The sequence below is a fragment of the Corvus kubaryi genome, unplaced genomic scaffold, assembly GCF_017639235.1.
Source record: "Corvus kubaryi isolate FWS band 111438036 unplaced genomic scaffold, C.kubaryi_AGA036_p1.0 78, whole genome shotgun sequence".
Classification (NCBI taxonomy): domain Eukaryota; kingdom Metazoa; phylum Chordata; class Aves; order Passeriformes; family Corvidae; genus Corvus; species Corvus kubaryi.
In genome coordinates this window covers 5846923-5986379 of record NW_024582065.1, presented here as the reverse complement: position 1 = coordinate 5986379, position 139457 = coordinate 5846923, and the positions used below count along the sequence as shown (strand labels likewise).

At 54.4% G+C, this 139457-nt stretch overlaps 5 protein-coding genes across 14 annotated transcripts in view; all 5 read right to left on the bottom strand.

The window, feature by feature from the left end:
* The window catches only part of FUBP3 (far upstream element binding protein 3), a 40236-nt gene extending 22881 nt beyond the window's left edge, over positions 1–17355 (bottom strand). For 2 of the 5 annotated variants that reach the window (XM_042052329.1, XM_042052332.1), the window contains exons 1-5: positions 17215–17354; positions 9777–9882; positions 3550–3600; positions 3044–3077; positions 1411–1460 (exon numbers count right to left, since the gene is read on the bottom strand). In XM_042052329.1, the coding sequence (XP_041908263.1) occupies positions 1411–1460; positions 3044–3077; positions 3550–3600; positions 9777–9882; positions 17215–17307 (334 nt within the window). In that variant the 5' untranslated portion in view covers positions 17308–17354. Of the gene's footprint in view, positions 1–1410; positions 1461–3043; positions 3078–3549; positions 3601–9776; positions 9883–17214 lie in introns of all 5 variants that reach the window. The other 3 variants (XM_042052333.1, XM_042052330.1, XM_042052331.1) reach the window with 3 other exon arrangements.
* A 12652-nt stretch (positions 17356–30007) lies between these two features.
* Positions 30008–56535, bottom strand: ASS1 (argininosuccinate synthase 1). 6 transcript variants are annotated; one of them, XM_042052537.1, is made up of 15 exons: positions 56475–56535; positions 53896–54007; positions 53374–53442; positions 52935–53123; positions 50966–51022; positions 50448–50522; positions 47438–47508; positions 47017–47047; positions 43356–43446; positions 41465–41549; positions 40391–40455; positions 36295–36426; positions 32488–32644; positions 30840–30905; positions 30008–30315 (listed from the first exon to the last, which is right to left on the bottom strand). In XM_042052537.1, the coding sequence occupies exons 2-15, from the start codon at positions 54001–54003 to the stop codon at positions 30261–30263; spliced, it is 1251 nt and encodes a 416-aa protein (XP_041908471.1). In that variant the 5' UTR covers positions 54004–54007; positions 56475–56535; the 3' UTR covers positions 30008–30260. The 6 variants fall into 6 exon arrangements, with proteins under 6 accessions (XP_041908471.1, XP_041908473.1, XP_041908476.1 ...); XM_042052539.1 differs by having other exon boundaries at positions 56471–56524; XM_042052542.1 differs by lacking the exon at positions 56475–56535 and adding an exon at positions 54642–54756.
* A 1008-nt stretch (positions 56536–57543) lies between these two features.
* Positions 57544–90496, bottom strand: HMCN2 (hemicentin 2). The gene is made up of 79 exons (XM_042052786.1): positions 90087–90496; positions 89089–89159; positions 88044–88202; positions 87709–87831; positions 87452–87623; positions 87029–87135; positions 86700–86820; positions 86333–86605; positions 86046–86190; positions 85644–85765; positions 85282–85554; positions 85037–85178; positions 84360–84487; positions 84086–84199; positions 83805–83954; positions 82962–83156; positions 82662–82757; positions 82185–82309; positions 81762–81906; positions 81523–81636; positions 81456–81478; positions 81112–81268; positions 80776–80938; positions 79372–79499; positions 79138–79246; positions 78695–78864; positions 78042–78137; positions 77782–77958; positions 76619–76738; positions 76289–76450; positions 75799–76080; positions 75091–75258; positions 74815–74928; positions 74545–74631; positions 73838–74023; positions 73277–73444; positions 72782–72895; positions 72518–72660; positions 72223–72373; positions 71810–72028; positions 71455–71568; positions 71198–71385; positions 70928–71024; positions 70506–70667; positions 70013–70126; positions 69772–69903; positions 69141–69284; positions 68881–69040; positions 68429–68553; positions 68160–68343; positions 67899–67996; positions 67324–67596; positions 67035–67225; positions 66879–66960; positions 66492–66628; positions 66243–66375; positions 65891–66038; positions 65542–65669; positions 65272–65428; positions 65045–65166; positions 64646–64810; positions 64451–64558; positions 64239–64373; positions 63811–63945; positions 63509–63693; positions 62700–63210; positions 62439–62629; positions 62270–62351; positions 61853–62122; positions 60941–61090; positions 60599–60736; positions 60338–60459; positions 60004–60241; positions 59818–59880; positions 59596–59724; positions 59177–59497; positions 58811–58930; positions 58446–58572; positions 57544–58326 (listed from the first exon to the last, which is right to left on the bottom strand). The coding sequence occupies exons 1-79, from the start codon at positions 90313–90315 to the stop codon at positions 57984–57986; spliced, it is 12363 nt and encodes a 4120-aa protein (XP_041908720.1). The 5' UTR covers positions 90316–90496; the 3' UTR covers positions 57544–57983.
* Positions 90497–92544: 2048 nt separating this feature from the next.
* NCS1 (neuronal calcium sensor 1) lies at positions 92545–114398 on the bottom strand. Its single transcript, XM_042052351.1, has 8 exons — positions 114096–114398; positions 100783–100807; positions 99128–99266; positions 98574–98652; positions 98375–98463; positions 97984–98061; positions 97525–97641; positions 92545–96829 (listed from the first exon to the last, which is right to left on the bottom strand). The coding sequence occupies exons 1-7, from the start codon at positions 114157–114159 to the stop codon at positions 97543–97545; spliced, it is 573 nt and encodes a 190-aa protein (XP_041908285.1). The 5' UTR covers positions 114160–114398; the 3' UTR covers positions 92545–96829; positions 97525–97542.
* Positions 114399–123331: 8933 nt separating this feature from the next.
* The window catches only part of GPR107 (G protein-coupled receptor 107), a 38696-nt gene continuing 22570 nt past the window's right edge, over positions 123332–139457 (bottom strand). The window contains exons 15-18 of the mRNA XM_042052087.1: positions 136834–136883; positions 136017–136100; positions 135099–135223; positions 123332–128889 (exon numbers count right to left, since the gene is read on the bottom strand). Of these exons, the coding sequence (XP_041908021.1) occupies positions 128793–128889; positions 135099–135223; positions 136017–136100; positions 136834–136883 (356 nt within the window). The 3' untranslated portion in view covers positions 123332–128792. The remainder of the gene's footprint in view (positions 128890–135098; positions 135224–136016; positions 136101–136833; positions 136884–139457) is intronic.

Genomic DNA, 139457 nt, shown 5'->3' with positions numbered 1-139457 from the left:
TGTCTATAAAGGAACAGTTTGACTCCACGATTGCAGAAGAGGCATCCAAATTTATCATAGCAGAAAAACACTGAAATACTGCGGAAAGTTGTTCTATTTGCTTAGAAAAACAAAACAAAAAAGCCTGTCTTGCACTGGAATGGAAAGAAATAAGTATGAAAGAAATAAGGCACTAGTCTGGGTGATGCTGGGAGAGTAATTTAAGTATACCTTGTTCAGCCTGAACCAATAAACCAGTTATTTTGGGTACTAAAAAAGGCAAAGACTTGTTTCTTTATAATTCCTATTTTACTGCCATTTTTGAATGGACATGCTATTTGGCTGTCTGCACTCAGACAGAGCCACATCCTGAAATGCTCTATCAACCCCCAGTGAACACAAATATCTATCTCCCTTAACTCTCAGAGTTGATACATCACTGTTTCACAACAAGACATGCAGAGCACAGACCACACCAATTACCATTTCTACCCTTCCCAGACTGCAAAAACAGCAAAGCTGTAAAGCCAAACAGGTATTCCTGGCTCAGGGTGCTCCCAAAGAAGCATCTCAGCTGTGGGGTGGCATCCCCCTGTATCTGAACCGGGGTGAGATTTAACACAGAGGTGATGCCTGCAAGCTCCCCTCTCCCAGGGCCAACATCCTCCATGTGTAGCACCAGGACTGGTAAATGAAGAGGTCTGGCAGGAGAGGGGGGAGCCTTTCCTTTGCAGGAATTTGAGTTACAGTCTTGCAGTGTCTTTAGAGTCAGAACAAAACTTGGCGCACTATGGGGTAATTACCACGGCCTGTTATTTTCCTCTTTACTTTCCATATATCAAATTGGAAGGGATACACAGAGACCCAGCAGTAGAAGTGTCTATGCAATCACTGCAGTAACACATCAGCAGGAGGTGCCACTGAAAGCAAGAGTAATGATCATTAAGAGGAAGACAGAAATTAGGATCAAGCTTGAAAGAAAACAGTACCAGGAATGCAAATCTAGGAAAAACTCTCGTCTGGTTGCGTTTCCCCGCAGCAAATGTATAGGAAATTTAAAACTCTGTTTAACTTGCCTTTAGTCAACTCATATTTTAACATTTAAATGTTGTTTTCCTTCCTCAACTTCCACAGTTTTGCATACTCAAAGTAAAATGTTACAATGTAGGGAAATAAATTCACTTTTGACTTGAGAAAATCACTAAAATGCCCAGTAACTTGTAGCAGACATTCTTGTTCTTATTACTGGGACATTGAGCTTTTCCATGAAGTTTGCATCTGGATTTTAAACACAGATCCTCTGTTCCCCATGAAGACAGCATTAAACAAGGCTTATCCAAGGCTAATAAGCACAAAAACTTGTGTCAGAATCAACAGCATTCCTGCACAGGAAACACACTGAGAAGCATCAAAAGCATCCAAGGTACTTACTAAATCCAACCATTTTATCAGGCACTTTGAACTCTTCTGTTATTACAGCCCTAAAACAAAAAAAAAGGAAGAAAACCCCATCAAATTTTCATTACAAAGAACAATTTGGAAGAAACTACATCCCTGCCATGGAGCCTGGGCTCAGGACAGGGATTCTGCAAACACAAGTAAGAGCACATCGCTGCCAAAATCATTTGTTTTGGAAGGGACCTCTCATGGTCACACAATTCCTCCTATGCTGGATCCATGTCCAGTCTACCTCTGGTATCTTGAATGAAGCTGATGGAAAAAGTTCTTTTTGTCATTTTTGCTCCAGACAGATTTAACAAAAAAAAAAAACCAAACCAGTTTCCTTATCATTGAGCCTGGACCTCCCAAGCAGCAGTGTCTACGCTTCCAGATATTCTCCTCCCAGGAGACACCAACCAAAGCCAGTCCTGACATGAACACCCCTTTCTGGCAGTCACAGGTTTGGTGTTTGGGACTCTTTTTTTGCCTGCTTGCCCTTATCATTCTTCTCCTTGGAAGTCATAAAAATTGTCTTCGATTATTCTCTGAATTCTTATTATCTCAAGACTTCCATACCTATTGCTCTTTGGACATTTTCAATGTGCCTGCCTCAAAACAGAGCACTCAAAGCAGTTTCCTAAGACCTGACCATAGTCAAATAGAAAGGAATTAACTTGGATTGCTTTTTTGTTTAGCTGTTTCTGTTTTGTAGAAAACACAACACCATGAATATGGAATTTGAAAACATGCATTATATACAATTTGTTCAGCAATCTCAAAAGCAATAAAACACCTGCACAGTAAGTTCAATGCAGGTTTTGTGGTGAGGTATATTAAAATCTTCCCATCTTTTTGCTTAAGATCAGTAAGGGAAGCTATAAAATACACGAGACTTGATTAGCTAAGTTGCAGATAAAGTACACGCACTGCCCACACTTTTCTAGGCTGCTCTAGTCAGACACTAGCTTTAACTTAACCATTAAAAATTTCAGGTTCTACAGCCTTCATGCACATTGTTTGTCCCTTCTGCTGAGGCCCCAAACAGCTGGTTAGGATGGAAATGCACTACTATTCACCTTTGGGCTAACTCAGCTTTAGAAATGTTCTTCCATTCAAAACAACACAGACAACTCCTCAAGATCAGGATTTGAGAAAAACTGAGAATTTTACATTTTTATTGGATGCTGAGACATGCTGGATGACAACTCATACTTGCTTCAGTCTTCCCAAACCATCTTTGACAAAGGTGTCATCCCAGGTCATATTACACCAACAATACTAAATAGTAATAACACCAACAATAACACGTGTCTGTTTGATACTTCCACCTTTTGCCAAAACGCCAGACCTTTTTCACTTTTTCTTTCTTGCCCCCTGGCAGGGCAGGGGAAGGAAAAAGAGAGAGAATTTATTTTTTTCAGTCCTGAAGATTTGCAGGGACCAAATCCAACTTTCACATAAACTCCTCTTTTTTTCATCAGAACAAACAACCCAGGCTGGAGAAAACCCAAGCTGACAGTTTTTCCACATTCTCAACCTCTGACTTCCTAACACTACTACAGATGGTGGATCAATAAACAATTAGAATTGATCAATAAATAATAAAACATAACCCACTGCTTACCTTTGATGTACCAGGGCCCCTAACTGGTTACCTACTGTGGCAGAGAGAGAAAAAAGGGAAAAAAATCAAAGCATTAGCACGGATAAACTAACTTCATCCCTATAGAAAAAGAGTTCTTACCGTTTCATCAAAAAAGAAAGAAAAGCAAAACAGTAATTTAGGTTCAGTGGCTGAAATGAATGCGTTATGTGGTACAAAACAGGAGGGGATTTCTTGATCAACACACACCATAGCCCAGTGTCCAGCTGAACACAGGAGAGGGAATTGATCCGCGTCTCCCCATGCTGAGAGTCATGGGAGAAAATCCTGCCTGCCCAAATCCAAATCCCTGCAACTGACCTCCCCCCTTCCCAAATTAAGCCCAAAGCAGTAAAAAAAAAAAAAGGGAAAAGGCGGGGAGGGAGGAGGAGGGAGAGAAATTTGAAGACCAGTGTGTATTAAAGAATAAAAGCCAAGCAGCCTCAGAGATTCCCTCAGTCCAAGCATCAGACACGGCTGGCACATACTTCTCTCTGTGTCTCTGATCTGTGCTCCATGGAGCCCACTTACACGGAGACCTGTTAAAGGAATAGGGCTGTTAAGTAACCTCGTGGCACCCAAACAGTGTTTCAACCCAACAAAACACATGTTCCTGAACAAATTCCAGGCATTTCTGCCATGTTAGCTGCTGGTCCATCTATGATTACAAGTCATCTCCCTACTGACAACCCTCAGACAGACTTCTGCCCCAACCCCAACAGATTAGATCTTTCTTCCAAATGTTAATAGGGAAAATATCATTAGACCAACTCATGCAAAGTGGGAACACGAGCCCTGCTGGGCTTCCTACTGGACTTTGCCTGCAGCAAACCAGCTAAAAACCAGACCATTTGGTGCTAACAACCAGCTGAAAGATTATATTGCATGCCTGGAGGGCACAGGGAACAAAACAAATGAAACTGGCCAATATGTGAGCTGTGATAATAAAGATGCTGTTTCAAACTACCTTGCAGCAAACTGCACATTCTTTGACCTGAAATAAATTGGCAATCAGCTGGCAGGGATAGAAAGTGGATGCATCCCACGCTCTCTAAATCCGGTAGAAAAATGCATCAAGTTTGTGGCCAAACACTTTACTCAAAGAAAATAGACAAAGAGAGTCAACAGTGTATTTCTGCCGCGTGTCAATACCCCCATAATAGTTCAGGACCAAATATCGACAGTCTATCTGTTTTATGACTTTCCCCAGCTCAGCAATAAGACAACTCCTGCATTATTGACTCCCTTAGATTTGTCTTTGCATATTCTCACCCTGAACATAAAAAGCTCTAATTTGATAACTATGAATATTGCAGTTGAAAAAGGTGGGTGATGTAATGGGGAATATTTGCTCTGGCTGATAAGCTCCTACCACAGAGCTGAGCAAACACAACCAAACTCAGAATCTTGTTCCAAACTGCACTCAGAATATTTCAGCTCCACGCAGTAGGTCTGGTGGTAGTGGTGTAGTGTGGGGTTGCCACAGCCAAGGCCACTCATTATCAAGATGCCAGAAAGAGTGGTTTTAACTCTGCAAAGGCTGTATTTAAATCTCCACTTCGCATTTCAATTCACCAGAACAGCTCTCTTAGCAATCTGTTCCACTGCAGCCGCTGCCCACAAATTATGAGACAGATAGACATCCTATAATCAACTCCCCAAGTTCACGCAAGGAAGGGAAGAGCCTTCATTTTGTAACACAATCCTACACTTGAAAAAGACAACTTCCGAGGGGAAACCTGTACAAGCACAGGAAGTTAAATTGGTCAAGGAATTAATGCTTTAGATGTAGGTAACAATGTCTCTCCAACCCATTCTGAGTACTATCCAACCAGAGTAAGCTATTCACCCTCATAGGGAGATTCCAGCCTTAATGCATGTTTATTATATATTTATTCATGCTAATTAGCATGAAAAAATGATGCCACAATAACTTATGTGAGAGACCATTCCTTCCACAGTCTACAGGTAACTTCTCGAAAAACTGAGATCAAAAGCAAATGGAGAGAAATGGAAATGATTTACTTCAAGTCAGTTATGATCAGTTATGATTTCTCTCTGTTTTGGGGGGGGGGAATGATGTGGCTCCCAGTTCCAACAACCTAAAGGTCCATTCCTTCTCCAACATGCCCATTTTTCTCTGAAAAACAGGGCCTAATAGAGAGGCAGAGCTGGGGCAGCCACAATATCGAAAGCTGATGCACCATCCCACCGTCTCCCTTCACACCAAGGAGGGGGCTGAACTCTGACAAACCACATATGTATTTCCCCCTTTTACATCTATTCAGTACAATTTAACTGTAACTGCAGTCATTTTACTGCAAATAAGGAAAAATACTGAATAAAATCAGCACAATTTCCTATTAATGGCACCTGCTGGTTGATAACTCTTCATTCTGCTTTACGCTTCACCTTAACTGAATTCTACCTAACAGACACTCAAAACAAATGCGGATTTTTCTTCCGCCCCACAAAACAGAGCAGTGCCTCCCACTAAATTAATGTGCACGATGGGAATATACAATCTCTTCAGGAATATCTTCATGGCTAGAATAAAATCAGAGCAACACATCTCCTGGAGAGCAGTGGAACAGGGCTGCTTTTCATACTTTTGAGCCAAAATGGGATCATCATAAATTTTAGAAAGCTGCAAAGATAGTTACCTAATTCTCCGTCGTTAAATATTGCTAGGTTTTTCTTTAATTAAATAGGCAAACTCTAATAATTTTTGTGCCTGACTTCACTGTAAATCTTTGGAGGTTTTTTTCCCCTCCCTTAAACCACCTTTTTTAAAAAGTGGCCATCCATAAAGTTACAATTTTGAACAGTGGTATTTTGTGTATTAAACTAAATCTTTTGCCAAGAGATCTGGACTTTTGCCCTGGTCCTACTGCTGCTGCAGATGTGTCAAAGAGCATCAGTACTGACTTTCTTCAGCAGTAAGACAGGAATAAAATTCCCTTCTGCCCACCACTATTTTCACTGAAAACATGCCGGAAGAAAAGAATAAAGTACTTTGTTCAGCAGGATCACGTCGTGTTTGAGCCCCTTGGTTCTACTACAACCAAGTTTTATTACACCAGAGCGGGTCGTCTTCAGATCTGGATGTACCACAGGAGCTTGGGGAGAAGAGTGGAATGAAGGGCTGTGAGGCTTCTCCAAGGTCTCTCACCTTTGTTTTCCCAGACTCAAAGGATGCCCCAGCCTTCAGCTGCCATGCTGCTGCTTAATCCTATGGATCTAACAGGACGCTCCTTTAAAGCAGCCCAAAGCAGGGCAAACAAAGGGTAACGTTCTGTCCATCAGTCTCTTTGCAGCAGACTAGATCCCTGCTTCCTTTGAACAAAAGGAGGCTGCTTCTTTAAAGGTTATTTAGCATTAAACCAACTTATTAATCTGTGCTGGTAATTAGAGGGACCTATTAATTAGAATGGAGGCCAGAGGCAGCAGTTGGCCCTTTACAGGAGGGCTGGGGTGTGTCCTCAGCAGCAGCCACAGGCAAAGTGCCACCAGGTCTCTCTGCAGGTCAGACTCACCTGTCCCTACTGCTCACCTTTGCTGAGAAACATTAACCCCTGCAAGTGGCCACAGAAATGCCAGCTGTGACTTCCCAGGAGCAGTACAAATAAACCTGATCTCTTCTCTGCACTACAGCTGTTTGCAAGATTACTTCCAAGTTGTTTCCAGAAAGGGGAAATAAAGAAGCCAAGGAGAAGAGAAATAATCAGTCTCAAGCTCCATCTAACACCAGTGAGCCAGGTTACCAGGGTTGATCCCGCTGCTCCACAGTTCAGATGAGGGTTATGTTAAGGGAAGTGCAGAAGGCACCCACACATCCTGGTTTCCAACACTACGACAAATCTGTTTTTCCTGGAAATGCTTTAAAAGCTGCTGAATTTGTTTGGATCAATGCACTGACACCTGTCTTAAGACCACTTCCTAAGGCGGCATCAGGCAGCCACAGCAGCAGCTGCTTACAAAAACAGACAGGAAGAATTAGATTGTCCTGAAAGACAGACAGTTTTCCTGTCACCTTAAATATTTCCTCTGGAGACAATTTTTTCAGCAGTATTAAGAACAGCATTAATTTCCTAAGAGCTGTATGGGGATAAGGAAGCAGTGAGACCTGCACTCAGCTGTGAGCGTGCAGTATACAGGGGTAAATTTCCCACCAGATTTGTTTCCAGCTCATCCAGAGCAGCAGAATGTATCCAAATCCACACACTAACATTTCTAGAGCATGTGTAACAATCACTTCTTGACAACATCTCCAAACTGTGGTTCACAGACAAGCAGAAAACGAGAAAAGTGTGGGCATGCAATCCCAACACCCCTTGTTTGCAGCTAACAGAGAATTAAAAAAATCATCCAAATAGAAGTGCTTTCCTAATTAAAGCGTCCTATTAAAAGCAACTTCCATCTTCCAGATGTTTAAAGCTAAAGCTGCATTATAGACATTTAATTACATGGCAGCAAGAGCAGGTAGCCCAAGACTAAGATATGGATCACACCACAAAGAGATACACAGCAAGAAGCACCCACAGCTTCAGGAGTTGCTCTGCCAGGCTGCAGGTAAAGAACAGCACAGGAGGATTCCACTTGTAGGAGGGAACTCATCACACAGCTGCATCTCAGTACACGACTTATTCATACCATTAGAAACAAAACCCAACATGACCCAAGCTGAAAGAAGTACTACAACCCTTAGCCCTACCCGACAATTCCTGCTTCTTTGTCAAATTCCAGCCCTTCAAAATATTACTTCAGTCACTTCTCTTCTCCTCGAAGATCTCACCGATCAGATTTCTGGGAAGGGAGTTGGACAAAGTCATATACAGATGTATATGAGCAACCCAAGGGCAAACACAGCATTGGAGCTCCTTTAAAAACAGTTACAGGCAAGGTCCAGTGCTGAGTACAGGGTGAGCAGAACAACTGCTGATCCAGGAGTCAGGAATAGCCACTCTGAGAGGCTCTCCCAGGAACAATACCCGCTCCATGGAGTTATCTACCACAGCACAAGAAACCAGCAGTAAGGCACGTTTATAGCCCAGATTGCTACTGTATTGACACGGTCTGTGTCAACACAAACAAGGCTCACCAAGTTCTAGGGCTCGTCAGTACAAGTTTAAGTACAAAGTCTAACCTGTCACTACAGCACTACGACCATTTCACGTGTTACAAGTTCCTAAAACCCATTTTGTCAAGAGGTCAGCTCTCCCAGTTCAGTCTGATCAATGAAAGACACAAGCGGGACAAATGTTGTGAATGACTGGTTCCTAGAAGGCTATTTTTATTCTTTTTCACACACAGCCACGTCCCTAAGCTATTCAGGCACAGCTCAGAGCTGTTCAGCATTCCCCAACACTGCCAAGCCTGTGACAGCCCAGCACCTTCTCCTGCAGAACCAGCACACACCAGCAATGCCAGACCTCTGGCTTCTCAACAAAAGGATACTCCAGTCCAAGATACAAAGCATGGGGGCTCACCCAGATGAATCCGTTCTCTCCTGAAACCCCAAACCAAAGGAGCAGCAGCAACCTGTTGCTCAAATAGAGCCAAGAGCAGAGAACAGAAGTGGGTGGTGGCATGTGTTCAGAAAACAGTAAATGTTAGCAAGCCAGAGGCTCCACATGAAAGAAACTTCTCCCCATGCTCCAGCACGTTTTTTCAGACTGAGAAGCAGACATGCAGTTATTTTCAGCCTTTGTATCAGATAGAAAAAAATTCTTTTCAAAATGAAGTGCTAGGCAGCAGCTTTGCCTATCTCCTCAGTACTCCTGAACATATCCATGGGGGAGAGAATCACCCTGCAGGGCTATGAGTGTCAGGAAAAATACCAGAGGAAATAGCAAAAGGAAGACATAGACATGCTTTTTATTTCTTCACAAAGAAAGGTGAGCTCTTTGCATCTACAGAGCAGCAGACAATACAGTTTAAACACTTCTTGTAACAATGCATATCATTAGATTTATAAAACCTAAAAAACTCTTGTTCTAATATTTTCATTGATCCCACCAAAGATAAGAAACTAGTGGCTTATTTTAAAACTGTAACAATTCATACAATATTGACTTATGACAGTTACCAGCTATGTCCATGCAATAAACTATCCTTTGGCTGGGACCAATTTTAAATTCTTCAGAGATTTTAGAATTCTCAAATAATAATGGAGAAAGCTAATCTAATACAGGAGGTTTCCTTCCAGCTTGCATCATCTTACATAAGTACCTTTTTTGCTTAGAACTCATGTACAAAGCAACCAGAACTTGACAGCAACTCAGCTCCTGGGCTGTGACTGTTGTCACAGATGGAAAGGAACATGTGTAATACTGTCCCTACACATTACCTGCACTCAGAAAAGAAGGGTCATCAGGGAAGAGCATGTACTGTGTACACCTGGTACTCTGTAGGTGGGCTCCAGCACAGGCCCAATAAGCAAATCCTCCTCCCTCCCTCAACTCCCATAGACCAAGATTTAAATTACACTGTTTGCTATTTCCCAAAGGTCATGAACTAACAAAGAATTGCTTCACATTAACACTAATGCCTAAGAACACTGTGCTATCTAGGTAAGAGTAAACAACACAGGGCACCTTGTATAAAATTTCTATACACAGAAAGATGCATTTTCCATCCTTAAAATAGACAACTGACTCCACAGATGAATTTCAGGAGCTGCATCCACAAGACTGACTAATCACAGCCAGCTTACCTCCATCATCCAGGGGTCGTTTCTGCACTCCATAACCGTAGACTGAGGGGTCCACAAGTGTTGTAGAATTATTCAAGTGAGGAATATCTCCAATTTTAGCAGCAATCTATAAAAACAGGATAAAAGCATTATCAGCATAGCTGAAGTTTCAGCCACCACAAGTAAATACTCTTTCTCCCAATAAAGCGTTGGCCCCAGTCCAACCTTCTCTCAGGTATTTACTATATAGGTGGATTTGTAACAAGGCTCTTCATTTGTAAAGCAAACAATTTTCTGCTTGCTTTTAGTATTTGCTTAATTAAGACCACCCAGTTCCTCTTCCAGATCATAAGCAGTAACTGTCTGCTTATGAACATTATATTCAGGAGTATTTCCTCGATGGATAGCTGACAAGCTAAATCTTGCTAAGAGGAGGGTTCAAACTAACTCCCCAACTTTGTCCTGGAGAAGCTGCCACCACCAGAGCTGTGTGGGAGGACACATGCTTCCTCCTGCATGCAGATCCAGACACACAGAAATGCACACTCACATCCATGGGGGAGCACAGGGAGAGAGTGAAAACACACAGCAAAAGGACAGGTTTGGGAACTCTCTGCCAAAGAGACTGGATCACTCTTGTTTACTGTGTGAGGAATAAGCCAGTGGGCAAACTATCAGTCCAGAACTAGTTTCCATTTCCTGCAGTGGTCAGTACAGCACAAACACGACTAATGCTGCCTGTGCCTCTGCTTCCAACCCTTCCAGAGGGGAAACTGCCATTCCCTGCCGAGCCAGGATACAAGGAGTTTATTCACAGGAAAGAGGAGACAGTCAGCTATCACACTAAGGGAACTATGGTAAGCAAATAAACTTGGTGAGACACACACCTAAACATCACTTAATACAGGTGAAAAGCTCATCTCTAGTGACATTTGGGGGACAGCTGCACAGGTGGGCACTGACAACACGAGCTCTTCCAGCTGCTCTCTGAGCTAACTGGTGGAAACCTACCCTAGAAACACACAGGCACATTCCCTGGGTGCTGCACCCCAGTTAACACCCTCCCAGGGGCAGGCAAACTGTAGTCTCACAACTCCCCTTGCCTACATAAAGTATTTTGCTGTAATAAGCAAGCGCAGAACAAAATAGTTACAGAACAAATATAAAGTACACTGTATTCTACAGCATTTGCTGCCTTTTCCAGCAAAAAGAAAATCATTGAATAGAATCTTTACTAAAAGACTGATCTCACTCCATCATAACTGGATTTCACCAGAGAATAAACAACAGGAGCAGATGAAAGAAAGAGCATTTTACACAGATATGTTTTAAATGACCAATATATCTAAAGATCTCTAAAATTTGCATTTCACTGCAACAGAAAGACATCTACAGTAAGTCTGGTTGTTGACACTACCTTCTGTTCCAGTGGAACAAACAACTGCCCAAGATGCAGAACCACAGGGTACTGAAAAAAGCTATTTGAAATAATCTTGAAAGATTGAGGGCACTGCTTTTAGAAAAAGAATAGGAAACATTCTGTTCAATGCCTTGCATAAAAACAGCTCAGAGTTTGGACCATTTTCTGCTTATAGCCCATTCTGTCCTGTCTCCTTTTGGAAAGTTGGTAACTTTGTTGTGTCAGAAATGTCAGAGATAAGAGAATAAAATCTTCCTCTGGGACCAGCTGTGATTCTGAAGCTTTTATGACAAGCATTTTGTACGTTGACATCTCCAGTAAGTCCCCAGAAAGCTGGTTCTGAAAGCATTAACACACCTTGTCCTCTCCAGGAGGGAGGGCCAGATGATGCTTTACTCTTTTGTTAAATGTTGTACTGCATCCATGGACTCAGCCCTTTGCCCACATACTTTCCCCTTATGTTTGGGATTAAGAGAATTTTAACGAAATACAAAGAGCAGAGATGTTTTCTGACTACTTCAATGCTGAAATATAAATGCTAAAATATATTTTACAGCAATCTATTAACAGCTTTCATATAGTAACTTACAATGTAGACCAAAAGGAACAGTGTCAGGTACACCATACCCTGACATATTTTGGGACATTTGATTTTAACACATCCTTCACAAACTCTCTTCCTGTCAGTAGCTATTTACCATGACTTACAAATTATGGACAATCGTTTAGAGGTGAAATCACTCACCACACACTCCAGGAAAAGAAAAAACTAGTCTGTGGATAGCAGAAGCTGGCTCAGGGAAGGAAGGAAGCCTGAAGTACAAGGGTGTTCAGGAGCAGCTTGCTGGCACCAAGGCTGTCTACTCCCAACTCAGGGGGAGCTTTGTGAACCCCTGCTCATACTGAGCACACAATGATCACCCTGGCACAGAATCTTCCAAGAAAAGGGCAAAGCAAGAGTGTTAAAACAATTTTTACATTATCAGCTTTTAGGATATTTTCCTTCCCCCACCCCCCCCCCCTTTATTTAAACTGGTACCCTTATCTCTAAAGCCTCCCAGCTGCCACTGGATTACAGGCAGACAACGGTGCCACCTCACCACAGCAGGAAAAAACACCCTGCAAAACTGAGAGCTGAGTTTTTAAAGTACATGTAGCAGCTAAAATACATTTTAACATCTCATGTTCAACTTAAAATGGGAAGCTCCGTTTTTATGACAGGTTCAGCAGGGAGGTAAGCACAAAAATTAGGACATGGCAAATAAGCAGACCTAGCCCTTATCTGCCTAAATGACCTTGAGTAATGTACTGCTGTTAGCCACTGCTTTTGTCCTGCTCTATGTCAGCCTTTGGGTTTTTTCCTCTTTCCCCCCCCCCCCCCTCTAAACCCAATGCATCCATTTTATCAAGCTCTGAAATATACTGGGGAAAAAAGCATCATTGTTTCTGCACCTAAATTCCCCAAAATAAAGCTCTCCAACAAAGACTTTAAAGGACACAACACAAGCCCCAGCTACAAATTGCAATGGTAAAGCCAAGAAAAACAAACTAATCCATGAAGTTGTGTGAGGGAGGCAAGTTTTCCTATACCTTGCACTTCTGTTCTCCTTTACGTTTAACAGCCAGAAAAATGACAAAATACAAAGTAATACAAAACCACTTCTAGATATGAAGCTTCTTTGCTAGGCAAACTCAAACACCAGTATCTGCAGAATTCAGCTTTCAAGACAACAGGCCCAGCTTCTAAGAAAAACCTCTCCATGGTGCCCTCCAAAGAACAGCAACAGATAAAATCACCAATTCTAGGTATTAGCAGGATAAAAAAACCAATAAGGCACTGTCAGCTGACCCTTCAGACTATGCTGGTACTCGTGCTGCTCCTCCCTTTCACTCAGCAGAACACTTGAGTTGGGGTGACAGACATTTCTCCAGAGCTCTGCAGAAAGCAATAAAACCATCCACAACCATTTAAGCTTCGTGTCACACGTGGTTTTCCTAAATACCAGAGTAATTGGCAAAGCCTAAATCTATTTGAGGATGACCTGAAAAAGGACTCTGCAAGGGGGTGAAGAAAAGTTTGTCCCAGGCCCCTCCATCACCACAGAAATTAGAAGTTAGAGCCTGATATAGAAAGGGATTTCAAGCACATAGCCTGTTGACTCTCAGTCAGTCTCAGGATATTCCCCATTTTTGAGGTAGCCAGGATGGCACATCACAGGCTCACCAAGCCTCAGCCTTTCCTCTCCAGAGCATTCCTACAACACCCAGCAAGACACTGTGTGGTCAATAAGAACAAAACTTAAGGATGGTCTGAGAGAAATTAATTTTAGTCCAAAGTACAAGCAGCTCTGCTTATTTTCTGATCCCACTATTCAAAAGAGGAGCAAACATCCTCTCTCTCTCTCCCCCCCCCACCCCCACCCCAAAATGCCATAGAAAAGCCACCCTGCCTGGGAGCAGCTGGACAGATCAGTCCCCACCTAAGAGCCACCAATCCACTCAAGACGTGGTGCAGAAGATGCAGGACAGAGCAGCTCCAAGTCCCAGCACTGCCTTGAAAAAGTAATTATTCATAAATCCCAAATATTTCAGAGTCCACAAAAAATCCAGGCAAGTCCAGCACAAACGCTGAAAGCAATGTAAAGTAATTTCTTTCAAAGATATTCCAGGTTTCCTATCCTTATATCATCTCACATCCCAGCTGCTCTAAGGAATGCAGCTCCTTTCCTTTAATCAGGAAAGTCTTCCTTGTCCTGAAGTTATGTCCTTGTTTAGATATTCATAACCAAGCACTGTATTCCATAGCCTGATTGTCATGTTATGGCTCTCATGAGAGCCGAGTTTAGTAAATTTGATTACTGGTCTTACATGTGACACAAACCTTGAAAGATTCAAATGTCAAGCCAGGGATGACCAACCCATCAAGTCAGAACTATGGGTGAATTTCTTTATTCTGCTCCCTCATTCCCTTAGAGCAAAAGGAATACTCCAAAAAGGCCAAAACCAGAACAAAAGCTCAACCAGATCAGTACAGCTCAGGCAAATAAACACCAAACACTCTTGGCTCTCCCATCACCTCCCGAGAAATATCAGGTGCAGCTGCCTTTTCATTACCCCCTGATTCTCAGACAGGAAGTTCCACCACAGATTGCTCGGGTGGTGAGGCAAATATCCATCACCTGAGTAATGAAGAGCATTTTCAGTGACATTTGGCAACAAGTCACCAGTGACAATTTAGTTGTGTGTGAGAGAAGACCACCTGCTCTCTTACATAGCCTCCCCAGAACTAGATTAAATCAAGTATATTCACAGGGGAAGGAAACATTTTAGCCCTCCAACAGCTTTTTTCATCCCACAAACACTAATGGAAAAAAATCATACTCAACAGGCAGCAAACAACTCACCACACAAAAATGTAGGACACTGCGCTCCCACAAACACGTGCAGAGCCCACATTTCCCAACGCACTTGTTTCCAGTGTGGAAGACAGCTGGAAGGTGCTGCTGGAATCTACCAGGTCAGACTAACTCAAGTTTTAGGCTCATGGAAACCCAGCACGTGCAGAATAATCGCAGCAAGCGTCATGAACTTAAGAACAACAAAATCAAGTAAGTGACCACAGCCAGGGCACAGAATTATTTACTCTTTATTATTCCATCTCTCTCATGCATGGGTTGGGGCCTCACAGATCCACCCTACAAACACGATGACAGCAGACAGGCAGCTCCAACTCAGATCCATTTGCAGTTAGTGCTGTGTTTGAGCCCATGATCCTCTGAGGCATCACACTTTATTTAAGCTGTTACTGCTCTGAGTGGTACACACAGCTGCACATTCAACACAGAAGGGTTTGGGGTGGAAGAGACCTCAAAAATCATCTCGTTCCACCCCCTGCCATGGGCAGGGACACCTTCCACTGTTCCAGGTTGCTCCAAGCCTTGTCACACCTGAACTTGGACACTTCCAGGAATGAGGCAGCCACAGCTTCTCTGGGCAACCTGTGCCAGGGCCTCACCACCCCCACAAGGAAGAATTTCTTCCTAATGTCTAACCAAAACATCCCCTCTTTCAGTTTGAACCCATTCCCCCTTGTCCTGCCACTACAGTTCCTGATGAGGAGTCCAGTCCCTCTCCAGCTTCCCTGCAGCCCCTTTCAGATCCCAGAAGATGTTGCGATGTCTCCATTCAACCTTCTCTTCTCCAGGCTAAACAGCCCCAGCTCTCTCAGTCTGTCTCCACAGGGCAGGTGCTCCAATCCCCTTATCAACTTCATGGCCTCTTCTGGACTTGAAACACCCACAACATAATTTCAACAAGCTGCACTTCACCAGCAAATTATTTTCTTTTACATAAATGGGTTATTCAACTGCTAACAGGTGGTAGCATTACCAGATATTTAAATAGGATGTTTTTGCAATGAGAGGCCTTCTGTAAGATACAACCAGGACAAGACAAACACAGCTGCAACACCTCTCAATTTAGCTGCATCAAGCACATAACCCTGTCTGGGTGTTCAGACATCACATATCAAGGACACGGCGCTTTCACATGGACTGAAAGAAGCGAGGCCTGGCTCACCTGAGAGCAGCTCACACCCCACCAACATGTGCTGAGAAGGAAATCAATGGCCCCAGAGCAGGTCCTGGCGTCCTGGGAGGTGCAGGGTGTGGATCTACACCACCAAGTGCCTCTGTGCAGGTCACTGCAGACTGCACAGAACATGGACTGGCTGCCACACTGATTCCCAGGTGAGCTGAGAGCCAGGGGAAAGCACCTCAGTTCCATTACAGAGAGCACTAGAGAGGTCTTAGGGTCCAGCTTAGTTTCTTCAGAAGCTTGGCAGTGAAATGACAAAGTCTGGGCAACAGAAGGGGATTTCTCCCACCTGGCCTGTAAAACTGGAGAGAATAAAGTCAGGGTCTTTGAGCACCAGCTGGGCTCAGGTCCTGGCACTCAGCTGTGTTACAGCTCCTTAACGTGCAGTAACTAAGCACAACTGCAACCTGTTCAGAGATGGAACGAACACCTGTGACAGATGTGGAACAGGAGGTGTGAAAAACAGCCACAGCATCCATGCTGTGAGCAGCAGCTTCTTGTTCTGCAGCCACTTTGCACAAACCAAGGAGCACACAAACACCTGGAATATCCTGTACTGAAGACGAGGGTGTTGATTCCTGCAGGTCTGGGCACTTTCACTGAAGCTTCCCATTTTAGCACTGTGTAAGTTCACAGATTCCTCTGGGGAGCACCTCGCTCCCCCCTCCCCTCTCCCTGAAGGGAATGCCAAGCTCCCGCTCTGCCAAGGTTTATATTCACAGAATCAATTAGCTTGGAAAAGACCTCTGAGGTCATCCAGTCCAAGCTGTGACCGATCACCACCTTGTCGATCAGATGATGACACTGAGTGCCACGTCCAGTGTTCCCTTAAACACCTCCAGAGATGGTGACTCCACCACCTCCCTGGGCAGCCCATTCCAACACGTAATGACGCCTTCTGTGAAGAAACTCCTCGCAATGTCCAACCTAAAGCTGCCCTGGCATAGCTTAAGACTGAGTGCTCTTGTCCTGTCGCTGGTTGCCTGGGAGAAGAGCCCGACCCCCACCTGGCCACAACCTTTCAGGGAGTTGTACACTGTGATAAGGTCCCGCCTGAGCCTCCTCTTCTCCAGGCTGAGTGGCCTCAGCTCCCTCAGCCGCTCCTCACAGGACATACACCCCAGACCCTTCCCCAGCTTCGCTGCCGATCTCTGGCTGATCTATCGCTCAGCCCACGCACGAGGCCCCGTTTGAAACACGAATTAGCACCAGCTCACACCCACCCAGTGCCCAGGGCCAGACGGCTGCGGGCCTGTCACCAACCACGGCCGCGACTGTCAGAGCCCCACCGCCTGCTCAGGGCATAGCCCCGGGGCTCCGGTCACCCGGCAGACGGGCAGAGGGGCAGCGGGGCCGCGGCCCTGCCCCCACCTCAGCTCCGCGGCCTAGCGGCGCCCCACGGCCTCCTCCCGCCCACCCCCCACCCGCCGGCCGGCGCCTCACCTGCCGGGCCCGGTGCAGAGCGTCCACAAAACCCTCGGGCTTGATGCCGACGGGCGCCGCGCTCTGGCTCTGCCCCTGCGCCAGCTCCGCCATGGCCCGCGCCCGTCCCGCCGCTCCGCCCGGGGCCCGCGCCCGGAAAGGGAAGGAGCCCCCCACTTCCGCCGGAAGTGCCCCGGAGGGGCGGGGCCACGGGGGGCTCGCGCCGCGGGGTGGGGATGGGGCCGAGGGGCGGGGCCAGAACAGGCCACGCCCCCCCCGGGACCCCGCGTCCGCTCCGGGACCCGGCCGGGAACGGCAGCGCCGCTGCCCCGGGCCCTGCTCTGCCCCCGGCAGGCCCTGCTCTGCCCCCTGCTCTGCCCCCGCTGTGCCGGACCCCGCTCTGCCCCCGCCGCCGTGCCGGGCTCTGCTCTGCCCTCGCTGCGCCCTGCTCTGTCCCCGCCGTGCCGGGCTCTGCTCTGCCCTGCCCTCGCCGCTGTGCCGGGCTCTGCTCTGCCCCCGCCAGGCCCTGCTCTGTCCCCGCCGTGCCGGGCCCCGCTCTGCCCCCGCCGGGCCCTCCCCGCCTGTGACAGCTCCTGCCCGACCGTGCCATCCCAGCCACACCTGTTCCGTTCCGTCCCGTCCCTGCCTGCGCTGCCGTGTCCCCGCCGGTTCCATCCTACCCCTGCCTGTTCCATCCCATCGCTGACCGTGCTATTCCGTCCCTACCTGTGGCCATGCTCTACCAGCTCATGCAATCCTGTCCTGTCTGTGCCATTCCATCCCTGCCCCTGCCATGCCATCCCTGCCTGTGCCATCCCACGCCGGGCTGTGCCATCCCCTCCATCTCTGCTGTGGCGTCCCACCAGAACCATCACCTAACCCCTCCCTGGAACAGCTCCCGCAGTGCCCGTCTCCTGCCTGGTTTGGTCTCTGTGAAGACCGTATTCCTGACTCACATGGCCATGGTGTTGGTGACACTTTTTACAAATCTTCTGGGCATGGCGAGCTCTGGGGAGCTCTGCCAAGAAGTGGAGCTCCGGGAGTGCCCACGCACCCCTATGGAGCCCCCAGGTCTGGTCCAGCGCCCAGTCACAGCGTTCCTGCCATAGTGGAGCAGCAGGAGACTGTGGGATGATGCAAGGACCAGTTAGTCAAGGATTAATGCAAAGAATATGCAAAGCTTGTTCCTTGAGCAGGGCCCTGCACAGTCCTTCCTGCTGCTTTTTGTGAGTGTCATTTTTGGGTGATACCTCCCCAAATGCAGCCTGCACCCAGCCCCTGGCCTGGCTGGGTTTGCACACTGAGCCTGGAGTAGCCCAAGGTTCACCGATGCCACAGCCTGTTTCCCAAAGCTCCGAGTATGAAATTCAAAACCCGAGTGATGTCCCACGTGGCTCTACGTTCCTCCTCGGCTGGCTGTTGCTCTTTCCAGTTCTGTGCATCTCATTTGTGCCTACATGAGTAGGCAGGAATTGCTGAGCCGATGGAATTATCTGGTGGCCTTCCAAGAGCAGGGAACACGCTTCTTCACTGGGGTGCAGTGTGCTGCCAGTCACCTCTGTTACACCAGTGGGCTGGCTGGTCTCCAGCCTTTCCTCCTTTCAGAAGCTGGGATCATTTTCTTAAGCAAAAAGTCCATTTATTTTAGGAAAAGGGACACAGCCCATGGGGGAAGGATTTTAACCACAGAACCACAGACTGCTTTGGGGGGACCTTAAAGCTCATCTGGTTCCACCTGCCTGCCTTGGGCAAGGGCACCTTCCACTACGCCAGGTTGTTCAGAGCTCCATCCAGCCTGGCCTGGAGCACCTCACCACCTGAGATGATCTGTACCACCACAGCCATCCCATCATCTTCTGAACATGATGGAGGAAACATCTCCAGCCATGCCCAGGGCTTTGCTTCCTCCTCTCTTGCAAACAGCCCAGAGGTTTTGGATTCAGCGAATTTTCCTCTCCTAACTGTGGCTGGGAAGACCCAATATACTCAGCACCAGCCTCTCCCCAGCTGCCCCTTTCCCCAGGCATATCCTGGGTGGGGGGATCACCCCAACTGCCCCACTTGGCTCTCAGGGGTGCCCTGTTCTGAGCAGGATTCACCCCGTGACCCTCCAGCTAATGCCAATCTCAATGTGGCTGCAAAGGTGACCAAACCTGAAGCCTAAAGCCACCAGCTTTAGGGACGCCAGCAGGGAGAAGCTGGAACCTTCCCTACCCGACCCAGCTTGGTGCTCAGGGCTGCGAGAGCTGAATTTTGGAAGCCTCAAGCCCTGGCAAGAGATGGAAGAGCCTCTGGCACTGGGCAGGAGCAGCTGAGGGACCAGGCTGCTGGGAGGGTGACAGCGAGCCTCAGCACTGGAGCTGGCAAGAAGAAGGCATCGGGCAGTGATTGAAAAGAGCGAAATTACAGGCCTTAAACACTTCCAGAAACAAATTTCTGATGTAAATCTTCCTTTTGAGGAATAAAAAAAAAAGCAAGGCAGTGATTCTACGCCTCCATTCCCCAGCTCCCCCCGCCCGAGACACACACACACCTTCGCACACACACGCGCTGAAATTAGTTGTGACAGCTGAAATTCTCTGCTCGTCGGACGCTGTTTGACAGGGTACTTAAAAAAGGAGGAGGGAAGGAAAAAAAATAAGAAGAAGAAGAAAAGGGAAAGTGGTTTGGTGTCGCACAGGGGAGGCGGAGGGGAGTGATGTGGTGGGGGGTTTCAAGTGATACAAGACGCATAATTCAGGCTTCTTGGATTGCAAAAGCTCCTCTTACCTAAAGGGCCTGCTGCCTTTATTTTTATCCAAATGGCTCAATTACTGCAAAGCCCCACAGAGAAAATTATGGATGTTTGCCTCTATTTTTCTCCCCTTGTCTCGACAACTGTAGATATTTTGTTTTCCTTCTTTGCATCTCTTTTTTCCTCTTTTTTTTTTTTCCTCCCTTTTGGTGGTGGTGGTTGTGGGGGGTAGAAGGTGGCTGGGAATGAGGATGGGATATGGATGGGGAGATGTGGGGGACCCGGGATGAGGGGTGGGGTGCTGGCATGTGGTGGCCCTGCCACCGTCACACACCTTGCTCCTCTCTCCATCTCCTCTGTGTCACCTCACACCTTTGGCTCCTCACATCCCCTTCTTGCCCACAGCCCCCACTCTTCTCCCTTCCTCCAGCCCTCTCTCCCTCTCTTCTCCCCCACCTCCCTCCTCTCCTTCCCCCTACTCTCCTCCCCACCACCCCCTCCCTGTGCCTCTCAAAGCCACCATAATAGCAGCTTGTTTGGCACTTCACTTGGTCTCAATGAGAAAATTCCCCTCTCTCCCTCTCTTTGCCTTCGTTATTTCCAAACCCTGCAATAGCTCCTTTGCTCAGGGCTGCGGGAAGTGCCCATTTTTCAACATTTTTCTTTGGCTTATGTTTGTCATCCTCTGAATTACCGCACCGGGGAGTCCAGTCAGCCCGACACCGGGCCCTGCTATTCACGCCTCTCCTGCTCCTTGAGATCATGTAGGGAGAAATTAGTTATTTATTTCGAGCACCACTGCAATGCACTTCCCCACACAAGTGTTTGTTTTGATCCCCCACTGGAAAAGGAGGCTCCACAGGGAGTGACGGCGCAGCGGCAGCGCCGGGGTCTGGTGGGAGAGGTGGTGAGGGCAGACCGGGGTGTGGGAAGACCCAGGGATTCACACAGATGTGAACATGGAGACCCCAGCATGGTCCCCACCATGCTGAGCTGCCTCTCTCCACGTCCTGAGAGTTTCCAGGTGATACTGTGCCGTCAGGAAATGTGTCTGTCTGTGGTTTTATCTCTGGGTTGTGGTGAGAAGGATCTGAGGCTGCCTGGCACTGAAGCATCATCCCACCCCAAGGTGGCCATGACTGTACCAGGCAGTGTGACCCAGGAGTCTCTGCCAAATGCTGAAAGACTGGACGGATTTTGTGCTGGAAGAAGAAACTCTGTTCTGACACAGCCCATGCCACTGGACACAGTCCGCAGCCCCGATCACCACCTGCTGTCCTGCCCACCCTGCCCCACTTGGCAGAGCAGGGCCAGCCCTGCATCAGCAGCCAGCCTTTTGTACAAGGGCAACACAGACTGGGAAACATTCTCCAGCTCAGAGATAACCCCAGAGGATGGGAGATGGGAAGGACACTGCCCATCCTTGGAGACTGTGATCTACCTCCTCTCCTCCCTGTGCCAAGATCAGGAGCCAGCGAGTCCCATGGCAGTGGTGCTGTTGCAGACTAGGCTGGCATCGCTGTGGCTCCATGGCCAGGATGCTGCCAATGCTCCTGAGCCCTTCTCCTTGTGGAGAAGCCACAGTCAGTCACAGGCAGCACTGGCACTGGCACCAGCAGGCTGCAGGGAAGGGGCCCAGGGAGCTGCAGCTTTAAAGAAAGAAGAGAAGCAGCGGGAGGAAGAAAATGCAAAATTGGCCCAGTGGGTAGACCTGCTATTTAAGTGCAGTTGAGAAAGGAGCGGGAGGAATTACAGGAGAAATGATAGTGCCCTGACAGCTGCCATTTCCCACCGCCAGTCTCCCCTAATGGAGTCCTAATGTAGTGGTGGGCTCTTTGCTGAGAGCCCAGCCCGAGACAGGGCTCGTCTTTGTGCTGGTGACAGATGGGACAGTCCGGCAACAAACCTGTAATCCTCTGATTTCTGCCGCCGCTGGCTCAGCTTAACCCCTTCTTTCCCCAGCACCCGCTCTCTGCCAGGTGTGTGGTTGGTGTGGGGTCCGATCTGCCCACAGGGTCCCCCATGGCCCCGCGGCAGGGTCCAGGTCTGGCAGCAAAGCGAGGGCATGGGAATGGGTATGAGAACGGGAATGGGAGGCAGCTGCCTGCGGCTCCCTCCGCATTGCTTGGCTGCCGCTGGGGCAGCGTGGCAGAGGCTCAGCCTGGTCATCGAGCCAGAGCAGGGGGCAGCACGACTCCCTGTGTGTCCCTCGGACTCTGCTCTGTGCCATTCCTTGTGCCACTCTGCCCTGTGACAATTAACTGGCAGGTGAACGTGGGCAGGTAAGCACGGGCAGGTGTGCTCAGTGCCCATGGGGAGGGCTCTGGGCTGCCTGCCCAGCACAATGCCCACAGGGAGCCTCCCCACTATCTGGCGCTGTTTCTGAACCTCCTTGCCTGCCTCAAATAAGCCCCAAACCAGGGTGTGATTAGGTAGTTTTAAGCTAAAAGGTGTGACAGTTCCCCCCGCCCCCAGAGCAGGCTGCCGTGACTGCACGCTGCTCCTCTCCTGCTCCCCGGGATGCCGGGGCTGGCGGCAGGAGAAGCTGTCCGAGTTTTTCTGAAGAAAAATTAATGCAGCTACTGCATGCACTTGTCTCTCTGCTGGGAGGGGGGTAAGGCTGGGTCCCCTCGTTGCAGAGGGGGAGATTAACCACCCTCTGATCTCTTTTCCCATATCCTAAAGAGCCCAAAGGATTCCTGGGGAGGGATTTTTGGATGCTTCTCCATTAGGTAAAGGTCCAAGCCTCTCTGCCTCCTTTCCACCATGAAGCATCTCTCACTTGCACCCTCTCTGCCCTCCAACGGGCACCTGTATCGCCATCCCCTTCAGTGAATGGGATGGCGATACAGGTGATAGGATGGCGATACATCCCCCTAAGCTGTAACAAAGCTCTCTCCCATCGGCATGGGGCAGCCAGTTCTGCCAGCCTTCAGCCATAGAGCCATCAGCCCAGAATCACAGCCACCAAGTCAAAGTCACCAGCCTGGCAGGCTGGCACACATCTCATTGCCCCCAGAGCTCCTGTTCCACAGCAGCTGCCTGCTGCCTTCCTGCCTGCTTTCCTTCCCAGGGAGGAATTAGAAGGTAGGACAGAGTCCAGGCAGGTCTGCTGGGTCCATCTGCTCGTCCCTCCTGCTGCAAAGTGAGGGCTGAGCAGAGCCCCACTCCTGACTCAGTGGCCATCCTCTCCAGCCGATCCAGACCTGCTGAAGGCTGTGGGGAATAGAAACATTCCAATCCCATATCCCTGCCCCACCACACACTACGGAGCAGCTGAGACCCTCAGGGCCGATCCTGGTGGATGCTGAGGCTTCCCATCACCCTCGGGTTGTTGGGGAGCCGTGGTCCCTGGCAGCATTAGACCCTCCTTGTCAGGAAAGCGCAATGCGGCGCTCACGGGTCCTCGGCACAATTAGCCAACAAGTGGCTGTTTTGTGAGGGATTGTTGCTGATGTGTTTTAAGTGGCTTTCTGAGTGGAAAATGTGAGGCGCTGGAGAGGCCAGCAGACAAAGAGGGGGATGCATTAGGTTTTATTGGTCTGCTTTGCACACATCTGACATCACTCCACGGAGCAAGTTCTGCCTGGCTTTAGGGAAAATGAAAAATAAAGCAAGAAAAAGGGGCTGAGGGTACAGGGGCGGGGGGAGCGCCAGTGATTCAAGCAGGCAAGTGGGGGCTTAATAGCAGGAGACACTGGAGCAAACTGTGTCAACCAGATGGGACCCGGGTGCCGCGGGAGGAGAGGGGAATTAGCCAACCCGCGCTTTGTTCCCGCAGAAAGCGCGGCCCTCTCCCCCCAGGAGCTGCCTACATGTGATATAATACAGCCCCTTTCAGCCGCTAAGCTGGCCAAGGACAAAAGTCACCAATAAATAGCGAGAGGGCGAGGCTGAAAGCAAAAGGCAGAGCTGCCAAGAGCCCCCCGCTTTCTCCTCACGCTGCCCGAGCTGCTGGGCATCTGCCCCGGCTGCCAGCACAGGGATCCGTGGGCATGGCCGGGGAGGTGCTGGGGGTGATGCTGTGGGACAGGAGGGGTTTTGGAGACATGGTGCCTTCAGCAGGGGTGATGGAGCCTGTGGGGTGGCAGTGGAGTGTTGTCCATGTGTTCTTTGCCTTGATTCCCCAAGCCAAGCCGTGAAAGCAAGAGCCCTCATGCCTTGGGTGTCCCCCAGTGTGCACCAAGAAGGGCTGGAGGCTGTTGTCCCAGCCACCTCTCTCACTGGTTGGGCTTATTAAGTTGACATTCATCCTTTACCATCACTTCCAGGCTCCTATGAAAACACCCCCAGCACCAAATAGAACAGTTCAAAAATCTCTCATCCAGGCCCAAACACCACAAGCAAGAAGCAGATCCTCCAAAGCAGCCCCACACCTGCTGGGTGGGGGAGCTTGAAGGCTGAAGCCATCCCAGCTCCTTGGGTTTTGAACGCAAAGACATCCCAACCACTGTGCCCCAGTGCAGAGCTTGAGACCCACAAACTGGAAGGAGGAGACCCCAAACATCTCTGGTCTGAGCTGGCACCCCTGATTTGGGGTCTTCCTCCCTTCCCAATCCCCAGAAAAGACCCAGCCCAGCTAAGCATCAAACCAGCTGTGGGGCCGTGCAAACAAGTGGGATCCCCCCATCCCCTCCTTTCCCTGGAGGGATCTTCCTTGCTCTTGCAGAAATATTGATCCAGATAAACCAGGGAGACATATTAGGTGCCCCAGGGAGGGTCAGGAGATCAGCGGCTCAGCTGGGCCCCCGCTGCCCACAGGGTCCAGCTTTGCAGGACCAGGACGGGCAAGGGGGAACTGAGGGCCTTGGGAAGCCCCTTATGCCATGGAAGGGGCCAGGGCCAAAGTGCTTTAGCCAAGGGGAGGTAAAACAAATCGATGAGGGGCCACCGTGACACGCTGACCCTGGTGCTGAGCCGCGGTTTTAACGCGTGACAGTAAATCTGGGCGGGGGGCTCGGAGGCAGATGGCTGGAGGGGGGCGGTGAGAGAGGGCTCTTACTGGTGGGACAAGGGAAGGGCAAGAGCTCCCAAACCGAGCAGAGGCCGGCAAAACCCCCAGGGGAGGAAGAGGAGGTGGGAGAGGGGAGCTTGGACACTGACATGGGGATGGGCAACGCCTCTGCCATGACCAGGATGCCCCTCATAGCCGAGGATCACTCTCAGTGGTCCCTTCCTGCTGCTGCACCTGCCTGGTTCAGACTGGAGGGCTGTGGGGGTGCTGGCGCAGAGACACCTCGAGGTTTCCTCCAAACCCATTTCCATCCAGATGAGGGGAAGCATCCTTGCTGAATGGCGGTCTCAGTTTCCAGCCCTCTGCTCCTCACTCCCACCTCCCATCTCTCACCCCCCTGCCAAAGTCAAAGCAGAGGGCAGGAAGGCACCAACGGCTGCGGATCCTGTTACCTGCGGCCAACAAAACCTACCTGTCCCTTCCCAGCCACTCCCCCTGCCCCCTCTCTGGGGGCACAGAGCAGAAGGACCCCCCTGGCCCTCCCTGAGCATCGCTGGGTCGCTGCCTGCCATGATCGAGTGACCAGATGGACGGTGGGCTCACACCGCAGCCTCCTCTGTGGGTCCCTTGTCCCTCCCTGAGCCGGCTGAGCTTTGACGCTCTGTCCCCCCGGGGCAGCCTTTGTCAGGGGCGTGCAGAAGGGCCCCTGTGTCCCTCTGATCCCCGCCGGCCCCACGGCAGAGCGTCCCCGGCCGGAGCATAAAGCTGGCTTTCAGGGACCCGGCGTTGGGAAACTCCCAGGGAAGAAGCAAGGGAGCTTCTTGTTAAATGGGGAGACAAAGCCACCTTGTTAAGGGGTTTACAAAGGCGACCATCTCCCCCGTGCCTGGGAAGATCACGACCGGCAACTCCCAATCTCACCAGGGGGATGGCTTTCCCTTGGAAAGATGGGAACATTTAACAACTGTGCTGTGCTGCAGCCCTGTGACCTGTGCGCCGAGCCCAGGGAGCCTTCTGTGCTCCCATGAACCACTCAAAGCCACGTCTCCAAAGGAAAATGGGAACCAACCGCTCCTCATGGGGAATCCTGGGGTTTTCCCGAGAGTGCACCGTTGATACCAGTGTCCCTGCTGAGGGGATGTCATCCAGGGCTAGGGAACACCATCTGCACAAAATGACGTGATACTGGGTAGCACAAGAGGATTTTCTGTCCCTCCTTTGGGAGAAGTGGTCCAGGATCCCCTCCTGCACACCCCACAGATGGGAGATGGAGCCCCAGGAAGGGATGTGATATGGACACAATCCCACAGGGAATAACCACACAAGATCCCCCTGCTTCCCTCCTGCAAAACATCATGTTTTTTCCTTGCTTGGGCCCAGTGATCCATTTCTTTGCCCAACAAAATAAACTTTAAGCAAAAACCCAGCAGCCCCACAGCTGCTCTATCGCTGCGAGAATTTTCTCTTAAAACCCATCTATCCTTACCATCTTCTACAGGAAAAATCCCTGCCCCCAACAAGGTTAGCACAACCTTTGGCATGACTTTTGTGGAATCTGATGGTCACTCAGCCTCTGATGGGCCCCCACCAAGCCCTTGGGCTCCTCATTTTACAGCCCACATCGGGGGCTCCCCACACCATGGCCATGTCTGAGCCTCCAGGATATGCTGCCCACACCTGTGCATTGTTCTGAGCTGTTCTTGGCAATTCATGCTAAAATCCACATGCATATTAAACCTTAAACCTGGTAATTACCTCTGCCTCCAGAGAAAAACGGGAAAATGGATTATGCCATCAGGATGCAGCAGGATGTGGTAGCCAGGGCTGGCTGGTCAGCTTAAAAAAACAGGACCCCCTGGGCCCAGAGCCCATCTGGGTGTGACACAATGGGAAGGGGAGGGAAGACCCGGCTCTGCAGCAATCCTGAGGAATGGGCAAAACAGGACAAGCTCCAGGTGGGAAGTCCAAGCAAGCAGCAAGTGTGATGCCAGAGAAGCCAAATTAACAGCAAGAAGCTGCCACCCTTGCTTTTCCCTGCCTCTCTCCCATCTGTGCAGGTGGCATTTTGGGAATCCACAACCCTCCTGGCACCATCCCCACATCCTTCTCTTCCTCTCCTGGGGGAAATGCCACCTCTGCAGAACACATCAGCTTCTCTTCTTTTACCCAGCAAGTGTGAGCTACTGTGGCCGTGGTGACACACACGCAGCTGCTGTGCTGTGTGGTGACACCAGGATGCCAGTCCTTCACTGGGAAGCCCCAGACACAGCTCTGTGCCCCATGGGAGGCAGCTCTCCCTCCCCAGGACAGCAGTAAATTGGAGTGCTACAGCTTTAAAGAAGTGTGTCTGCTCCTTGGCAGAGCTGGTGGCAGCAGGGAGAGCCAGAGGACACCTGCGGAGATCCTGTACAGCTGGGGAAGATTAGCCTTTTCCACTAGACAAGGCCCATTACCATGTTCCAATATACCATCACTTCCGCTAGGAGAGCCTGCAGATGAGATATCGATTGCAGTGACCCTGGACAAGCCCTTCACGGGAGCCTGGGAGGGCGGCAGACCAGCCCCATGGCAGAACCTATGGTGTAAAGAGGGGGTGCAGTTTCCCAAAGGCATCCCCAGGGACCTGAGGGTGACAAGGGGCTGCCTCAGAGCTGGCTGAGCTGGAGTGATGTGTGATGCCGTGGGGGGATGCACAGAAGAGCTTCAAAGCCCAGCAGTGACCCAGGTCCCTTCCCAGGGTCCCTCTGGGCTCTTCCCAGTGCGGCTCTGCCCTGGGAATGGGGAGTCCCCAGCCCGTGTTCACTGCCCTCACATCCAGGTGGGTGTTTTGGAAACAAGCCTGCCACCTTGAAAGGCCAAAATAGTCCCCCCCAAAATGTCTCTGCTGGGGAATTCCAGGTGGTTCAGGAGGTGCTCAGAGTGCTGCTCGCCCACTGCTTTTCTCTCCTGGCAGTCCCAGCCCCTGAAATATCTCCCTGAGACACAACGAGGTGGAAGGACACTGGGGAAACTGAAAAACCGCCAGATCTTGGGAACTGGAAGGGCTGATGGCAATTAAGGTCGCAAAATGATTAAACATGTGGTGTCTGGCTCGCAGCACCCTATCACTGCAACGCCAAGGGGAAGCGCAGGCACTTCGGTGGGTCTCCTCTATCCTTTGATCCCATGATTTTTGAGAGGATTTTTCCTTCTCCAGGACTCCCACTGGGTTTGACTTGGCTTTTTGAATACACTGAGCTCTGCCTTACCAACACAATCCACTTGCAGCCCAGCTGGAAGCAGCAGCTGGAAGCTGACACACGATGCTCCTCCAAGGCTGATCTGTCATGTCCATCACTGCCTCTGAGAGCATTCCTGTGCTTCCTGGGGAGCTGGAGCTGCCATGGTAGAGCATCCTCTACCCTGAGCCAAAAACCTCACTGGACACTGCAGTGGGTGCAGAGAGACAGGGGCAGCCAGGACCCCCTGGGATCTGGGCTCCAAGGGCTGTGGTGTGAGTGCTGGAGGATATTCCAGGACAGGGAGTTAAATGGCCTTTTCCAGGTGATGATTTAAGCACCCAGCTGGCCCAATGAGCCCTCACGGAGCTTTTCCAGCATTTCTCAAGCTTTGAGGCACAAGAAGCTTCTGCTGAGACACTTTGTTTAGTTGTTGTTTTGTTTGGGTTTCCTCCCCAAATAAAAGACGTCAGCTCCTCATTGCACCAAGTTCTTTCAAATTCCACTTTTCCAATGGAGACATCTACCATAGTCAAGGATGGGCATGGGAGGGAACTCTCACAGCTTCCAGGGCTACTCGTTGTCCCGTGGGCCAGCACAGCATCCGTCCCTGGTGTGCGGGAGGGAAGCAGCTCTGTTCCCATCGTTTTGTGGATGATTCCCCAGGAGATGGCTCCTGATGAGGTTCCAAGCCCTTCCCCCCACCTGAGAATGGGCTGCTGTGGGATGAATAGGGCTGGCTCAACACTGGGCACCTACGCCAGCGTGGCTGGTCAGCACAACCTGCTGACCACTAGCCCCACTGCGGGGTTCCGTGTGCAGCTGCATTTGTACCATGGATTTGCTGCTGAAAGCAATGGGATGAAGGGAATGGGGTGGCCCTGCAGAGCATCCCCCCCTCCCCATAGCCCACAGGGGTTGGACAGGCTCCACCAGCCCAGAAGACCATTTCTCTCCCCTCTCCTGACAGCACTCCGCTGCTTTCTCCTCCCAAGATGGTCGCTGCCAGTAACAGCAGGGAAAGTCACATCCAAGCTGGGAAAATAACATGTTATTTTCCCAGCTGTGATGTCAGAGCTTGTCACACTTGCTGGCTTGGCAGCAGGGTGGGCAGGGTATGCCTGGACGTCCTCAAATGGCCACTTGGCCTGGCTGTCCCCTAAGGACTACTAAAATGCACCCCTTTTAGGTGGCAGCTCTGCTTTCGCTCCCCAAATGCGTGAGAAAGCAGAACATTCCTGCTGCTGGGATGGGGCTGCCCAGCTCCCTGCTGTCACTCTGGGTACCACAGGAAGCAGCGTGGTGGGTGCACCCCAACTCCAGGGAGCATCTCTGGGGACACCCAATGTGGGGACATCCCAAACCATGTCCTTTCCCAGTCTCAGCAGTGCTGAGCACCAGCACATCCCGAGTGTTTGCACGGTTAGGAAATCCAGTCCTTTCCTCTCCTCTTTCCTTTCCCTCTGCTTCCACCACAGCTCCGGGTTTCCCTCGCTGAGCCACCCCTGCCTCCCAGCCAGGTGTGCAGCCTGAGCATCGGGAACAGAGGGTCCTGCACCCCTCCAGGCACGGTGGGAGACGGACGCGCTGCCCAGCCCGGAGCGAGCACTCCTCTCCTCCTGCAACACCACCAGGGAATATTTCCTGCATTTTTGTCTTTCCCGAGTCTCTCTCTTTTTTGTCTTTTTCGCTCTCTAAAACTCACCAGAACACCGCAGAGAGGACCAAACCCCATTAACCCCTAACCACCCAGCTCACCCCTGCAGCCCGGCGCCGACGTCCCTCGCTCCCCACCTTCCCCACAAGGTACCACCAACCCCCCACGTCCTTCGCAGCCACTTAATCCATTACCAACTTCACAAAGCCGGGCTGGGGGAAGCGCTGGGCCAGAGGAGCAAACAAACGAGGTAGGAATAAAGCCCGGCTCTCAATGCCGGACCCCGCGCGTGGCTGGGGGTTTATTTCTTTCCCCACTTCTCCGATGGACAAACCTTTTTCTTTCCCCTGATTGCATTTCACTTGCAGCCCCGTAACAAAGCCGTCACCTCCGCCGCCACTCCGCTCCAGGGAGACGAGTTACAATTACAAATTGCCACCACAATTAGTGCTACTTCTTAGAGAAATTAGAAAAGGGAGCGGGAGGCTCGCGTGCGATTGATTGCTATTCATCCTGCTTTACGGTGACCTTGCTCTGGAGACGATGATATTCCTTCAGCCTGGAAACCGGGATTTAAAAAAAAAAAAATTAATTGTAAATTAACAGTAATAACACACATTTCCTTTCAATTAATTTAAGCAGAATGAGGGGGCGTGAAGAGCAGGCATTTGTTAAGGCCTGTACAGTTTAATTATTTTTTTTTTCTCCCACAAGATAATGTAATTAATTTATCTTAGAGGAGTCGGGGGGACATGGAGGATCGGGGAGAACAAAGCAGTTAACAGGCAATGGAAAAATTAAGAGCCCATTATGTAAATGCAGCGTGTTTTACAGCCCTGGAGTTGGGGGGGGGGGGGGGAGGGGGGCCGAAAAAAAAAGTAAAATAACGAGGCTGGCTGTGCTGGGGAAGGCTGCAATTAAGCTGGGCTGGTACTGGGGGGGCTGGTGGCACCCCACCGTTCAGGGGGAGCTTGTGCAGGGGGCTTGGTTCACCCCCAGAGCCCGAGTGAGGAAGGGGAAGAGCCCTGGGGTGCTGGGGGCTTTTGCCCCCCATCGGGGAGGGTCCTGCTCGACCGCACAGACCTCAGCGAGTTGATGTTGATGAAGCCAGTGGCATCGGCAGGCTCGTAGTCCCCTTGCACGTTCATGCTGCGGAGAGAAAGGCACTGTCACTGCGATGGGATTCCCGGGAGGAATTGGGGCTGCCCTTTGGGAAGGGAGAAGATGTGGGGGACCCCAGACCTGGCTGCTTTCAGCTGCTGCTGCCCCCTCATCCACTGGTGGCTGCAGGGGTCTCAGGTCAGGGTCCCTGCCAGCCCCCAGGGAAGGGCACATGGCTCAGGAGCAGCTGTCCCCAGGCTCCACAGGCCCTGCCAGAGACACAGCCCGAAATTTCCCTCCTTGGTCCCTCATGTGCATCAGCACCCTTCCTCCCCGTGCTCTGGCACCACATAGGGATGTTCACCCTGTTCCAGAGCAATCCTACAGGTATGGCTGTCCCAGAGCAGGCTCTAGAAAAGGGATGGGATCCTGGGCAGGAAACACTGCCCCAGGCATGAGCAGGACTCCAGGCAGGGACAGCCCCACACTGGTGTGGGGGTTTATGGACCTGGCAGCTGATTCCTCGGTGCAACACTGAGCACATTCCCTTCCCCAAGGCAGCAGCCACCCACTGAATCCCAACTCTGACAGTTTCCTACATCCCCAAAACACACGGCTCATTTCCCAGAAACCACAAACCTTAAAGGAGGAAGTGGAGGGAAATAAAGAAGAAAAGAAGAAAAAAAAAAAGAGTTTACAATGATTTTACCTCCCCTGACGAGCTACAGAAAAACCTCTGTGCTTTTATTTTTGCTCATTCGAGTGGTTCTGACCTGCTCTATAATTACGTTACTTTCTACCTACTGTGCAGAGGCATTTCCACACAGCTCTGCCTCTCACAGCTTTCTCTCGGGTTCCTGTGACGCCGTCACTCAAAGGCTTTCAAACCAGCGATGTAGAAATCAAAAAGAAAAGGAAAATGGTTGGAGATGCAGGGAGAATAAGTGCCCCTGTTTTTCTCTCCCTCTCTCTTTTTCCTCCGTCCCACCCCCCTCCCATCCTCCTTTTTTTTCTTCCCTCTTTTTTTTTTTTTTTTTTAATACTTTATTCATTTAATCTCTCCAAGTGAGAGTGCGAAGCATAATGAAGGGTTGGGACAGATTATTAGGAGCTGTTGATTTTGAGGGGGAGGGAAGGGAGGAAAAAAAGCCAGAGAAGAGAAAGAGAGAAGATAATTTGACATTTACTCCGACTGATCTAAACTCATTCGGGTGTATTTATGGCTTATAAAGTGTTTAGAGAGATTGAAAGGGGTTGAGGGAGGGCTGAGAGGGGAGCGAGCAAGCGAGAAAACAACACGAAAAAAAAGGGAAAAGCAAGAGGGGAAAAAACCAATATTGACTTGAAAACATGGCTCGTGCTTCGGCTGGGCCCGTGGTGTCACCTGTGCCACCGGGAACGGGATGGGATGGAGTGGGATGCAGTGCCACTGGGAATGGGATGGGATGGAGTGGGATGCAGTGCCACTGGGAACGGGATGGGATGGAGTGGGATGCAGTGCCACTGGGAATGGGATGGGATGGAGTGGGATGCAATGGGATGCAACAAGGTGGGATGGGATACTGCAGGGTGGGATGGGAGGCTCGTTGTCGCCCCTCCTGTCCACGCTGACCTCCCAAGCTGCACTCACCTCACTAGCTCCTCGTTGTAGAGTGACCGTGGGGACTCCCTGCCCAGGATGTAGACCTGGCCCTTGAAGACAGAGAGGTGGACGGTGCCCACCACCGACTCCTGCGAGCGTCCGATGCACTCCCGGAGGAACTCACACTCAGGGCTGTGCCAGAAGCCTGAGGACAGGAGATGGGGTCAGCAGGGGCTTGGGGAAGGCCAGAGGGGCCTGGGATCCCAGGTGGTACCCCGGGGCATCCTAGGGTGGTCCCCAGGCTAAGTCTTGCAAGGGTAATTTTCAAGGGAAGGGATACAGTTGCAGGACTGGGAGAGGAAATGAGACGCTCAGACACACAGGTTCAGCCATGAGGGATGGAGACCTCATGTGTTTCCCTTCTCCTTGGTGGCCCTCAGGATCTCACTGGGAGAAGAGGATGGAACAAACTAGAAATGGGCCGTGGGGCCATCGTTGTTCCAGCTCTGCTGGGCAGGGCTGATCATGGAAATGAAAAGATTCGTTAAGGAGGTATGAAATTACCCCTCAAAACTCACCACTTTGGGAAGGCCAGGTGGAGACAGACAGATGGACACAGAAATGGGGGGGGATCAGCTCCCAGCCCCCCAGGAAGGGGATGAGCCATTCTCCCCTGGGATGGACAGAGAAGGGATCTGCCCCAAAGGGCCAACCCCAGCCCATGGACTCTGCTCAGGGGGATGCAGCTCCACAGCAGTGCTTCACCCCCCAGCAGCTTTGGGGAGGGAAACCCACTCAGCAATGGGGGTCCCAGTGGGGCAGTCACCCCAGTGGTTCCCATTCCCTATCCCAGAGGGATGCAGAGCAGAGTGCTCCCCCCAGATCACACAGCCTGGGCTGACATGGGGGCCGCATCGGGCTGTGCTTTGGGCCACAGGTGTCTCGGCAGCCCCAAGTGGGCTCCCCACCTTCCCAGCCCCCCCAAAGTCAGTGAGGCTCAGCTTGTCCCTGCTGCTGCTTGTGGGGAAGTTTGACTTGTTCCCACTCTGGTCCCAGCATGAGGAGCTGGTGGGACACAGGGAACCAGTGCTGGCACCCCTGGAAAACACCATCTAACCCTGCTCCAGTGGGGATGGCAGCCCCTGGCAGCCCAAATCCCCTGAGCTGAAACCCAGGCTGGGTGTTGGGGTGATGTGCAGTCATACCACGGCTCCCCAAAACACATCCTGGGGGAGCAGCTGTTGGTATTGCAGGTGCATGGCGGGGCTGTGGTCCTGCCTGCCGCCCCCATGCCCCCTCCAGTCCCTAAGCAGGGTTATTAGCCAGGGAGTCCTCGGAGACCGGGAATAAAGCCTGGGAGATGAAGAAGGAGATAGAGGTGGAGAAAGAAAGAGCCCATTCACTGCCCTCCGGTCATCCCCAGGTTTTATCTCTCCCATCTCGCACCGGTGCCCTCTCACCTTTCCCTTCCCAGCTGGGCTCTGGGACCAAAGCCATTAAAGAAACAAACAATTTCTTTTGTTGTTTGGCCTCGCCAGCCCCTGAGCAGGGCCGTATCCTGCAGCCTTGTCCCCGGGGTCTATGTGGCCCTGCTCCAAGGCACAGCACCACAGCCCTGCAGCCCCTCACCACCAAATCCACCTCCCTGAACTGACCCCCCTCAGCTGCTCCACCATACTATAGCCGGGGGATTGGGGACCTCTTCCCAGAGGGTTCAGGGACCCCTGTCCTGAAATCAGCACTGCCATGCCAGTAGGAACCCCGGCTCCAGGCAAATACACTCCTTTTTTTGGTAACCACCCTCCAGGTACAACTCTTCAAATATCAGGATGGATGTAAAAATCCCTGTAAAAATAAACCCCAGACACATTAAAATAATAACCAGCTGCTTGAGTCCTGACTCTGACAGCTCCAGGTGGGAGAAAGCATCCCCCCCCCTCCCGACCCCCCACTGCAGACACTGGAAGCGATCCCCCCTTAATGACCTTCCCACCATCCTGCCCTAATCACGGCGCAGGCAGGGGGACAATGGCATTTCCGCACCTGGGAAGGACGGGAGCTGGCTTCAAAGCCACCCCTCCACAATGGGATCAATAGGAACAGGGGGAAGATAAACACTAATTCTCCTAAAAACTGGACGAGCTGCAATAATGAGGTGTTAAAGGAAGGTGAGCTTGAAAGCCTGGCCTCCGGCACGGGGGACCCAGGGGACCCCCGGGTGCTTAGCGTTGGGGTTGTTCCTTGGATTCAGGATGGGCTGGCAGGGAAGTCTAGGACCAAGCTGGAAATCCCTGGGGATTCAACATGTGGAGCCAGGGAAACAGCAGCCTTTGCCTGGCAGAGGTGGGGAGGGAGAATTTAAACCATGCTTCCCTGAGTGGCTCTTTAACCTGGTGGCTGCACAACAAGTGAGTGGTTAGGAATAAACAAACAAACAAACAGGTTTATGCCTGAACAACAACAAAAAAAAATAGTCAAAATAAAGGCAGCCCAGGTCAAAGTCTAATAAAAATGGCCAGAGGCAAGAATGGTACCAGAGAATGAATGAGGGCAGGGGCTGTGATCCAAGAAGAAGGTGACAAAGACCTCTGTGGCCCCTGTCAGGCCCTAAAACGTGATTTAAGCAGCAAAGGGGCTCAGGCATTAAATGCCAGGTGCTCAGTCATTAAATGCCAGGTGCTGAGAAAGATGCAAGAGGGAATGTCCTTGGAGGGGAAGGTGACAAGCACTGGCACCAGAAACTGCAGCGGAGAAAATAGCCTGACCTGGTCCTACTGGATCTGCTGCTGCCCAAAGCCTGAGCTCCCACAGTCAGGTTATTTCCAGGGTATCTTCCCATGGAAGATCCCATAGGAATCACGCCAGCCCTTGTGGTTAGAAACATCTGAAAGGTGATGGGAGGAGGAGCTGGGAGGCTGAGAAATCAGGGCCTGTAGACAACAAACGTTTGGCCATGGGGCAGGAATCTCCCTGGTGTGGGGCCTCCAGGATGACAGCTCTGAACCAAGGACCCAGCTGTGGGCAACAGGGTTTTGAGACCACTTAGGGCATTTTGGGCTAATCCTACTTCCTTCAATTTAGCACCAGGGACTGGGGTCGGGGTGGATCCATGGAGCAAACACTGAGCTGCGACCTCTCAAACTCAAGCCATGATCTGGAGCTGCAACTGCTCCACAGGAGGAAGGACACAGGGCTTCACTGCTGTCCTTCACTGCCGGGGTGAGCCGGTATCCTCTCATCCCTTACAGCTCCCAGCCCTCTCCAGGCAGCGCTGTCCTGTCCCAGACCGGGAGCCCCAACCCGCAGTGCCCCTGTGTGGGCTGTGCACCACATAGCAGAGCCGGGACCCTCCATCCCCCGGCACCTCGAGAGTCCCCTGTGCCACACTGCCAGGGCACAGGGACAGCTCTCCAGCTTCAAATCCTGTGGCAGGGCTTGAAGTTTGAAGTTTGGGTGCCCCATATCGCAGTGTGCACGAGGCAAAGGCAGAGGTGGAAGGGATTGGAGGGGAGAGCTGGGGAAAGGTGACACGAGAGGGGGCAAAAGGATGGTGAATTACATCTGAATGTGCTTGTTGGGATGAAGTGGTGGCATGGGGCTGGGAGAGATGCCATGAGCAAGCCCTCATGGAAGATGGCATTGCCTCCCAAAAGCAGGCATGGCACTCCCTTGGCAGGAAAGCATGCAGAGCGTGGGGTTTTGCTCAGCCCAAACACATCTTTCTCCCCAGGAGCAGCCTCAAAATCCACACCTGGACCTGAGTTTTACAACCAGTGGCACCTGCAACCTCCAGCAGCAACGAGGGAGGAGGAAGGCTGGGAGGCTGTTGTGGTGGCAGGACTGGACTGTACGTACCATTGTACACCAGCTCCGAGAATTTCAAGGAGAGCCCCTGCTTGATTTTCCGCACTTCCCGATCCATGGTGAAGGCCTCGATATCTAAATGCGCATGGTATAGGATCGTTCCTGCTGGGGTCTCATAGATACCTAGCCATTTTTCCAGGCAGGGGGAAAAGCAGAAAAAGAGAGAGAAACGAATGAGACCAAAACTGTCAGCAAATGACAAAAAATAATGACTTGGCTGACAGAAGGAGCCGTGGTCGAGCGCATTCAGTCTCAGCTCGCTGTAAAATGCATCTGTCATTATATTCATGCTGGGGCCGAGACAGTCCACTCCGCACCTTGCGGAGAAAATTTCTAGATTCCCCTCTTTGAAGAGGCACTCTGACGAGGCTAAATGACAGGGTTTGGGAACCGATCCCCCCACCCATCCGTGCCCAACGGTCTGCAGCTGAAAACCTGTAATTAACAGAACGAGCGGGGCACAGGCATGGGGAGCACAGGGCCTGAAATACCCTCCTCTCCCCTCGGCTGGCGAGAAAGGGCCCCGCGCATCCGCTGGGAAGCAATGAGGCTACCTGGGGGCTGGGAGGGCAACCTCCTTTGGGGTTGGCAGGGCCCCCCCAGTCCCTTTCTGCTGCCCCCCCCCCCCCCCCCCCCCATTGCACAAGGCCTGGGGATGGAAGATGCTTAATTATTTCAGCAAGCTGCTCCTTTGTTCCAGCCGTTCAGGGCTTGTTTTGTGCATGATGTGGTTGTTTGGTGTTTAAATACAAGTATGGACATCCAGTGCTCCCATCCGTGTTGGATGCAGGTGGAAATGCTGAGCTGGTTTGGCAGTGAATATGTGATGGGAAAAGCTGTAACCTGTCCACAGGCAGGGCTGCTCCACCAGCATATCCCCGTCCCCTGCCCGCCTACAGGGATGGTCCCTTCCCAGTGCTGGGCTTCTGCTATGACACACTCATGGGAATGGCAAAGGGCACAAAGGAACCCTGTAGGTTGTACCCTCTGAAAGAGATGTGCCCCCAAACAGCCCCAGCCCCAAGAGAGGCTGAGGGGAGCCCACAGGGCTTCACCAGGCTCTGCTCTCTCAGTGCCTTGGAGAGTGACACAGGCTCAGCACTTCACCAGGCTCTGCTCTCTCAGTGCCCTGGAGAGTGGCACAGGCTCAGCATGTCCTGTCCCAGTGTGGCCACAGTCCCACGGACACAACGGGAGCCACAAGCGCAGCCGCCCAAGCCTCTTCCATCAGACCTCATCCCAAGCAGTGTCCACGATTTCAGCATCCTGCAGGCACATAACAGGATCCGACCGTCCCAAAGGAGAGCCAACCCCTCCTCCCCAGCCACCCCAGTGATGCTGCAGCCCAGTCCCTGGGGCAGCTCAGGTGCTCACCAAACATCCATTCCCTCAGGGCTGTGGGAGCAGACAGCCGAGTTAACACCAAACGCCAGCTGTCCCCATGGGCACGGCAGGGGCACAGAGAGCTGCTCTTTGTCCCCTCCAGCCCCTGACTGTGGAGCTGAGCCCACCACTAACACAACTGATATTCCCTCTCCTTCCCCTTAGGAGATGTTAAAGCCATTTTAGACTGAAGATTTGGGTACATGCCTTGACCCCCACCTCCTGCCCATCTGCGGGTGCTGGCGGACAGGACCAGAGAGTGTCAGCTGGGGCAGAGGGGAGGGCAGCTGACAGCCACTCTGCAGCCTCGCCGCTGCCGAGGAGACAAGAGACACCTTCAAAGTGACACTCGCAGCATCTCCAAGTGTCTATTTTCATCTCCCCATGTTTACAGGAAAAAGACAGAGGTGTCAGCACTGCAGCCCAACGATGCTTCAATCACCCCATAATTACTGCTGGGGAAGGGGGGACCGGAGCAGGGGGGATGTGGAGGGGGGCAGCCAAGGAGACAGCTGCCGCTACTTAAAATTTTCTAATTTGTAACCTCGGCTGTCACTTCACCTCCATCCGAGCAATTTTGCTGCGCTGAGTGCAGGCTGTCACTCCCGACGTCATCGTGGGACAGGAAGGGATGTGGTGCCTTCCCGAGGGCAGTGCTGTGCCCATGGGAAAATGCTGCCCAAATGTCTACCCCTGGTCCAGGTCCAGGGCTGAGCCTGGAGGCCGAGTTTGGCCTGGTGTGTGTTCATTGCAGGGAAGGGGTTTTCCACTTTCCTCCTCCATCAGCTCAGCGCATCCAGAGGAGGAAAAGGAGAAAGGAGGAGAAAGCCAAGGGGAGGAAAAGCCCCAGCCGACAGCAGCGCTCAGCTTTTGGCAGCGGCCGCCACCCCTCCTTCCCTCTTCCTCCCCACTGATTTCATTTACTCCACTTAATTAGCCCCCCTTCGGAGTTAAAAAGATAATTTGATAATGAGGATGTGAAAGGGAGGGAGAGGCAGGGCCGTGCTCCTGCAGCCCAGAGCCCCCGGCCCAGCCGTGCCCCCCGACCGGCTGGAGCGCCGCTCCTGGCACCCTGTAATTAGCCACCCTCCTCCCACTAAAACAAATATGGCAAAACCGAGTTAATGGGGCTTAAAAGGCTGGTGCGGGTGCGTTCCATGCGCCCCTCGCCCATTAGGCCTTAACGAAGTTCAATTAGGAGCTTAGTAAAAATCAATGCAAATGAATTTATCTCTTCTCTGACTTCCTGGGACTGGAGGATGAGGGAGAGAAGGCACCTTCGCTGCCACCTCCATGACAGGGAAGGCTCTGGCCATGCTGCTGCCTGCCTGTGCCTCAGTTTCCCCTGCAGAACCCCAAATCTGTGGGGCCACTGCACACTGCTGGGATTTAAGGGATTGTCTCCTCCAAGCCCAGCTCCCATCTCCTGCACCATTGATCCTAAACCCATTTTGGGTCCAAAATGCTCCAGGCAGGGGTAGGGTCACCGGGGAGATGGTGCAAGTACCCACAGCACCCTCCTGTTCCGGCCTGCTCCCATCCCAGCTCTCCATCTCTCCCACAGAGCAGATTTCTGGGAGGTTTCTCTTAATCCCAAGAAGCCAACCAGGGGCGGGATCCTGCTCAAAGCAAGGGGGGAGACTACCCCAAGGTCTCATCCCCACGGGGAGCCCACCCCAAGGTCTCATCCCCGCAGTGCTGTCCCCAGAACCCCTGCTCCTCCCGCGTCCACACAAACATGGCAGCGATCGCTCGGCGATGTCACGCAGGAGACAGACGTGACAGTTAAATGGGGTTTAGAGAAATTATTAAATGCTGGAAGGGTCACTAGAGCCTGTCAGTGGCTCTTAAAAAAATAAAATAGATTTTGACAAATTACTCAGCATCCTGCATGCAAATGCACAGGCTGGCGCGTGCAGGTTGGGGTTGGGGTTTTTCCTGCCTTCTTTTGGTGTAAATTTGATTATTCAAACCAAATCAAATGATTTGGGGATTTGTTTCTTGCCTTTTGCAGTGGATGCCGGTGCCCTGTGGTGGGGAGGAAGACCGCAGGCTTAGTCTTACCAAGATATTTGCTGTTGACCTGAGCAGAGGGCAAGTTTAAAGAAAGGAAGCATCTAATTAGGTATTAATGAGATTTAAGACAAAAGATTTGGAGTAAGGAGTTGGGAAATGATGCTGAGCCACCTCCTTACTTAGTTTTGCACAGGGCAGCTCTCTGCCTCCAGAGGTTTCCAGTGAAACTGATCCCAATGGAAGATCAATATTAGGAGTCATGGCCTCAAAAATGCGTAGATAAATCAAATATTCGCTTTTTTACAAAAAACCAAACAGTAGCTTGCATCAGCTTCCTGTGGTTTGTACAGGTATTAGAGAGTCTGGCACCATTCAGGACCTTCCATGAGCATCTCTCCACACCAGCCCACAGCCTGGTGTGTTTCCCACTGGGGTCAGGTCTCACTGGAGGCACTGGGACCCAGGGCTGGTGCCAGCAGTGGCAGCGAGTGGGCAGCTACTGTCATTAGAGAGCAACAGGAAGTCCCTGTCACAGGGAAATCTCTGCCAAAAACTGATGGGGAGGGAAAGGTTGAGGGCTGCTGGTGTGACCTGAACCAAAGCACCCCAGGATTACTGAGCACCCACCATATCCCACCAAAAAGTGGTTTTCCCACTTTTTTATCTTTTTAGGGCAGGGTGGACTCACCTCTGGACTTCATCCCAACGAAGCGATTCTCCACGATGTCGATGCGCCCGACCCCATGCTTGCCCCTGTGAGGAGAAGGGAGGTTGCAGCAGTCCCAGAGTGGGACACAGGTGGCTGTGAAAAGTGGGTCAGAAGGGTGGGCAATGGGGAAAAACCCCCAAATGACAGCGGGCCAGCCCCTGAGCAGCACTGCAGACCATCAGTAGAGACCTCAGATAAGGCACGTGACAAGGAAATTGATTTTTCTCCCCACCAGTGCCACAGGCAGCTGTGGCACCCAGGCCACTGGAAAATAAACTGGGCAAGGAGACAGGACATGCCACAGCTATATTCCCAAAGTAATTTTAAAACCACTTAATAACCATTTAAAAAGTGAGCTACATGGAAAAGTTCATTCCCATTCACCACCAGGAGGATGAAGGCAGAGACACAGAGGAGGCTGGCCAGGCACTGGGTGGTACTTAGGAGGAGTGGGTGCCCTCATGGGTGGTGCTGTATTTTTGGGAAAACTCCTGAGGATGGCTCTGTGCCAGCAGCAGCAGGAGCCAGGCATGGGGTGGCACAGGAAAGAAAACCCCAAAGAAGCTGCTGCTGTGGAGACAGGAGTAGAAAAGGGCAATGAACCTGGCCAGCAGGTCTTCATGACCCAAAAAAGTCAACTCTCCACAAAAAAGGGACACTGAGCCCTCTCAGGGAGGCAGGGTGAGGCAAGATGTGAGAGCAGGGGGTCCAGGACTGAGCTGGGACAACAAGTAAAGGGTGCCCTGCAGTGGGCAGGGCAACTGGGGCACACAGGCAGCCCAGAAAATTTTCAGAGGGCTTCTTAATTCTCTTCATGCACACTGAGCAAAACCCTGGGGTAATTATACCCTCGTGCTCCTGGCCGTGGTGCCCAGCTCTGCTTCCTGGCATTTATGGTACAACTGGGACACAACTGGGACCATCCCATCGCTGACCACCATCCCTGGGCTCATCAGGACGTGTCTTCTGCTAGCATCCTGCTTCCACCCCACCCTGGGTACCCTGGGGATGCTGCCCTTGTCCCCTCTGCCAGCCAGACAGGCTGGCACTCACGCGATGTCGTTCAGGTACACAAAGAGCTCCAGGGCTGAGGAACGAGTGGCTCCATCCCCAGTGTTGGTGACCTTCACTGGGACACCTGCAGAGGCAGGGAGAGAGGACGGGCAGGATCAGCCGGTGTCAGGATCCCCCCGGAACATCATTCCATGGGCGTTAAATAGATGTGACAGATATGAACTCTAAATAACTTCTTAAAAAGGCATATCCAAGCTGGTGCGAGGGGGAGGCGAGGGGAGGGGGACCCACCTCGGGAGAGGAGCGAAATAAATAAATAAGAAAGGCCATAAAAACGTCACCCCCCCTTTTCCTCTCTCTTCTCCCTCTCTTTTTTTTTAGGGCCTGTGAAATTGCAACCAGGCCCTTAACTAATTGAATTTCACGCTCCGCAATTGTCTTACAGCGCAGCACCTTCTGTCCCACCAGCCCTTGCCGGGGAGGGGGGACAGAGTGACAAATGTGTGCTCCCCCTCCTTCCCTCGCCAGCATGGGGGGTGTCTGGGGGGGACCCCCACACCGGGGCACGGCTGCTCGCACACGCACGCACACGCACCCCGCGGCGGGGTGCTCCCCGCCATGAATTAATTATTGCACCTTTTCTTTCCCCCCCCCCTTAAATTTTTTTTTAAGGGCGCCGGGCAGGAGCAAAGCAGAGCAGGGTGGTGGGGGGGATGCTGAATAGAAAGAGGCATTTTTCTTTAGCGGTGTGAAATGAGCAATAAATGTATTAGGAAGCTGACAAGGGGGCTGCGGGGCCCACAAAGAAAAGCGGTGCGGAGTTGGAGGCTAATCCCCCCTCCATCTGCCCTCCTCATTACCATTTAACGAACTATCAGTTGCCAATCAGCCTCAATGCCTCCCTTTCTAGTCTTTATTATATAGGCGCCTGCAAGAGCCCTGTCTAGTGATGGGGGCTGTCAGCTCCCCCCCACTGCCTCCCCCTTAAACCCCGTATTTTCCAGGGGTTTATAAACTCAGTTGTAAATTGCTATTAAATGTAAACTCGCGGCAATAATGAACCTTAAGCTGCTTCTCGGCGCAGGCCCCCCCACCCCCCGCCCACCCCACGCCCCCCCACTTTCTAACCGCAAACACCCCCGGGATATTGGCCGGGGTCCGCTCGGCGAAGAGCCGACGTTGTTGGGGCTGTTGTTGCTGAAAGCTGCTTAGCCTTTGAAATAGTTAATAATTAGATTAAAACTTCAAATAAATTAACTAGGGGCTGAATGGGCTGCCGGGAGGGGGGCTGCTCCTTGCAGGGGGATCATTATAATGGAGCAGGAAGGCTGGCAATGGGGAGGGGGTATCCCCTCCCAGCGGGGTCTCCCCCCAGCCTGTGCTAGGCTCGCCACTGCTGCCAGGATGGATGGTGGCACGGGAATGGCCGTGGCTGGCAGAGGTGGAGATGCTGCTCAGTGTCCCCTCTTCAGTGATGGCTCCGGGGCTGTGCCCTGCCGTGTGTCCCCAGTGATGTAATGGAGCATCCCTGTCTCCTTTATGATAGCATCACTCCTGCTGGAGTGTCTCCCCAGCTGTTACACTGGCCAGCATCACCTGCATGTCCCCAGAGCCACCTGTGTGCCACCTGCAGGAGAGGGGACCCTGTGCCCACTGCACCTTGATGGTGGGTTGAGGGGGCTCAGACCCCTTTCCACTCTCAGGGGGGTCCCAGAAAGCCCCTGAGATCTAACCAGACCCTCTGCACACCTCAAAGAGCCCTGGTGTGCTGCAAGCACCATCCTCAGCCCCGATGTCACGAGTCAGGGCTCACCCATCTGCCCCCACCCTGGGGATGCTCCCAGCTGCCAGGGAACCCCAGTTCTGGCTGGGAAGTGGGGCTTGTCTTGGGGGCCCAGGGACGAGGGTCTGGCAGCAAGGAGGCTCTTACCCCGCTCAAACTTGATCTCCAGCACGTCTGGGGTGTCGGGAGAGTTGGCCGGATCACAGGTCTTCGTGTAGAGCCCGGGAGGAGCCTGGTTCTGCAGGGAGAGGGAGAGAAGAGGGACAGTCAGTGGCATTGCCATGGCCAACACTGCTGGCAGCCCCAACCCTGGAGCGCACGCCCCATCCCAAAGCGCATCCCCCATCCCAAAGCACAGGACCAGCACAGCACAGCACCGGCGCTTACCGGGGGCCCTGGGAACAAAGGGGTTGGCAGAATCAGCCAATTTTTCCCCTCAACTTGATCTCATCTTTTCCTCCAACGCCCCCACAGCTGGAGGCGGGATGGCTGCGGAGAAGCAAGTCAGGCAGGGAAAAGCAGGACGCTGGCAGCGAGCGGCGGGGCGGGCGGGCACCCGCATGTCCCTGCACCACGGCCGGGCTTATTCGGCGCTGACCGAAAAAACTAATGAGGAGGCCTGACCCCAGCAGGTGCTCCCGGCACACCGGCTCTTTCATGGTGTCCCCGGGGTTAATACACACGGGCGAAAATAGAGCAACAAAGCAAAAACCCATTTCAGAGCACATCAACCTTTATGTATATTTTTTTTTCTGAGATTTATAGGGAAGAGGCATTTTATCTCCATCAGAGGGAGGCCAGCAGAGGCTCGGGTGCTGATGGTGAATTGCTGCAATTGAAGTGCATGCCAGAAGAAGCGAGGGGAAATATAATATAAAAAAGCTTTCCGTCCCGGAGAGCAAATGCTTTGCAATTTCACGTGGCCCCTCGGCACTCACCCATGATGCGACTGCACAGGCTGACCCCAAAATACTTTCAAATCTGTGTTTGCAAAGTCCTGTCTCCAGAGGGACTCCCCACCCAGCCACAGGTCCAGGAGGTGGAGGGGGAATGGAGGCACAGAGTGCCCAGGGCATGTGCAGCACCATGGAGAGTCAAGCAGCCTTTTAAAGAGTGGCAAACTGGTATTTCCCTGCCAAGCCCAGCTGGACAGAACTGGAGCTCTGGGCATCTCTGGGCAGTGGGGCCCTGCCTGCACCCACCCGCCCAATGCCTGGGCCATGCTCTCCCTGTTCTTCTTTTCCTTTTTAAAGCCCAGACTTCTGCTCACTTAATCAAATCATGGAATAATTTGGGATGGAAGGGACCTTTAAATGTCCCTTTTCCTCCCTTCTCTTGCTTTCCAGCAAGGAAAAAAATGATAAGGTATAAAGCAAGTTAGGAAAAAAAGCCCCGTAATAATCCAACCAAAAGTGATTGCTCTAAAAAAATATTTAAGCTTTTTAAAGGGAAAATTAATTTCTCTACAGAAGAAGTTTTCATCAAAAATGTTTCCAGACAGGCAATAAGAATTTTAGTGAAAACTTCCATTTATTTTGGTCCAAATGTATTTGTATTTGCTGGATCACTGCCAGCACCTGAGGGAAGCCCACACAGCTGCAAGCACCCCATCCCACCCTCCACACTGGGGGGGGGTACCCTTTGCCTCACCCCAAACCCCAGAGCGCACATCCCAACACCAGCCACAGCCAAATCCTGGGAATACAGACATAGCTTCCCAAGCACTCACTGCAGCACCCCCCCTCAGTTCCCACTTTATGTCATTTTTGCCCCTTTCCCTCGTTCTAAGGGAGAGGCGCTGGCAGGCAGGCGCATCTCCCCTGTGCCCCCACGCACAGATTACACGGGCTGTGGATTTCAATTTTATATCGTCTGCCCTTTCCTAGCCCTGATCACACTTATTAACTAGATGAACCTGTGAGAGATGATGAAAAACTTTGAGTTCAAAAGGAAAAGATGGAGGGGGATGGGAGAAAAAATACGGGAAAGTATTAAAAACTCTTTACTAAACATTGGAAGTCAAAGTCAGGTAGTTTCCAATTTTCCGAGCCAACTATGAAAACCCCTATTAAATAAAATAACTAAATAGAAATAAAAGTGACATTTGGCTTGCATTCCATCATTACGGTGCGAGCCTGTCCTCTTTTTATTCTCTCTCCTAAAAGCACAGTTCAAATGACAAATAGTTTGTTGCAGTGTATCAATGCCTTCTATTTATCCCTCCCCGCAGGGGGGCTAGTCCTGCGATGTCATCTTTAAAGGGGAGAGAGGAAAAAAAAAAAGGGGGGAAAAAAAAAGGAAGAGTGTGTGGAAAGTGAGAGAGGGAGGGGGGAAGAAAGAAGCAAGAAAAACGGGGCAAGAAGAGAAGAAATTGGAAGCAAATGGTCCATGAAGTAAACCATGATGCAGAGCTATCGATGCCGCAAATGGTTTATTCATCCGGCTGATATTGTTGTGCCCGGGACTGAATGAACTCTTTCAGAGTGCCATATGAAGTTAAAGCAAGTAAATTTCTATCTTTCTCCACATTAGCTGCCTCATTGCCCTTCAATCGGGCCTCACAGAGGCAGAAAATAGCTCAACCATCTGCTTTCAAATCCCTGCGTTTGGCAGGTCCCGAGGGTTTGGGGAGGGGAGCCCGCCGTGCCTGGCACCCCGGATCTTGCCACGGCCACCTTGTGCCCAGCACCGCTTCCCGGGCCGGGGAAGGGGACAGCAGTGACAGAGACAGCAGTGACACCGCGCTCCAGGAAGCCACCTCCCAGCTCTGTCACAGGGTGAGGTGCCCGAGCAGAGGATGCTCAGGGATGGGGTCAGGGCACTGGTCAGCCCCATTTCCAAGCTGGTTTTGGGAAGGGAGCGGGCTTGGCAGAGCCTGGGTAGTGGGGATCTTCCCCGAGAGAAGAGGACAGGTGCTGGGTGCGGCAGGGTGGGTCAGGACGGGTGCGGGTCAGTCCGTGCTACCTTCAGCTAAAGACATGAACACCATCCCGGTGCCAACCACTCTCCGGGAGGCGGAGACCCCACGGGAACCCGGCTCTGCAAAGCCTGACCCACAGACACCCCTCTGGAGGACACCAGAGGAAGAGCGGGACCCCCTCCCCACCTTCCTCCTCCTCTCGGCCCCTCCGCGGGAGCCGGCTGCGGGCACGGGGCTCCAGCGGCTCCGCTCCCTCTCCGCCAGCCCTCCTTCCCCTCTTCGCCCCGGGCTGTCTAATTAGAGCTGATGGATAGTTTAAATAGCGGCCGGGCGCGGTGATCCGCTGGAGCATGAACAGCGCAGGCAGGGCCAGCAGGACCACGAGCGCAGCTCGGAGCGGCCGGAGATGTGGCGCTGTCACGGGCAGCGCCCGGCCGCAAGTCCCTGTTGGCAGCCAGAGCTGGTGGCGCCGTGGATGAATTGCTCCACACCACCCACCCAGCGGGAGGTTTCACCCCACACCGCCCACGGATAGCGGGCTGGGAAAGCAAGGAGGGCTGGGCGAGCTGCAGGCACGGGCAGGGGACAGCCCGAGCCTCTGCCACCCGCCACCAGCTCTGACTCTGCCGCCAGCACCGCGGCTGTCTAATTGCTCCTTTATTGCTGCCCCGCGACGTTGTCCCCTCCGATGTCACCCTGAACGGTCCCTTCCCCTCTTCACGCTGGCAGCAATTAACGCGCCGGGAGAGGCGGAGGGGCCGGGGCGGCGGCGGAGCCTCCCCGCACACACGGGCGGCCCTGCCGTGAAATTTCCAATTAGGCTGCAAAGACACGAGACGCCCCCGGCCCCGTGGCTGCCGTGCTGGCACGGTGGCCGTGATCGATTACCTTGGGGTTCTCCAGGATCCCGGCTTCGTAGCTGCAGCAGGCAGGGAAGGAGAGAGAAGTCACTGCAGCACCTGCAACTTGCAACCCCAAAACCCACCCAGACGAGACCCCCGCTCCCACCCACCCCGTGAGGATGGGCATAAATACACGTTATGGGATTTCCAGGGCATTTTAGCAGCAAGCCTGCAAGGAGAGCCAGGCTTAGGAGAGCCCAGGAGATGGAAGCTGCCGCATGGAATGTGGACAACTGGATAGAAAAGGAGGATGGAGGATTTGGAGTTGCCCATGGTCAGCATACGGTGGGGCAGCCTGGGACAATGGATTGCAAAGGGCTGTTCTGGACATGTAGGATGGAGGGGACTTGGGCCCCAGACCCCGGGTCCTCACCTTGTAGGACCTCCTCACCTGCCCAGCTCCTCACCTGATGTGCATTAGATTCTCATCCATGCTCCAGGGTGTCTGAGGTGTCACAGGCACTGGGATCCCATGTTTCTGCCGGGAGGAGAGTGGGGGTAAGACAGCCTGCAGGGAAAGCCAGCCCTCACTGACACTGGTTCCCAGCAGGAGCAGCCCCAAAACCACGAAGGCACAACCCATGGCCACCAGCAAGGCAGCACAGAGCAAGGTGGACTCCTGTGTTCCTGACCCTGAGCAGCAGCAGCTCCCACCACAAGGGCCACCTCAACAGGGACATCAGGGACACGGTGTGGCTGAGGGGACAATGGCTGCCCCAGCCCTGCCACAGGCTGAGAAGGGGCCCCAGAGCACCCCATGAATCCCAGAGATGGAGACACAGCACAGACGTTGTCTACTTTTCCTAGGTCCAGGGCCAGGATGGTGTAATGCTCTCATGTATGTGGTGGGATGGTTGGGGTGTTCTTTGCAGGGCCAGGAGCTGAACTCAATGATCCTGTGGGTCCCTTCCAACTCAAGATGTTCCACAATTCTATGATTCCCCCAGCCAGGCTTCTCAGCAAGGGGAAGTGACACAGGGACACAAGTCCTCAAATCCACAGGATGCTCTAGAGCCTAAAGAGGGCTAATGCTCTGTCATGGGGGGAGAGCAATGCATCCCCACAGCCTCATGCAAACACGTGGTGAAGCAGAGACACCCCAAGCAGGCGGCAGTGTCCCCCTGAGCCCGGGCACCTCGAGCACACCATGCCCAGGGATGTGTGGCCCCACACCGGCTGCCTCCCTGGCACGATGCAGCGCAGAGCCCGGCTCTCTAACAAGGTCACCAGTGTGCTCATTTATCCACTGACATTTCAGTGGGGGAAATTGCCTGTGAAGACGAGGTGAATTCATGGGGGAATTAGCGGGAAAGGTGATGGCAGCAGGCTGACAACTGGAGCCAGTGGGGACATCGCCCACCCTGCTGAGACACTGAGCCACGATGGGCTGGCTGTGGGACAGCCACAGCAAGACAGGGATGGAGACAGCGGCTTCCACTGTGCCTTGATGTGTCTGTACAGCCTGGACATTGCTGGGCAGCTCTGGCATTTCAGTGTCACCACAGCAGGGACATCAGTCAGGGCCTCAGCCAGGAACAGAGGAGCAGGGGCTGAGCGGAGGTTTCTTGTTTGCCAGGAAGGGGGGAAGGAAATGCTTGTGGTTGTTACATCACAGCCCTCAAACCATCACCTGAGGTGGGAACAAGGTTCTGAGATCTCCTAATGTTGCAGAGGGACTGACTCAGCCCTGCTCCTGGGGGGACATGGCCTCAGGCTCTTGGGTTCTGATTGCTGGTCCCCCACTATCATTCCAGTGTAGGGCCCACTGGAACCCCCCAATATCCAATCTAGACCTCCTCTGGCACAAGTTAAGGCCATTTCCTCTTGTCCTATCTTGTACTTGCGAGAAGAGACCCACCATTGGCACACCCATCTCACCTGGAGTGTACAAATCCATCTTTCAGACCTGAATACCCAGAGATCCTGAGCTGACTCGTGTCCTCTGCCAGCCCTCTCCTGCCTCTGCCTCCTCCTGGCAGCTGGGGAAGCCAGTGCTCCCCAACCCATCCTCACCCCATTTCAAAGAGCATCCTCCAAGTCCAGACCCAACATCTACTGAGCCTAGGCAGCCGTGGCTGGAGCCAAAGGTGCCAGGACCAAAGCGGGATTTTGTTCTCAGCATCTGTCTCACCTGGCTCTATCTGTGGCAAGGCTAATCCTGGAGCAGCATCCGGGAGAGCTTGGCTGTTCTCATTAAGGTGTGTGAGGATGAAGCAGCCAGTGGCAGGGATTTGCTGCCCAGGGGCTGGAGCCAGCCTTGCTCTGGCAGCAAATCCATGGCAAGAGCTGTGCCACGGTAAAACAGATCCTCACTTTCCCTGGCACTAATGGAGCCCCAAACATCATCATTTTACAATCCCCCAGCACCAAGGTGAGCATATCCAGGTGCTCAAAGGACCTGGCCATGCACCTCCCTCTCCTAAGGATGAAAAAGAAGGGAAACCACCTTTTTTTGTAACAGATAACCAGAGACTGAGAAGTACTAAAAGCCTCACCCCACAACATTTTGCTCTTGGAACGGGGCCCCCAATCCATTTCATTTCCCTTTCCCCCCCTTCCAAACAAACAAAACAATCCCCACAGCCAAACAAAACCCCCAAACCCAAAACACATGTTCCATTTTCCATATAATAAAACCACAGTGCTCTTAATAACTCCCCTATTTGACAATTTGTTTGGCAACATATGGAAAGCTCTCGTAAACTCTCCCCTTCATAATACAACGGCAGATGGCAAACACAATCCTCAACACGCCGCTCTCTCCCGGCAGCCCTAAGGGGCTCAGAGGGCTCCTCACCCCATGCCACATCCCTCCAGCTCCACACCTCGCCTTCCCAGAGATTACCCAGGCAGCTTCGATGGCAGCTATTTAAAAACTGAAGCAATTTTCTGGTTTATGCACAGAGCTGACTTTTCCCTTTTGATTGATTGAGCCGAGTTGTCAAGCATTTCCATGAAGTCACTAAAAAAGAAAGGTACCCTGGTGGGCACATAAAAACCTGATGCAAAACTTCTAATGTGTTTTATTGTAACTTGTACTTCAAAAAGGAAGGGACAACAAAAGTGAATGTATTTGCTTTGTCTGTTATGCAAGTCAGGGAGTTGGGACCCGTTCCCTTGGAAAGCGGGTTACCATTAATAGCCAGGTAATTATGAGGCTTTTAGAAAGGAAAGAGAAAAAAAAAAATAGAGGAAAGGGGGGCAAAAACCCTGACCAGGAGGCTGCAAAGTGATGCTGCAAGGATGTTGTGCAGGATGTGCTGCTGTCACCCGCCAAGTCATGGTGAGCATCCTGCGGTCACCCTGAGCATCCCGTGGTCACTCCAAGAATCCCATGGCTACCCTGAGCTTTCACAGCCACTCTGAGCACCTTTTGCTGCCCTGGTAATCTTGTGGCTACCCCACACCAGCTCCTACCTTGGCATAATCCATCAGCTCACGGCGCCCAGGGAAGCGCTGGTAAAACTCGGGCAGCCTCCATGGCGCGACAACCTGGCAGGAGAGCAGGAGCATGAGATGAGAAGCCCCTATCCCTCTTGTAGGCCCTGGGTCCCCTCTACCCCCCTGCCAAGGAAGCCAAGACTCACAGGGTGTTGCTCCCCCAGCTGAAATTTAATCTCCCAGCACAAGGTGGGAATAAACCAAACCCCGACCCTAACCAGGCACTGGATGCAAGGGGGAAGCAGGCAGCATCGATTATCCAGCAGCTGCCTTGGTACTGTTTCCTCTGTGGCCTTGTGGTGTTTGGGGTAAAAATAGGTCAATTAAGGATCATTACAGCCCCCTGAAATGCCAAAACGTCGCTGCGTGCAGCTGGTGGCTTGTTAAAGTGAGGCAGGGCCATTTGCATCGGTGTTAAAACAGAATTCCCACCAGCTGGGGAGAGGCCAGGAGCCTGGCAGTGGGGAGGCGGGGGATGGTTTTGGGTGCCTTACCTTGATCTTGGGACACAGGGCGTAGCAGGTGAGCTCAAACCGAACCTGGTCATTGCCCTGAAACATGAATGGGAGGCACTGAGGGGTCACCCCAGCCCCGGGTGTGGCAACACACACACGCAGCCTCTGAGGAGCTGCTTGGCTCCACTCGCAGCTCTCCTGGTGATATTGGAAACCTTGGACACAGAGGGCAAGCATCCTCTGTCCCATGGGATCACTCCTGGTCCCTCTCCATGGCTGGTTTGAACCCCAAACCACCTTTCCTGTAGCTCCTGATAGCTGTGTGTTCAAACCAGATTTGGGTATTTTTCCCCCAAAGGCATCAAAGGACACAAAAAGGAAGAGGGCAAGGTGGGGGAACGACCACAGCGAGCAGAGGGATGCAGCAGCTCATAATTAAATAGCACAGAACCTCCCTTTACCTTAATTGGCCCTTGCTGATTAGGTCCCACTAATGAGTCCAGGTAGATGGGAAGGGGCAAGGAGCAGGAGCAAGGCTGGGAATTACGAGCACTTCCAAGGGAACAGCACTCACTGAAGCCTATTTTCCACCTGCACCAAGGGGCGCAAGGACCCCCAGTTCCCTCCCATCGGCCTGGCCCGGAGGATACATTTACACCCGGGCTGGGATTCCCGAAGGACTATTGCACACAGGCAAGTACATCCAGCAGAGCACTCATTTCCCTTACAGGCCCAAAACACGTCCATCTGCTCCGGCAGCCGGGACACCCCAGATGGTCCCATTTAAGACTCCGCAGCCGGGTCGAGTTACCCGCAGTCAGTCCCTGCCTGTGCCCGCGGCTAATGGCTTGGGGAGGGCAGCCACCGAGGGTGCCCCTGCCAGCAGGGACGGCTGGTGGCACCTGGGAGCAGAGGGGACACCGCCGCACTGGGGATGTGTTACTCCAGGGCGCCTCTGAGCAGGGGCTTTCAAGAGAGGCCTGCTGGGGACGGATGAGATGGACGGAAAGGGGTGCAGGAACCCGACTGCAGCAGAAGAGAGAGTTATTGTAGTCATGTAGCCCCCCCAGCTGCTCCTCTGCCCCATCTCCCGAGTGCCGGCATGTCCCTCGGCAGTCTCCTGGCTTGCATTTAACATCCCCCTTCTAGCAGAGTCCCCACCGTGGGGACCCCAAACCCGTTGCCATTCCCCCAGGAGGTCACCTCCCCTTACCCCTGGGCACGGGCTGTGGGACGAGGAGGGAGAGGCACCCGGCAGGTCCTGGGTTCACCCACTGAGCCCTCGCCTGCCCCAGGTGTCCCCGCCCCGGGCTGGGTAGCGGCTGCCGGTGCCAGGGGCGACCCACGGTCACGTCTCGCAGGTCCCACGCCCCCACCACGCTCCCCGTGGGGGATTCCCCCTGTCCAGGAAGGGGCTGGCACCGAGCATCCCCTTTCCGCGGTCTCTGGCTGCCTCTAGCGGCAAAGTGTCCTCCCTGCGGCCAGCGGGGCCAGCGGGGAGGGGGACAGGGACCGGAACAACCGCGGTAGGGACCGGCACTGCCGGGATAGGGACAGGAATGGGGACAAGGACCGGGAGAGCGGGGGATGGGGACAAGGATGGGGACAGGGACCGGGACAGCCAGAACTGGGGACGGGAATAGGGACAGGGTCTGAGACAGTCGCACCTATCCCAGGATGCCCCTAACCATTCCGGGTTGTGCTGGCTCAGTCTCAGCCGGCTCCTGGCCCGGGAAGCCGCAGCATTTTGAAATTACTGGCAGAAACAGAGCGTTCAGCTGTGACTTCAGCCTTCCCAACAGCGAGACGGAACCGAAATTGGGCACAGAAATCCCAGAAGTGAGAAGGAAGTGTTGAAACACGGTTGAGTTTTGCACAGTCCCCAAAAAGCACCCACAAAACACCCCGTGCACCCCTCCTGGCACCCACAGCTTGGCCTGTACACTCACCAGCTCCCCCATCCAAGCACCTCGAGCTATCCCTGCCTGGTGCCCGTGTGCCCCCTCACCTTGCCCGTGGCCCCATGGGCGACGTACTGGGCTCCCTCGCGCTGGGCGATCTCCACGAGCTTGCGGGCGATGCAGGGCCGTGCCAGGGCCGTGCCCAGCAGGTACCGATCCTCGTAGAGCGCGTTGGCCTGGACCGCCGGCCAGATGAACTCCTCCACAAACTCCCTGCTGATGTCCTCGATGTAAACCTGCCAGCACGATGGGACATTCCTGATGGGAGCGTTGCTAAGGGGGGAACCCACTCCTCTGGAGTTTTAGGAAACGTGCAGTGAAAAGTCTCTTTATCTCCCTTTTCCTAAATGCTGCTAAAAGGCTTTGGGGCAAAACCTCTGGAGAAGGGATTTCTCACTGGCACGGTCCCCTCTCCAAAAGATTCACCCCCATGGTGGAGAGCAGGGAGAACTCGAAGCCCCCAGAAGCAGGGAGGGACACCGTTACCTTCTTGGCCCCCAGCGCCAGTGCTTTCTTTCGTGCTGCCTCAAAATCTTCCTTCTGCCCAATGTTGGCCTGGAAAGCAGGAAATCAGCAAGACTCAGTACAAACAAGATCATAAAACCCAGTGCAAGCCCAGTTTGGCACAGGGCATCATGCAAGGCATGACAGAGCCCATGCTGGCTGGGCTTAAGGCTACCCAGGATGAGCAGGAAGGGAGTTCCACCCCCCGAGACGGATATCTCAGGGCCATGACCCCTTCTGCCAAGCCCCTTGGCTCTGTCCTGATTCCCTGCCTTCATTAGCAGAGGGTCATTAGCTGGCAGGGACAGGCTGTGCCACACAGGGCTGGCAGCTCAGCAGAGCAGCAGCGGGCTGGGCCATGGTTAACCAGAGCGAGCAGGGTCACCGCACACACCAGGACACGCCTTGCTCCCCCAAGCCCCCCCAGACCAACAGCCCAGCACACCCTCCACCCCCAGCCCCTGGGGACAGGGTTCCTGTGACAGGGCTCAGCTCAGAGCTCACCAGGTAGGCGACAACGTCGTAGCCCTGCTCCTTCAGCCACACCAGGATGCAGGAGGTGTCGAGCCCCCCACTGTAGGCAAGGACCACTGTGCCCTTGGACTGAGCCATGGTGCTGCCAAAGCAAAGGGAAAGGGGGTCATGATGCCACCAGCCACAGCATCAGGAAGGATCAGCTGAGCCAAGAGCCCTCCCAGGCTGCCAGGAGCCAGGGCAGGGCTGGGGGCAGGAGGAAAAGCCACAGCACTGGGACAGTGTCCAGGTTGTGGCTCTCAGCCAGGGACAACACCCTGTCTGTGCACCAACCTGTGAACCCGGTGGCGGCTGGGCGATGGAGGAGGCCAGGGCAGCCACGAGGGCTGTTTTGCTCTTACCTTTTCTCTGTGCTGGCAGAGCACAGCCTGCCCCACGCTCTGCAAGTGCCCTGCAATGCTGGGGAGCCGGGGCTCAGGCGCAGGCGCCCGGCTGTGGCAGAGGCACAGCTCAATGCCTTGCTCTGGCACGACCCGGCACGTCCCGGCCGTCTGCAGAGAGCTGCCACCGGCTCAGCCCCCAGTGCCCATCAGCACTGCCTGGCCTGCGCTGGCTGCAGGACTGCGGGGCTTGGCAGCATCACCTAGAGCCCAGCCCAGCCCCAAGTCTAATTAACGCTCACGGGGCATTTATTCTAATTGCGCTGCACGTGTTTTCTGCCAGCACAAAACACCTACGTGGGGATTCAGTGCCCCTCACCCTCCAGCCAAGGATACCGAGGACTTCAGCCAACAACAGGAGATGGTGAAGGACGCAGCAGCCTGGATCTCAGGAGAGGGTTGGGGGTCCTGGGCAGGAAGGGGCTCCGGACTGTCCCTGCAGTCGCTGGGCCAGGCTATGAGTCCCAGGGCCCCACGAAGAGGCGATGCCAGCTGACCCTTGGCCGGGGGAGGCGGATGGCGGAGCCGGCCAAACCCCGTCCCGAGCAACTTTCACACTGCTGCTGCCAAGTCAGCACAATCCTGCTCCTGCAGGCCGGGAAGGCGCCGTGCCGGGCCGCTCCAGGCTGGCCCACCCAGCACCTCTCCCAGTGGGATGCGGTTATGCCGGGGTGTGCCGCAGCACCCCGGTCCTGCCAGCGAAGTGTGGAGCCAGCACCCCACGGGGCACGGCGTGCAGCCAGCCAGGGGCAGGCTCTGCCCCGCTGCTGCCAGGTTCTTGCTGAGGAACAAAGGGGTCTGGCGGGCCCGTAGCCTCCCTCCGGCTCCCCGAGCCTGCCCGTGCCCGTCAGGCTGCCACGCAGGCAGCGCCCGGTGCCCAGGCTTGTGCAAGCAGCATTTCCCTGCTCGTGGGGCCCTGTGGCTGTGCCAAACTGGGTCCCTGCCAAGCGAGGTTCAGCCGTCCCTTCCTCACCGGGGCATTTACAGGAAGGCAGTCGCAGTTCCCAAAAGGGCCCAGCCCAACCCTGACGCTGTGCCTGCGGCTCCTTTTGAGACAGCTTCCCTCCTTTACTTCTAAACTCTTCCCCGCCGTGGCCACCAGCATCGCTGTTGAGGTTGCCAGGCTGAGTAAGCGCCTCTGAGACCAGGCGCGCTCGCTCTACAAGTGGCCCAGCAGTGCGATAGGGAAATGCCTCCAGCTCCTGCCTGCTCAGACACGTCCCAGTGTCGCAATGCCCGAGGGGCCTGGGGGCACCTTGCCCTGGAGACGCATCCTGCATCCCAGAAAGGGGGTGGGGCCACCAGCATTCCCAGCTCTGGAAACAAGGCTCGTGCCAAGCCCGCCTGCCCAGGAAGGGAGAGCCCCGAAGTTTCAACGTTCGGCCGCAATAAATCAGAGCAAACAAAGCTCAGTGAAGAGGAACGCGGCGGGACTTTCTCAGCCCTTATTATTATTCCGTAGCAATTTCCGTGTGAGTCGGGGCAGTGATTTTACTGGAGAGACTGGAGCTGCCCTACACCAAAGGAACACCATGCATTCGGTTTTAAACCCAAGAAATAGATATAAAGAGGGCGGGGAATAAAAAGACTGAAAGTTTGGTAAAGAGAAGAACTGTCTTCGCCAGCCGGGCTGGAAGAACAGGCGGGCTGCTGCCTGTGGGCTGCAATGAGGCAGCCAGGAAAGTCAGGGACGGGCAGGAGGGGCAAGGACAGGGGCAAAGGCAGGCAGGAGAGACAGGAACAGCCTTTCCAGGGATTCGTGCAGCAGAGGCATATGCTCACTGGTACTGGGGTTTTCCTCACCATCACTCCTCCAGCTCGTGGACGTCCCATCCTGCCCTCCAAAATCCCCAGAGCAGAGCAGAGAGAGCACAAGGTGATGCCGGCTGAGGTCTCAGTTCGCCTCCCTGAGGGCGGCCAAGGGGCCCCTCAAGGAAATGGGACTCTCTTGGAAGCCCCCCTCCCATCCCAAACTGAGCTAGGAAGGGCTTGACTGCAGTGTGCACAGCGCTGGGAAGGTGCTGGCACCCCACTGCCCTGCTCCAGCACCCAGGGGTGGGGGACACCCGTGGGTGGGTGGAAATGGGACAGACAGGGTGAGGGGACATCCCCCAAGGCAAAGGCCACTCTTTCCCCTCTCCCCCCCATGCCGTGCCCGCACTCACGCACTCCTGGTGTCCGGCTGCCCTCGGTGCTCTGGTCCGGTGCCTGGAGCATCCTCCCCCCCTCCTCCTTCTCCTTTATAACCGGGCGTAGGCAGGCGGAGCCGCCGCAGGACAGTCCCCCCTTGGGCACGGTCCCCGGGAGAGGTCCTGCGCTCCTCCTGCCCGCGGGGTGCCCGGCAGAACGGGGGGAGAAGCTGCCCCCGGGCCGGGATGGAGCTAGTGCCCAGCCCCAGCATGGCTGCTCTGGGTGCTGCCACTGCTGTCCCCCCACTCCTGACCTCCTCAGCAATCTCCACAGAGCACCCAGGGGTGTCACTGGGGGGACTCCACAGAGTCACCTGCCCCCAAGGAGTGGGACAATGGGGCCAGAGAAGAGACAGTGCTCTGCAGCACCTGATTTTCCTCCCTGGACCAGCAAGAAGGGGGAAGGTTGGATTTATTTGCACCTCCATCAGGAGGCGATGCAGGAGCCAGGGTGGGCAGGAGGGGACAGGGCAGAGGGTTGTCCATGGAGCCAAACTCACCTTTCCCCCTCATACATGCCCAGAGCACTCCAGACCCACAGCAGACCTGGCTTTGGAGGACAGGAAGGCTCCATCCCAAAGGACAGAGATTTTTAGGGGAATCTCAGACAGGTGCAGCAAGAGCCAGCTCCAGCGACAGGATCTGACCACAGAAAGTTCATGGCCACCATCAGCCTCTATGGCCCAGCCCTGGTGACCGTGGGCTCATGTTTCCTGGGGCCAGCACCTCCCATCCCACACCATCAACTAGGACTGAGACAGTGCTTTGGGAGCAGTCTCCATGTTCACCATGTGCAGAGAGGCCACATCCTGCTCTTGCTGCTTGAGGGACTTGACACCAGGGCAGGATTGGAGCTTCAGGGGCTGGACATTGGCCTTCTGGCATTGCCACATCCAGACAACCTCCCTTTTATGGTCCAAGGCCAGGCAGGGAGGTGTCCAAAGCCCTGGAAATTCTCCCACACACTGAAGAAAGCATCTTCCTCAGGCACAGCTAATATTTAGCCACAAAACACCTTCATAAATCAGTAAGAGCACACAGAAACCAAGTGGATTTTAAAAAACCAAAAAGACTATTTCAATTTAATAGATGGTTAGTGCTGGGGTGCCCCACATCCTCCCCAGCTCAGGGAACCCCTCCCTGCACCCCGGTGGGACCCTCGCTGTCCACTGTCACCCAGTTCATCTTCCCACCCCCCACATTTGGGGGCTGATAGCAGCCAAGGCCATCCAGAGCTTTGTTTGTTCTGGGATCTGGGACCTCACTGCAAGAGGTTGGTGAGACATCTAATCCCCCCTGGGATCCTGACTCTCCTGCTGAGTCAGGGCCCAGCCCTGGGTGACGGGAACACAGCTCAGGGGCGAGGGGGTGTCTGGGAGGGAGAGAAGAGGTACAAACTCAGCACTCCCTGAGCCACGTGCCCTACCGATGGGGTGGGGAGGGACAGGAGAAGAAATGACCCTGCATCCCCTCCTGTCCCTCGGCTGTGTCAGTAAGGGTAGGGGGAGACGGAGATGAGGAGGAGGAAGATGCTGGGTGCTCGCTGCCCGTCTGGGACCAGTGCCTGCACCTTGAGCCGGTGGGTGCCGGGCTCCCGCAGCGGCCGCACGGTGGAGATGATGCCGTGGCCCCTCTCGGTGCGGAGGGCAAAGGGGCTGTCGGGGTCCTGCTCCAGCAGCCTGAAGACGGGCCGGTGGCGCAGGGCGGTGGCCGGGTTGAGGTGCACCACGTCCCGGCGGGCAGCGATGCCGAGGGGCAGGGGAAGCACCTGGTACTGCAGCGTGGGGGGACCGGCCGGGCCGCAGAGTGGGGGACAGCGACCCACGCACAGCCTGCATGAGAGAGGGAGAATGTGCGATGTGGTGGGTGCCAGAGAGTGGACAGGACACTCGGGATCGTGGTGACACGAAGAGAGCGGGATGGGCACCCCCAGCCCCACAGCACGACTCACCCTGGGCGGGAGCCTCCCCGGTACCCGGCCGGGCATGGCACATCCATGCACCGGGCACCTCCACGGGTGTTGAAGCACATCTGGCTCGAGCCACACTGGATTGTGTCCTCCATGCACTCATCCACATCTGCAGGGAGAGAGGGGACAGGTCTGAGGGTGCTGGGGTGCCCATGGCTGAGATAGGGGTCCAATCCCCAGCTCCCCCACCCTCCCACATCTGCCTGGACACAGAGACAGTGAGACATGAGCACTCAGACTGTGGACTGCTGGCTCTGGGAACAACCCTCCCAAGAGAGGAGGAAGACTTGCAGCCCCCAAAAGATGACACCCAGGGCACCATGGGGACTGGGCACCCCTGCACTGACCATGGCAGGTCTTCCCATTGGACAGCAGCCGGTAGCCGGGGGGGCAGAGGCAGTGGTAGCTGCCCGGGCTGTTCCTGCACTCGTGCTGGCACTGCTTCAGTGTCTGGCACTCATCGAGGTCTGCAGGGCAAGAAAGGGTGAAGGCAAGATGGGAAGGATCAGTCCCCTCTGGTGCCACTGCAGTGCACCAGTGCCTCTGGTGCCCCTCTGGGGCCAACCTGGTTCTCGCCTCCCCTTCCCAGCACAGCAAAGACCACAGGGCACAAACAAAGTGGTGGACAGGGCAGCAAGAAGGACACGAGGTACCTTTTGGGGACAAAGCAGTCTCTGAACTCCCTGCAACACCCTTCCCCAATGTGCACTCACCAGTGCAGGTGCCATTCCTCCTGATGTAGCCCATGGGGCAGGGGGGGCCCCGGGCACCCATCCCTGCATCCATCGCCACGCGGTGCAGGGCGAGCTGAGTGTGGAAGGATCGTCCCCGTGGGCGGCTGCTCAGCCCCTGCCAGCGCATGGGGGTGTCCCGGGGCACGCTGCCCGTTGTGTCCCCTGCATCCGTCCCTGCTGTGCCACACTGTCCCCCTGGCAGCAGGGTCCTGCCAGCGGGGCACAGGCACTCGTAGGAGCCCCGCAGGTTGTGGCACTCAAAGGCACACGGTGGGGGAAACTGCAGGCACTCATTGACATCTGGAGGAGGAAAGAGGTGGGGAGCTGCAGCTGGATGGGGGAAACTGAGGCTGGAGCAGATCAGGGCTGACCATGGACCCTGAGAACCCAGCTCCTACCCAAGCATGGCCAGCCAACGCCCAGCGTGCGGTAGCCAGGAGGGCAGGAGCAGTGGTAGGACCCGGCGCTGTTCTGGCAGATCTGGTTGTATCGGCAGGCGTGGGACCTCTCGGTGCATTCATCAACATCTAGGGAGCAGAGAGAGGACAGGGTTGGGGGGACAGGAAAGTGGCACCAAGTGCCCCTTGCCATCCACATGCCCCCTCAGGAAGGGTCCGTACCAATGCAGTACCGCTGCCCAGGGTCCGGGATGAATCCCAGTGGGCACTGGTCTCTGTCAGCCCCTGTGAATTGAGCAGAGAGAATGAGAAGTGACATGTCACTGCAGGGACGTGGCCTTTGCACCCTCACAGACACCCAGAACTGGCAAATGGATCCACCCCCATCCTTGGGACTCGCCTGGTTACCTGCATCAAGTGAGGCACGGAGCTGGAAGCGGAGCTCCTCTTTGGCTGGGTCATAAGAGGCTGTGATGGCTCGGGCCCGGAGGTGCTGCACCCGAGGGGGCTGTGGCCCCACGGGGGGGTCGAACACGATGGTGTGATTGCAGTGGGCACGGACGAGGCGTCCATCCCGCAGGAAGCTCTGCACCGAGCCCCCGGAGAGCTGCCCCGCGCCTGTCTGCACGTAGCGCTCGCTGAAGTCCTGGGGAGAGGCAGGGAGGGGGGTCAGGCCGTGGATCCCCCCATGCTCCCGGCGCAGCAGTCGTGGTCCCACGGGGATAATGGGCAGTGCCAGCACCTGCAGCAGCACCACGGCATCGCCGAAGCTCTCCGGCACGGAGCCGCTGATGACACTGTCCAGCCGCAGAGCGCCAGTGCCATCCGCACCCCGGGCGAGGTGGGTGACCCGCAGGAGCTCCCCTGCCGGGGGGAACGGTGAGCAACAGCCCACAGCACCTCCCCACACAGCTCCATTCCTGGATAAGGGATGGTGCATGGGGGAGATGGAGTCTGAGCTTCCTCAGGAGCTAACCGGGCTCTCTTATCAGAGATCCCTCACCTGTGGCAAACTGCAGCAGAGACTCGTGCTGGAAGGTGCCCTGGGTGAGTAGGAACCCGCTGCGGGCTGCCCCACTGGCGTGTGCCAAGGACCAGTAAATGGGGGCAATGATGGTCACCAGCACCTGCATCAGTGGCCCTGGGAATGGGGAAGAAAGGGTGTCACCGTGGAGCCAGCACTCTCCTAAGGGGGCACCCAGCCTGCCCCATCCCTCCTTGCCCACAAGGCACAGACGTGGGGGCTGCTTTTGGGGAAAAAAAGAAATAAAAACCTTTCCCCCAAGATCTACATCTGACGGACATCAAAACCCTTACACGGGTGAGGGTAGAAATGTCCACCCACCTAAGGCAGGTGGAATGCTCCCAATGCTGCTCCGGAGGGCGGTGGTGCCGGACTGAGAGTCACCCAGCACGCTGGCATCAAGGGTGGAGACACCGAGCTCGTGGCCATTGATGACACCGACCAGGCTGCCCCGCACCTGGTGCGGCTCCCCTGGGACAGTGAGGATGGGGTCAGGCAGCAGCACGGGGACTGCACACCCATGGGAGAGCAGGGCGCTTCCCTGACTCCCCTCTCGCTAATTTGCATGTCAAGAAAATCTTGTTTTCCGGAGGTGAAGGCAGCCAGAGCAAGGCAGGCAGTGTCCCTGCCTGGCTGCAGCACAGTCCCCAGGGACCCCACGGCTCCAGGCACGGTGCCATGTTGACAAGGGATGTTGTGAGCGTGGCCCTGTGCCTTGTCATACCGACAGGCACTGACACCCCCAAACCCTGCTCTGTATCAACCTCAAGGTCCCGGCATAGCCCCAAGCTTTTATTTGCTTCTCCAGCATGCCTGGCAGCGAAATGCCACCAGCCACACAAGGGCACATAGGGCACCTGGCACTTCCTCCAGCCTGGCTCTCTGCTCCCGAGGGGCAGCAGGAAAGGATGTGTCTGTGCATTTAGCAGAGCCCCTGGGAGACGGGAATTTAATCATGGGCAACTAAGGCAGGAAGGCTGAGGAGAGGCCAGTGAGGGCTGGCACGCAGTGGCTGCTTGGGCAAGGGCCTGCTCGGGCTCAAGCCTTCAGGTGAGCAGTGGGAGAGAGGACAGGACAAACCAGAGTATGAATCACAGGCTGGAGCAAGCAAGGAAAGGCAATATCCCCCCAAACCACCGTCCTGGAGCTCTCACCCCAGGGTGTAACAGCACTGCAGGCAGCACCAGCCCTCGAGCCAGCCAAAGCCCCCCAGGGCCAGGGGCAGACACCCACCTTGGACATCCAGGGAGGCGTGGGCGGCAGCAGAGCCCAGGGCATTGCGGGCGAGGCAGGAGTAGCTGCCGGCGTCGTGGTGGGTGACAGAGGGCAGGAGCAGGGTGGCATTGGGCAGGACATGGGCGTGGGGACCCTCGGGGAGTGGCTCGCCATCCCGTTGCCACTCCACGGAGGGGGTGGGCTCCCCTGACACGACACAGTGCAGCAGCACCCACTGCCCAGCATGGACTGTCACCGCTCCTGGTGTCACTGTCACCACGGGGGTGCCTGGGCAGGGAAAGGGATGCAGGTAGTGATGCGGCATTCCAGCGGTTCTGGGAGCATTCCCCATGGATCAGGGGTGGTTGGAGGGGCTGAGAGGTGACATGGTTTGCAGTCCCTTAAAAGAAGGGTGAGGAGGTGGGCAGCACTCACTCTGCAGCGCCAGGGTGACAACTTTTGCTGCTGTGCCCGCATCGTTCTCCGCCACACATTGGTACTGCCCCACATCGGTGCTCTAGCAGGACCAACAGCATCAGCACAGCGTTTTGCTTTGCCAGAAAAGCACCCTGAAATGTGCCAGCACCCCCTGGGCCCCGCTCACCCGCACAGCACGGATGGCCAGGGAGCCATTCTGCAGCTGGTGCAGGCGCCCATGGGCCACCACCGGCACCCCGTCCTTGCTCCAGCGGATGAGGGGCTCAGGGTGACCCTGGGCATCGCAGTCGAGGAGGGCATCGCCTCCGGAGCGCTCCGCCTGGTAGGTGCTGGCGTCTCCCTGTATGACGGGTGCCTCTGGGAACGGGAAAGGGGTGGCAGAGAAGGGGGGCTGGACGGGCACCCCAATTCCCCTGCCAGTACCTACCTCTGACAGAGACGAAGGCAGTGGCCCTAATGGCACCGGCGCTGTTCTCGGCGTGGCAGACGTAGGTCCCGCTGTCCGTGGGTGTGGCTGCCTCCCGACGCAGGATGCTCCGCTCGCTCTGCCCCGACACACCATCTGCGGGGTGCAAACCCCCAAAAGCGTGGTTGGGGATCAGCTGGTTACAACCCCGCACAGCCAGACGTGCTGGCACGCCGGGGACCCTGAAAGGTGGGACAAGGGTGGCACCAGGATCGCTTTCTCCCCCAAGTTCAGCATCCTCTGCCCCTGCCCAGGTACCAGTGATGAGCTGCCCGTTGGCCATCCAGGAGACGCGGGGCGGGGGGCTGCCCACGGCGGCACACACCAGCTCCAGCCTCTCGCCCCGGCTCACGGTGGTGTCTGTGGGCAGGTGGGTGAAGGTGGGCAGGGTGTGGATGGAGAGGGAGAGCCGGCGGACGGCCCTCCCAGCAGAGTTCACCGCGGTGCAGGAGTAGCTCCCAGCATCCCCTTCCTGCATGAGGATGAGAGGGAGTCGTCTTGAATCTGGGGTCCAGCTGCAGCCCTGGCTCGCTGAGCTACAGCTCTGCTGGTTGTTGTGCATCTCAAAAGTCACAGTTTGGACAGAACCACTTTCTCCAGCCCACATTAGCAATCTCACACTGCCCCAACCCTCCAGCCTGTGGCACAGGACTGCATGGTGCTCTCCCTCTGCCAGATATTTTCACGAGCAGGCAAATGCTCTTCAGCAGCAAAAGACACTTGTTGCTCAGCACTCCAGCCTTACAGCGGCCCCAGGGGACAGTGCTCACCCGGACATCCCGGAGCAGCAGCTCCCCGGAGGGCAGCACGGTGGCCTTCCTGCCCCGCACCAGGGCTCCATCCCGGCTCCAGGACACGCGAGGCTCGGGAACACCGTGGGCAGCGCAGGGCAGCAGCACCTCCAGCCCCTCCAGGACCACCAGCTCCAGCGGGCCGGCAGCGATGATGGGGGGCACTGGATGGGGCAGAAGGGCAGGGACTTGCTCACACCTTGGAAGCCACGTTTTGCTGTGAGGCGCTGGGAAGGGGCTGAGCAGAGGGGCGAGCGCTGGCGCTCTGATCGCTGCTGTACCTTGCACAATGAGCCTGGTCTTCCCCGCAGCCGTGCCCGAGGGGTTGCGAGCCATGCACAGGTAGGTGCCTGCATCCTCCGGGGCTGCTCGGAGGAGACGGAGCTGCCCGTTGGGGAACACCTTCCGCCCAGACCCTGGCAGAAACAAAGGACAGGATGGGGAAGCACAGCTGAGCCAAGGCACAGATGGATGATGTGCAGGGACTGCTTCCCCCACAGAAGTGCCTCTTCCCGAGGAGTCTCCATGGAACAGATCCAGAGGCCACCACACCCACCTTGGAAAGCAGCCGGGAGCCAGGAGGACTCATGCACAGTGACACCCCACATCCTGCCGGGATGCCTACAAACCCCTGGCACCTAAGTCTTCCCCCAAGTAGAGGCTGGCAGGCAATGCGGGCTCTGCCAGCCCCCAGCACACTCCTGCTCACCTCCAGTGATGCCAACACCATCCTTTTGCCAGGTCACCTCCGGCCGGGGGACGCCTGTGGCCTCACAGGACAGCACCGCGCTGGTGTTGACCATCACCATCACCATGCCAGGCAGGGGCTTCAAGGCAGGGGGCTCTGTGAAGGGCAGGGAAGTGTTATCCTGGGAAGAGGGTGTGGGACCCCCAGCAGCACGACCCTGGTGCCGTGCATACCGTGCACCGTGAGCCAGAGGTGCTTCCGGGCCATGCCCGCGGTGCTCCGAGCAGTGCAGGTGTAGCGGCCGGTGTGTGCGGGCAGCGCCTGCCTGATCTCCAGGGCTCCTGGAAAACAGCGGGCAGAGGGGAGGCAGTGGCAGGGCTGGCAAGGACCCCCTGTCCCGGCCGGGGCTGTGCTGCCCCGTGCTGTACCTCTGGGCAGGACGCGGTAGCCCCCTCCTCTGCTGCCCAGCTGAGCCCCCTCCTTGCTCCATGACACCGTGGGTGGGGGCACGCCCGAGGCGTAGCAGGTGAGGACTGCGGGGGACAGCCGGGTGACAACCACATCTGTAAGGTCATCAGCGATGGTGGGGGGCACTGGAGAAAGGAGGGAGGGAAGTGAGCAGGGCTGTATGGCAAAAGTTGAAGAGGATTCTGTCCCTGTTCACATGGGCACGGATATTTCTTTTCCACTCTTGTCCACCCCCGAGCCCAGTCCTTGAGAGGGGACCCAACCCCATGTGGGGCTGGAGCACACCCACATCACCCTCGAGGTGGTGACAGATCCTGGGAAAGCCACTCTCAGCAAGACCCCCAGCCCCAGGAGCTCACCGTGGACAGACACGAGGAAGACCTTCCGTGCCTCTCCGGCAGCATTGGTGGCGATGCACTCAAAGCGCCCCTCATCCCGGGGGCCAGGGCTGGAGATGAGCAGTGACCCTAAGGACTGCAAACTGTGCGGGCAGAGCACACATCAGGATCACCCCTGTCCCATGGGGGGCAAACCCCACCCTACAGGGGAACCCTTTGGTGTACAAGGTGGCGGGTCCTGCGGGTACCTGTAGGCGCCAGATGAGAGGTGCAGGTTCAGGGGACGGCCATCCTTCTCCCACCTGATGTGGGGCTCAGGGGACCCCTGGGTGTCACAGCCCAGCATGGCCGGCTGCTGAGCCAACAGGGTGAGGTTGGAGGGCCCGGGGGCGATGGCAGGAGGGACTGTGGGAGGGCATGGCAGCGATAAGCAGAGAACAGTAGCACATCATTGCACTGATGAGAGCAGCCCAGCCATGGTGGGTTGCAGGAAGGATCCATCTGGCTCTCCTGCTTACCCAGGACATGGAGGTCCAGGCCTCGCCGGTCAGAGCCAGCAGGGCTGGATGCCATGCAGAGGTAATGGCCCAAATCCTGGACCTGGACGGGGTCAATTTGCAGGGAGCCTCCTGGCAGGAACTGGAGCCTGGGGAGGGAGAACAAATGAACCTGCGGGTTCAGGGTTGGGAATGTTGGAAGGGTGACAAGTGCCATTGCAGCCACATGCAGCACGTGCCCACTGAGCTGGTGTGAGGACAGAGCACAGCTCTCCACAGGGTGACTGGCACACTAAATCACCTGTGGCTGTGGAGGGTGGCACGGTCTAAGTGCCAGTCCTTGGTGTCCCCAACCCTCAGAGCCTCGTACCTGTTGCTCCCAGGCAGGGGCAGGAGCTGGCCATCCTTCCGCCACGTCACCCGGGGCACGGGCCACCCCTCTGCCCGGCATGGCAGCACGGCCGAGCTGTTCAGCAGCACCTTCACCTCCTCAGGGCCCGGCTGGATCTCTGGGGCCACTGTGGCAGCACCCAGAGACACCACCAAGAGTGTGGAATAAGGCTCAGGGGTGGAGGACACCAGCCCAGAGCAGCACTGGGGGGTGGGCGTAGTCTAGCCCTGCCATCCCATCTCCCGACCCTATGACACCCTATAATACCCCACATCCTGGATTTAACCGGGAAGGAGCCGGTACTCCGGGGCCAGGGCAGGGCAGCACTCACCGTGAACCTGCACCCGGACGCGCGGGCCGGTGTCCCCGGGGGCCCTGCAGCTGTACTCACCGCCGTCCACAGCAGCCACTGCCCGCAGCCGCAGGAAACGCCCCTGGGCCAGGACCTGCCTGCGGCCATCCTCCTAAAACCCCCGGGACCCCCATCAGCAGCCACCCAGCATCACCCCCAGCACCAGCCCGATGGTGCCGGTGCATCCCAGTCCCTGACCGTGACTGTCCCTGGTCCCGTCGCAGGTACCTGCAGTGGGGAGCCCTCCCGGTGCCACTCGATGTTGGGGTGGGGCTCAGCACCCTCTGGGCACTCCAGGAGGAGCTGCCCCCCTGCCACAGCCGTGATGATGGAAATCTCCCCAGTGCTCGCGATGCTGGGTGGTGCTGTGGGACACGGGCCAGGGGGGTCAGGGTGTGCCACGTGGGTTGGGCACCCCCACACCTATTCCTGTAAGTCATGCATAGGCCCCCACTCTGCAGGACATCACTGTGCTCCAGACCCCTCTTTTGGAGCCCACACCAATCCCAAAGAAGGATGCAGGGATGCTCTGGCTCTCTGGTCCCCCAAAGCTTGGGCCATCCTGCAGCACCCCCTGCTAGCCCCCTCCTCGCTGCACTGCTGGGGCCACACTACCTTGGATGCTGACATGGAAGCTCCTGCTGTCCTCCCCTGCAGGGCTAGTGGCCAGGCAGGTGTACAAGCCAGCATCAGCCACCTGCACAGCCAGGAGCAGAAAAATTGAGGCACAAAAAGAAAACCCAGGTAGGGAGAAAAAAGCGGAGCTCCTACCTCAATGCTCTCAATGTGGAGGGTGCTCTCATTCCCTGACACGAGCAAGGGCCCTGCCAGCAGCCATCCATCCTTCTCCCAGGTGACAGTGGGCATGGGGACACCTGTCACCACACACGTCAGCTCTAGAGGGGTGCCCACAGCGATGGATATCTCAGTGGGGTGGGACGCAGCCTCGACACGGGGTGGCTCTGCAAGGCACACAGCAAGGCAGGAGGGCTCATCCCCTCATTGCTCCCAAAAAATTGGCTAAGCTGCCCTTCCCAAATCCCAGAAGGATGATACGCACCCATCACCAGGAGGTGGAAGGCTTTGCTGACCTCCCCTACTTCATTCACCACCAGGCACGAGTAAATGCCTGCATCAGACGGCCCCACGGCCACCAGGCTCAGCTGCGGGCCACCAGGCACCTGGTCACTCTGCTGCCCCAGGGGCTCTCCATCCTTCAGCCAGGTCACTGATGGTGCTGGGGACCCGGTGGCTTTGCAGGTGAAAGTGACGTCAGAGCCCTCAGCCACCATCTGCTCCTCACTGCTCTCCGGGCTCTCCAGGACAGGGGGCACTGGGGAGGGAAGGATTCCCTTTAAGGGACAAAAGTCAGGTCCCCAAGCACTGGGGGTGGGTTCGGCCATTCCCTGGTGTCCTGCGAGCAGCCAGAGGTGGCTCAGCCCTCCTGCAGGATGCTCTGGGGCTGCTCTCAGGTTGGTCCTGCTTTGCTCCATCCCTTCCAAGCCCACCCCAGCAGTCGAGGGATGGCTCATGACCCTGCTTGGGAATGGGTTGCAATGCACCACGTGTGCTCTGCCAACAAAATCAGTCTCCAGACACCCCCCGCTCTGCCCCCCCTAAGCCCCTGCCCCATACCCTGTATCTGCAGGACGAAGCTGCGATCGGCCACCCCTGCCCGGCTGGACACAATGCAGGTGTAGAGTCCGGCATCGGAGACCTGTGCCTGGGAGATCCTAACCCATGGGATGGGGAGGAGACATCAGCTCGGGGTGACTCCCTGCTCCCCCAAGGTGACACTCAGCCACTTCAGGGTGCAGCAGCGGCTGTTCCCTCATGCAGACCTGGGTACCAGCCCCAAAGCCTGCGGCTGACCATTGCTCCAGGGTCCCTTCTCACCGGAGGATGTGCCCAGCTGAGAGCAGGGTGACATGAGGGGACAGGCGGAGAGGCAGCCCATCCTTCAGCCAGCTCACGTGCAGCGGAGGAGACCCTCGTGCCCAGCACTCCAGCGTCACCACGGCGGACAGGACTCCGCGGACCACCCCCGAGTCATCAGCACCTCTCTCGATGGCGGGAGGGACTGGGCGAGGGGACAGAGGGGCTGATGGGGCTGTCGGGGGTGGGGGTGGCCCCGGCGCTGCCCCGCAGGTCCCAGCCCTGCTCACCCAGCACGTTCAGCGTGTGCAGCCGCGTGTCCTCGCCCAGGCTGTTCCGGGCCAGGCACGTGTAAGCTCCGGAGTCGGCAGCTCGGAGCCCCTCGAGGAGCAGGGAGCTGCCATCCGGGGACACCCTGCGTGGGGAGGATGGGACAGTGACCTGTGTGCTCATCCCCAACGTGCCCGCGGGGCAGAAGTGCTCTGTGCTCAGTTTACAGCCACCGATGAGGGTTTTGGGGCACACTGCAAGGTCAGGGCATCAAGTGGAACCCTGCCAGGGTGACAGCGACCATTCCAGTCTCCAGGGCTTAACCCAGGATGATATTTTCTCAGCAAAGAGCTGGGATGAGTGCAGCCCAGAACAAACAACAGGAAGAAGCAGAAGAACTCAGCCTGTCTTGCCTAGCAATATTGCATGTGGGGACACTGTGCCCCTGGGGTGTCCTCCCCCCCAGACTCACCGGGCACGTGAGGGGGGCTGCAGCCCCAGGGGCTGCCCGTCCTTCAGCCAGGAGATGTGGGGGGTGGGCTGCCCCTCTGCCCGGCACTCCAGCCTCACCCTGCCGCCCTCCAGCACGCTGTGTTCACTGGGGTCCCCTGCACTGCTGATCTGGGGGGCCACTGCACCCAGGAGAGAAGGAGGCTGAGGGAGAGGAGGGGGAGGAAGGCTCACCTCCGAGGGAGAGCCCGCAGGGACCAGGCTGCCTCGGGGAAGCCCTACCTCGCACCAGCACCATGAAGTCCTTGCGTGCCTCGGCTGCCGGGCCCTGTGCCAGGCAGGTGTATCGGCCCTGGTGGAAGGGCTGGAGGGGGTTGAGCTGGAGCTGGGCCCCCCCGGACACCAGACCCTGCTCTGGGCTCATCTCTGCAAGGAGACAGGGTGAAGGGGGCTGAGCAGTGCTCCTCCTCTGAGCCCTCCCCAGGCTCATTGTGCTTTCCCCCACTTCCCACCCCTGAGACCCAGGTTTGGGGATGCTGTTAGAGCAAAGCAGGGTTTTTGCAGAGTTCACTGCTGAAGCTTTACAAGAAAAAAGAGCCACCGGTTTGGGGGCAAACCCCTGTCGCAGCAAGCACCCCAAGGGCTGGTACCCAGAGAGCTCATCCCCCCCCCATCCCTCCATCACATCCTGTGCCCACATCCCATTGCTTCGAGTCTCAGGAATGAACGTGAGGCCTCTTAAAAGCACGCAGGGAAAAGGCCAGCCCCTCCATGCTCTGTCCCCTCCCTGTGCAGCCTTGAGGGTCTCTTGCAGCAGGATTAGAAGTTGGGAAACTGAGACAGGACTGCTTGGAGGGGAACAGCAACGAGGCTGGGGGTGGCAGCCTGGCACAGCGTTCCCCTGCACACACACCCAGCGGGCTCCCGTCCTTCAGCCAGGTGACAGCAGGCACGGCCACACCAGTGACTTGACAGGTCAGGACAAGGGATGTCCCCATGGCAGCTTCAAGCGTCTCCTGCTGTGAGTCCTGGATGCCTGGGGGTTCTGAGGAGGGTGAGCAGGGGCAGGGGGTGTGAGACAGACCGGGGTTCACTGTCGGCTCCTCAGCGCGTGCTCAGGGGACAGAGCTCCTGGCTGAGCCCTCACCACGTACCATGGATGGTGAGGATGAAGCTCTTCTCAGCCTGGCTGGCCATGCTCTGTGCCATGCACGTGTATGTGCCTGAGCTGGAAAGCTGCAGGTGAGGGAGCTGCAGCACCCGAGAGCCTGGAAGAAGCAGAGAGCAGGGAATCAGGACAGCCTGGAGCAGGACCAGGTCTGGGCCACCGTGGCAGCAAGCTGACTGATCCCCCAGCACCCAGCCAAGCTCCGTGCAAAAGGAGTCTGGCCATGGAGTCTCTCTTTGAGGTCCAAAGCCTTGTTCTGCCCAGCAGGAAGGGGCACTGAGCTCCCAGGAAGCAGCAGCATGGAGTGCTGCAGGATTGCAGCCCTTGGTCCTCTCCAGAGGGGATCACTCAGCATCGTGTTATTAGTGCATCATACAACCCAAAAGCTGAGCTCAAGTCCCACATGTGCCATCCCAAAAGGGGGGTTAGGGGACCTAGAGCCAGGGCACAGGCAACCATCCTGGCTCATCCCAACGTACCTGGGGTGACGGTCACCTCCTCACCGAGCCGCAGGACGTGGCCATCCTTGTACCAGGTGATCTCTGCAGCCGGGTGGGATTGGATGTCGCACACGAGTGAGACGCTGCCATTGACAATGCCATCGACGTTTTCGGGGTTTGTACCCACACTCCAGGGAGCTTCTGCTCCAGTGCACCCAAAAGAGAGTGGCAAAGGGGAGCCATCACTGTGGAGGTCGATGCCTCCCCAGGAGGAAGCACGCACCCGAGCCTCTCGCCTGCTCGGAGCGTGTGGCACCTCGACCTCCTCGTGCAGGGCGAGCGTGACCAGCACGAGGGGACAGAGGCAGCCATGCAGTTCCAGAGCCACAGGAGACTCCAGCTGGTGGAGAAAGAGGAGGAGGGGAGTAAATCAGTGACCCAGGGAAGGGGAGATGCTTTACCCTGCACGGCGAGGGCAAAGTGCTTCTCAGCTGACCCGGCCGCGTTCTCAGCCATGCACGTGTAGCTCCCAGTGTCACCCGCCTCCACCATCACCACCTGCAGAGGGGGAGCACAGCACCACTGAGGGCTGCCCCGAGCTGGGGAGATGTTGGGACTCCCACGGGGACCTTGGTGGGACAAGGGCAGCCTCCTTTGGGAGGAAAGAGTGCTCCATCCACTCTCTCCTGTGTCCCTCCCCGACACAGCCACCTGCTTAGGAGGACACCAACCTGCAGGACTGTGCCACCCTCCAGGAGCTGGTGCCGTGGGCCAGCCTCTATGGGGAGATCATTCCAGAGCCAGGACACTGTGGGTTCTGGGTGCCCAGTAGCTTCACACCCAAAGCGGATGGTGCCATTGATGGTGGCTGTCACCTCCTCCACCAGGTCCTCCGTGCCACCACGGATGGCCGGGGCAGCTGGAAGCAAGCGGTTATGGGGCTGCCATAATGTGCCCCAATCCAATGTGCCCCTGGCCCCATACTCACTCAGCACCTCCAGCTCGTAGTGCAGGCGGTCCTGTCCCACAGCATTGGCGGCCTCGCAGGTGTACCTGCCGCTGTCGTCCTCCTGCACCACCTGCAGCTGCAGCACCCGGCCCCCTGTGACACGGGACAGGGTTGGGGCAGGGCACAGGGAAGGGTCTGTGGGATTTCCCCCCCAGCCCCACCCTGCACAGAGCCCTGCGCTGCCCCAGTGACTTCAGAGGTCCCACGGGTGCTGTGTGTGTTGGCAGGAGGAAGGATCCAACCTCCTCCACGCTATGGATGCTCTCAACCCACGGAGCTGCTGCAGGACCACCCCCAAGCCCCACAGTGGGGGTTCACACCTATTACCCATTACCTTGCAGCATCAGCACCCCTGGGCCAGGGGAGAGGGGCTCCCCATCCTTGTACCAGGTGAGCTGGGGGGGTGGGATGGCACTGGTGTCACAGTAGAGCGCGGTGGGCTGGCCAAGGACAGCCTGTCGGTGCTCTGTCACCTCCCCATCCTGATCTTCCTCCCGGTAGAAGATCTCAAGAGCTTCTTTGGGGCTTGTTTGCTGCTGGAAGATGGGGGGCACTGCGAGGACAGGCTGTGGTCAGCTGTCGGGAATGGGGACATCAACCCCCCAGTGCAACCACAGCTGGAGCTATGTTGTTTTCCAGCAGGCTTAAACTTTTTTCCTGCTCACCCTTCTCTCCTCCCACAAGTGACCCCTGAGGGCCCCTGCCCTTGCTGAGAAACCCCCTGCTCTGGGTGCTGGCTGGGCTCACCTTGGACATGCACGATGAAGTCCCTGTCATCTTCACCCACAGCATTGGTGGCCACGCAGGTGTAGTGCCCCGAATCTGTGACACTGGCTGGGTGGATCTGAAGGACCTGCCCTTCACTGAGGATCTGGAGGTGTTCAGAGCTTGCCAGGAGCTGCAGAGAAGAAACAGAAGGGCAGGACCCACCCAGGAGTGGGGCAGAGCCCAGCCAGCTGTATAAAGGGTATCTTCCCACTCCATCCAGCTGGCACAGTCCCCAAACCCAGCAGCTTCTCCCTGGTCACAGCTGGGACCTCACCTGCTTGTCCTTGTACCACCGGATGGTCGGCTCGGGCACAGCCCAGGTCTCACACTCCAGCACCACTGTGCTGTTGACCCTGGTTTTCACCTCTTTCACGGCAAATTCCCCCAAAGAGTCCTCTCTGGCAATCCAAGGAGGAACTGGGGGGAAAGACAAAAGGGAGCAAAAGGGAGCAAAAGGGAGCAAAAGGGAGCAGCAGTGGCCTGGTTACAGTGGTGAGGTCACTGCAGGAGTTAGGAAGGACATGGGGAGCCCCCTCACCCAGGACCTTCACAGCGTAGTTCTTCACAGCCTCCCCATCTTCGCTGGCCACGACGCAGCTGTAGGTGCCCGTGTCCTCCTCCTGGGCATTCAGGATCTGCAGCCCGTGGCCACCTGGGCAAAGGGGGTCTCCTGAGAGGGTCGCTGCTCACAGCCACAGCTCTCTCTCCCCATGCAGCACCTGAAGGCATCTCAAGGGACCTGCTGAGCACCTGCAAGCCTGGCTCGAGGAGGCCTAATGCTCTTCTAGAGCCCAGCCCCAGGCTTATAAAAACCAGCACAGAGGAGATTCTAGTTATTATCAGAGGATGCAGCACTTGGAAGAGCATCCAGCTGATGGCCAGAGCCCTCATGTCCTGCAGGATGATGACTTCTCACCATCCCACTGTGCTGGACCCCAGCCAGACCAAGAAAAGATCCCGCTCCCACTCCCCAAGGCATACACAGCAAGGGGCCACCACAGTCATGCAGAGCCAGTGGACAGCAGCACGGTACCAGGGAGCAGGAGGACATTTCTAGATGCTTTGAGAGGAACCTCGTCCTTGAGCCAGTTGATGTTGGGAGATGGGTATGGCAGAGCCTCGCAGACCAGGGAGATGGGGTTGTTGATGATCACTGTCACTTCTTCTGTGGCAGCATCATCTCGAGCAAAGGTAGGGCTGGCTGCAGAGACGTGGTTGTGTGTTAGATCAGCACTAGCACCCACTTAGGCTCCCCAGCACTTCACGCCCCACCAGAGAGCATGATCCAAGCTCAGGGAGTTGGACTTGACGCATGTGCCACCTTCAGACTCTGCCCTGTCCTGCTGCCCTCCAAAAACACAGAGACCCAGAAGACACATTCCCCCTTCCCACAAGCCACCATCAGAGATGGATCCTGCACTAAACAGGTGCTTTCTGCTCCTCCAAGAGGTCTCACAAGGGCTTTGGGACAGGTCCATGCCATGCTTTGGCTACAGAACTTAGAGATCCTCCTCACCTACCTGGGGCAGGCCATTAAAACCCTCTAAGTCTACTCACACCTGAGACCCTGCCTCCATCCAAAGGCAGCTCATACCCAAAACATCCAGCAGGTAGTGCTTGGTCTGATTTGCCACAGAGCTGGAGGCCAGGCAGGAGTAGCGACCAGCGTCGGCCAGGGAGGCTCGGGGGATGTGGAACAAGGAGCCATCGGGGGAGATGGAGAAGGTGCCAGGGAGAGGGTGGTTGTCTTTCAGCCAGGTGATCTTAGGTTGTGGGTTGCCTGGGATGGAAAACATCCTTAGGGATGGAAAACAGGTTTTGGCCTTCGTGTGAAGTTTTTCCATGTGTGAGCACAGCCTGGCTGGGGTCACTGTCGGAGCTTTTCTGGAAAGCAGGGACATCATCCCAAATCAGAATTATCATGATCTGGATCTGGATTTTAGAGGCTGCTGGATGAGCCAGCAAGAAGAAAGAGAACTGTCCTGCGTGGGAAGTGATTAATTATTCCCATCACTAAAGGAGAAAAGAGATTAGAGGAATTTTAGCTCCATTTGGGAAAAATTGGAGCTTACATTGTGGAACAGGCTCCCCATGTGGGCGTCCCCTCCCCAGCGCTTCCCGGACAGCACAACTGCAAAGCCAGGAACCATCCCAAGAAAAGCTCTGCAGCCGATTTCAGCTGTTTTCATCTCTCTGCCTGGAGACAGCCATTTGCTCCACACCCCAAAGTGAGACTCAGGTCTGCCCTGAGCCCCATCTCCCACTTGCTCATGCCACCTCCTTTCCCCACTTGATGCTCACCTGAAGCCAGGCAGGACCAGGTGACAGGGTGACCCTCGGGCACTTTGAAGGTGTCTTCTTCACCCGCGTTCTCGATGTGGGGAGGAACTAGGAACACAAGCCCCCAGTGACTTCAGCAGCTGGCCAGCTTGGCCTCTGAGCTCACATCCTAAGGCACGAAGGACTCCAGCACACCCAGCATGTCCAGTCTTAACTCATGTCTATTCCTGCAAGGGTGGAGCTCTGAAACCCCACCAGGAATCCTGCAGCAGACAGAAGACCCCTCCTTACCTAGGACTTCCACGTGGAAATGCCTCCTGGCCTCCCCAGCTACGTTGCTGGCCAGGCAGGAATAGTGACCACCATCCTGGGCTCGTGCATGGGTGAGCCTCAGCAGCCAGCCCCCTGGAAGCACGGAGCAGAGGTCTCAGAGCCCTGATCCAGGTACCAGCACATCCCAGCGGTGCTGCTGTGGGGCTGTAGCTCCACCATGAGTTTGAACTCATCAGTATTGGGGCAAAACATGTTCCCAAAGCGCTCATCTCTCGCAGCACCCAGACCTCTGACCTGAAAGCATGTGTGTGTGCTCGCTGGGGGTGACAGGAGAGCCATCCCAGAACCAGGTGACGGTGGGCTCGGGAATGCCGGTGGCCTCGCAGGTCAGCATCAGGGATCCTTGCAGGGAAACGCTGACATTGGTTGTCAGTCCTGATCCTCGAATAAACTCAGGGGGAACTGGGGATGCAGAAAAAGATGGACATCCACTTGCAAAGCAGCAAAGGAGCAAAGTGAAGAGGGGAAAACTGGGTGAAGCTGGCTTTTCCCACCTTCCTGCTTTGTACAGCTTCAGGACACAAGCCCAGGACCATGAGCATCACCTGGAGATGGTGACTTTGAAGGTGTTATGGGACAGGTGACCCACAGCGAGTGTGTGCCACTTACCTGCACACCTGAACCCCGGCTTACAGGTGTCACACCGAGCTGGCCACACGGCCTGAGCCACCTCAGACCTTCTATAGCTCAAGTGACCTTGACCCATGAGGTTTCCTCAAGTCTTTGGGTAGTAGAGGACTTTGTATGTGATGGCTCTGGAAAGAAACTCCCGCCTGAGGGACCCAGTTCTGCAGCTGTTCCTGAAGCATAACCCTGCTGACCCTGAGACCTTCTACACACTGGATTGTCCAACATCTACTCCACATCAGGTTGCTCCACATCACCACCCTCCTGCTCCTGCCTGCATCCACCCCAGCCACCAGCCCCATCCCACATCCTTACCATGCACCAAAACATCAAACTCCCTCTGCTCCTGCCCCTCTGCGTTGGCCACCAGGCAAGTGTAGTGTCCTGCGTGGGCCACCTCTGCCCTGGAGATGTGCAGCCGCCTCCCTTGCTCTGTAAGCAGGAGCCCGTCCCCACTGGCCACGGGCTGCCCATCCTTCACCCACGTCACCCAGGGTGGTGGTGTTCCCATGGCCTCGCACTCCAGGACTGTCTCGCCACCCTTGATGACAGAAACCTTCCTCGGGGCTTTGCTGCTGCCCTGGACCCTTGGCAGTGCTGTGGGCAGAGGGACACAGGGTGGAGGGGATGTGCAGCAACTTCCTCAGCCGTGTACAAGTGGGGGGCAAAGCTGGCCCAGGTAGCAGCACCCCTTCCAAGATACCCAAGGCACCAGGCAACGGCTTCAGGTCCATCTGGACCTTGCACTGAGAGAGGTCACAACACCTCCACCCACCCCCACAGGTCTCTGGTCCCCCACACTCACCATGCACCTCCAGGTGATGCTCCTTGCTGCTGCTGCCAGCAGCGTTCCTGCACTCGCACGTGTACGTCCCCTTGTCCAGCAGCTGTACCTTCTCCATGTACACCATGTTCCCTCCTGGGGACACCAGCTTTGGGCTCCCTGGCTGGGTGGAGAGGGGCTCACCTGCCCAGGGAAGGGGAGAGCAGCTTCCCCTTAGGCTCCCAGCAGGACAAATTCCCACCCAGAAGCTGGATACTGCTCAACAAAATGTGCTCCTTGCTCCAAGGAGACCAAGAGCTGGGTCAACACAAGTGATGAGGGGAGAAATGGGGCTGAGGAACAGGGCCCTACCGTCCTTCCACCAGCTCAGGGTGGGCAGGGGGATCCCATGGCACTCACAGGCCAGCTGGACAGATTGTCCCTCCAGCACAGACATGGCCTCGGGCTCTGCCGAGGAGAAGGATGGAGGCACTGCAGGGATGAGAGGAGCAGCTCAGAGGATGACATCAGACAAGAGAAGAAGGGGAGCTCCTCACTGGAGCTCCATCCTGCTGGATAACACCCCCTGCAGCCCTGCTGGCTGCCACAAAAGAAAACACTGACCCTCCCCTGCCCTGGCTTCACATGGAAACAATAATCTTGTCTCTCCAGCCAAGCGAGGGATGCTTTTAATTGCACGTGGCCAACAGCAGAGGATGACCAAGCATCCCACAAGCAGGCCAAGGTCAGGTTGGCCAGACAGAGCTTATTCGGCAGCCCTGCCCACTGAGAAGGTTACCCAACTCTTTCCATTATCAGATGCTGTTCTCAGCTGCTCATAAATACAGCTGGCTGGAAAATGGTAACTCCTTCCCATGAGGGATATCAATTTGGAGAAGAAAAACCCCAACACCCAGAAACCCTTGAAAAACAAAAACAGAAGAACCCAAACAATCCACCCGAGCCAGGACAGCAGACGTGCAAACATTTCCCTGGGAAGAGATTGCAGGAACAAGCCCAGACCAGGAGAACTGGATCTTCTCCACTCCCTGGCCACCTGCCTGCAGGACTTCCACCAAATGGCCCAGAGCATCCCTGAGAAAAGCCAGACCCTGGCTCAGCCCCCGGTGCTGTGGACATGCTGAATGGTTTGGGAAGCTGCAGGCATGCTTGGATTAAGTGAGAAAAAGTGCCCAGTGCCTGTCTTGGCAGCAGCCCAGGAGTCACCACTGACTCCACTGAGTCCAGGGGGACAGAAATGTCACCAGACACACAGAGTGCGAAAGGGACAGGGTGGGTAGGTGATCCCATAATGAGGACCTGGCACTACCCATCCACGGGGCCACAGCTTTCCAGGACATCATTTGGGATGAACACAGGGGATTTCATGACTGGAATTGCAAATGGGATAGAGGACAGGGGTCTGCTAGAGCCATCTTCCAGGATGTGTCCTGAGGGCTGGGACAGCCCCACTGGTCCCACGCTCACACGAGATATTCCAGAGGGGAAGCCCCCACCTCTCAGGCTGCACTCACCAGTGACCTGCAGGCTGTACCAGAGCTCAGCCACGCCGGCCACGCTGGAGGCCACGCAGCGGTAGCTGCCTGCATCAGAGAGTCGGGCACGTGGGATCTCCAGGCGCTTCCCATCCCTGGACAGGGTCACTCCTGCTCCGGCCGAGAGCTGCTCGTGCCCCTTGTACCAGGTGATGCCTGGAGGGAAGCAGAGAGCCGAGCTGTGAGGAGCGATGCTGCTGGGATTCACGAGCAAGAGCTGAGCGGCAGGACTGACTCACCGGGAGCAGGCAGCCCCGAGGCCAGGCATTCCAGGGATGCCGTGCCGTTCTCCGGGATGGCCAGATCCACCGCGCTGGGTTCGATGTTTGGGGGCACTGCAACCCAGCACCCACTGTCACGGGCTCTGTGTGACCCGGGCTGTCTGCAGCCACCACGGCGCAGGGCCCTGGGGCACAGCCAGGCTCACCGGTGGCTCTCGGCACGCACCGAGTCCTGGCAGAGCAGCAGCCGAGGGCCACAGCTCGGTCCCTGCTCTGGGAGGGGACCGCATCACCCCGTGGTGCCACCACTGCTCCCCAAGCCAGCCAGAGGTTTGTTCCCTGCCCCAATGAGACATTCATCCTTTCCAGGTAGGAATTTCCCCTCCCTGCCTGGTTTCTCACCCGGCACTTTCAGAGTCACTTCCTGCTGGTGGAGGGGAAATGGGGCTGGGGGAGGACCTTCCACCAGGAAACAGCAGTCAAGGATTTGCTGTGGTGCCAGTGGCCATCAGCTCTCAGCCTCATCAACAAAGGACAAGATCCCAAGAGATCAAGCCAGTGACCCTGTACCTACCAAAAATTCGGGCCAAGAACTCCCACCCCTTTGGCCAGCCACGTTCTTCCCAACACATGGGCTGGATAGCGGGTCTCACCCCAGATGCTGCTCTCACCATGCACTGAAACCTGCACCTCTGCCTGGGCCAGCCCTGCCCAGCTGCTGCCCTGGCAGACGTAGAGCCCTTCGTGACCAAGCCCCACTCGGGTGACCAGCAGAGTCCCACCATCCTCGGACACCACCACACCATCCTGCCCATCCAGCGGGTGCCCATCCTTCAGCCACCTGTGAGGAAGGGGACAGGCAGCAAGTCCTTGGTCTGTCCTGCCACCACCCACCCCATCTCTACACATTAAAGGGGTGAACTTGGGTGCTGGCAGCCAGGTCTGTCCCCTTGTCACCTGGAATGGGGCTGACAGTGCCCAGGTTGTTGAGCAGAGGGCACCACAGACAAGGAGAAGGAATGGATGCCTCCCACCCTAAGGAACACCCCATGCCAGAGGCTCCTACCACCCATCCTGGGAACACAGGCAGCACCCATCCCTCAGCAGCACTCACTGGATCTGGGGTGGGGGGATGCCCATGGCGTGACAGTGAATCTTCAGGGAGGTGTTGGCAACAGCCGTCAGGTGGCTTTCCCCATGTCCAATCCACAGCTGGGGGGGTGCTGGGGGGACAGGGGACCTCAGGCTGGGACCACCCTCAGACCCTGGCACAGGGATGTGCGAGCAGCCAGGGACTTGGAGGTGCAGGACCCCAGCAGTACAGGAAGCCCTGGAGGGGTGTTTGAACCTTGGACGTGCAGGCTGTAGCTGAGCGAGGCGCTCCCCGCGGCATTCGTGGCCGTGCAGGTGTAGAGGCCGGTGTCTGTCACCTGGGGCTCGGCCAGATGGAGGGATCCTGAAGGGAGGACACTGTACCTTGGGGGAGAAGAAACAGAAAAGCTGGATGGGAAGAACAGCCATGTCATCCATCACTTAACCCTGAGCAGGAGCTAAGGGCTGAGAGGTCACTGTCGCCTTGGGACAGCCAAGAAAAGGTCACCAGAGCCACCTCTCACTCAAAGAGGGAGGCAGAGCTGCCCAGGGGGGCAAATCCCCTTTGCTCAGCCCCTGCACAAGCTCAGCACGAGGCAGCACATGAGCCCAGGGGGGTGAAGGAAGACAAGGGTCCCCCAGAGCACAGTCCCTGCAGCTGGAGCTGGCCACACTCTCATTCCCAGCCTCATCTGTGCTCCACAGACATAACATCATCTCAGCCCACGGCTGCAGATTCCTCCTCGTGCTCCCATAAATCACCCAGCATGGACAAGCCAGCTGAGATGTGGGGAGCAGCACAGGTCAGCGAGGAAGAGCCATGGCAAACTAGACATGAACAACAAGGCAGCACATCCCCCAAGAAGAGCAAAACCAAGATGCCTTCCTGCTTCCTACAGCAATCCTCAGGTACAGGGAAAGAAGTGCTTAACCCCAAGACTGGGGCCTGGGGCTTTAGCATTCTGCTGGAAGGGAATCCCTAATGTGCTGAGAAAGCATTGGAAGACCAAGACACCGGATAACCTGGAGAATTGCTGGATATGTATTTATCTTCTCCCATGAAATCACATTAAATGACTGTCTCGTGGCTGCCATCAGCTTCAACACCAGCAACAAACTGATTTGTCCCTCCAGAAGGCACTCACTGGAACAAATCTAGCCTAAAACCCCACATTCCAGTGCAGACAAAGCCACTGCCGGGCTAAAAGCTGCATTTGTGCCAGACCTCATCCCAGCATCAAGCCCTGGTCCAACACTTCCCACAGGGATCCACCATCCCCAGGCACATCCTTGACCTTATGACGGCACAAGGCAGGAATGTGCACGAAGGCAGATGGACAGCAGGGTGAGGAGCTGCACTGGAGCTGCCTTTACTTCCCAACCCCAGCCCTGTGTCCAGGGTAGGCACATGAAGGGTTGGAAGCAGCTGTTTGGTCCCAGCAGATGTTTGGAAGATGGAAAAAAGCCTGGTGCTCTCCAAGGAGAGCAGAGCTAATGCTGTACTGCTTGGCTGCCTCAGCTCCTGCATTGAGCATTGGCCACGGGGTGACAGGGGTGCCCTTCACATCTCCCTGCCAAGCAGCTGAGTCCTTTCATGGACCTGACATCCCTCTGAAAATGCCAGGAGATTGTGGCCCCCAGCACCCACAACCCTCCTTACCTCGTGGTGGTGAGAGGCAGTGGCTGCTGCTCCCGGCTCCACACCACCAGGGGAGGGGGATTTCCTTGAACCTCGCAGGGCAGCGTGGTCTCCTGCCCCAGCACAGCCAGGATGGTGACAGGGTCTGATTCCTGTGATCCGTTCACACTGATCCTGGGCTTTGCTGGATGGAGAGGGAGCGCAGCTGGTGCAGGGACCCTTCAGGTGCCCCACAGCCCTCATCACCTCTCTTCCCATCCTGTAAACCCATCTGGACAGGTGCTTCAAGGAAGCCAGGAGTGTTCCCAGGTCATGCTCTCCCTGCCAGTCCCCTCTGGAGCTGTCCTGAGCACTCACTGCTGACGGAGAGCTGCATCTCCCGGCTGGAGAACCCTGCTGCATTGGTGGCTGTGCAGAAGTAGGTGCCAGCATCCCCAGGGGATGGTGAAGGGATCAGGAGGGTCCCATTGGGGTCAACGTGGTAGTGTGGGCTCAGTGAAATGGGCTCCGTGCCCTACAGAAGAAAGGGAAGGGAGGAAGGCAGAGACTCTCCCACGAGCTGAGCATCCCAAAGGCAAGAAGAGGGCTCGGGACCATCAGAGCAAGCCATGCCCTGGTCCCAGCTACCCAGGGCACTTGGTGCCACCTGCCGAGGCAGCCACAGCCACACTGGGGAGCTACACTCACTTCAAACACGTTACCCTGAACCCGGGGGTGGCCCAGCCTGGCTGGCAGGGGCACAGCAGTCGGCCTGTCCCTGTCACCTACCTTTGCCCAGGTGACAGCAGGGGGGGGGCACGCCGGTGGCATTGCACCGCAGGGTGACAGCTGCTCCCTCGGTGGCAGTGACGAGGACAGGGCCAGGCTCAATGCTGGGAGGAACTGGGAAGGAAGAGAAGCCCCTCATCCTGCATGACCAGGGCCATGTCCACCGCAGAGAGCAGAGCAGAGAGAGCACCTGCCCCATGTCACTGCTGAGCGGGGACACGCAGCTCCCCGACACTCACCGTGGATGACCAGGGACACGTCCTGCCTGTGTGAGCCGAGGGCGTTGGTCACCTCACAGGTGAAGGTCCCTGCATCCCCCTGTGATGCCTGGTCCACGTGCAGGCTCCCGTCAGCCCGGATGGAGTAGTGGTCACCTGGGGCCACCTGGACACGGGCAGAGAGCAGAAAGCAGGACAGATGGGGGGTCAAACAACAACATATCCGTGTCTTTGGGGCACATCCAGAAATGAATCTTTGAGCAACAGGAACATCCGGATGTGGAGATAAACCCATGTTGCCCTCCCAACACAAATGCTCCCTTGGATTCTTTCACCAGCAGCTTTGGCCCCACAGGTTGGGGGATCCATCCTGCAGCGAAGCCCTCACCACAGGGTAGGTATCCCTCCACACACCCACCATCCCAGCGGGCATGGAAATCTCACCATCTGCCCATCCTTCAGCCAGCGGCGAGCTGGGAACGGGCTCCCAGCCAGGATCACACAGGGCAGCGACACGGGCTGGCCTGGGAGCACACGGACCACGGGGGATGCAAGAGCTATTTCTGGGGCTGCTTGAAAGAGGGGAAAGGGAACCAGTATTAATCAGTGATAAACTGGTCAGGAACACTCAGGAGAACAGATCTAGATCATCTTTCTTCTGGGGTCCGGATCCTGGCTCGGCAGAAGCCAGCTCAGATACTCCACTCCCCCAGGAATTTGGGAATATTGGCTGCAGTTTGGGTCCATGTCAGCGTATGAAGCCAAAGAGGGCTGGGAAGGGCATTGCCCAAACCCTGCCCTGGGGTTGCTGAGCATTCACTGTGGCCAGCTCAGGACCAGAGACAGCTGCTCGGGTCTGCCACTCACTCACTGCCAGAACAGCTGGGATCGATTCACCAACCAAAGCACAGAAAAACAAACCCTGTCCGGTGACTGTGAGCTTGACCTCTGCGTGGATTTTCCCGAACTCATTCTGGGCTTCACAGATGTAGGTGCCTTGGTCATCCAGCGAGGCACCTGGAGCACAGTGGGGAGAAGCCTCAGCCTGGTGGGGCTGGAGAGCCTGGAGCAAGCTCCAGGACAGGGACCACCCTCCCCTGCCCCACCACCATCTCCAGTGGGGACAGACCCCGCAGCGCTGGAGGCTTGCAGGCTGTTACAGCACAGCTAAGCTTGCACAAGCTAAAAGCACAAATAAATGCGTGCACACTCAGCTCTTACTGTCGATGAGGAGCTGGGCAGTCTCCAACTGGCTGGAAACACCCCATGGTCCCTGCCAGCCCACCATGGGCTTCCCGTCCTGCCGGGACCAGGTGACGTGTGGCAGGGGAGATCCCTCGGCATGGCACAGCAGGCTCACACTCTCCCCAACCTTGACCTCTGTGTCACCCAGGGGCTCAGGAAAGTGAGGGGCAGCTGGAGGAGAGAGCAGCAGAGAAGGGGCTCAGGCAGGTTCAGTATCCCAGCTTCCCCACAGCTGAGCCTGGAGAAGGAATGGGGCTGCAAAACCAATGAGCCAGGTGTCCTGACAAGTTACGAGACTGACTTGAAGCATTTGGTGCTTTTCCAAAGCTGTCAGAGCCGTCGCAGTTTCCATCCCTTCCAGTTACACTCATCACCCTCTGGGTCAGCGAAATCTCTTGCACTTTTCTATCTTTAACTGCTTTAAACCCTGGTGCCCTCAACACAGAGCCTTCCCTCCTCCTCCTCATGCTCTTTCATTCCTTCTGCCTCCAGCAGAAAGCCCCGAGCACCTGGATTTTCAGGCCCACAGAAGTCAGCCCACACCTCTGCCTAATCCCACTGATTGCACTTTGCATCCCCAGTTGCATCCCAAGCCCTCATGTCCCCATGCAATAACTGCCTTATCTTTTGCCACTTGTTGAGCCTCCTGCATCTTCCCAAAGCTTGGAAACCCTGCCAGGCTTCCTCCTATTTGTACCAAGCACCAACACCTCCCTGCTGGGTAGCCCGGGAGACTTGGGAAGCAGCAAGTGGGAGCTGAGCCAGAAAGGAGAGCTGTGGAACAGGCTCGAGCACTCAGTAGGACCCAACAGGACTTACACCCCACGTGCAGCACGGTGCTGTCGAGGGCGACGCCGGCCTCGCCGAGGGCCTCGCAGTCGTAGCGCCCCGCGTCCTCCTGGCGCACCGCCTGCAGCCGCAGCACCGCGCGCTGCGTGCCCGCTGGGAACGCCGCCATCGCCTGCTCCCCTGCCCCGAGACCCCCACATCAGCACCCCACGGGCCTCTGTGGGCCCCTCCTGATGGCACAGCAGGGGGACACCACGTGTGATGGCCCTGCGGGGCAGCGGTGGGGTGCCAGTGCGTGCTGCCAGTCTCACCTTTGTACCACACGATGCGGGGTGGGGGTGCCCCTGAAACCCAGCACTCCAGGGCCACATCTTCTCCCACCAGCACCTTCAGGCTGGGCGTCACTGCCAGGATGGCAGGAGGTTCTGTGTCACAGGGAGAGAGGTCTTTGGTCACTCTCTGCCGCGCTGGGTGCGGTGCCATCCAGCCCGAGGGGACCCCAGAGCCATGGGAGCTGTCCCACCCCACCCTTTATCACACACAGCCCCATTTCCAGTGCGCTGCCAGCGAGCAGGGAGCAGGTACCAGTGAACTCCAGGGTGATCACTTGCTCATCCCAGCCCAGTGTGCTGCCGGCGTAGCAGCTGTAATTCCCTGCATCCTCTGGGACAGCAGACCTGATGTGCAGGGTACCCTCAGCATCTCTGAAAACCCTGCAGCAAATGGGAGAGAAAGGGAGAAATGAGGCCTGCGAAAACAGGGGTGATGGAAAATATGTTGATATAAATGAGCAGGCTTCAGGCCATGCTGGGCATGTGGTGGATGTGGGTCAGCACTTAGAGCAAGCTGCTGCAGGGCAGGACTTTGCTTTGAACCAGGGAAAAGCACTGAGAATTGGGCTTTTTCATCTTGAAAGTCAACTCTGGCACTCACAGCCTGACACAGGCAGGAGTTAAAAGGCAAAAAGCAGAAGAAATTAAGGGGAAGTACAAGGAGTATTTTGAGACTTGAGCTCACACCAGGTGTGCAGAGCGGGAACGGTGACCTGGATAAGGCAGGACTGCTTAAAAATAAATACAGACAATGAAGGCCGGCAGCATGCCAAGCATCTCAGGAGCCTGGGCTGGGATACTGCAATGCTTCCCTCTCTCCAGAGCTATGGCAGCCCCAAGCCTCCCTCCTTCAGCCTGTACATCCCTGCGAGGGGAGCACCATCCCTGCGGGACAGGCAGGATGGAGGCTCCCGGGTTCCCAGGGGTTACCTCTCATCCTGCTGCAGTGCCCAGCCCCAGCGCTTCCAGGTGGTGTGGGGCGGGGGGTAGCCCCCGGCCGTGCAGTTCAGCCGCAGCTCCTGGCCCCTGCTGAAACGCTGGGGACTGGGGTCCACCTTCACCCACGGCGCCTCTGCACGGGGTTGGAGCAGGGCTCAGCCCCCACGTGCCATTCACCACCCGCCCACAGGGCAAAATATCCCCAGGCCAGGGTCCCATACGGGAGCAAAGCCTACCCTGGATGAAGAGCCACAGCGAGGCGGTGGCAGTGCCATGGGCACTCTGTGCCACACACTCGTACAGGCCCCCGTCCCCCGGCTGCACGTGGCTGATCTCCAGAGAGTGGTTCTGCAGCAGCCGGGTCCGGCCGTCCCCTGGCTGTGCCACCTTCCCGTCCCAGCTCCACGTCAGGTTGTAGGGCACATCCCCCAGAACCATGCAGGACATGACCACATCTTGGCCCGGTGAAGCCGTGATGTTGCCTGGGGCGATGAGACGCGGTGGTGGCTCTACAAACACGGGATGCCTGGGTGAGAGGAGCCCGTGCCCAGGCACGGGCATGGAAAGGCCTCTAAGGCTTGGCACGAGCAGCCCCCACCTGAGACAGAGACATAGGCACGAGCCCGTGTCACTCCGACCTTGCTCGTGGCTGTGCACTCGTAAAACCCTTCGTCACTCTCGGACACTGCAGGGATCAACCAGCTGATGTTCCCTGAAATCCTGCAAAAAGGGAGAGATGAAACTATGGATCACTCCCACCTTGGGTCTGCCATGCCACCATCCTAATCCTACTCCCTGGGACCTTTTTTTCATCTGAGTCAGGCAAAAAGGTGCATCCCCACTTGCTGCAGACCTGTCCCTTGGAATTTTCCTTTTGGAATGCTCAGAACCTGAAGGCACCCAGACAGCACACAGCATCCCCCTGGCTGGCACAGCTCAGGGGCTGTTGCTGCCCACATGGGTCCCTCCTGGGGCTAACTGGGCCATACCAGAGGCTCACCTGAAGAGCTGCTCTTCCCTGAGCTTCATCCCGCCGCGGCTGAGCTGCAGGCGGAAAGGGACCTCACTCTGTGCAGAGCAGGAGATGAGCTGTGGCTCACGGTTGTAAGCCTGGATCTTGCTGGAGATATTCACTTTAGGCAGACCTGGAAGGATGTGCAGATGTATAAACACTCCTTGGAAGCTCACTGGGAGCTGCACTGGGAAGCAGGATGACCAAGGAGAAACCAAAGCAGAGGCAGTGCTGGAGCCTCTGGTCCCTGCTCAGCACCCGCAGGTTCCACTCACCGGGCACCACGCTGGTGTAGGTGACCCCTGAGAGGCGGTGCAGGGGGTGGCCCTGGGCATCTTCACCCTTCACCTTCAGTAGGAAGTCACCCGGGGGGACCCAGAGCGGTGAACCCACCCAGAGCTGCGGGGTGGAGCTGGAGGAGGAGTTGGAGAGGGGACGCGTGGGCAGTGAGAGGAGGACGTGGCCCGAGGTGTTGAAGAGCTCAATCTCCTGCAGGCGCCCAGGCGGCCTCAGACCGGTGCAGTTCACCAGCACGGAGATGGGCAGACCTGGAAAGCGGGGAGAGAAAAAACCACCAGGAACATTCCTGGCTGCAAAACGCCCAGGTGCAGCACCCAGCCCCGTGGGCAGCACCACCCTCACCCTGCACCGGCCGCTCTCTGGGCTGGCTGGTGTCAAACTCTGGCTGAGTGGAGAAGCTGGCTTGAAAATTAACATCGCTGATGCCCGTGATCCTCAGCGAGTGGCGGCCACTGCTCCGGGTCTGGAAGCAGATTGAGAGGCAAGTGCTGAGGGCAGGGGAAGGGAGAGGAGGTGGGAAGGGAGGAGGTTGCAGCCAGCCCCTTCCAGCCTGCTCACACATCCTCTGCCTGGCTGGAGATGGATGGGGAAAGCCCACACCTGGAAAAGCCTGGCAAGCTAAATATCCATCAGGGAAAGGCAGAGGATGTGCAGGTCTGCCACCAGCCTACCGTGACCAGCCACGTCCCTGGCTCGTAGGGCTCCACGGCCACCACCATGGCTGAGTTGGGGATGCTGAGCAGCTCCTTCAGACCTTGGCCTTTCTCCAGGACCTTTCCTGTAACAGTAAGTGAATGTCGAGATGGGAAACCCAGGTCTATCCCCTGGTTCCTGCAACAGCTCAGGGCAGAGCAGAACGCATCACAGCTCACAGCCAAGGCAGCAGGGAAAACCCTCAAAGCCAGAGGCAAAGCCAAACTGGGAGGGGAGCAGGGAGATGTGCTGTTGTTTACTGAGGGCTTTGTAGCTCCACCTTTTCATTTGAGTTTTAGGGCAGGGTTTGGTGAACCCCTTCCTGCTTGTCCTCACCTGAGGTCTTTCTGAGAGGCACAACATCACCCCCCTCTTGTTGTCCCTCTCCCTTGGGCTCCTACCTGCTGGATCCTGGACCTTGATCCTTGGGGCAGGGCCGCTCAAGGAGATGGTGACCTCCTTCAGGCTGGGGTCAAAGGGGACCTGCCACGTGTTCTCCCCACCATCCTCGTGGTCTGTGGACAGCAGGTGGACCTTGGAAGCCTGGATGGCCTCTTCCACCCACTTCAGCACCTGGAGGTGAGGATTAAACCTGGATCTCCCCTCACTGACAAGCACGGCCTCACTTCAGCACAAGGGGCCAGGTCTCCCCACTCACCTCTGTCACCTGCTGCTTGTCCAGGTGGAAGATCTGCCCGGAGCTGGTGGCAGCGATGCGCTCGTACACGCGGTACCCGGGGTGGCTCCTGTCCCCGCAGTCCCCCGTCAGCACAAACACCACCTGCCACAGCCACGGCCCCGTGACACCCCACACAGCCACGGGAGGGGACACAGCCGGCATCCACCAGCATCCCAGTACATCGGATCGGCCCGGGGGATGCAACTGCCCCCAGCCCAGGGGTTTTATCGCTGCGCCTCACTGATGCGCTGCTGCTGCAGCATCCCCCGAGCCGCTGTCGCAGGAGCCCGGCGGGCAGCGCCAGGGCCGCTCACCTGGCTCTGCTTGTGCTGCAGCAGCCGCAGCAGCTCCTCCTGCTGCTCGTAGTCCTTGGCCCGAGCATCCGAGAAGACGTAAACGAAGGAGCCGGGATGCGAGATCTCCACAGCCACCCTGATGGCTCCCACGCTCATCTCCGGGCAGTCCCCCCCACCCTAAGGGACACAGCCAGGGACGTGGCACAGGCACCGAGCCACCCAGTGCTCAGCTCCCGGCAGGATTCCACCCAGGGGATGCTCACAGGGAGGAACTACCCCATTTTGCTGGAGTCAGGCCAGAGCAGCGGGATGAATCTGCAGGGACACTCAGGACAGACCCGGCCCTGTCTCACTAACAATGATAATTAAACCACCCCTTTGGGGATCCATGCTCACAGAAGCCACTGGTTTCCCACAAATACCTTTAGTGGGCACATTTGTGCCCGCCCCTGTGGCTGAAGAACCAGCCAGCCCAGGGAAGCCACAGAAAGGACCAGCTCCCACTTTCCCAGGGCTTGGCACCCCAAAGGGCTGGGAAACCATTTGCAGCCTCGGCGTTACACCTCCTGCCAAAACAGCTGCATTGAAGGGAAACGCCACAGGGATTTAGCAATTCACTGGAGGCAGGGCAAGAGTGGGGATGGATAAAGCAGGATTAAGCTCCCAGGGAACATTTTGGCTGGCAGAAAACAGATGAAATAATTAAAAAAAAAAATTTCAAAACTCAATTATCAAGCACTGCTTCTAGAAGGGGAGATTTTTGGTTTCATGGAGAGTCTTTGCAAAATCTCCTGGGAGCAGTATCTCTCCTAGGGACAAGAGCTGTGGACTGAGAATTCTCTGCCCTGTTGCAGGACTCGGGGACACTGTTGCAGCAGCATTACCCATCCTCTCCACTCCCACCCCCTGCGCAGCCCCCAGCCAGTCTGGCTCAGCCTGAACCCCCACCACACTCCTGGGGGATGCAGGGATTGCACCATGCAGTGCCAGGCTGTCCCCCAAGTGCCATGGGCCAGGCACCAAGGCAGGCCTGGCAGAGCCCCATGGGGCTGAGGATGCCTACCTGGACGTGGAGCTCCCGCAGGCGCTGCTGGAAGAGCTGGGGATCCGTGGTGAGGGTGACAGGTCCCACCTCTGCAAGCACACAGACACCACCACCTCAGCCCCCTGACCCAGCACCAGCTTCCTTCGGTGCCACCCACGCTGCCGGCACTCCTGGCACCTGCCCTGCCTCAAACACCTGAGGCTCGGAGTCCAGCATCTACCCTGGCTTGGCACCAGGAGAGAATTGGGTTTGGGCACACCACCCCCCTGTGCCTGTACTGTGAGCACTTGGGCAAACCATTCCTATGCCCAGGAATTTCTCCCGACACACTGGGTGGTCCCAGCCAGGGCGAGCTGCAAACCCAGTGCTGTTTTCTACTGGGGGAGGCTCCCAGCAAAGGGATGCAGGAATCGATTCACTGCCTCTGCCTCCTTCCCTGTCTGGCTCCAAAGGTTTTCATTCAACCCAGTGTTTCTGCTGAAAATAAAGCTTGGGTCCCGCTGTCCTTGTAGGAGGCCAGGGCTCTTTTGGGGAACAGCTGCCCTTGTATGGGTGTGCACAAAAGGAAGACAAAGACAGGGCAGAAAGAAATTATTCTGGTATCACAGAGAGTTACCAAAGCCTCTAGCAAGTGGAGCTTTTATTGAGGTGACCTGGAAGCACGTTGTGGACTTGAACAGAAATACCCACCGTGAGCACTCCGGGGAGATTAGAACGGGATGGAAGGGGAAGAGCCACCCACAATGAAGTGTCAGCACCCCTGGGATTAATACGGTGGAAATAGCCCACCTTGTGCCCACAGAGCGCCTTGGGGACAGGAGCCCCAGCCCAGCCCCCAGCTCTTGAAGTGCCATCCCCATCCCAGCAGCCACCAGGGCATTAAAAACAGGGAGAAGGGGCAGTGCAAGCACTTATGGAGTGCATGTTTCAGACCCAGACCGGACTGGAACTGCAGCCCAGCTCCCCACAGCCCCACCCCTGCCAGGACACATGTCCTCACCCTGTCCCAGACGTACCTGGGTCATGGAAGGGCACCAGAGCGTAGTTGCTGATGGGCTTCGTGCTCCTGCTGAGCGTCCGCTCCAGGATGCGCGAGGCCCCGTCCATCACCTGCACCAGGTCGTCGTACATGGAGCCGGTGACATCGAAGACAAAGGCAAGAGTGGCCCACCCTGGGGGGCTCTCGGCCAGACTGGGGGCCAGCAGCATCCAGAGACCCACAAACACCCCTCCGTGGGGTGGCATCGTGGGGGAGGCTCTCGGGTGCCAGGAACACCCCTTGTGTCCTTGTCCTGGCCCTTCCCCCGGGCACCGTCCCCACACCAGGGAGGGACACGGTGTGCAAGCGGCCACTCGCGGCGGCGACGGAGAAGGGACCCCGGGCAGGGAACGCCCAGCCCTCCGCAGCTGCGGACCTGCTCCTCCAGCGTTCAACTTCTGGGAGGGCGGGAGGAAAAACCGGACTTTTGGAGCCAGCGACGCGGCAGGGATGTGGGTGGGAGTTGGAGGAGATCGGGATGGAGATACAGGGATTGGGAAGCAGATCCTGCAGCCCACGGGATTGTCAGAAGCACTGCCCAGGCCCCTCCCCAGCCCCGACCCCCTGGCTCAGAGAGACCCTGCTCTGCTGGGGGGAGCAGGGGGTTAGGGGAGGACACGGGGGTCACAGCTGAGCACCTGTGAGGAAACCCTGCCAAACCCCAGCGGGGGGAGAGACAGCTGCCAAAAGGACCCCAAGGAAGCAAACTCCCCCTCTGCTAGGCAAAGGGCCCCTGGAATCGGGGTCTGCAATGGGGCTTGGAGGTCAGGGGGCTCTGTGGGGGTCTCGGGTGGGCTCACCCACGCAGCCACCCCACGAACAGGGAGCAAACAGCCACGCAGAGCACAGACAAAGCCGGAGCCAGGACATGGGCTGGGACAGGCAGCCCTTGGCCGGGACAGGCAGCCCTTGGCAGGGAGAGCTGGCTGGGGGTGCGGAGCTTTTCCTGGCTCCCCTGGAAGCGGAGTGCTGAGCTCATGGCTGCTCCACAGGGATGCTCTGCTCTTGCTCAACTCCCCCGCAGCGGGACCCAGGGCTCAGCCACGGCCAAGCGCCGGCGCCAGGTGAAACTGTGCACCGAGGGCTGGGCACCTCCTGCACCCCCAGCCCTGCTCCTCCCGAGATTACCCATCTCATGGCCCGCACACACAGGACAGTGTGTGTGGGTCATGAGATGGGCATCCTGTGCATTCCTTTATCCTTGCAAGCGTGGGCTCAGCCTAGCCCAACCTCAGAGTGAGCAAGGACATCCATCCTCCTTACAGCAGGGCAAGGACACTTCTGCCCCTGGGGCTGTGCCAGTGGCCTGTCCCCCTCCTGTCCCACAACCAGGGCTTGCACTCCCAGCCTCACAGAGCTGAGGGGAGTCCCCAACCCCACAGTGCCACAAAACCTACCTTAGAGCATCCCCAGTCACCAACCTGCATCCCAGCTCCATCCTGCACACTGGCAGGGAGCTGGGCACAAAGAAACCCCAACAGCTTCACCTCATCACCAAATTAATTCCAGCCAGCCCTTCCCACACTCACCAGTCCCAGGAGCACATGTGCTAGTTGGGCTTTAACCCCTTCCTGGCTGGGGGTTAAGGCACAGCCTCTGGGTAACCACCGTGGTTTGGAGCCTGTGCCTGTCCTTGCCCACTCCATGGCACAGGGGAGAAATCCCTGGGAGCTCCCACCATGTGCTGGCACAAAGCACCTCTGGACAAAACCCCCGCACAAACACAGCCTCCTTGTTTGGACCGTTACGGCATCTCCTCTGGCCTCCTGAAAATAATTAGTCAGCCTTGTTAGGAGAGCAAACAAAACGGAGATGGGCTGGCAGGGAGGCCTGGCAGTGCTCGTTTCCAGAAGAGTTGGCAGTGCAGAATGGCCAACGTGACCCCGCTGCACGTGAAAAGCCCAGTGCTGGCTTTGAGCCCCCCGTGAGCCCTGCCAGGAGTGGGGGGGAGCTGCCGAGGGGCACCTCCAGTCTGGGCAGTGGGACACAATTATGGAATACTCATATCAGGATTCCTCTGCAGGCACTGTGTGACAAAAGTGACCCCACAGCTCCCACCCAGTGGAGCTCGGAGGGAACAGGGACAGTGCCAATAGGCACAGGGCTGTGAGTGTCTTCACTGTGAAAGGAAAAAGGGATGCAGGCACTGTGGCAGGATGGGACCTGGCAGAGGGAAAGACGTGTCTGGGTAAAAACAGGTGGGAAGAGTGGTGTTCTAGGGGTGAAGGGGCCCTGGGATGCCTGGAGCTGAGACCTGACAGCTCATCACAGGTGTGGGCACAGTGCCAGCCCACAGAGCCCAGAGCATCCCTATTTACACCCGGGCTAGTGCCACCACAGCCCCCAGCCCAGCTCCCAGCCCCGCTGGGTGCCAGGACAGCTTTGGGGGCCCTGTGACCACCCACCCCAGCACATCATAGACCACTGCTGCTTCGTTACTGTCATTAAGCTTTTATTTCCACTGTCACAAAGTTCCTGGGTTTTGTTTTGTTCTGTTATTAAACTGTTTCATTTGCTTGGTTTGCTCTTGAATTCATCTCAAGACAAGGCAGCGGGGCATGCAAGCCGAGACACCGGCACGGACGCACACACAGGCTTCATCTTCACAAACAAGGCTCTTTGCTGGAGCTGCTGCTTCTCAGCCCAGGGCTCGGCCACCCCCCGGGCAGGGTCCCATCTGCAGGACAGGACACCCACCCGGGGCTGGTGGCCACGGGAGCAGAGAGAGAAGGGAAGGACGACTTTACTGCAGAGCTGCTGGACTAGTCAGGGCTGGCATGTGTGACTGAGACTCCAAAACTGCTGCACCCCAAACTGTGCACTGAGACTGGGGCCAGCAGCTCCCTCCTTTGCCCTCAGCCCTTGCTTCTGTCCCAGTCAGAGCCCTCCCCTCCAGTGCCCTCGGGAAGGATGGCAGATGCTCTCACTAAATGTCCCAAATCTCCTCCTTGGATGGGGGACTGAGCTTGCTGCAGGTCACTCACCCATCCCGAATGACCCCCCAACCCTAAATACATGGGAAGGGGGCAGCTCTGCCAGTGATTTCAGCTGCCCCCATGCCATGCCTGGCCCTGCTTCAAAGCCAGTCCTCCTCCAAGTGGGGCTTAAACCCAGATCCCAAGACTCCAAGACAATTCCACCTTCTGGACAGCTGCATCCCTGCCCACTGAGCAGCAGTGACCCTGGGCTGGGATTCCCACAACCTCAGCTTCCCCATCCAACAGGAATGGGGTGTCCTGATGGCACGGGAAGAACCTACAGGCATCTGCTTCTGTGAAGGAGGGTGGGATGCAGCTGGTACCTGGCACAAACAGGGTCTGGGGTTCCCCATAAGCAAACACCCCCCTCCACCAACCCAGCGGAGAGCGCTCCTGGGACCAGCCTGGTCTCGTTATAAACTGCATTAATTAACAGCCTGCTCCAGAAGAAAAACCCTTCACTTCTCTCTCTCTCTCGGGTCCTGGTTTGTGCTGTGAGGAGAGGGCAGGGGGGAATCTGCCCCCAGAGCCCTCTCCCATGTTCTTGCTCCCAGGGGAAACAGCTCAGCCCAGCCCAGCCCCAGAGCTCAAGGAAAGACGGATACAAAGCAGCAACAGTCAGCGCACAGACAGAAAAATGAAAAGAAAGGAAAGTACAGACATGGCATTTAATGGGGCAACACTGACAGGGACAAATGAGAGGGGGGGACATGCCACAGTCACCGGGGCTGGACCCTCACCTCTGCCTGGCTGTGCTTTGGGTCCCCTTCCCATGGCCAGGGATCTACTTTGGACAGGCACCAGGAACCCGAGTACAAACAGAGACCAACCAGGGCTTGCTGGCTGTTTCATCATGAGCAGGTGTAGAACAGAGGCTGGAATTAAAGACTGGCTGATGTAAATTCCACCCCAGCACCGTTCCCGGTGTTCTGCACGTGCCTGATGCTCGGTGGGTCCTGCCAAGCCAGTCCTGAGCCGTATCCAGTGCTCATGCTTGCCAGGGCACAGACACCAAACCGCTTTCCAGAGGGGGATGGCTCACCCCGGCCATTCCACTGATGGGGAAATTGAGGCACGAGGAGGTTAAGGCCAACATTTCCAAGCACAAGATGCTCCAAGCCTTATTTTCAGTGATACCCAGACACTGCAGATCCTGGTGGTGTTCAGGAGGAATCAGGGGCCCTCGGTGCTCCCCAAAAGGGAGATTAGAAGCATCCAAGCCAGGGTCCCAAATCCGCAGCCGGGGGGAACACTGGGGCCAAGCCGCTTTGCTCAGGGACACTCAGTGTGCCAAGAGCCCTGGCAGGGCTGACTCCCTGGGGAGACATCTGCGAGCACTGATGGAGCTCAACCCATGACAGGTCCTCCAAAAATTAAAAGCTTTCCAGGGGAAAAGTGTCAGAGCAAATGAGGTTTGCCTTTGCCTGGGAACTATGTCAAACGCGGCGGGGCCCATCATTCATCAGCGGAGGCGATTGCAGCAGTGTCACATTCATTGGGAACATCGATTGGCACCGGGAAGGGACCGGTCTGGCAGACGAGCATTCAACAAGTTGGAGGCACTGCAAAAACCTACCCCAGAGAGTTGCATTTTGGCCACAGAGCAACAAGGAAAAGGTTTCCATGGGAGGGAGTTAAGGACACCCTTCAGAAGCGCCCCCACAGTGAAACATGGGCACCCTCGGGGACAGAAACTGCAGAAGAGGCAGAAATATTGCACATGGACGTGAGGTCAGTGTCCTTGGGGATGGGGAAAGGTGGCTTTTTATGGGCATCAAGAAGTACCACAAGCACAAAACCCCAAAACTGGGGAGCAGGGCTGCATGGTGAAGATCTGTCCCTGCCATGCCGGGAGGATTCAGGAAATGCTGAGGCACTGCCTTGTCTCCTGCATCGTGAGACACCTGTCAGACTGTCCTCCACATCCAGATGTCACCTCCCACTGCCATGGGGACAGTCCTCTGTCTGGGCTCAGCCACAGGAGCTGCAGACATCCTAGGAGACAGCTGGGTGGAAAGATGCTGCTACCATCAGCTGGACCAGAGATGGAAGGGTGAGCCCCAGGGTGGCTTTAGGGGTCCCAGAGGCTTCTTGCACTTTGCTCCTGAGGGAATGCCCATCTCTCCTTTCCCAGAGCAGGGGCCAAGGCAGCTGAGGCATCACCCACGCAAGGCTCATTCTCCAGCAGAGATGCCAGCTGTGTCCCACGGTGTGGGTGCCAGTGGGGCTGAGCTGGGGGCACATCCCAGAGCAGTGGTGGGTGTTGATGGAGTGTGGAGAGGCCATGCAGGCCCCACTCATGACGGGGGGGCTGCAGCCCGGTGTCCCCAGGTGTGTATTCCCAGCCCTTTGCCTCCTCCAAGGTAGGCGCAAGTGGCTCCGCTTGGGGCCGTGCCCTGGGTTCACAGCAAGACCTCCCATGTCCTATGGGAGTGACGGGATAAGGAGACGCCCTGAGCTGTGCAGAGCCCAGCCTGGCACTCCCCTGTCACCTTGTCCCAGCTGGGATGGGGGGACGGAGCAAGGCTCCCCCTCTGTCCCTCCAGCCCCACTGGCACACGGGAAGATTCACAGCCACCACCGAACACCTTCCCACCGTTTGCAAAGCAGAAAATAGCAAAGGAATCTGCTTGAAAGCAAAACCCAACTCTGGGCTCCATTAATACTTTTTCATGCAGTGAGAAAATTAATAAAAGAAAGGAAATGGGGACGTTCTGGTGCCTGGCAGTTTCCTCACCCTGCCCGACCGAGGGATGGAGCTTGGTCTGCTCAGAGTCTGGGCTGAGTGAGCCCGCACTGAGCTCCCAAAGGGAAGGGTGAACAGAAAAATGCAGGGAACACAGGAATGGGAAGAGGAAAAGAAGCGACAGCATCCCCTCCAAACAGCAGCCAGCCCACGGAGCTTGGGATACAGGGGGTGGGAGGAGAGGGGGGGAAGGCAGATTTTTGGCTTCATTGTTATTGCAGGCTCCCGGGTCCCCGCAATAGTGTACGAGCATGTAAACCTTACAAATCCTCACCTGGGTGGGTGGACACGCACACGAGAGACGAAACACAGCAGCAACATTTACAACAAATAAATAAGGATATTGATCGTCGAGATAGGCGTATAAAAAAAAAACTCACTTTTTTCCACCGAAGGAAAAGAAAAAAAACCAAAACCAAACCAAAAAGCACAATACTGTCTCACCAAAAGAAAAAAAAAAAAATATATAATATATATATCCCTAGTGAGCCAAGCCGGGCTGCCAGCGGCATCGTGGGTGACACCAGGACTCTGTTCCCAATCGCCGTCGGTGCCTCAGCTCCCCGACCACCCCACACGGGCAGAGCCCAGGGGCTGCAGCCCCCCAGTACCGTTGGGCTCCGTCTCTGGCCGGCTGGTTCCCAGGAGAGGACCCCGCCGGCGCATCCGCAGTCCCATCCGAAAACGTAGGAAAAGGGGAGCAAAGGGGGCGAGGAGGCCGAGAGGGGGCTCTGCCTGTGGCGATGCTCGACCCGTTCCCCCGGCCCTGAAGTCTTGGGCGTTCGCTGCCGCTCAGACCTGGGTCTGGCGCGGGGTTTTTTTTGGAAAAAGCAGAAGTTGGCAAATGGCAGCGGCTGGTTCAGAGTGCAGAGAGGGGGAGCGAGCTCGCGCTTCGAGGGCATCCTTTGCTCGCGGAACAGAAAGGAAGCCGGGAGGGACAGGCAAGCTTCGCGCGGCAGTGGTCGGATGGCACGGAGAGCATCTTCCCCCAGGCATCTGCAGGAGAGGGTGGGGAGAAGGGAAATAGGGTGAGAAGGATGGGCAAAAATCCCTGTGGCCATCTCGTGCGACACCAGCGCAGCTGGAACGGCAAAGCTGGAAACGGAATAGAGATATACTGAAAATCTCAAAACTCCAGTGGGGTTAAAAAATACCCCACCCCCCTGGACACTGCCTGGACTGTGATAACCAAAATCACTCCAAGGGACAACTCTGCACAGCTCCACAGGGCATAGCAAGGACCACGGGGTGCTCAGCCCAGCACCTGTATAATGCTGGGAACCAGTGTCCCTGACACTGCCGTGCCAAACCCAGCTCCAGGGCATAATATAATAAGATTTAAGATAAATAAAACATTTAATATAATCTGTCTCTGGAGCGTCCCTGTGCCCCCAGCACGCCAGCTGCCTCCCTGCCTCCTCTACAGCCACATCTGCTGGTGAGGGTGTGAGCTGTGCCGCAGGCAAACATTTCCATCTCCATGGGATGAGGTCTGAGGGAGCTCTGTGATATGGGGGAGACTGGGAGAAACCTATCAGGACGGGGCAACATTCCCCCTGGCTGGATTTGGGGGGGATATCCATGTTTTGGTGCTTCAGCAGAGGAGAATCAGCTGGCTGTGCCTGGGGGAGGTGGGAATGGCATGAGGCAGGTGGGAGATGGGCACCCGCAGCCCCTGGCACTGCACTCACCGCCGCTCGGCCCTGGGACTATACGAGCCCATCGTAGAGGGAGAGCGCCTGCACAATGGAGGGGTCGGCCTTGGAGCCCTCCTGAAATTCCTGCAGCGTCAGCTTCCCGTCCGCATTCTGCAAAACACTCCTGTTACTGCACAGCTCCACCCAGTGAGCCCCCGACACCCCGGCACATCCACACCATCCCACACAGCCTCCCCACACCGCTGCCTCAGCCTCGGTTTCCCCATCAAGCCACCCATGCCTGCCATGGAGGGGACAATGCCACCTCAGAGACCCTGAAAGGCATCCAGGGATCCCAGAGGGATGCGGGTGTCCTACAGAGACCTTGGCAGCAGCTGAGACCTTGTGTTGGTGGGGAAAGGAGGCACATGCAAGAGCCAAGATGCAGCAAAGGGACCCACAGCACCTCCTAAATCCCTTGGCCACGGGGAAAACACCCTCAAGCATCCTCACCTTGTCCATCATGGCAAAAATCCGATCCACCCTCTTCTCCGGTGTGTTCTCCTCCTCGGGAAGCTCCACCGTGTTTCCCTGCAGCAGCAGGACAGGACCTGGTCACACACCCATCTCTGCCCTGCCTGGAGGGTGTCCCCAGGCGAGGATTGTCCCCCCACACCTCACATCAGGACAGGGTGCAAGGGGACAGTGTTGGCACTACAGTCACCCTCAGCAACCAGATCCAGACCCTGCCCTGGCCACGATGGCCAGGACGGCCACAACCCCACACCAAAAAAGGCCAAAGAAGGAACTGGGGGTGTTTCAGCATTCCCACAGAGCCAAGCTCCAGCCCAGCAGGGACCCCCCCCAGGGGCTGCTCACCCTGTGCCCCCCCTGCCCCTCTTACCACCATCTGGTAAATCGCATCCACAATGTCCAGCATCTCGTTCCGCGTGATGTATCCGTCGTTGTCCAGGTCATACAGCTTAAATGCCCCTGCAAGCCAGAGCAACACCAAGGGGCTGGGACTGTGACCCCTGCCCTGGACACTCACCCCAGCACCCTCGTGGGGCTGAGCCCACCAGTATCCCATGGGCAGCACTTACACCTCAGCTTCTCGTCCAGCGTCCCCCGGGAGGTGACCGACAGTGCCTGGATGAACTCCGAAAACTCGATCCTCCCATCCTGGGGGGAGGAAAGGAGGGGTCAGGGTGCTGCTGCCACTCCTGTCCAGCAAAGTCCTCCCTTCCCACGTGTCCCCTCTAAGGGGGCACATCCAGAAAGGCAGCAGGGAGGGAGGAGTGATGCACATTTATCTCCAGCACTGGCATCCAGCTGCCGGTGCCCAGCCCACCAGCAAACATCCCGGCGGGAGCGGCTCTGGAAGGGCACTGCACGGATGGGCTTTTGCCAGCGGCACCAAAACACCGCGCTTCTCCTTTCCTGCTTTGCCACTTCATCGCCCTTCCCCACGTGACACTCCTCAACTAAAACAAGCGCGGGGGCTCGCTCCAGCTGCGCCGCTTCAATTTCACGCCCCAGGAAGCGCTGGAATATTTTGCTCCTCCAGTGCCACGCAAATGCATTCCAAACCCATCCCACCATCGCCACAGGCCCAGCCCTGACCCCCCTGGACTGTGCCCCTGGATCCCAGACTTACTTTGTTCTCATCGAAGACATTGAAAACAAAAGTGGCAAATTTGGTTGGGTCACCGAAGGGGAAGAACTGCTTATAGATCTTCTGGAAGCCGGCGGCATCGAGCTGCCCACTGGGACAGTCCTTGATAAAGCCCTTGTACCTGCGAATGGAGGGCAGGGCATGGGCCCAGAAGGGTCTCCTGCTGAGCCCTGGGGAGCTGGGATGAGGCTCTCCCCAGTGCTGCAGTGGGCTGGGAAGGTGCTGAGGTGCTCCCTGTGTCGCTCCCATCCCCCACCTGCAGCATCCCAGCCCTGTGGATGACGTCTTTGTGGGCACCACAGTGAGGGTGGCAGCGGGGACAAGCAGCGAGTGGCACCAGTGACACTGAGTGGTGCCCACTGCACCGCTCCACCCTGCTGCCAGCCCACAAGGGGCAACAGGGCCACAACCAGGCTTGTGGTGGACATTGTCTGGGAGATGGGAGGTGACAAGGACACACTGCCCAGCCAGGACTGACAGTAATGCCACGCTGCAGCCATGCCCTGGTGAAAAACAATGGCACAGTGACCACCGAGTTCTGTGAGGGTAGCTGGGCACTGGAAAAGGTTCCCCAGGGAAGTGGTGATGGCACCAAGCCTGCCAGGGGTCAAGAGGTGTTTGGACAACACTTGCAGGCACATGGGATTCTTGGGATGTGCAGGGCCAGGAGTTGGACTTATGATGATGCTTCTGGGTCCCTTCCAACCCAGGATATTCCATGATAATTTTTGCACGACCCCAAATGAAATCTGCTCAGAGGAGCTGGGGGGCACAGCAGGGTTCCTGTGTCACCAGGTGGCACAGCTCAGGTCATTTCCAAAACCCACCAATGCTTAAACATCCCAAAAAACCCTCGGTCCCAGCTTCAGGCTGGACCTGGGTGCTGGAAAGTGCAGCTGCACCGGAGGGTGCAGGGAAGGGGCTCACTGGCTCTGTGGGTGAGGGCACCACGCAGGGAGCGTGAAGGGAGCATGTGGGACCACACGGGCATCACGTGGGGTGCGTGAATATTATGCAACACGTCGCCCAGATCTGTCAGGCGCCCGCTGCAGCGGGACGAGGGCTTGAGGAGGAGGGGAAGGGGGTGGCGAGGTGGGAAACCGAAGTGCCGGTGACATCTTTTTCACACTGCTGCAGCTATGACTCATCGGGTGGGGGGGAAGGATGAGAGAAAGAGATAAAGAAAGCAAACCTTGACTGGTGGGATAGGGAGATGAAAGGGAAGCAGTGGCTTTTCTAGGGCGCTGTGTTCGGTGGGGCGGAGGGGATGGAGTGAGAGCACGGATCCCACCCCTGACAGCCTCTGCAGGCCCTACTGCAAAAGGGGACACGCTGGGACAGCACCAGCCTCCTGCAACGGGTCACCAGCTGGACAGTCCCCACGTCCCCATGCTCTTTGGCTGCTTGTACGGGAAGAGCCACTAGAACCCAGCCCTTGCCCAGGGTGTGAAGGAAAACCCCTCTTTTTTCTGGTCTCCCCTCTACGAGGCAGGTTCACCCCAATATGGGTGCACCTGCCCACCCCTCCTGCATGTCCCTGCTCTGTCTGGCCAGTGGGGTGGCCGAGTGCCACCAGCTCCTGTCCCCTGCCCACAGCCCCATGCCCCAGCCAGCTCACCACCATGCCAGGCACTCACCACTGCTGCACCTCCTTCTCCGTGACTGCAAGAGAAAACAGGAGAAAAGAGAAAAAAAGAGAGAAATTTAGTGCTTTTGCAGTGACAGCTGTTCCCCTGCACTGCCCATCAGTGAATTCCCTGGGGGATGCCATGGGGCTCCCAAAAATTACTTCCCTGGGGGATGCTCTGGGATTCACTCACTCCATGAGCTGTCAGGTGCCCCCTACAAGTTCCCCATGTGGCAGCAACTGCTTTTGAGGCACTGCCTGGGCCAGCCCAGCTGGTCCATGGGACCAGGGCTGCAGGTGTTGGGGACCCCTGAAACCAAGAAGCCTCCCAAGATGTTTTGTGTTGTGCTCAGAGAGTGCAGAACCATGGCTGCAAGATGCTCTGGACCATGAAGGGGACAAGTTGATCATGCCTGGGGAAAATCTGGGCCTGCTGTCTCATCTTCCCAGAGCTAAAACACCCCTGAAAACATCTGCCAAAACATCTGCCTGGAGGCAGCTCAGGGAAGGAACTTGCCTGGCCCTGACATTACACACTGAACGTGGGCACAGGCACAGCCCCAGGGCTGGCATCCCCCCAGGCACCAGCTGCCTCTGGAGAAACATCATCAAACCCATCCCAGCACCCTGGGGAGCCCCATCAGGCTCTGGCAAAACCCCAAAAATGCAACCAGCTAGAAAACAGAGAGCACTGGCAGCCCCGAGTGTCCCCAGCCAAGGGACAGCTGCTGAAATGAAAAATGTCCTCAGCAGAGGAAAGGCTCAGAGGGATGTGGGATGCTGGGCAGCGGGCTGGCACTTGTCCCTGCATGTCCCACTGCAGAAGCTGTGCCTGTGCCTCCCCACAGCAGGGAGCCAGGTGCCAGCAGGTGGGCACAGGGGGAACGGCCTCATTTGTCATTTCCTTCGCGTCGTGCATCTAAATAATGATAAAAAAGCCACAGGTCTGAAAGGCGCGGGGATAATGAGGCAAGTGGAGATGTCAATGTGCAAACGGCTGATAAAAATAGAGACTCAAGACACACCAACAGATACCAATTACCTTGGATGGCAAAAAAAAAAAAAGAAAGCAATTTTCTATCAGGAAGATTTGTAACGTGCCTGGCAGAAGGCCCAGAGCACAGAGGCGAGGGCTGGCAGGTGGGGCGGCCAGGAGGGCACACAACGGCCCACACCTCATCACCAGCTGGATTCTGGCTCCAGCATCCCCGTTAGCAGGAATTGCTGTGCCCAAGATTGCCCCAAGCATTGGGGGATCCCTCCATCCCAGCCCAGGAGTCACTGGAGGGACAGAGCCTTTAATTCCCCCACTTCCCCTGGGATTCAGCAAAAGCAGCACCCACTGTAGCACTGCAGGGTGTCTGGACAGCAGCACCCCAGGAGAGGGGACACAGCCATGGGGATGCTCAGCATCTGGGATGAAGAGCACTGAGGGCTTTGGCAGTCACAGGTGGGATTTGGAGGGTTGTTTGTTGAGCTGGGGTGGGCTAAACATCAGTCATAGCAGTCTCAAGGGATTTCCCCATCTCCAAAATAAAGGGTTGCACAGAAGCATCCTTCCAAAAGAGAGATGCTGAGCAACATCTCTAACAGGAACAGGCTTCCCTGCACACAACCTCACTGAGACACCAGCCGTGACCTCCACCCTGAGGGTGCCCAGGGGATGCCCCAGGCACCAGCTCTGCAGGCCCAATCACCCACGAGCACCAAGGAGGGTAGGTGGAAGGAGGAGGAGGATGAGGGTGAGCCCTCGGGGCAGGCAAAAAAGACCTCAGCAGCAGCCCGGGCTGCAGTCAGAGCTCAGCTCAGCCCCTCCAGGCAAATCGCCTTCTGCTTCTCTCTTGTTCGGCTGCGTTTCCCCCAACGTGCTATTTTGGGCCCGGGAGCTGCCTTTCAACTCCAGCAGGAAACAATTAAGAAATTTGTGCTTTTTTTAGTACAGGAGAAATGCTGGTAATGACACGCTCGGGCTGAGGCAGGAGGGAGGGACGGAGCCAGCTCCCCTCGTGCCGCAGGAGGGATGTGTGATGCTCCCAGGAGAGGCTTTTCCGACGGAGGGAACCATTCAGGTGCCACGCTGGAAATCAGCACAGGGCTCCCAATGAGGGATTTGTTAACGTGCATCCTGGAAAGCCACACGGAGCCCTCCTCCAGCACACTGGCACCAGTGCCTGTCCTCCAGCTTTGGGTGCTGGGGGATCTGTGGGGTTCTCCTGAGGTGGGAGCACGGCCTCATCTCCCAGCCCTTGGAAAACCACCCACCTCTGGGTTCACCCCTCCACTGCCATCACATCTCCCCCTCGCCCAGGGGCAGAGTGTTCCCAGGGCAGGGAACCACCCCAGCCCTGACCCAGCGTGGGGACTGAGTAGTACCTGCCCCCCCGTACCTGCTGTTACAGATCCGGGACAGATGATGACTTCATGGCTGCCACTTCCCAGCCACTCCGACCCTGCTGGCTGTTGACACTCCGAGTGGCACCAATTAGGAATGCTAATGCTCGACTTGCAGCCGCAGAAGCCTTGGGGACACGCTACTGAGCGCGTGGCTGAGCCACCTGTCCTGAGGCTGGCGACAGGGGACACACGCCGGGACAGGGCTGTCCCTCTGCTCTGCATCTCCCCGGCAGGCAGAGCCCAGCCGGGCTCACCGACAGTACCTGTGCAGCGGCAGCTGCTGCATTTCCCTCCCGCGGCACCGATGACGCCGCGATGCTGAGCCGACACACATCAATTTGCAGCGATATAAACCTCGGCCAGGTGCGCCCCCGACGCCCCACAACAAGGGGATGACCCACAGCAGCCCCATAGAGCATCCCAGCGGAGCAGGATCGGCTCCCTGGCCGCGCTCCAGCGAGGAGCCGGGCTCAGCTGCCGTGCCGTGCTCCAGGGACTGCCGCTCCCGCAGCCGCGCTAGGGAGGGCTAAAAATAGTGCACGTAGCAGCTTGTTAGTAGCAGCGTGCCCCGGGATCCTTGGGGATGAAAGGCGCTAAATAAAGGCAGAGTATTATCATTTGTTATGAACCGCAACGCTGGAAGAGGCATTGCCGAGCCGGGAGCCCCAGCGACGCCCCGCCGGCGCCGGCCCGTGCGCGCAGCCCCGCACCGCGGCAGCGGCAGCAGCGCCGGGCAAAGAACGGGGAATCGCCGAGCGCGGGGCTCCCAGCGCAGGCAGGGCAGGCAGAGGGACAGGGACAGGCACCCAGAGCAGCTCAGGAGCTGCCCCACACGGCCAAACCGCAGCCAAGGGCCCTCTCTGCCCTTCGCTGGTCGGTCCCTTCCCGCTCCCACCTCAGCTGGGAGGAAGGTTTTGGCCACACGTCTCACACAGCACAGAGGGACAGAGCCTCCAAGCAGCCCCCAGCCCCCTCCTCCCAGCTGCCGGCACTTAACCCCCCCTCCCCAGCCCTCTCCCCCCACCTCTCCATCAATCCCAGTGGCACAGGCGAGGACTGACAGCTCCGTCACCACCCGCCCTTCGCGTGCCCCCTCTCCTCCCACCACCCAGCTGCCACTGCAGCAAGAATCAGCTCTGGTTAATCAGTGCTCAAGCCTGTTAATTTGTGTTTTCCAGGCAGAGAGGAGAGGAGGGACCTGGGACTGTAAATCCCCATCCGTTGCCCTGCCGCAGGATCTCGCTGTTCGCTGGACCGCGCCGGGGCCGGGGCAGCAGGAAGGAGGGCAGGAGGTAACTGGATTCGAGTGGTTCAGGGACCCCTGGTCACGGTGGGATACATGAGGTGACGTGATGCTTCAGCCCCACCGGGGCTTGTTTTGTGCTGACATCGCTTCCCCTGCCTGCGCAAGAGTAGGGGCTCGGCCACCGCCGCAGGGCTGGACCCTGAGCACGACCGTGCGCACTCAGCTCAGCCCGTGTGCCAAAACCAACGGCACAGCTCTGTCCTTTTGCAGGTTTGAGCTCCCAAACGCTCAGCAAGCATTGTCCCCACGCAGCAGCCATTGAGGAACCCCCACACGTCCCCCCTTGCTCCAGCTGCTACAACAGCACCTTGATCGCGTGGGGCCATGGGCACCCGAGGCCTTATCAGGGAAACCAGTTAATTATTTCCAGGCACAGAGTGGCTTCCCTCACCGCCATAGGGCACTCCAACTATGCCAGGTCACGGGCTCTGCCGCCAACCCACGGGCAAGTGGTCCAGCACCACACTCTGAGTCATGGCAGGGGCAGTCCTGCGGCATTTATTTCCCCCAGGCAGCTGCTGTGGCTCCTTCACAGGGTCCCCGGGCATCCCAGCCTGGGGGAGCCAGCACATCACCCCAAGATGGGGCTCCCATCGGGTTTGGGGCTGCCTAAACCTGCTGTGGATGCTCAGCGCAGTGCCCAGGCCAGGGGAAATTGGGCACCCACACTGGGTGCTCCTGCGTGAGCGAAGTGGCTGCTCAGGCGTGAAGGAATGGGGCATTTATGCATGCACTAACTGGGCACCCATGCCTGAGCCAGAGGGGCACTCATGCAAAAATACACTGGGAAATCATGCGTGGACTAATTGGGCACTCGTGCATAAATTATGTGGGTGCTTCTAGGAGAACTAATTGGGTGCTCATGCATGAACCGCCCGGGTGCTGCGGCGAGAGTGAAAGGGCCGCTCATGCACGAACCAGCTGGGGGCTCATGCATCCATTTTTTTGGGCATTCATGAATTCACCGGGCGCCCATGCACGGATTAATTGAGCAGTCACGCGTCCATTCGCTGGGCACTCCTGCGTGAGCTAATTGGGCACTCATGTGTAAATTAGTGTAATTAGGAGATAACACACTTGTGCACGTACTAATTGGGCACTCAGGTGTGAATGGATCAGGTGCTCATGCATGAATTAATTGGACACTCAGGCATGAGCTAATTGCAGGCACGTGTGCCAATTAATTGGGCACTCATGCATCAACAACCGTGCGTTCATGCACGGAGCAGCAGCGTGCGATCCAGCGGGAATTCACTGGGCAGCCATGCATAAATCCAGCTGGGTGCTCATATGTAAATTAATTGTGCGCTCACGTGTGTGTTAATTGGGCGCTCATGCGTGAACTAATTGGGCGCCGATGATGCGGAGGAGCCGGGGGTGCTCATGCGTGCGCTGAAGGGCCCCTCACGCGTAAAACACCCGGGTGCTGCGGGGCGAGCCCCGCACACGCTGCGATTTGTGCCAAACGCACTCCGCCCCCCGTCTCGGCGAAACACGTATTTAAGAATTTTCTGAACGTAAATCTGATACAAACTCCACTCTCAACATCGTCACAATGTTAATATTAACCAATTACGAGCTCCCCGCTCCCTCCCGCCCGGCTCGGCAGAGGATGTGCTCGCTCCGACTTCCCTCCAGCCCCTGGGATCACAGCGTCAGCATCACAGCCTGAACAAGCCCTGCAGAATTCGTCCCTGGTCCCTCAGAGTGACCACTGGGCGCGGTACAACACGTACTCGGTGCAGAATTCACACCGGCAAACACGGACACAGCAAGGTCCCATCGGTTGGCACAGGGGGACCCAGTGCCAGCCCCTGGCCCTGCGGAGTGAGTTACCTGGGGTAAACACATCACAGCCTGAGTAGTCATTCCCAATTCCAGGCCTTGTCTCTACAAAACACTCAGCCAAGAGCACGGCAGCAGCTGTTGGAGGTGAGTGGAACCAGGGGACTTAATCCAGCCCTCAAAAAGGCACTGGGCAGCACTTGTCTGGTGCAGAATGGGCACCTCCTGCAGAGGGAGGAAGATGCCCTGTGTGCCAGGGCTGGCAGGGGTCACCTCTGGCAGCCTGGGCTGTTGGGTGGCTTCGTGCAATTCGGAGGGGTCGGGGGGAAGCATCCCAGGGACAGTTGGAGCATTGGCACCAGGTTCCATCCCAGTGCACTGCCCCAGCTCCAGCACCAACCCCCCAACAGAGCCCAGTGCCCACGGGAGCTGCCCTGTGGTGGAGGGAAGGGGTGAACTCTTCCAGGCTGCCACGGGCTCAGTCCTCCACTGGGACTGTCCATCAGCCCACTGTGGGGCATTCAGAGCTCACTCAGGTCCCTGTTTGATGATGGTAACTTTTAGGATACTCCATATGTCAGCACTCTGGAAATTTGGGTAGTTTGGCCCTGATGACCTGGTCTCATTAAAATTCAGGTTGAACTCCTTAATGATGTCCTGGTTCCGTGCTCTCTGCCAGCTCCTGGGCCACCAGACCACCCCTGGTTGGGCTTTGCTCCTGCTCCCAGGCAGCACAGGGACAGCTCTGGGCAAGAGGCAGTAAAACACAACTGTGGCACCGGGGTCACCCCCTTGCAAACAACTGTTTCTGGAATTGGACTGATGTCATTCTCTTTTGCTCCTCGAGATGATCACCTGCAGTTTGCCCCAACCACTGTGCCCCAAGCTCAGCCCCGTGCCTATCTCTGCTCCCAGCCACATCGCCCACACACCGGGGTGTCCCTGTGTGGGAACCCATCCCTGCAACATCCCCAAGGGATTTGGGAGCAGCCCCACTGTGCAGGCACCAACATACGTCTCCCTGTCACAGCGGGACACCCCCATCCCAGCTTTCCCAGTTTGGCTTCTCTCCCCATCAGACTCAGACATCACCAGCACCACGGCAGGTCTGGGAGCCTCCGAGATGTTCGGAGCTTGAGTCTGACAGTGTTATTGGTGTCATTTGTTACTCTGAGACACAGAGCAATACACGGAGCAGTGCCGGGGTGTTTGGCACTCTCCTCACTGGCGGTTGCCATTAGTGGTCTGCCTTGCTCCCAGAGTGGATAAACAGGTCCATGAGCAGTTCTGTTCTCATCTCCCCCGGGGCTGGTACCAACAGGAAAGCCAATATGCAGCTGAAATCCTTTTTAGACTTTATTAAATATTTAAGGGCCCGACATTAGGCTTTGGAAATTGGGTTTAGGGAAAAAGCAGCAGTTGCTCTTTGAAGCAAAGGCAAGAGAGGAAGGGCGAGGGACAGTGCCTTCATTTGGAAATTAATGAATCAGGCTGAAGCACCCCCACAGCAAGAGCTGGTGGCTGCAGCAGGTCTATCCCAGGATTGAATCCCAGCTTCCCCACGAGCCAACGCAGCCCTCTGGAGGGGCAGAGGATTCCCAGTGCCATCAGGAGCAGGGACAGAGCAGCCCCCCTGCCCAGACATCCATGGCACAGCTGTGTCCTGCCACCTGCTCAAATCCATCCCTTGCCCACAGGGATTTCAGGGTGATCTGGCACTCCAACATGCCATCCCCAACCTGAGGAGCAATTCCTGCCCTGGGCAGAGGAGAAGACTCCCCTCTAGAGCAGCATGGGCAGTAGGAAAGGAAGTCTCTCTGGCTCAGCCATCACTCCCTGGAGCCATGGGAAGGTCAGGAGGATGCTCAAGGAAAAGCCTTGCTGGCAGCAGGGCCACCTCTGCTGCCCCTGCAGTCCCTCCTGCAGGGATCACCGAGCACTGAGGGGTGACACAGAGACCCAGAGCGGCTCTGCCAGGTCCGACCATCGATCACAAGATGCTGGAGAAATAGGTGGATGAAGCACAGGCAGCCCTCCTTCCAGCAGGAGGTGTGGGGAGGGAGCCCTGTGCCCACAGGCAGTGATGGTGATGGAAGCAACACAGACCATGCCCCAGGGCTGAGCACCCCACGGCCACCCTTGCCCAGGGCACGAAGCTTGGCTTGCTTTGGCATCCAGCTCCCTGGAAGACCCAGGAGAACAAAGAGGGGAAGGAGGAACAAAGCGACCCCACAAATGTCACCCCGATAACAGAGTGAGCGTGCCCGCTGGCTCCTCCCTGAAGCAGCCGCTTCCTTTGATGCCTTCAGAGCTTCTTGTTTCACAACCTTAATTATAGCAGCAGCAGCAAAGGTCAGGAGAGTGGTTAAGCAGATCCATTAACATGTCAGGGGATAAATGAAATGTGATTCTTGTGATGCCAGAGCGGCAGCGGCGTGAGCGTGGCTGGCGGGGATGGCTGCTCTGCCCTGCCGCAGAGGGAGCCCTCAGGGCCTCAGTCGTGTCTCCCCCTTCCCACCCTGGCACTGCAAGAACCTCCCAGGGACTGCGGGGACTCCTCGAAACTTGCTTCTGAAACCCCAAAACTTGTTTTGCTTGCATCTACCTATGGAGCCCCAGGTCCACGTGCATGTGGGATGCCGTGGGTCAGATTCACTGGGAGCAGGTTGGGGTCGCCTTGGAGAAGGAACTGGAGATCACTTCAGACCACCACAGCCCTCCGGAGGCAGCACAGCAGGTCCACATTGAGCTTGCAGTGAACCTGCACCACAGCAACCCCCTTCACAGCTCTGGCTTACAGCAAAACCAGGCCCCAAACAAATGCCAGCCCCTGGGCATCCCTCTGGCATCTCCTGCCCATTGTCCTGCCTCAGGGTCCCAAACCAACCTGGCCTTGGACACTTCCAGGGATCCAGGGGCAGCCACAGCTTCTCTGGGCAACCTGTGCCAGGGCCTCACCACCCTCACAGGGAAGAATTTCTTCCTGATATCCAACCTAACCCTGCTCTCTGTTGGTTTGAAGCCATTCCCGTTTGTCCTGTCACTCCAAGCCCTGTTAAAGGTCACCCAGGCTGATGATTTCACCCAGTGTTTGCCACTGAGGGATAATGGGTTCGTAGCCACCCGGCCAGCTCACCCCGCTTTCTGCTGGATGAGCAACAGGAGGCATTTCAACACAAACCAACCTGGCAGAGAAACTCAGTGCCTGGGGCCAAACACTTTGGAGGCTAAAAATAAACCAGCAGCAGCAGGGGAGCTACCAAGGTCCCTCCTCTGCTCCTGCCCACTGCCCCAGCCAGCACATTTCCTCAGCACCAGGGTGGCACAGTGGAGCAAAGCCCTAGTCTGGCTCAGCCAGCAAGGAACCAACCCATTTTCCCATTTTCCTGGCTGAAAACTGCTGCAATCGTAGAATTTCCTTTCCTTTCCCACAGAATTCCACCCGCCACCACGTACCCCCGTAACTACAAATCAATATGTTTATAGTTTGCTCTTAAACTAATGCCCATTAATTCCCTGCATTACTGTCGAGCAACAGAGCCAATTTTGCAGCTTATTGTGAAAGAGTAGAAAATGATGATGCCGGAGCGAGTTGAAAATCCACAAAATAGATCACAGTGGGTGGGATGCGGTTCTTGGGAAAAGAGCATCTTCCTCTCCCTGCACCCACTCTGCAGCCTGGGTGTTGTTTTGGCACCCTTGCCATGGCTCCCACGCCTTCACCTGAGCCCCACTGTGGCCTCAGGAGCACCGGGACCACCATCCCCAACCATCCTGACCCCAACGTGGCCCCAGAGCGATGCTGCTGCACCGACACGGCTCTGAGTGTGCCCGATTGCTCAGCTACTGCACCCTCAAAAATAACAGTGCTAGTCCTGGACATGGGCAACAGCTGTGCAAAGGGAACCCTGAAAGCCAATCCCCCAAAAAATGACTGAAAAAAAAGAGCAAAATGTGCTCTTCTGAAACAAGCTCAAATTTTTAAAACTGCTTCGCGATTTTAAGGGTTACTAGCCTGGGAGTGCTGCTGCGAGTAGGGACACTCAGCACTGTATTTCTCCTCCAGTTTCTCTCCCAGGAGTCCACACCAAGTAATTTCCACCCAGGACACGTATCGTGCACCCACAACTGCACATGTGCATGTTACACACTTCATTCAGGCCACAGCCACACCTCAGGACCTTCACAAATCTCCGGCTGAGCAGAACCCTCTGACCATGGCCCCACAAGGTTCTTAAACAGAATCCGAAATCCCACCGTGGCCCTAAACCATGAGCAGCTGGCCCAAGTTAAGCTCAGGTTTAAATCCCCATGGAAGAGGATGTGATCCAGGGAGGATGGTGGTTCCTTCAAGTGTCAGGAGTTACCACCTCCTGGAACACAACACCAAACTGCATCTCTGAGCTACCCCAACGAGGCAGCAGGAAAATTAATAAATTAATTATTATAAAGCACTTTGAGGGCTTTTCGATGAAAGGATTTATGAGAGTACAAAGAATTACATAATTTATTATTCAGTATTATTATCACTCAGCATTGACTTCTCCTGCACGCTCCTGTGAGGCACCAGCCTGGTCTCCAAGGAGGGTTAAACAGCCCTGCAGCCTGGCTGTCCCCACAAGCACTATTCCAGCACCTGGCAGACGGAGGAGCCTGGCATTGCCAGGTATTCCTGGGCACTCAGGTGCCCAGAGACACAGAAAGGCACATGGAGATGGGTCCAAACCAACAGGACTTGGGCAGCCGGCACTTCGAAGAAGCCCTTCTGCGCCTTTAGGTGTCCAAGTGCCATTAAAATCTGGCCCCCAGCACTGTAAGTCAGGAGCAGAATGGGGAGGGGAGCCAAGAGATGAGGTTTCCAGGCTCCTGCCTTTCCATGTCCAGTTCCCAGCAGGGCCTGGGACAACCTGCTCTGAATGCACGCAGGAAAATATTTCTCGCAGCTCACAGAGGCCGCTGACGGCAGCCCTGCAGCATCCTCGGCTCAAGTTCCCTGTCCACAAGTGCCCTGGCACCTGAGCCATCCCATGCTCCTCTCCTCCCATCTCCTGCTTGTCCCAGGATTGCTGCAACTGAGGCACGGCCAGAGAAACACCACAAATAGGAGATGGAGAGCCCAGAGGGGACAAGGGAGACAAGAAGCCACCAGGGACTGAAGAGCACTAAGGGGAAACAGAGGTCATCTGTGTCCCATGGATGAGATAAATTTGCAGAAAAGCCATGTGGGGCAGGGAGAGGGGGTGACATTTCCCTCTGATCCTGCAGAACCGAGAGGGGCCTTTTTGGTATTTGCTTTGTTTTGCATGGAAATTCACACAAACAGAAAATGATGCAATGGAAGGAAATCCCAGCGTGGGAGAAGCCCTTCACGTACCACAGCCACAGCTCACGCTGCCATGGGAACCTCCATGGGACAAATGCAGGTTCCCATCAGTTTGGGCTGCTGGAGACATCTGCCCAGATGTGCTGTAGCAACAGCACAAACAGCACCACGCACGAGGCAGGGACAGCACTCGCTCAGTGACGTGGCAGCCAGGACATGGGATGGGCAGCACAGGCCAGGGATATTCTTGTGTCTGTCAGAAAGGTGCCAAAGTATCAACATGCTGCGGAATAAAACCTTTCCCAAGCAGGCCCCCAGAAGCTCTTGAGCAGGCTGTGGATGTGTGTCTATGACTGTCCCCTGCTCCAGCTGTTCCAGCAGCCACAGCACTGGGGTCTGGATCAGTTCCTCCCCCTGTACTCAGTGCAGCCCTGCCCTCCTACCTGCCTCTCCTCTGCCTGGCTTCCCCAAAACACAGAGGGAAATGAGCATCTTTCCAATCTCCCAGGGTCTGAAGATAAATCAGAGGCTCTCAGCCGTGCCTGGGAGGGCTCTGTGAAGTGCTTCACCAGACAAGGGAATGCGCACTCGCCTTGACAGCTGCAGAAAAGGGGCAGAAGCGCTCAGCAAAAGTAATTAATCCCAGAGACGAGAGGTGGAATGAGCAGAGCTGAACAAACAAACCCTGGAATTAGCGACAGCTCTCCCTGACAGGCACCACACTGCCAGCCACATGCTGCTGGGGCACGTTGGGATGCTGCACCAGACTCCAGCCACGCAAAGGGCCACGTGCTGCTAGGTGCTGCTGCCTTACCTGCACAGGTACAGGGGTCTTTAAAAAGCAGCAATGAGAAGTCCAGAGCAGGCAGGCAAAGCTCCAGACAGGCTGGAAATTCATTGAGAGATAGATCAAAGGACCACAGCCTTTCTTGGAAAGGGTGCAGTGGAAAGGGGAGGGCACCCAAAAGAGAGGAGCAGAAAGTTCGGAACGAAGTATTTCACAAAAGCAATGACCTGCTGGCCTTATCCAGCAAAGAGACATCCCTGTGCCCAGAGACGTTGGTTTCACCAGCGCTGTATTTGGCTGGCTTCAGCTGCAGGTAAGACATGAGCCACCACTGCCTGTGTGCCCTGTGTCGGCCCCTCGGGTGCTGGCACCTTCCTGGCGCAGAGGAGCCACCCCAGGGGTGCAGAAAGCCCAGCACACAGGAGATCACCAGCAGATGAGGCTGTGCTGGGGCTGGCTGTTCCCAGATTCCTCTCCATCAGAGATCAGGTCGTCACAGCGGCTGCAAATGGAGCGGGTGATTGCAGCACAGCATTAATGGTACCTGGCCTGGCGCGGCTGCACTCACCGTGGGCGACAGCTGCAGTGAGGACACCAAAACCCAGCTCAGCTCCAGCCGGGGCTGTGCCCACCTGGCACTGCCACCTTCTCACCATTTCCTCCCCCTGAGCACTTTGAGGAAGCCCAGCCGGGGTACCCCAACCTCTCCTAGCATCACACCCGGTTTGGCTATGCGGACATGCCCCCACCACCTGCCCTCCTCCCGCCTGCTGTGCCACGGCAAAGAGCAACCCCGCGTGTAGGGTTGTGCAATGCACCAGTATTGCCTCTTCTCCATATGGGAGAACTTGCTGCATCCTAATCTATTGCCTTTTTGGGTAAGCGCTGCTGTGGGACTGCAGCAATGACAGAGGGGAGAGCTCGCAGGTCTGCTGCACGTTTGGGGAATATCTGCGACCTGCAAGCGGGGAGGCAAACTTGAGCCACGAAAGCCTTTGTTTCCTTTGTGCATCCTTCAGGAAAAAAAAATGATTTTGCTAAAACTGGATGGCTGAGGCACCAGCCACGTTAATTAGATTACGGTGGAGGTCCAGACGGGAAAGCCACTCACTCAGAAAATCAGGTTATTAAACCGATACGGAGATACTTAGAAAAATATCGAACTCGCCGGTGTCGGGCTCTTCTCTCCACTTCAGAGCACAATAACAAAGGGAACCCCTCCAACTAACGCACCCAACTTTGGAAGCCACCCAGATGCTCGGCACCCCGCTGCCGGGCTCCGGGGAGGCAGCGCGGGGAGGACAATCCCCGCGGCGGGCCCTGGGTGCCAGGGACCGGGCAGCCCGGGGAAAGGATGCTCGGGGCAGGGGCGGAGGGGCGGCGAGGGAGGGCGCGATGCTCCGGTGGGCGCCGCGGGCGGGCAGGATGCGGCCCTGGCCCCGCCGTTCCCGGAGGCTCAGAAATAGGCCACGGAGGATGGTTTTTGTGAAAAAACAGCGCGTTCCCCTGGCTCGTTGCCCCTCTCCGTGTCTCTGCTGCCTTATGGGTTTTTTCCTCCTCCCAGGCCAATCCCTGAATTCTTCCAACAAAACCCGTCCGAGCCTGCGCCCTCCCCGGGAGCGGCCCCGCAGGAGCCGCGGCACCGACCCGGGGGAGCGGCGGGGCCGGGCGGCAGCGCGGATCCCATCACACCCCCGGCATCCCCCCGGCAACCCCCCGGGCACTCACAGTACGTTTTCCTGGTCAGCTCTTCCACAACTTCAGGCTTCAACTTGCTGTTGGATTTGCCCATGGTGGCGGCAGCGCCTCTGAGCCCGCCGCCTCCCGGCCTCGCTGCGGGGCACGGAGCGGCGGGGCCGCTGCCTCGCTGGGGCTCCCGGCCCGGCTACATCCCGGGGGGGGGGCGGCGGCGAGGGGGGCGGAGGGGTCTTTGTTGGAGGGGTTTGGCCGCAGAGCCGCGCTGCGGGGCCGCGCTGCGTGTCCGTGTGCGTGTCCCCGGCTCCACGCGCCCTCCCCGCCCTCCGCCGCCGGGCGCGGAGCGGCCGCGGGGGCGCGGAGGGGCGGAGGGGCGGCGCGCCCCGCCCCGCGCTGCGGGAGCGGGATGGGGATGGGGAGGGGGCTCCGGCACGGCCCCGCCGCTCCCAATGGCGGGAGGACTCGGGAGAGGAGGGGATTCCAGAGCGGCCCCCGCCGCCGGGACCCCCCCCCCTCCCCCCCGAGGCGCTCCGCAGGGATCAGCGGGAAGCCTCGGAGGGAAATGTCGGGAATCGGGGTCCTGCTTGCGGGGGGCTGATGGGCAGCGGGGGGATGAGGAGAGAGGGGCGCTAGCCGTGGGAACACAGAGCCTAGAGCAAGGCTGAGCTCCGAGTTCGGGGGTGACCTTGGTGGCACATCAACACCTCCAGCTGTAGAAGCATTTTCCAACCCCTGGGTTCCTCAGCTGAAGAGGGGTCTGTTCCCGACATGGAAAAGTCGGATCCTTGTGGGTCCCTTTCAGCTCAGGCTGTTCAGGCTGAGCGAGCTGGGGAAGAGAAGGCTCTGTGAATACCTTAGAGCCCCTTCCAGCACCTAAAGGGGCTACAGGAGAGCTGGAGAGGGACTTTGGACAAGGTCATGAAGGGACAGGACAAGGGGGAATGGCTTCACACTGACAGAGGGCAGGGTTTAAATTAGATATCAGGAAGAAATTCTTCCCTGTGAGGGTGGTGAGGCCCTGGCACAGGGTGCCCAGAGAAGCTGTGGCTGTCCCCTCCCTGAAAGTGCCCAAGGCCAGGATGGATGGGGCTCTGAGCAGTCTGGTTTAGTGGAGGGTCTCCCTGCCTGGAAAGAGGGTTGGACTAAATGATCTTTAAGGTCCCTTCCAACCCAAACCCTTCTGTGATTCTACCATTCTCTCACACCAGGGTTCCATGGAGCCTTCACTCACTCTCTGCAATGTGTACATAGAGAGATGAAGTTCAATCACTTCAAAAGCCTCACAGATTCAGCCTACAGCAGGTTTGTGGTGCAGCCAGGAAACCATACAAGTGTTAAAAGCAGCAGCACCTGGCTTTTCCCTACCTCAAACCCATGGAGGGCTTTGTGCCTCCACAGCAGCTCAGTGTCTGTGTGCAGTCATTAGCTGTACCGATGCACACGATAAATACAGTTTTCTTCCCTCCTGTGTTGCAATGAGGGCCCTGCTGAAGCTGCCCGGGCATGCCTGGACTCCTGGGGTAGCAGCCAAAGAGGGGGAAAATCCGTGCCTGGATGCAGCAAAACCTGTCTGCGAGGCTGTGGAGAGCCCAGCACAACGCACACGGGGTGTTTGCCGAGGGCACAGAGGAGCACAGCTGACACAGCGCTGCTCTTTGCACCTTTATTGTTTTTAACCAGCCAAACGTTGCCTGACACTCACTTCTCCAGGGATACATTCCCCAAGTGGATGTTTCTAAAATGCCTCGTCCTCCATTACCCAGCCTCACACAAACGAGCTCACTAAGGCAGAAGAGGATAAAAACACCATCACCATGTCCCAGCAGCGGCACAGCCCGGGGGATGAACTGGAGGGATGGCACTGAGCGACAGGGGATTGGCAGCACGTGGCAGTGAGAGCTCTGTGAGGCTGTGTCTCCCCTCCAGCATCCCTCCCAGTCCCTTCCAACATTTGCAGGGCTTTTAGGGACAAAGGCCTGCCTGCGACTTCAACACAGGCCTCAGCAGATTCCACTCTAGTCCCCAAATGTGCTGCAAAATGTCCTGTGCAGCCCCTTCTTTGCTGCCCATCAGCAAAACACCAATGTTTGCAGTATTTCCCTTCATCTGTGGTCCCTGGGCTGTAACCACATTGCAGCAGGGGTGTCCTTTTGTGTGCAGAGCATGACCTGTCCATGCCCAGCTGGGGGTCCAGCAAGGTCCCAAACCTTCCCTGCACAGCAGAGGCATTCTAGCACAGGCTCTGCTGCTGCAAAACTAATGTTGAATGGATTTAATTCTATTTAAAACTTTGCCCTGCCTCCACCACATGGAACGCTGAGGAGAGAACGCAGATCACACAGATGAAAGGAGAAAAGTAATTGGAAACTATGCAAGCCAGTCACTTTCACTTCCCAATTATTAGCTTTACCCCTATTACTGTTTAAGTAACAACACTAGTGACATTTTCTAGGATGAAGTGACATTTCTACAGGCAGAGAAACACAGCTCAAGCCTGGAAAGACTCCTGGGGCTGATAGGATTGAAATCTGAACAGCGACTGGGGCACAAAACAATCGTGCCCAGCTGAATGTGGTCAGTGCGCCCGGGGAAGGAGCTGGGTTGTTTGCTCAGAGGAAAATTCAGTGCAGGCCAGTCCTTGAGAGTAGTTTTGCTTTATAAATCCCCCTGGCTCTCTCTTCCAAGACAGACCTCAGGCATTGCTCACATCTCCCACCATCAGCAACTGGAGCACAAGCTCAGAGCCAGCCCAGCCCTGACCCAGGGTGGCTTTTTGATTAAGCAACGTGTGCCGCTCGCAGGGCTTCCACTGTCTGATCCCCACAGTGCAGCCATGGAAATGATCATTCCCTGGGCGATATTTGCCATTGCTGCCGCGGTCAGAGCGGGTTCCTGCTCGAAGGGAAGCTGTTACCTCTCCTGCCACACCAGTGCTGGAGGTTGGGATGGATCCAGTGCTCCACGTTCTGACTGTAAAAGCTGGGAGCTGTGTGGGCTGCACAGCCGAGTGTGTGTCTGCAGAAAGCCTTTCCTTCCTCGGGTTAATAAAACCCTGGAGTTCTTTTTCCCCAGGACACAGCAAGTCTGTCAGGCTCAGCCACGCAGCCTTTTGTTCCACGTGGGCTCACCAGGCTGTGCACGTTTAATCAGCATCCTCAGACGCCATCACGGGGGTTTTCCCCAATGCATCCTTCCTGATTTAATTGCCAGGATTGCAGCTGCCTCGTGGGAATAGCCCTGCATGCAAGCAGTGAGGTGCAGTCCGCCCCGATCTCGTGTGCTCATTCTGTGCTTCATCACAAATGGTCTTTTCTGTCCCCCTTCGTCCTCCTCACTGATGTGCTCAGACCTAAAAAATCAGTGGTGTTACACATCCCAAGCACAGCACCCACTGAATCGCACCCTGGGCATGGCTGGAGCTGTTTGTGGGGAAATTTGGGATGGGGTAGTATCCAGTATGGCATACTTGCACTCTCGGATGTGCTTTGACGCAGGAGCTGCCCCAGGAAAAGGAGAAGAGAGGCAGGGGATGGACTCTGGTTAGCCCATCCCATCCCCTTCCTCGCTCCTCCCCTTCCCAGGGCTGGACGAGGCGCCACACGGGGTCCGTTCAGGCTCCAGGCTTCTCCAAACCGCTTTTTCCTACTGCATCGTGAAACCCACACATCCACCCACCCATCCATCACAGTTGTCTTTGTGGCCAGTGTCACCCGCAGTCCTGTCAGCTCGTGAACATCCCCCTTCCACATCCACCCACCCAAAAGCAGATCGAGATGCTGCTCCAAAACCAACAGACCACATGAGCGAGGAATCTGTGACTGGAGACATCAGTCTGGCAGTGAACTCACGGAGCAGAGCACACACAGCTTGTAGTTTATGCTTTTTTGCGGAAAAGCCAAGTTTTGCTCAGAGTTTTCTTGTGCCAAGGCAGGAGTGGGTCAGCAGGGGAGTGGTGAAGCATCAGAGCCTGGAATGGGGAAGGAACATACACACAGAGGAGATTAATTATATCAACTACAAAAATAGTTGCTATTTTAAGGTTAATGCTTGAGTGATCTGACTCAGTCAGAAAAAGAGCCAAAGGAATCATTGGCATCAGCGCTGGCTGCTCCCCCAGCCAAGCCATGGTCACCGCTGGCACAGAGAGCCACCAGAATAGCTGCTTTTCCAGATGATTTGGAAAAAAATGCCATTAGAGTGAGTTCAACATCCTGGTGCAACAACCACGAGCACAGGAATGCATCAGCTCGTCCTGGGGACACCCTCGGCTTCCCACGCATCGCCCGCATCTCTCAGATTACAACCATTTTACATACGTACGATCGCAGCACTGTGAGCAGCTTTGAACGGGACTCCACAGCTTCCAGCTCACCAAGCAGGGTGTTCCTGAAGCTCTTTTAAGCTTGACAAGATGCGAGTGAGCTGCTCTTGCTTCGCCCCTGGTATCACTGCAGGTCACAGCAAGCACCCAGTGCTGGCATTTACCAACTGCTTTGATAGGTGAGCTGTATATGACTAAACAAGAAAGCCCTTAAAAATCAAGATTTATAACCCAAACCACTCCAAGACTCTGACTCCAGCAGCTCTACTGGCTATCACTGCTATAAATTAATTTCTATCACACCACATTTTAATGCCAATACATGGCTTCAGAGAAACGAAACAGACACAAAACACACCAGGTTTTTGGGTAAGTGGCAGCAGAAATGGTGCCCTGCAGGCTCTTTCCCCAGGAAATGAAAGTGTAGATATTGAAATGATGGCCAAATGCAGCGGAAGGTCTGGAAATCACAACTGTGCCAAGGCTGCACGTACAGCTGTCGCTCGAGACTGACACGCAGCCGAGGCGCTGAGCGTTACAATTTGCTACGCTATTAATTTCTCTGTTAAATTCTAGTTTATTTTTTAAAGCCTGTATTCTCTTTACAGCCTCTGGGGCTGTAATTGTTATGCTAATGTAGGAAGCCGGGAAGGGTGGCTGTGGTGAACTCATCAGCTGTTCTCCTATTGCCTGCAGTTTGCAGGCAGCCCTGGGCTGAGACAAAGCCAAGCAGGAGGTTTTGTGGATCTTCCTTCGATCTCCCTTCACGGCACATCACAAATCCCAGCTGGCAAGTGGGAAATCATCCTTGTTCTGCTCCTGCCGTCCTCGTCCTGCAGAGCTCAGCCCAGCCACCTTGAGCCTTGAGCCAAGGCTTGATTCCAGACAGGCTGAAAATAAAAGGCTCCTCGTAAGGACGACCAAGGAGTGCAGTGCACTTTGTCTGGGTGAGATAAGATCACAATCACAGAGGAGGCAGCAGCATTTTGCAGCAAAGACTCCCGGCAGCATCCACCAGCACCCTCAGGGCTGGAAGAGCGGTGGGAGAAGCTGTTCTCCACCTTGTTCTCCACACACTGGGCAGGTGACTTGAGCACTGCTCACCAGGTCTGCTGCCAAGCTTCAGCAGGGTTTTTAATAACAAACCCCACATCTGTGAGAGAAGCGTCCTTAAATCTGAAAGACCGAGGTTTGGAGCAGAAAAAAGCTTTAAAAAAAATACACGTATTTGTAAGAACCTTCAAAATAAAGGGCAGCCACGTGGCTTCCAGCTCTTCTGTGATCCTGCCCGGATGTTTGCTCTGAAGGCAGCTCCGTGTCCATTCCGTGCGGAGCTCTGAGCATGCAGAGGGCACAGGGAATGGGTGTGGTGGTGGGTTTCACACCACAAACCAGACAGAAATCAGCCTCTTGATTACTCATGAATCCTACACTGGCTGATCAGCCCCTCGGTGCCTGGGGTCTGTCTGCTGAGGACATGCAGAGGCCGGGGCAGCTACTGGGGCTGGTGCTGCTGACCTGCTCTGGTTTTAAGACAAGACACAAGTCTCTTGAGCAAGCTTTGTAGGCAAACTGTGCAGTCAGCAGTGATGTCTGCCCACCCAAATCCTACCCTGCAATCATTAAAAAAAAAAAAAAACAAACAAAAAACCAAACCAAACCATAACAATCCCCAAAACCATTCAAACATACAAAATGGACCTGATTGACCTGTACCTATTCTTCAAATTTTGTTGCTGTTTAAGAGTTTGAATTGTTGCCTCCCCTAAGGCTGCTCTGATTCACGGCAACACTCGGGCATTGTGTGCTCCGTAAATCCCAGCAGATATTTCCGCTCAGATTTTGCAGCAACAGTTAAAACCCCGACTGACTCAGAATACAGATTAGGGCACACACCAACCAGCTTCATTTCAACGTGTTCCTCCTATGGAGCAGCCAGGCTCACTCAAGGCGCCTATGAGGTTTAACAGTAAAACTAAAATGACCCCCCAAACCAGGAATTATGCACGCAATATACTTCCCACTGAGATAAGCAAATGGAAAATGGCTGAGCCAGGCATTTCATCCAGCTCACAGCCAACAAGGGGTCATTCCCTGCAGTGTATTTAGCAATGATTTGTCCAGCCTAGTGTTGATTATCTAAAACAACACAGAACTGCCTCCATTTCTCCAGGGAGATTGTTCGCAGCCAAATTCATTGGCAAAAGGTTTCTCCTAACATCTTGTTTTCCTCTACTTTCGTTACATCTCACCTCTCCACAGCTCAGCCTTCGGCCACACTTATTCCAAACCCGTTTCCGTGGGCTCCCCCATGCAGCCATTTTGTACTGAGCTACATCTTCTTGGCTCTTTTTAATCATCACTTAGTCAGGCTTACAGCTTTAATTCTTGTAATCTTCTGCCATTGCCCAATTCCTTCATCTCAGTCACTGCAGCTGTTCTTTGTAGCCCCTCCAATTTGGCTACCAGCTCCTGGTATGAGATCCATCCCAAAATGAACAAGTTTGGCTTCTCCCAGGGGAGGCAGATCAATACCTTCACAGCTGTTCTGGGTGGAGGACTCCTTCCAGCTTCACAGAGCTCCTGCAGAACAAAGATCCTGAGTAGTTCAGGGAAGAGGCAGCTGGAGCACTGACAATGACTCTTCCACACCCGCAGTAGGTGGTGGGTGCATTCTCAGGGAGATGCTGGGATACTGTGCCACCTTACCAAAGTGACTCAGGACTGAAGGCACGTAGAAGATCTGCACCCCCAAATGTCCTCAGGGACTAAACCCCCCCAAACCTATTACTACACTTACAGGTGACCCATGTTTTAACTGCTCCTTTCACTGAGGATGCTCTTGCCAAGCTCAGCACAATCATCCCAAGAAGGAGCAGTAAAAGGAATTTCACACCATCCCTTCCATTTTAATCCTCACCTATTCCACCTGCCACCCCTGTAACAACCTCACCTCCCATGCCTGTATTTTTTTTTTTGTCAGGAATACAAGAGCCATCTCATGTATTGTGTCTCAGCCACCCCACAGAAAATATCCCATGGGGAGAAAAGCCACAACAAAGCAGTGTCACCCCAATTATACCATTTTCTATGGATGAGAGAGGAGAAAAGGAATGGATGACATGCATTTTTTACTACTTAAGACAGAAGAAAGCCCTTGCCTCCTAATGGAGGGCCCCAATATCAGGATCAGCTGTGCCAATACAAGCTGTGTTATTACCTCTGCTGTACAAAGCAATTTGGTTTTTATTGACCATTCGCTATATAGGGCACTACAACACTCTCCCCTCATTAGAGCCTGTCAGTCAGAAGGCAAAGGAAGGCAAAAACAAGATTTAAGGAGAAGGCAGCTCTTTGTAGTCATGAGGATAACCTTGCTGGAGCAAAAGCATAGACAGCAGGCAGCCTGGGCTGCAACAAAGAGCTGCAAATGATCAGACAGCTGGGAATTTCAGACACTGGAAGAAAAACCTTAGTGCAGGTAGAACAATTTACCTCCCCTGGGCAGGAAAACACCTACAAAATTGCATCCAAACACAGAACACTGAGGAGAGTTTTGTTAGCTCTGGTTTTGCTGCTTCTTCTCCCTGTGTAAGTCTGCCAGATGACCTCTGCTTGCAATAGACCTCAAATATTGGGAGCTCTTCTTTGTGTCTCCTTGGAGAAAATGGTCAGAAATCAATTTTTCCACTGATAATTTCATTTGGTCTCCTTATCAAGTGAGTGTTCCCGCAATTTAGTCCCACCTTACCCACTCCACCCCTAACATTTCACCTTTCCTTATGGCTGAGGGATGTTTTGGCTCAGTGCAGGCAACTCCAGGAATGAGTCCCAGAGCTGCTGTCAGGGAATGCTAAGGGGGAATGTTTTAAGGCCAAATACACAACAGACAGAATATGCAGATGATGTTCCAGTTTGGAGAAACCTGCATTAAAGAGATTTAGACCACTCTAGTGCAACAACCAGTGAGCACCTGCATCAGGAAAAGTTTGTTCTAACTTACGGTGGGGTATTAGGAAATCCAGGTTCCAAGTACTTTTTATAGTTTAGCTCCCTGGTAAAACACCACCCACCCAGAGGCTTGAGGCAACACAGAAGCGGCTGCCTGGGAGGTGCAGGGTTGAGAAGACAGGCTATTTCTGGCGTTACCCCTCGGTGGTAGGATGAGAACCATAGGCTGAACTGTAAGAAACATCTTGAAGACTCGAATTTCGTGCTGAAGGACATATGCTTTTGAGGGACGGGGGATTATCAGGAAGAACACTTCACAGGAATGCTGTGCCCTCCTCATCCCTGCCAACCCAACCAGTTTGCAGAACTGAAATACAAGGTTAGATCTCAACACCTCAGGAAGAGCACAACTACAGACATCCCAAATTACCATCAGTCTAACCTAAAATAGGTCAAGGACTTGCCCCTCTGAGATAGTGCGGACAGATCCACCAAAGATTATTACTTAAACAGTAAGTTTCTATCCTTAACTTGTATCTGGACACCGAGGTTCAAAGCATCAGCTCCTTGTCTGCTCTCACCTGGCAAGCTGACCACAGGGCTGGAGAGCAGCACAGATGCTCCTGCATTCCTGCCTGCCCCAGACTGCAGGAGACACAGGGCTGTGAGAAACACTTCTGTTTAAGACTCAGTCCACAAACTATTGCCTAAGTTCAGCTTACAAACTTAAAAGAGCAGCTGGGCACATACAAGCACAGCTCCAGTACCTGGAGCTCAAGAAAAGGCACCTCAGTGAACCTCACTGGGTCACTGACAGGAAAGCTTTTCCCTTCAAAAGAAGTTTTCCACACAAGTTTTGTGATTTGGCCCTGTATCCATGATGCAGATGTTGATGGCTGGAAACAGAAGTTGAGCACAGGGAAATGCAGACTTTGGGATCAATGGGTCAGCTTGGCTGCTGGCAGTTCACAAGGAGAAAATGAGATGCATTAAAAACTTCTTTCTGGTCAGTCTTTATTTTACACATTTGCATCACAGCAGGGAAACCAAGTTACACAGACTGTCCTGACTTATCTCTACCTTGTTTCTCTTCAAATAATGTTTGCTGTTCTTTTAATAAAGTTTAAAAAAAATACTGAAAAAAATCCATTTTTACATCTGAACAGGAACTGAGGAATAGGATATTTACAGGTCACCAAAACCCCAGGAACTGGACCTTGCTGTACACAGAAAAGTCTTCTTTAGTTCTTCTGGAGGTCATTTACTAAATGAATTCAAAGCTACATTGTACAAGGTGCCCTAAAGCTGCTTAATGACACAAGAGGATCTAGAATTAATTATTAATAGTTCCTAAAGGGCAAGGGAAGCTATTTAGACCCATGCTCTGTTTTGATAGAGCAGGTACCAGCTCCACTGGCTACAGGATGAAGTGCTTCTGACGATGTGGAGGTCGGACTCTACTTTAGTACACAGAGAGCAGAACACTTGAGTGAAATCCCACAGGGAAATATTTATTAAGAATTGTCCTTTCTAGAGGATTGCTGCAGTCAAAACATAAATGGGTTCTTGAGCCAGTCAGCCTACAAGAAGTGATTCTTTTCTCAGCCACTTTCTTCCTACACTACTCAACATCTGAGTATCAGTATTTTCCTAAATCCTGTTCCAGCCACTTGGGAGCACAGGTCATGTATAGTTCTCCCTGGATCATTGCTATATCCAGGCAAGAAACTACAAGGGGGAAAATGCACAGCTTCCCAATATTCCTAAGGAAAAGTGATTAATCAGCCCAAAACAGTGTCATATCCAGCAGCTACAAAAAAGAAGCCAAATTAATTCAATTTAGAATAACCTTTTACAGCAAATCAACCCCAGGGAACACAAAGAAACATAGGTCAAGTGTCTCTGAGCAGCACCACCTCAGCTTTGTGAAACATTGAGGCTACTGACAATGTCACAGTTTCAGTGTGAGCCCCACAATGTTCAAACCTCACTGCACCTCCCACTCCTGCAGATCACAGCTCCTCACTCTTTGTACACAGGTGAAAAATGGGGACATGCTCTATGAGTGAAGTAGGGATCATAACAGGATCTATAAAACATCTGCTTTCAAGTGACAGCAGTCTGTTAGCCGGCATGACAGTTCAAAATGAAGGAGACTAAAGGTAGGCTAAAGGAAGAAGGATTTCCTTCCCTCTCCTTACTAGGTAGGGAACTGCAGTTCTCAAAAGAGCCTACAATACCCAATATTCGCTTCAAATAGGGAAGTTTTCAAATAAACAACAAAATCCCCTCCCTTCTCATCAATTTGATTGTCAGTGACTTGACTGCTTTTCTCTAGAGGAACACAGAGTAAGGAAAAAAAGACTTTAAAAATCTTCCACGGGACTTCCACCAGATGTGCACACTGGAGTGATCAGGACATGCCCTTTCATGGCCAGAAGGAATGTTACAGTGCTCAAGGATACATGGTGGATACACGCTCATGCTAGAGAGGGTCCACTTAGCTTAGAAAAAATACATCTTCCACACTATGAGCTCCAGACAAAATGCTGCAATGCAGCAAATTTTTACAACATGCTCTCCCAGGGTATGCCAGCATGGAGATCCAGGAACAGGGCACTCAGCTAGAGGGAAACACTGAACAATGCACTGCACACATCACGACATGCCGAGTTAGATGACAACATCAAAGAGCATCTTAATAGGACAGCATGTGGCTTCTTCAACTCAAACTGCTCCACTCCGAGCAGGCAGCAGCAGTGATCCAGATGACCCCATTATGTCTTGCTTTCTTTTAGTACGTCTCTTGATGAACCATCAAGGAAAACATTTTCCAGCCTGAAGAATGCAAGAGTCTGGCAGTTGCACTGCAAGGAAGCTTCCTCTGGAAGACAGCCTGCTGAGCAGCTACGGCAGGAAGGAGGAATGCAGCAGGGGCACGTGCATGTCAGCATCCACAGGGATTTATTGGGGCATAACCTGCATTACAAGTGAAGACTGAACCAATCTCATTTTTATCTGCAGAGGGGACCGAGTGCTCTGCTGCAGCAACATATGGGAAAGCATTCAAACCATTTATTCCCATTGCACCAGACCTGCCGTTCCAGGACTCCTGTCCCTCTGCTGCTGGGTACTGTCGGGGCGATTGCTTCAGCTCCTCACTTCAATAAAAGCAGCGACAGGGAAGTAAAGCTGCATATCCCTAAACGATCTGCAATCCACAACAGCTCCTCTCGCTTCCCTCCCTTCGAGAGGCAGAGCTTCCTACCAGATAAGCAGCCATCAGCATGTGAAAGGCAAGCACTGATTATCCTGCCTGGGAAGCTCCAAGCTGCTGCACTCCACTAGGCCTGGAGTCATGCAATGCCAGCCACGCAGCTGTGGGTCTGCCTGGGAAAGAGGGGAGGGAGCAGTGCTGTCTTTGATGCTCTGCAGTGCAGCACTCACCGTGCTGGAGAGAAGCACAACTGCGGCCATCCTCTCCACCCTCCAACATCCCAGCTGCCGACCCACCCATCATATCCATCCTACACCCCTGCACGACAGACTTTTTGTCCTGCTCCAAGGAACTGCACCAGAGAAAAATTCACTTTGGAAACGGCTGCAAAAAGATTCTTCTGAGTTTTGGTTTGACCATGACTTTGATTTTCCTTCCTAATGCTCAGGTCTGACCATTTCCTGCTGCTTGGCATCCTGTGTAAAGAACCAGCTAAAGCTGGTTGTAGAGCTGACTGCTGAAGCTCAGGGTTGAACTTGGAAAAAGCTCTTGTAAAAAAATACTTCCAGAATACTGCTGTGGCTTTTCATGCCAAGACAAAAAGAAATGACCCGGTTTTTTTGGCCTTTGACTGGTGAGCCAGGGACTTGGCAGATAAACCTACACCATATGCAACTTTAGCAAAAAACCTGCATCTATTAAAAAAAAAAAAAAAAGAGAAACCTGAGACTAAGGTAACAGCACCTGCCAAATTGTCAGCTCCACTGATGCTGAGGTATGGAATAGGCAGCTGTTTGGAACCAGCTCAGCACTTCCTGGGATCACAGCACAGCCCTCGAGGTTTTCAGTGAAATGCCACACCCAGGACAATTTCACATCTCATTCACAAAAGGAATTCACAGGCTCTAGAATAGCATCGTCCAGATGCACTTCGTTCCTGACAGCATATCCTTATCCCTTACATACCTCAGTGCTAACACACTTCTTCAGTGGGCTTCTCTCAACAGACTTTACAGCCTGTTTGAGCAGCCCTTTGGATGCAGTGAGTGACACTTCCCAGGGACAGAGTAACTGCAGAGGATGAGTTTTTCAGGTATTGCATTTAAGTGTATGATGATCTGGGACTGCCTGTGTTTTGTTTATGGTCCAATTTCTCACACTTCAGCTAAATATACAGATGACTTCTTCCTACAGAAGGCTTAAAAGGCCCGTAGGTCACCAAACAGCCTTTCCAGTGGTATAGGATCTCTTCCCACTAAAACCATCTCACTTCAAGTCAATGACAGCAAAGTCAAACTATCACTGCTGTGATTACTGTGAAGTTACAGCTGAGGAGGAAAACAGAAGAGGACACTGCAGCCAGAGACAAATGCTATTCTTGTGCTTTACCTGAAGAGAAAGCAGTTCCAGGTATCAAAGCAGGTAGATTTGTTTCTACCATTTCCATGGTGCACAGAACCAACACCTGGGAAAAGAAGGGGCAATGGGGGAAAGTGATGCTGCTCCTCAAACAGCAAGTCTTGGTACAGACAGCTCACCAACAGCTCCACAATCCCTGCTCAGGAGTGAGGAAGTGGTTCAAGATTCTAGAGGAAATCCTCCTTCTCAGATTGAAGAATAAAATAACCTAGTGGCTAACAGTTCTCTTATCAGCTGTGCCCCAGAAATGTAGTCTCTCCAAAAAGCCAGTTCCTGAACGAGTCTGTAAGCGATGCTGGCACATCCAGAGCTCTGACAGTGTCTCTCCCTGACACCCTGGCAGAAGCACCTGGCTCAACAGCACCACATGTCAATGTCTCTGCATGAATATTAAGGCTTCAGTGGGTCAGTGACTTACACTTGATTTATTTTCGTAAAGCTAATCCTCATTTCACCAGGAGCCACTTCCATCCTCCCCCAAATTAACACCCATTCTCACTACTACAGCTCTGGACACCAACTGCCCTACTGACAATCCCAGGGACTACAGAGAAAAAACATGAGGCATTTTGGAACGTATCTGTAAAGACTCCACTGCAAGTCTGCAGCTAACAGTCAAGGATTCTATATTCCCCTTCATCAAGGTTCTGCTCATAATCTTCTCCTCTCCTGATAAAAACCAAACATTTAGGACTGGGAGTTACAGTTGCCAGTTTTTGGTGGCAACACCACTTTGACCAGTTCAGCTCATCTCAAACAGCAGTGTCATTAATCCTACACAGCCAGAGAGATACAAGTAGCCATCCAGAGAGGCCCAGTAACTCAGGATAACTGTGAACCAGAGATTTATGCTGCAGTAAAATGGCTCGACAGATTTTCATTGGAGAGTCTGTTTACACTGTGCCAGAAAGGAGCGACTTTTGAAATACCTTGAAAATATTTTATGAAGGCAACCAAAGTGCTCTGGGTCACAGCTTGAAAGTAAACATTTAGGCAGACCCCTAAAAAGCAAACATCAGTCTTACACCTCTTGTGTACTTGTTGTCAGGTGGGGGTGAGTCACGAGCAACTCCATGGACAGTGAAGAATGTACATAAATGCTTATTGCACTATGGGCTTAGTGCTTTAATGGAGAACAGTCACTCGTTTCCTGTATAGCAACACAGCTGAAAACCTGACACATTCAGGTGGACACCTGCAGGGATAAGACAAGAAGATACTTATCACCTCTCACACTTGTATGAGCAGTGGCAGAAGTCATCTGATCCAATACCCGTTCAGTCTCTCAAATAACTGCAGTTGTTCCCATCCATTTGTTCTGCAACGTTTTGTCCAAGCCAAAAGGAGAGTTTATAAAAAGAAAAAAAAAAATACTTACATGTCTTTATCTTCTTTTCCCACCTTCTGACAGGCTTTGCAAGTCCCAGCATACATGTTACATAGCAAGTGTGTGTGTGTGTATATATATATGAGCATTATATAAAATATATTCTTTACATACACACTGAAGATCCCTCTTCACATTAGTATTACACATTCTGAAGAACGCAACAATTCAGAATAAAGAACCGATCCAGAAAGGGGGGGAAAAAAATAAGCTACCCAAAATCCCTAGGAAAGCTTCACACTCCTTGCAGGTACCAGGAGATCCCATTTTCTTAGGATCAAAGGAATAGTTATATTTCTGCACTGCTTTGCTCCCCCTAGACATACCCCACTCTGCAGTTTCAGTGGTGGGGAGTGCAAGTTGCTCCCTTTCCACTGAGAGTAATATTAATAAATTAAAAAAGTTTCTCTGAAAGTGCTGCCTTAGTCCAGTCCATCATGCTGTGCCTTCCCATTCGCCCTGAGGCTCTGCTGAACCATTCACCACTTTCTTGACCTTCTTCATGCCCTCCATTACTCCTGAAGTCGTCACCCTGGAAGAGAAGGGAGAAGCATCAGACATCAGACCTTGAACTGTAAAATCCATTTCAGCAACAGCTCACACCATCTTCCTGTACCTATCAAACAACACATCTCACATCTCTTTACCCACGCTGAGCAGTTTCCATGTTTGATCTCCTGTATAATCCTGGACACAACACAGATGGGCATTAGAAGCACAACCACTGTCCTTGAGTACCTCAAGGCCCTTCCCATCTATCATTAAGCTAAAGCAGCAAGTAATATTGGCTCATACTTCAAAAAAGGTAACAGGGGTGGTTAAACCAGGTGTTTATTTGCTAAATTTGAGCAGTTCACTTAAAACCCCCCTTTTACTATACAGCTGATCACCCTTATTTCTGTGACTTTCTTCTGCATTTTAATAGGTACAATGTATTACACAAATACACACGCAGTGGACAGTGCCCCAAATGAACCATATTGGCTTAACGCACACCAGCTCCTCTTAACAGCAAAATGAGCAGCAACAAAACAGAAGTGAGAAGTCATCATTTTTACACCACCCAAGTCTGGATTTGTCATGGCAATCTGACCATTGAACTACAAAGCCTCACAATACCATTCAACGTTAGGTAGACTGAACTGTTTATCCAGGCAGAACAGCACCATTCCTCTTGGAACTGCCTTGGCTCTCCAACAGCTCTTCAGCTCAGCAGCTTTTCTCTGCTGCTACACAAAACAGGCAATTTGGATGCACAACACATTTCCTTTATTCTTTTGCACAGTGTGATTCTCATTCCATACAGGTATTTTTTTTCCCCCACAAATATGTGACAAAGGTTATTTTGGATGCTGAAGGTAAGAGTGCCAGTAGCTCAATGCATTCCCAAGGGATGCCTGGAAGCACACACAGACCTGTCCTGTTCAAAGCTGCCCCTGTTGGTCTGTGAGTGCTTTCACCTGCTGTTTACCATGTCAGAGTGCTTTATTTGATCAGAGCTGCTAACAACATCTCCCCAGCATCTCCCCAAGAGGAGAAGTCACCTTCAGATAACGCTCTTCTTCCCTTAGCTCCATGTTAGATCCCAGCTTCTGCTCATGTACTGTAAAAATAATTTACTCAGCCTGCTGTGTTCAGTGATATTGCAGCAGGGGCCACACTGGGATCGTCAGTGGTTCAGACACTTTAGAGTGGGCCTAGATGAGCTTGGGCTTAATAGGAAAGGGTCACAAGATGTGCTGGTTTGGACAAGAGTACAGATCGAATAACTTTATTCCCTACTTAAAAAAAGAGAAGTACAGATAAAAGTAAGCAGGTTGCTTAAAGGAGAAAGATGGAATTAGTCAACAATTAACATTTCCTAGAAGAGGTCAAACTAATCAGTACAGAGCCATTTAGATCTCTCAAGTTCTCCCTGTTGACAAAGATTTCCCACAGTCATATAGGAAAAATTCTGGAGAAACATAAGCTAGACAAAACCAAAGTAGATGGATAACTAATCGGAAAAGTATGCATTGAGATGTACTTAATGGTTTCCTGTCAAAAGTGTAAGAACATTGAGTGTGGCTCCAGAGGGGCCTGTCCTGGGTTCACTTCTACTCAGTATTTTCAGTAATTGCCTGGGTAATGGAACAGAGAACTGCTTATTAAATCTGCACAAGACACTAAGAGCTACATATTGGAGGACAGGACTAGAATGCAGAAAGATTCTGGCAAATCGAAGTAATAGTCTGAAAAGTACAGAAGGATGCAGCAAGACAGCTACCAAGTTTACTCTTCAGAAATAATCAACTTCGTAATTACTGAATGAGGAGCTAAGTATCCATTCCTCAGGGAGGAGCTGAAGATTGCCATGAACTACAAACCAGAAATGAGCACCCAGCACACCAATGCAGCAGCAGACACACCAGGATATACAAAGAGGTGTTTCACACATACATGACACCAAAGTCATCCCAACACTTGATTCACAGCTGGGAAGATCCCACCTGGCCCACAGCCTAGATTCCAGCAATGCACTCTAATGCCATTAGACAGCCACTGCACACCAAGGTGGTGACAGAAGTAATGGGAGGTTATGGCTAAGAGGGAATGATCCACGTCCCACGTTTATGGGACAGTTACACACAAAGTGCAGGCAGATCAAGTCATGTCCTTTGCTACCAGAGAGGCCATTTACTGTGTCCCCCCTCAGTAACAGCAAATAACTGGGAGAGATTTCTGTGTGGATTCTCCAACATTGAAGGTTACAGTCCATCTGAAGAGTTGAAGAGACTGTTCTTGTCTCGTGACAAGTGCATGAAGTAGCTCTCAAGCCCCTGCTTTTCTCAGATTGTTCAGGTGCAACAGGCAATTCCTCTCGCTCTCAGAATCAGTCCAGCCATCACATTTTAGTGCCAATAAAATAAGGGTTGCAGCACTAAGACCAAGCACACTGAAATCCTCATTACTGTCCTTGCAACAGTCTCAGCACTTCAGCTCTGACCTGCAATACAGCAGGGAAATGTCTGCTGAACTGCATTTCCAGCCCACAAATCAGAGCAGTTAAAATGCAACAAATCCTTCTTACTAAACCATCCCTCTCCAGAGAGCATTTCTGTGCCTGCCAGAGGGATATCTATCACAAATGAGACAGAGAAGGAGTTCCCCAAGCACTCCATCACACAGTGGTACATGCTGCAGAGATTTCATGGGGTTTATTTTTCTCCTGCATTGTATCCAAGGGATCAAGGAATGGCTAAACATTCAAAAGTATCTCCAGCTCTCCACAGTGGCAGATCTCAGCTGTCTTTTCTCCTGTTTATTTGTTTTATAGTCCAACAACAAACACTGCAATACTGGCAGCAGCCCGCCCTTACAAGCTGTTGCAAACTGGAGTGAAAACTGATCAGCCACAGAGCAAAAAAAGCTGATCTCTGCAAGGGAAAGATGTGTTAGGTGAAGAAAATCACTGCTAATGGAGCGCACCATGAATCAGTCTGCCATGAAGCACAACCTGAGAGAAAGCAGAGAAAAGCAACCGAGCAGGACGTCAAATCTCAGCACAGAATAAGCTGCCTCATGACACAGAGAGAAACTCCAGATCCCAAGGCATAAGCAAAGATCAGTGTTACCACAACAGTTCCCTGTGTTGAGGTTGTTTTGGGTGTCAAGGAGAAGCAAAGTCTCCACACACTGAGTAAGATGGATTTACCGACTTGAGAACAAAACTACTAATGGTTCCTTCTCCTGCAATTCCTCCTCCAGTGGAAATATCTTAACCTCCCATGCATGTATGAACATCATTCTCACTCACGACCTGTAAAAGAGCCCTTTGATAGCCAGCATATAAAGCCAGCGTACCAAATTAATGACATTTAAAAAAAAAAAAAAAAAACAACCCAAGAATTCTTCCTTTCCCCTTCCTCACCCCCAGCTCATCTACTGTATTGTTTATATTTTTGTATTCATGCCCCAGAAATGGCATTAGGACTGGAAGCCTGACAGCTCTTTCTGCCAAGTGTGGCTGCACCTTTTCAAGCAGGGAACTTTAATATAACAAACTGTCAGCGACAAGCCCACGTAGTGACAGAACTCAAGAGGCTGCCCAGGACAGAATATACAGAAAGCCACTTTGCTGGTGATGAATGGCTATTGAACCTGCTTGAGAAAGGACAGACAGGTCCTTAGCTCAGCTTTAGCCACACTCTGCTCTCCACCAGGACAACTTCTGTTGAGCCTGGAATAACTGAAGAGATTCCTGTAAAGTCTGTGGATCCTTTCTCCAATCCAGAGTTACCTTTGCTATTCTTGATTTGTATTTTATTCTTGAGAGTTACAAGAGTTACAAAGAGAGGATTTGTGCCTTGTGTTGCTTCTGTCAGACACCTAATTTGCAGATTTTTCTTGAAACTTTGCATATTTCCAGTGTCTTTAACATTATTGATATTTACTGCCAGACCGAGCTTTGTATCATTTGCAATGCATGAAAACAGACCCAAGCTAGAGAGCTGCACTTAAAATGTCCTATTTTTTTTCATGGAAGACAAGCAAGCCTGGAAAAGAGGTTTGATAACCTCACAGCTTTCCCCTCTGTTGGCTCATAGAAATGTTGAGTCTAAAGGAACTGAATATGCTTCTGTTTTAGAGAACCTGATTTTAAACAAAAACCCTCTGGGAGAGGAAAACAACCATAAAACCCACATAGCAGAACACCATGAACTTTCCAGGTTTTTAGTTTCTGGCATAGTCTGTGAAGATAAGTGGGTATTTATCACATGAAAGACAAAACACTCATGCAGCGGTTAGTCAGGATACTGTCAGGCACTTAGTCACCTGCTCAAATAAACCCAGACATTTTCTCCCACCCCAGAAACAACATTTAATATTTATAAACATAAAAATAGGACCAGCCAGACCAAATCAATGAGAAATGTCATACACTTCCACTGCAGTGCTTCACCTGTCACAGAACGTGTATAAACTGTTTTTCAAGTATCTACAAACTTAATCTTCCTGATGGAGCTGGGGAAGGGAGAACCAGACATAGATTATACCCTGCCAAGTGCCCAAATGGAATAAAACTTCTGGTGAATCAGATCAGAAAAATTCAAGCAAGGCTAAGGGGAACAACCCACAAGGCACAACAATGGAAACTCCCAAAGCAAAGAGCAAAATGCCTTACTAGGAATAGGCTCACAAGGAATTCTAACCCTTGAGTTTTTAGCAATGTCTATCTCACTAGGGTGAGATGTAAATCACTGAATTAGTTCATTAAATTTTCTCCAGCTCATTTCTGGCAGGTTCTTCTAAATTTAGCAACTTCTCAATTGACTAAAATCACTGTATTTGAAAGGTGTCCTATTATTAGTCCTAGCAAAACCCCCACAAGCAAAAATTCATTAAGCACGTAATACAAAGTTGAAATTCGCTCTAACAGGCAAAAAGGAAAAAAGCTTTTTCTGGTACAATTACAAATTCTGCCAGTTCAGACAGTGACTTCCTGATGTGAATGCTTTTTTATCAAACAGCTTCCAAACTGAGACCAGTTTCTTACATAAACCATTTAAACACATGTAAGTGATAGTGATTTTAAGGTCACTACCCACTAGTCGGATTCTGCTTACAAAAATGACAGATTTTCTAGACCCAAAGCAAAAATAGCTAAGCATTTAAAAAGATCTTTGTTACTAGCCATATTTCTGAGATGTTAAACTCTTTACATGACATTTGAGTCTGGATTCTATGATTCAAACCTCCTTGTAGCAGTTTTCCAATAAGATTCATTTCTTTCTGAGCTAACTATGACAGCAAACACATTTGGACTTTTTCGCCTCTGTAATAAAAACACTGTTGATTTATTTCACCCAGGTAAAGGAGATTTGCCAACTGGAAAAAAGTCTTAGGAACAGGCTTCTGAGCCTGTACATCAACTGCAGTTATGCATCAAATGTGTAATTACCAAAGGATTAGGTTAGCTCTGCTCCTATTAAGGCAGCAGACTCTGGGGCACCTAAAGCTGTATCCAACACCACTGGCAGGCTGAATTTCTTAGGGCATTTTTAATTACACGTTCAAAAATGCCACTCATTTTTTAAGTCCTCAGAAAACCACTGCAAAGAAAATGACAGGGACTTAAGGGTGAGCCCTGCTATATAATTTTTCCAGGCTAGCTCAGGTCCTGAAGCATTTGTGGTGCCTTGTGGTTTAGCAGCAGGGAATAAACCAGGGAAGAGTATTGATAAAAATCCATCTCCTTGGCTCAGTGCTGCTTAAGATATATTTTTGCAAAGCTATATGCTGAATGCCAAGGCAGAAGGGACCTTACACCCTGTTCATTTATTACTACATTATTTTTATACATGTATTATTATTTATGTTCTGCAGATTGGTGGGTCATTTTTGTTGTTCATTTGGGTTTTACTAAATATGAAGCATTAATAATGATCTGTAAAACTCATTCACGTTCCACGACCTAAATTAAACTTAGAAGCTTTCTTACTTGATATTTTCATGGGCATCTTTTCACCCCATGAAAAGCTTTACCAGCTTATTCCACACTACTGCAATATCCAGGTCAGAGGCTCCTATGCACACCACAAATCTCTTTACACACACCAGAACAGACACCTCCTCTTTAAATGTGGGCAGATCCTCATCTTTGTCAAAGAAGGATTTAGAGAGATTAAAGTAAACTGGTTTTAAACACTACTTTTCTCAAATCAAGTGAAGAGGTAAATAAAAGGGGAGAGGGGTTCTTACACAGCTTCCATCTCCAAGTCATCCTCATCATCTTGAGAGAGCTGTAGGTAAGGGTTGTCTGATGCTGGACGGAACTTGTACCCAGTAAGGACAAAGAACACGAGTGTGGCCATCTCATCCAGCAGCTGCAAGTGAAAACACAAGATTAAGTTCACTCCTGCAATGCTCTGTGGTCACGAAACATTGCTCCTCATTCATAAGGTTCAAGGTTTAATGGCCAAGAGGCCTGGGCCACAGCAGAAACAGAGTAATTCCTGTCCAACTGTCATTCATCCCAGGCTAAAGGCTGTCAAATCCTTTGTTCTTTCAGTTTTCCAAGTCACTTTAAATACAGTTACAGTTCTATCCATCTCTCCAGAGCTTTCAAAGAACTACAGCAAGACTCGGCTTTTAATTGAGGGGGGGAAATCATCCCTACATTGCTATTTTCAACAGTTAATGTATTCCAAGGACTCCCTGCACAGTTACTGGGATTATATGTTAAGAAACCAAGTATTTAGAAGTCCATAGGCAAAAGAAGCCCTTAGATGGAAGAGCAAAAGCATATTTTCCTGGCTCCCTGAGGCTTCAATTACATAGAGCAAACCTGACTAATTTTTTTCTCCTTTGTATGTTCTTGATTAATTTCCTTCAGACATTTTTAAATTGAAAGACTAAAAATCAATAATGCAATTACTTTCAGACATCTCATGTATCATCCAGCAGCCTTGCTGGACAAACATAAAACTAAGAATATATTCTTTCACCTTAAGCAGATCAGTGATAAAAATCAAGAGGAGGCAGGGTGCAGCACTGTGCTTTGAGATGTTTTACTATAACATGAGGAACAATTTATGGAATTTTGTTGTGCAGTTACAGTTAAGGAATAATAGAGGAAAACATCAAGGAATGGATGTATTTTCCTTTGCTGGCAAATACCTGGTACAGCCATTTCCACTGGAATGGAACAGCAATCTTTATGAGAATTGCAATGATCCGTGTGAAGTAAATGTAACACACAATCTGGGAAGGAAAAGGAGAAAGCATGAGAACAATAGCACCATCCTTATAGAACCTTTTTACCCCAGAGAAATAGCTCATGCAATTCCCAGACAACTCATTATGGCAGACTAGCCTTATTATGCTCCTCAATAAACATGGAAGATATAGGCTGAGGGCTCTACTGCTTGTTGAACATCCAATAACTCAAGCTGTTGGTAACATATTCAAGTTACAGCAGGAAATGCTTCAAGTATTACAATTTCATAGAATTTCAAGAATCACAATTGTAATTTATTACTCTTGCCACTTAGAAGAGCTTGAAATGAGGCCGTTGGAAATCATTAAGAAGCCCGTGTTCTCCTGGGAAACGTACTCATGGCTCCCACTGACTTAATCAGAAACTGCACACATGCATCTCCAGGCACCATTTGGTCCCAAGTTTAATTTTTAGCGAGTTTACAGTACGTTATTCAAGCCCATCAATTCAACTGGCAGCTCAAGCTGTCTCCAGAGGAAATCAGGAAGCATTACAAATAGCTGGAATTTAAAGAGAGACAGAAGGATACTACCATTAGGAGAAAAAAAGGAAGTTGCTTTTAGGATTGTAAGCCAGTTGACCAAGATGCCAAAGCACAGCAGTGCCAAGAGCCTCTATCACATCCACCAGCTACAGTAGTTTCCAACAAGTATTCCATCAAAAGCTCTGAACAGCTTCCAAGTTCCCCACATGCATGTGTGCAGGTGTTTTACTTACCATGACATAGTAATGTCTGAAGAGCTTCAGCTTTGCTAGGTTAATGGCAGCTATCAAGAGAACACAAAAGTCCATCAGAAAATTGTTAACATGAGACAGTTTCTTTTGATGCCTGTCTGCAAGGGTAGGCAAGTGGTCAAAATTCAGGTAATCCTAGGCTAGAAGGATTTGTCCTGAGGTGGGCCAACCTGGCGTGTCCACATACAGGACAACTCCCAGGCTGGGGTGAATTCACTCTTAAAAAGGGAACTGAGATTGCTTTTACACTGAATTTTATATGCACACACTCTGCAATACAGAACCTTCCTCTACCTGTATATGGCCAACTACACACTGGCACCTTGCTCCTGCCAGAAGGGCCACGCCACCTGACACTGCCTCCTAGAAAATCCTGTCTTTTCTAGAGCCCTCCCTGACCTGCTCTGTGCCTTCAGCTGAGCTGAGCAACTTCGAGGTCATCACAGCTCTGGGAACCACTGCATCTTGCTGAACAGCAGCACAGCACTTTAATACCTAAGCAGGGTCCTCTATCATTCATGGATCAGCCACAACTCACAAGTGAAATGGGAAATCATCCCAAACAGTTCCCCAACACGCAAGCTGAGGCCCCAGGCAAACCTGTGCACATTGCACAGATCACATCAGCTGGAGCAGCACAGAACATTCATGTGAACGAGCTGAGGTCAACAACAGATGGAGCAGCTGTCAGCTCTGGTCTGAGAGTCAGCTTTTAGATGTGCAGCAGGATTACAAACATAGGCCACTGATGCTTTTGTGACAACATGAGAGGAAAAGAGTCCAAGATATGTTGACAGCTTACAGAGACACAGTTTAGAGCCAATGAACAGGAGCTGCCAGTTAAAAAATACTGCCACGTATTTACTGGTGCTCCCTCCAAGTCCTCATAACGTATTTATCAGATGTGAAAGTGCAATACATTGAGCTTAAGTTTACCTGCACCCCCTCACAGAACTCACCCACTGCAAAGATTTATAAAAGGCTGCATGTATTTGCATGTAAGGTCTTCAGGTTCACAAGAGAGCAAAATGAAGTATTTCAGATGAGGGAGAGAAGGGCTATCAGCTTCCAAAGAAATGCTTCACCTCCTCTGACAAAAACAAAGCAGTGTCTCTTATGTAAAGGAAATGTCAAATGCACCACTGCAAATAAATTCCTGTAGGTTCCCACTACAGAAACTACACTGAAGACAGACAGCACTCTATTATAAAACTACTTTTATAATCTAGAGATCAAGTGTCCATTCCCAGTTTACCTTTAGTGTTCCAGGGGAACAGTTGAAAGCTACAGACACCTTGAGCCAGATACAAACCTTCCTCCAGCACACACACTCTAAGAGCAGCACCTGACCAACACAAGGCATAAACTGACTGATGATGTAAAGTTAAAAGCTTTTCCTAATAGAATTGGTGAAAGATTGAAACATGTAAATATGCATGATAAGTGCACTGAATTGTGAAACAGGGAAGCAGTATTGTCCTATTTAGAGAGCGCTGCATTGAGTGTGACCATGAAGATCTTGTGATTTCCCACACACCGGTTTGCACACAGAAGGATCTATTTTGAACTCAAGGCATCCAACTTCAAGAACTGCCACCAGTTGGTGCATTGACAGGCCAGGAGAATTACCAGGCTTTGTAGTTGAAGGAACACCAACTCAACAGCTGTGATTCAAACTGCCGGTCTATCAGTGCTCTACAGTCAATGCCAGCAAGCTGGGGAGTAATTTCTGATGGATTCAAGCACTGTATAGGATGAAAGGACAGCAAAGCCAAAGATCTGACTGCCAACTGAGGTGTCATAATTCCACCTCTCCCAGCTGATGGAGCACAGCTTAACATCTCACCTACTCATCATGGTAATTGTCCTGGGCTGATGCTATGAAGCTGCTTTATTCCCTAACCATCAGCTCAATGCCCAAGGACACTGCCTTTATGATGGCCCCGGGGGCTGGGCCACAGGGCCCGAGTGCGGCTTGGTTCAATGGTTCAGCCCTAGGGCTCAGGGCTGGGGGGGTGTGGGCAGGGCTCAGGAGGGAGTGCACCGGGAGCACTGTGCTGGTTTTTGGTTTCCTTTGTGTTCCAGCTAGCTGGGAAAAGGTTTTGTTGGGTTTTTTTCTTGTTCTTTTTTTCCCCTTTCCTTCCCCTTGCCTCACTGCCTCCCTTCCCTCCTCACCAGTCCAGGGAGCCTGCAGGTGGCCCCGGCTGGTTTGAGCCCGTGTGTCTGTTCCCTCTCCAGGAATCTGTTGTATTTTGAGGGCTTTTTTTCCCCTGTTCTACCCTGTTTTGTTTGGGTTTTTTTCCACTCTCCACTTGTCCTTGTGGAGGAAAAGGGGAGGCCCTTTTCCCTTTGGAGGAGACACTCATTCCAGAGTGTTTCCTCCTGAAGTTTTGTCTCCAAACCCGAGACAATAATCAATAGCAAAGAGTCATAAATTGGTATAGCCACATATCCAGAATGTCTGAGCATGGGAAAGAAGGGGAAGGAGAGGAAAAAAAAGACAATCACCACAAAGGAGAAAGGCTAAGGAGGCACCTGTGGAAACTGACTTGCTCTCCTCAACTGCAGCAATATTTCTCTCCGCTATCAGATATGTAAGTCAGCAT

Excerpts from the sequence above, each read along its gene's own strand:
- ASS1 (XM_042052537.1), bottom strand. The coding sequence starts at position 54,003 with ATGGCTCAGTCCAAGGGCACAGTGGTCCTTGCCTACAGTGGGGGGCTC. Across the intron at positions 47,509-50,447 it reads AGCTGATGGATTATGCCAAG|AAACATGGGATCCCAGTGCC; the intron begins GTAGGAGCTGGT and ends TCCTCCCGGCAG. Across the intron at positions 30,316-30,839 it reads ATCAACATCAACTCGCTGAG|GCTGAAGGAATATCATCGTC; the intron begins GTCTGTGCGGTC and ends CCCGGTTTCCAG.
- HMCN2 (XM_042052786.1), bottom strand. The coding sequence starts at position 90,315 with ATGCCACCCCACGGAGGGGTGTTTGTGGGTCTCTGGATGCTGCTGGCC. Across the intron at positions 80,939-81,111 it reads GATGCAGCTCTCCGTCAGCA|CAAAGCCCAGGATCAGTGTG; the intron begins GTGAGTGCTCAG and ends CTCTCCATCCAG. Across the intron at positions 61,091-61,852 it reads CGCCTCCCTGGATGTCCAAG|GGGAGCCGCACCAGGTGCGG; the intron begins GTGGGTGTCTGC and ends TCACTGTCCCAG.
- NCS1 (XM_042052351.1), bottom strand. The coding sequence starts at position 114,159 with ATGGGCAAATCCAACAGCAAGTTGAAGCCTGAAGTTGTGGAAGAGCTG. Across the intron at positions 98,464-98,573 it reads GCTGGACGAGAAGCTGAGGT|GGGCATTTAAGCTGTATGAC; the intron begins GTAAGTGCTGCC and ends TCTGGCTTGCAG. Across the intron at positions 97,642-97,983 it reads TTTTTGCCATGATGGACAAG|AATGCGGACGGGAAGCTGAC; the intron begins GTGAGGATGCTT and ends AGTGTTTTGCAG.